The sequence below is a fragment of the Prosopis cineraria genome, unplaced genomic scaffold (assembly GCF_029017545.1).
Source record: "Prosopis cineraria cultivar Desert tree isolate PC_DT_omini unplaced genomic scaffold, ASM2901754v1 PC4, whole genome shotgun sequence".
NCBI classification, from domain to species: Eukaryota; Viridiplantae; Streptophyta; class Magnoliopsida; order Fabales; family Fabaceae; genus Prosopis; species Prosopis cineraria.
Genome location: NW_026555335.1, coordinates 42,250,201 through 42,391,340, shown reverse-complemented (window position 1 = coordinate 42,391,340; position 141,140 = coordinate 42,250,201). Strand labels below are relative to the sequence as shown.

Genomic DNA, 141,140 nt, shown 5'->3' with positions numbered 1-141,140 from the left:
GCATTTGCTTGTTAATGCTTTGAGTATAGTGCCTTGTATGAAATGTCATTATTTGTTATCCTGCCATTTCTTATCACAGCTGATCTAATGAATTTACACAAAAAGAATTCTTTTGTTTGCAGGATCTTTTATTCCCCCCTCATTTCCAGGGATCAATGGTAGTTGATGAGAGGTATGTATCTGAACAGTACATCACATAATAAGTTTTTTGTGATCTTCTCATTATGTAGGGTGTGACAAAATTTAAACTTTGTCTTCATGATTTTACCAGGTAGCTTCTTTCTTATAAATTCCTAGTTTTTGATCAACGTGGGCTGGGTTATCTATGCCTGGAAACGAGGTTGGAGACAGGGTTCATAATTTTTTTGGCCAAGAAAACTTGTCCCAGGGCCAGTATCATTCACAGGTTGTTGACGGAAACTGGTCAGGACTGAGTAGTAATTTGTGGGCTGGAGGCCAGAGAGCTGCCGGTGCTCCTTTTATTTCCAATTTGAAAAATTTCAATGTACAGCAATTAGGTAATAAATCTTTACTCTTAGTTTACTGGTTGATCCTTGACATTTTTGTCACTTGTAATTACAAATTTTCTACACTTGAATGTTTATCACTACATTACTATGATTGGAATTTGAAAGTTTAACTTCATAATTTATAATTATGATGTGGTTTGTGGTGTTGTAGTCTAGTCTAATACTATTTTTTGGCTTGAAGATTCTGAGCAGGGACATACAAGCTCTTCCCATTTGCGGCATGGTTTAAATTTGACACAATCACTGAGGCCTGAGTCTGGCAGAAATCAACCCCAGACCCAGCAAGCAGCTGGGAATGGCTATATGCAGGGACATCAGGTTTTCCAGACCAGGCAGAATGAAGCTAACATGTTGGGAGTGGATACAGAATCCGATTGGCATAACATGCCAAATCTTCCAAGAGGTGTGTCAGTGCTAGAATCACAAGGGAGTGGTCTTGACCTCTATAAGAAAAACTTGACGAGGACTGATGCTGCTGAATCTCCTGTCAACTTTGACTTTTTTGGCAATCAGCAGCAAATAAGTGGCCGGCACCCTGGCATGATGCAATCTTTGGCTCGGCAGCAGTCAGGAGCAAGCGACATGCAGCTATTGCAGCAGCAAGCAATGATCTCTCAGATTCAAGAACTTCAGAGGCAGCAGCATATTCAACAACTGGAAGCTAGGCAACAAAGTTCTGTGACTCCAACTTCCTCCATTTCGAAACAGACTGTTGGAAATCATTCTGCATCTCTTATCAATGGTATTCCCATCAATGAGGCATCTAACTTTATGTGGCAGCCTGAAGTTATGGCAAATAATGCAAATTGGCTCCAGCGTGGTGCATCTCCAGTTATGCAAGGATCCTCTAATGGACTTATGTTATCTCCTGAACAAGGACAGGCATTGCGCTTGATGGGTATGGTTCCTAATCCAGGTGATCAATCTCTTTATGGGCTACCAATTTCTAGCTCACGGGGTACACCAAACCTGTATTCTCATGTTCAAGTAGATAAATCACCAATGTCACAGATGGCTATCCCACACCAGTATTCTCATGTTCAAGGGGACAAGTCTCCTCTGCCAAACATATCAGCCGGTGGTGGTTCATTTTCAGCTCATCAATATGCAGCATTTTCAGATCAAACTAACACAAATGATGGAACTTCAGCTTCAAGGCATGATATTCAAGAGAAAAGTGCGTTTGGTCCCCCTCCTCAAGGTTTGAATATGGAGAACTTGCAGCAAGTAAATTCTGAGCGAAGAAACGTTCCAATGCAAGAATTTCAAGGGAGGCAACAATTAGTTGCATCATCTGAGACATCACAGGATAAGATGGTAGTGCAGGTTCCTCCTTCACAGAGTGTAGCTACATTAGATCCAACTGAAGAGAAGATTTTGTTTGGTTCAGATGACAACCTTTGGGATGCATTTGGCAGGAACACAGGTTTTAACATGCTAGATGGTGCAGATAGTTTTAACGGATTTCCATCCATCCAGAGTGGGAGTTGGAGTGCACTCATGCAGTCTGCTGTAGCAGAAACTTCTACCAGTGATATGGGTGTACAGGAGGAGTGGAGTGGTCTAAGTTTTCGGAATACTGAGCGTTTTCCTGGAAATGAGCGGCCGTCAACTATTGATAACAGCAAACAGGTTCCAGTTTGGGCTGAAAATTTGCAGCCATCTTCCAATATAAATTCAAGACCTTTTCTTCAGCCTGAAGATGTTAACAGGCCCAATGCAAATGCAAACTTTTCTGGTATGCCTGGATTTCATCAGTCAGGAGATTCATCACATGAACAGCATGACAGGTTACAGACTGATTCTTCTCAGAGATCTGTTCCACAATTTTTAGAAAGAGGCAAATGGTTAGACTGTAGCCCTCAGCACAAGGGCCATGCTGAAGGGAGTCATATTTATGGAAATGCTGCTACTTCTCCTGGTGTAGAAATAAATGAAAGGAGTATGTCAGGTTCTTGGAATCATCAACAGACCATGTCATCTTGTAATAGTAGTGCTGAGCTGTTCAATAGGCCAAATGGTTGGAATCTTGTTAAATCAGGCCTTCCTCATAGCAATGCTTCACTGAAAACCCATGATAGTGAAAGCTCAATGCAGACACATCGTGAGAAAACCTCCCAAGAGGAGATGGGCCAGGTTCCTGGAATGTGGGTGCCTGATGGTACTATTGTATCTGTTGGAGTGGAACGCATGAAGTCTGCAGATAGTGTTCGGGGTTGTGGGGAAGATTCTGGTATAGGTGGCATTGCAGCAGTACCAAATTCAGGTGCCACATGGGTTAACCGTCAAAGCAATCAACAGCAGCCTAACAATCTTGATGTATGGAGAGATGCTGACTCCTCAGGGAGCTATAGAGGAAATGAAGGTCCAGGAAAATATCGGCATCATATGGAGAGGAATACCGTAGTTTTGGAGTCACCAAAGAATGAGAAGGGAGATGGTGAGACCCAGGAGATCGAGAATTCTAATAGAAAAGATATGTCATCAGATGGTATTGTATCTAGTCCTTACCACAGAGGAAGTAGCATGAGAGAGAATGTTTATTTTGATGGCAATGATGCACGTAGTCCAAAGTTACCTGCTCAGATCAATCAAAGACCACCTGTAACCCGTAAATTTCAGTACCACCCAATGGGGGATGTGAGTGTTGATGTGCCAATTCACCAACAAACTTTTGGAGGGATGAAAGGTCAAGACCCAAACTACACCGGGCAGTCAAAATTTGGTCATAGTGATGGAGATCATACTGAAATTGAGAAGGTGATTGTAAGACTTAGCCCTCTATCACTGTTACTAATTCTTAAAGTTTCCTGTTTATTAAAGAATGAAAAGTAGTTGACATTCTTTACAACATGACAGATGAATATACCTGCTTTCCAGGGTGATTTAAGAAGCTTGGATGATGCCCCAAAAAGCAAACTTCCTGGTCATATGACTAAAACACTGACATCATTCGATAGAAGTGTTGGTAATTATGCCCCTAACAAGGCTTCATCACCGAGGTAGTTTAATATTTAAAAATGATCCCTTTTTGTTTCAAGCTCAGATAATAGTATATCGTCATGTGGTAACCTTGCCGTGCATATTGTCACGTGTTCATCTACAATCTTTTGTGTTACTGATAATGTGGTCTAATTTGCTTCCCCCCCCCCAGTGCTCTACTGTTCCATAACTTACATAATTTTTTTCTCATCCGTTTGCTTTTATTTCTAAAAATTATTGTAGTCAAAATATTATTGAGCTTCTTCTTAAAGTGGATCAATTGAGGGAGCATTGCATTGCAACGAACACAAGCTCTTCTAACTGCCATTTATCTTCCAGGGTGCCTGAAGCTGAAGCATCTGATGGATCTGTTGCACAGACTCTGCGGAATCAAAGTTCATTGTCGTCTCAGGGCTTTGGTTTGCAATTAGCTCCTCCTACTCAAAGGCTTCCCATGGCATCTTCTCATGGCTCATCTGAAACTGGAGAGAAGGGTCATATGTGGTTGGCTACCTCTCAGGCTCTGCCTTCTCAAGAGTCATTACATGGGGAGCTAAGGAATAATATTTCTGGTTCCTCAGGACAAGTTCTTGATAAATCCTCTCAATTCAGTGCACTGGGAAATGTTCCACAGGCTTTCGCATCTAGCTTTCCCTTCTCTAGGAGTCATGCTCAAAATCAGAATTTGGCTAATGTCAGTGGACCAGTAGCGAGTGCTCAGCGTGCTAGTGTAACACCTACAGATAGGACTGCTTCCATGAATCAGATCAATGAATATCGTGAGAGAGTTCAGGCTAGTGAACCCGAATTTCCATCAGCTCCAGAGATATCCCAGCTGAGTGGTACAGATCAAATGCATCCAGGAGACCATGCCTCACAAATTGTAGCCTCAGAGGCTGGTATAGCTTCTCAACCTACTTATAACTGCGGTGCATCTCAACATGGTGCCCCTTTGAAAGTCTTACATAATGTATGGACCAATGTTTCTAGCAAGCAACTTGCTTCAAAGATCCTGTCCCGTCTTCAACCAAACAATGATTGTGAAATGTCAACTGTGCTGAAGAAGCCAGGTGATGAAGATTCAGAAAAAGATGGCAATGACCTTTCTGGTGTTGGTCCTTCTGTTTATTCTAATAGTTCTGGAGGTAAGGAACAGTTGCTTAAAGAAAGCTCTGGACAGCAGATGCTACTTGAGAGTGCTGATTCTGCTGAAGAGGCTGTAAGTGCGTTACATGGAAAGGAACCTGCTGTGAAGTTTATGCCTGATGCATCTCATTCAAGCCCTGCTGCCACCTCTAGAGATATTGAACAATTTGGTCGGTCTTTAAGGCCAAACAATTCATTCAACCAAAATTTCTCATTGTTACCTCAAGTTCAGTCTATGAAAAGTGCAGAGATTGATTCTAGCAATCGAGATGTCAAGAGATTTAAAGTTTCAGATAACATGTTGGACACACAACCAACGACTTCCAACCATGGTCACTTGTCATATGGGTACAATGCTATGGTGAAAGATTTGTCTGGTAATCATTCTTCAGTGCCATCAGATCCTACTATGCTAAGCTTTTCAACAAAGCCTGGTAATGGACATGACACCAATGCAACTTCTCAGGAGGTTCTTGGATATGCTCAGAGCAATGCTATTAATGTTTCTAGTGGCAACGCAGTGAGTTCTGTAAGAAGTGAGCACTCTTCAATTAGTCCCCAGATGGCACCATCGTGGTTTGAGCAATATGGAACCTTTAAAAATGGCAATTTATTGCCAATGTGTGATGTAAGGAACAAGACTCCTCCAAAGATTATGGAACAAGCTTCAATTGGTCAGAGCCAATCTGATAATTTGCAAGTTCGTAGTTCGATTGAGCAAGTTAATAGTCTTGGTGATACCAGTCAGTTCGGTAATGCTCAGCAGAGTCCAGCCCCTGTTTCAGTTGCAAGTGAGCATGTAGCTTCTCAGATAATGCCTCCTCCTGCAGTTGAACCTGGCATGGTTATGAGGCAAAAGAAACGTAAAAGTGAGACATCTGAACTGGTACCATGGCATAAAGAATTGGCACAGGGTTCTGAAAGGCTTCCTAGTATCAGGTTGGCTAATCTAACTAGGATGTTTTGTACATTCACATTACTTTGTTTCTATAACTATAGGAAAAGATCCTTCAAAGTCTTCATACAGCTTATATTATTGTTGTTATTATTTTCAATTTCAGTTTATGTTACCTCATGTTACTTTTCTGCAACTTTGTTTTAGTTTGTTATCTGTTTTGCAGTTATTAATTTTTTATTCCCTAGAATGACTCATGCTATTTGATTCCTGACAGTGCGGCAGAATTAGACTGGGCCCGAGCCACAAATAGATTGATTGAGAAGGTTGGTTTGTTCATAATTATATTGGGTTGTGAACTGGGTCTGTAAATTCTTTTGTCAATGATAGTGATGATTTCACTTTTAACCATATATATTTTAGGTTGACGATGATCCTGATGTAAATGAAGATGTATCACCAGTTGTGAAGTCAAAAAGAAGACTTGTCTTGACTACGCAACTTGTGCAGCAACTATTTAGCCCTCCTCCAGCTGCAGTTCTCTCTGCAGATGTGAAGCTACACCATGAGAGTGTGGTCTATTCAGTTGCTAGATTAGCATTAGGGAATTCGTGCAGTTCAGTCTCATCGTCAGGACGTGATAAACTCATGCATATAGGCAGCAGAAACATGTAAGAATTCCTGTTCTTTTTGTTGGGGCATGGTATGTAATATGTATTTATCTTTTTTATTCCTTCATTTTGTAAAACTGAAACTTTTCATGATATATATAGCCTTTCCGAGAAGCTTAAATCGCCAGAGAAAATTGATCAGTATATGTTGAAGATTATGGAAGACCTTGTTGGAAGAGCAAAGAAATTGGAAAATGAAATATTGAGGTAATACATGGCTGTTCATTTTAATGCTCAATCCTTTATGATGTTTTTCTTCATGGCTTTATGAAATAGTAAGGCCAGTTGATATATAGGAGAAAATCTCATGTGGCTTATATTTTGCACACATGATGAATGCGAATGTACTGGTGCTTTGATACTCTCTTTAAAATTTTCTAGGTTGTTTGTAATATTTATGTTGTTATTTCTGTTCATCCATTGTGTGGTAGAGGTCCACTGAATTATTCCATTAGCAAGCTAAGGTGCTGTTAAGATGGTATTTGTTTCAATCCCCTTGTTAATTGATTTACATTGGGTTCACTTTCTATGGGATTGAACAGATACAGTCCTTGCTGGCATAACTGGTCCATTACAAATGTAGGTTGGGTCTCATGTTTAAATTGATTGAGTAGATAGGAATAAGTCTTCTGCTGTTGGTGTTGCTTAGTTTCTGCTTTTTGTAATTAGAACATGCTGCAGAAGCTGTGATAGATGGTATTGTAATAGACAGACGGCCAATCTAATATGCCCAAGAAGTTCCTAGAGATGTGAATCAATAACAGGATGCCCCTGCTTTTTGACATTACTCTTAATTGTACATGTTAGTTATAGTAGTTTTAATAAGCTGAAGAAGTTGCAGTAGATGTGAATCAAAATATTGCTTTTTTTTTTTTATGTTTTCCATTTTTTTGTTGCTTGGCTTTTGCTAGGTTATGTTATTTTTTTTTCTTGGTCAAATTCAATTATCTGTATTCATTTGCCCTGCCCTTTCATTCTCTCACTAAATAATCTCTTGATTCTTTTATCATGATGATGATGCAGATTGGACACCAGAGCCTCACTTTTAGATTTGAGAGTGGAATGTCAAGATTTAGAACGATTCTCTGTCATCAATCGATTTGCCAAGTTCCATGGCCGGGGGCAAAATGATGGGGCAGAGGCCTCATCATCCTCTGATGCAACTGCAAATGCTCAGAAATCATGTCCCCAGAAATATGTTACCGCACTTCCAATGCCTAGAAATCTCCCTGACAGGGTACAATGTCTTTCACTTTGATCATTAATTAATTCATTTTTCCATCTTTCTTGGTCAGTTGTCTCCACAACCACCTGTTTCTAGTCCTTTACTTTGAAGTTAATATTATTGCACTTCATCGCAATAGAACCATACAACTGGCAATGTAGGAGAAGAATGGTACTAGATTGTCTCCTCAACCAATGGAGGCTGTTAGATCTTTGCAATCTATATATGTATGTATGTCTGTGTAGATCTTTGCAATCTAGTTATCTTTTTTACTTTTGGTTTTCAGGTTCCAAGCCTTTTGTATATAGTAAGATTTATGCACTCTACTTATTAGTTTTAACCATACCATTTGGCCAGGTTTCGTCTGATTAAATTGGTAGCGTAAGCTGCTTCACTTATCACTTCATTTCTCTCAATTTCAAATCGTCTTCCTTACTTTGAGTATAGTCCTTCTGCATCTTGATCTTGTCCAAGCCCTTCGCGTATCCTGCACCGAGGGACATCCCCGGAAATATTCCTTTAGTTATCTACTTTGAAATTTGAAGCTTTAGTCATAATGGACATTAGCGAGTATTTTAATTTTCGTATTTCATATTTTTATCTTGGGAATGGTTTACTTGGAAAGCGATGCCCCTAATAAACTGGATTTTAGTTCCATTTTCATACCTTTGGTCCTAACAGATGTGATGTTTGAGTGAGAACTTGGGTTCTAATGGATTTTGTTACCCTTCTGATTTAAAAGCAGGGCTTGTTGTTTCCCTTTCTCCACATGAATTAAGAACCTGTGTTTTAACTTGTTTAATTTGTTGAGAAAAAAAAAAAACTTGTTTAATTCAGTCCATTAATCCTGGGCATTGCACTTTAATATGTAATTGATAACACGTTTGTGAAGAATAACTATTATTATGTATTTTATAAGATAGATATAACTCTCACCCTACCATAGGTGCTTTAATAAAATAATCTAAAAGCAAATAGCGTTAGTTGAAAAAATATGGCTATTCTTTTTCCACTAACAAGTCTATTATATTGTATCAAGTCCACAGAAGAACGTCTTGCTCCCTTGTGTCTTACCACAATATTGGAATGAAATTATTTGATTATAACAAGTGCATGGTATCGCCTTCCACTTATGATTTAATAATTGCTTTTGTTATCATCCTTTTTCTATTTTTTTCCTCTCTACATAGCATGGCAGGCGATCTTTTCATTGTACAAGCACATTGTTACTGGTCCCATACGAGAGACCATGACTCTGACATGGCCTGCGAATAAGATGAAAAAGATGCCAAAGAATACGCCAGCGTATCTGTGTCAGGGAAGTACTATATTGGCTTTTTTGACGTTGACGCCATTACTTTGTCCTTTGATATGCTACAATTTGTGACAAATGTCATAAACATCCCTTTGTTTGACTTGCTCAGGCGTTGCTTTTCCTTCGGTCAACTACGAATGACTTGTCTCCCAAAGTTTTAACCATCCAAAAGAAAACTTGGTAGTTGCTGTCACATCCCCCGAAAAAAACTTCTGTAGCACAAAGAGAATAAGACCCTGAAAGCAACTTTGATATGGATAATTAATTTGAACTCAATCATGCATCCAAAAGGCTGCAATAAAATAATTAATTTTGAAAGAGGACTGACCTCGTAGCATGTACCATACATAAAACTATAGAAGCAATCCATTTGTTTCCAATTCATGATTCTTACAACAAATAATGGCAAGCGTTTTCCGATTCTTCTTTTAAATATTGTAAAATCTTAAATATTTGTATGTATGTAATGTTCTAGTGAGATTACTTTAGTAGCCCGATGATGTTAAATCTGGCAAAAAAGACAAAAAAAAATCAGTTGATAACTATTATCAAATAATTGTATTGGCCACGCAAACATGGATCCTGTTGCGACAGCTGCTTATTTTTCCTCACGTGAGATATTCTCTTTCCAAAGTCATCAATAAAAGAGGGGGAACAAAAAAAAAAAAAACAGCCTCTAATTTAAAAGAAATGAATATTCATTAATTAAACTTTCTCAGATGGACATTACTTTCCCCCCATTTTATCTTTAACTAGGTTTCCAAAACCCTAGCCAAAAAAACTAGGTTTCCAAAACCTAGTTAAAAAAAAAAAAAAAAACCTTATGCTTGACCAAGTAAAAATTCGTGGAAGTAAAAAAAAAAAAAAAACAAACAAACAAACTAGGTTCCCGAAACCTTTTACGCAGGCGGACGAATCATAGTTCAAGTAAATAAGATTAACAGCTCAATGTTTTATTAAAGCATTAATATTGCTTTTTTAGCAGTAAAATAAAATTCATAATATTTACAATTATTAGTTATAAATAATGTGATTTATTTTGCACTCCGTGCAACTTGTGTGCTGCCCAGCTGCCCGCCGCATCTAATCGAAGGAGCAAATATTTCATTGGCTTCTCTACTACCCCCGCTTTCCAGCCCATACGCATACATTCGTCCATGTATTTCGGCTATGTTGGATTAGCTTCAAATTACAGTTGGACGGGCCCAAGCCTCAATTGAAAGGAATAAAAGCTCATTGCAAAATAAAAAAGATAAACATAATTTTTTTATCTCTATATTTTACTCACATTTTACTTTTAACTTATACTTTTTTTTTTATATTTTAGATTCTTACATTTTTATTTTTCTTATTTTGAATCCTTTCAAAATCCCTATACTTTGCTCATATAAGGACCAAAAATAATAAAAAATAAAAGTATAAAGACCTAAAACATTAAAAAAAGTATAGGGATCAAAAGTAAAATGAAAGTAAAATATAGGGATCGAAAGTTATATTTACCCAAATAAAAATCATGTCTGGATTGAAAAAAAATTCCAACTGAAATTAAGGTCCAAATGAGCTTTTTATCCAAAGCTCATTTTTGTCTGCATCAATGTTGAGTAGTGTTGGAAGCATTTAATCCATTTAAATTTTTTATTATTATTTATTTCTATATCAGCGTTCAGCATGAGAGGGAGAGCTTTTTCTTATTTTTCACTAACAAAAGCAGGAAAGAGGTTGAAGAAGAATCTCTAATTAATTAACCTATTTAATGTAAATTAATTTATTTTAGATTTCTTAACCCTATTTTTTAAATAAAATTATAATTTAAAGTTTAAGTTTTTTTTAAAAAGAATGTTGGTTAATTACAAAGTTTAATATTTTTTTAAAAAGCCAAATTAATCACAAAATTATATAATGAAATTTATGTCCTTTTTTATTATTATACTTCTAAACCAACTTTTGAATCAAATTATTCAAATAAATTTCAGTTTATCTAACTGATTTAAAAAAAAATGTATCCAAATAAAAATTACGTTAAAATCATAGACATTTTTTCTAACCTCAGTTTGCAATTGTCAGTTGAGTTTTAACTTTAGTTGCAGATTTTTTAATCTAAACACACACTCAACAATCTAAATTAAGTCATTCATCATGCAGACATTTGAACATCCTGTGTAGATTCTGAAATTTTCTAATTATATATAAGTATTTTTCTCTAATTCTTTTCATGAAATGGTTAGATATTAAGTGTCAACACTTCCCTTAACAAATACTAAAATATTAATTTATTACCAACGCCTGTTGATAAAGACGCGGAAATTGTTTTTTTTTTTTTTTGGGAACAAAATATCTGGTAACTGTTAAAAGTAAAGCTCCATTTAAATTTTCCTGAAAGTCATGCTTAGCATGGCATACAAAATGGGCCAACTAGGAGCGAACAAGTTGCTTGCCCCAGGCAAGGAGTTTTTACTGTGCAGCACGCTGTAGAGTGGGCTGATGGGTTGGTGATCTAGCCCACCCTTTATTTATTCTTAATTTTCATATTATTTTTTTTAAAAAATATTGATTATTCGTTTTTAAACAAGGAAAACTTTTCCATAAAGAGTAAATGACAATCAAATTTATATTATTCCTAGTCCTTATTAGGAATTAATAAAAAAATTTTACAACTGGTTTTGTATTGTATAATTTACAAAAAGATCATGATTAGCTACAAGATATCTTTCGTTATTTACAAGAGCTGTTGCAAAATCTGAAGCATTTGGATCTTAAGAAATCATATAAAAATCTTGCTCAGTTAATGCAAAGGTTTTCATGATTTACGAAAGGTCTTGTACAAAATTTGAGACACCAGGATTCCAAAAAGTTATATCAAAACTCGTTTACCATTAATATTTACTCTATGATTTACCTAAAAGGCTAAACTTTTTTAATTGTTATGTGAATAAGTAAAACAATGAAACAAATTTAAATAATTAATACGAAGGAGCAGCAGCATCTAGAAAAGCAAGCACTAGCAGCGACAAGGTCCAATTACTTTCTGTGCCGAACGTCCGGCGCTAGGAGAGATCGAACAAGTCAAGATGTCATCGCATGGTAACGCTTCGTCTGCGAACGATCCTCGTCAGCCGTCTGCGGCGAAGCCATATGTCGCTCCGGTTGTTGCACCGCAAGACATGCCGATCGATTACGCAGGTTTCATCGCCGTCATCTTTGGCGTTGCCGGCGTCATGTTCAGGGTTCGTGCTACTTATCTTTTGGCTGCTTTTTGTTTATTCCTGTACGGGTCTCACTATCCTTGTTTAAATTGTTCATTCAAGCAGTATAAGCTCAGCTCCTGGCTTGCTCTCATATTCTGTGCTCAATCCCTGGCCAACATGAGGAATATGGAAAACGATCTTAAACAAGTTATGATGGCTATGATGTAAGTTTCTGTTTGCTGTTATCTATCTTTCCTGAGCATTTTAGCATTCTTCTCTTTCAATTTCCCTTTGGCTGCGATCTTTATGGGAGCTTTTTAAAATTTCCGTGAAGCACAAAATGGGTGCTTCCACTCCAGTCATATTAGTTATTAGTTATTATTTAAAAAAAGTAGAAATCTTAATTACATACAGGATTGTGAATTTGTGATAGTGGAAAGAGCTGCACTTATGCCTGATATTCCTATGACGATCAATTTGGTAGTCTCTGAAAATATCAAGTAAAAAAGCTTTTTCATTTAGATAGAGCAGTCGTTGTGTGTGTGTGAGAGAGAGAGAGAGAGGATTTTAATTCAATATAGGATTCTCCCCTTTATGATATTGGAAAGAGTTCCAGAACCACCTTTTGGACTAGTACATATTTCAGAAGTGTGACTGTGTTAACAAGTCAAAACTTGAAAAGAATACGGACATGTTCCTGATCCTGAAGGAAGAGGAAGCGATAGGCTAAATCATGAAGAAAGAGGGACAAAATCACAAAACCATTCAATATTGATCACACAACATATTTCTACAGCGTTCTTAATAATTTCTTAGAATCACATGAAGGAAACTTTATGTTTTTGCCTTTATTACTTATTTGTCCTAATCGTATGCCTCATAATGCAGTGCAGAAGGAGAAGTAGCTTGAAGATCATAGTTTAACTGTTGAGTGTTGAAACAAAGAGTTGATTGGTCAGACATTCCATTCCAGGATTATAGAATGCAAATGATGTTTTTTTTTTTTGGCGTAAAATATTTTAGGGGAAAAGTACAAATTACTCCAGTTTTGATTCATTGAGAAACATAATCTTGTACTTGGGAAACCAAAAACATTCGCCTCAACTAGCATCCATTTCCCCAATAATCCCACCAATGGAGATGCCACTGCAGATTCTGCCATTTGTCTGTGTTCCATAAACTATTCCCATTCATATGAAAGCAACAAATCATAGAGTGTGAGGCATCTTTTTTATTAACTATTTGTGCATGGCCCGTTTTCCATACTGAAACTGAAAATAAACCAAACAATAGTTAGTATGAAAATGCACTTGTAGAATGTACTTTTGGCTGCCAGAAGTGAAATCCAAACACCCCCTAAATGTGCTGAAGTGCTTCTTGATTGTATTTTCAACTCAAGTATTTACTTTCTTCTATACACGTGTTGATTGCTAAGGGTGTATATTGTATAGAGATAACCTGGAATCTTGTAGTCCTAAAGAGGATGTTTGTTTAGTTTTGATTTAGGTAGGAATCTTGTAGTCCTAAAGAAGATGTTGGTGCACGAATCTTTTCTCCAAAATAGTCCTGAAACTTACCGAAGCATGCTTCAAGTTTTCTTTTAACTGTGCCTTTTTTTTAAGCAAGTGTATGCATGCTATATGTTTTATAGCATGGAATTGAACTGGTTACAATGCTTTTTGGTCTTGGACCGTTGGACAGACTCTATACCATATTGTAATTCTGTTTTACATTAGTTTTGATTGAATTCTCTGTATCCTATTTAGACAATATATCAAAGTCCCATATCTAATGGTTAGAATCTAAATCAAGAATATATAAGTTTGAGGTGAATCCTACCAAGTGGCTTAAGCTATTTTAGTGTAATGGATGGACTATTCTTAAGCATGGTTAATTAAAAGAAAAAAAAAATCAAACATGAGATCAGATCCATGTAATGGGAGAAATATTAAACATTAAACAATATATTAAAGGTCCCACATCTAATGTTTGGAACCTAAATTATGAATATATCAATTTTGAGGTGAATCTTACTAATTGGTTCATGTTATTTTGGTGTAATAGACAATCAGCATAGTTAATACAAACAATCTAGCACATCCGCCAACAGAACTCAGGGTAAGAACAGACATGAGTTCTGGTTGAGGCTTTGAGTAGCATATAGAGGATTAGCATATACATGATTGATGTTGAGGACTTCTGGTTGCATTTTAATATGAACACTAATGCTGGCCCAAAAAAAAAAATGATGAGAGTCATGAGAGCCTGGAGGAATAGTAGACATTTGTGCATATTGTACTAACAAAGATGGAGGTGCTTGCTTTATTTTATGTTGTTCCAATCTGCGAATTAAAGTGGCTGAATTTTTCCCCCCCCCCTCCCTTGACTGGTTGTTTATTGATGTTTTAAATCTTATCACCAGGTTTTCTATCATGGGATTGATGACAAACTACTTTGGACCTCCTAGACCAGGAAAGCAAAGTTAAGATTCAAGTTTGTGATAAAACTGTGACTTTATTTTTTTGGGATGAAACTGTGATATTACGTGTTCCCTCTTCTTCTATTTGTTCTTCAGTCGACAACATTCAAGATGCCTGTAAAGGCTGGCCACTATGTTTTTTTTTTTTTTTTTTGCCCCCATTTTGATTGGTAAGGCATTGAGCATTAATTGAAGTCTTATCCAAGTCATTTGCGACTACTAGTGACAGTGCTACATGACATTATTGTGTTTTCTTCTTTCAACGAGGATTTGGCTATATTTTTCTGAATATAAATAATTTAAATTATTAATAAGGATGAAGTTTGATTTGATCATGGAAAAATTGAAAAGCACATGATCAAAGAAGAACCAATAGGAGTTTGGTTTAGCAGAAAGGCTAGTCCTTCACAACGTGACAAATTAAGATCCGAATCCTTACATGGTTAACACAGGATTGTCTACATTTAGTTCCTGACAATAACTCGAATAGGATTGCTTTTAATAGGAGGATATCTATGGGTGTTCAAAAAAAAGAAAAAAGAAACCAAAAGAACCCTTACGTGGGGTTAGAATATTACTCTTGGATGTGATGTAGATGACTCATTACATGCACTTCGGGATTGCTCGGAAACTCTTCAACTGTGGCGCTTATTGGTTCCACCTGATAAACATGAGTGTTGTGAATTGAATTTGCATGATTGGTTCAATTGGAATATTTCTTAGAAGAGGTGGCTTATGGATGAGAATTATTAGAGTCTTCTATTTGCCATTGTTTGTTGGAGGGTTTGGCGTAGACGCAGTGAATACATTTTTGAACAGCCAAAAATGACCAATTCTTCAGTGGTGGCAAGCTCAAAAGCTATTTTAAGCAGTATGTAAAATTCCCACAAGAACCTCACTGGAGACTAGATGGAGTCCAGGGCATTGTGGACCCCTTTTGAGCATGGGTGGGTGAAGGTTAACATGGATGGGGCATTCACTTGGGTTACAAATAGAAATGCATGTGGTGGCCTGATCAGGAATTCTGATGGGGCTTTCATACGAGGCTTTTATTTTCAACTTGACGATTGTGACGCCCTTTCGATTGAAATATGGGCGCCTTCATGTGTTGAAACTTGCATGAGACATGGGATTCAAGAAGATTGAATTGGAATCTGATTTGGTTGAAGCTATTGAGTGCCTTCGACATGGGTGCAACTCTCTACATATGGAAGTTGAGCTCATCGCTGAAGCACAGTTGTTACTTCAACGTGATTGGGAGGTGTCGCGCCTGGATCATGATCTTCCCAAAAATAATAATAATAATAATAAATATAGAAAATGTCACCAAAATTTTTAAAAGATAATTTTGAATTTTAAAAATAAAATAAAATGCTCTACAATAATTAGAATATAGTTCGGGAATCGATTATATATGGGGTAGGTGTTAGGCACCCCATATCATTCATCTGCGAGAACGACTATCCTAAGTTGACTAAGCAAAATTAATATAGCCTTAAATAAAGTTTAATTATCAATTAAAAAATAAAAAGGAAAATAAGAAGAAATTAAGATTAAATCAAGAGAAAAATTATTTATTTATATGTTGGACTTGACCTAAAATAAAATCCTAGCGTCTATGTACCTATTAGAAGGATTAAAGTTTACATAATTTAAGGGTAAAAATATGTGTCGATTTGTTAGTATTTTTTTTAAAAAAATATTTTTTTCAAAAAATATTTTTAATTGAATTGGCATCTTTTAATTAAAAAAAGAACTTATTCCCTTATTTGATAAAAGATTTTTTTAAAAAAAATTAATTGAAATTCCTGCGGAAATTCACAAAATCTCATATAAAAATTAATTTATTTTTTATTTGTGAAGATTCTAAAATCTCATACAATATAAAAATTATTTTCCAACCAATTTATATTTAAAAAAAGGCTTTTCTTTTTAAAAAAATGGATAAAATAAATCAATTAAGCATTATAATTTGTGTGCCTATGGTGGCTCAATGCCACAAACGGCATATCAATACTACTGACCTGCAAAAACTTTAAAAATTTCACACAATATGAATAAAAAAATATAAATGGCTCAAAAAGAGATAGAGAGAGAGAGAGAGAGAGAGCAAACCTTTAAGGTTTTATTACTTGTCGCAATTTGGATGATTATTTCAATCATTTTCATCTTATAAGCAAAAGAAATAATCAACCAATATATGTGCTTGAGTGGATGTGTTTGTATATGCTCGTTAGAACAAAATCACACACATTTTTTTCCTGCCTACATGAATTAAAAGCCATACTTGGGATTGGGGAAAAAAAAACTGATATTGGTGGTTTAAGTGATTGACAGGCAAAAAAAGAAAGAAAACAAAGAAAAGGAAACAAGAGGGGGGGGGGGGAATAGAGGAAATGAAATTAAAGAAGACAATATTAAATTAAAACCAAAAAGAGAGAGGAATGGAAAGCACATACAAATATATATATATATATACACACACATATATAGAAAGGGAGGCAGGCATGCACGTTCAGGACCCACAAAACAAAAAACAAAAAATAAAAAAAATTGATTGATATACTTGGCGAAATCAGATTCAAAACGGCTGGGGAAGGAAAGAAGAAAATGGAAAAAAAAAAAAAAAAGAGTGAGTCATGGGGAGGATAAATCAAATCCGACCCACCCAAGACAGCCAAGGAATATATATAAACAATTGAATAAATGAAAAACATGAAAATAAAAAATGAAAATAAAAAAGATTATCAAAATGAACAGCCATGAGATTTTCTTAGGATATTTTTAAAAATAAAAAATGAAAATAAAAAAAATTATCAAAATCACTACTCATCTTTTGCCTTTTAACCTTTGATATTTTTAAAGATCATACATGTGATTTCAAATGAGAAGGTTGACTTTTCTTAGGATATTATAGAATAATAAGCAATTGATACTATTTAGGGCACCTCTACCCAATTCTAGCCCCATATTATGATGAGTAGAGATGATATAAGAGAATAAATGATCATTCTCTACCTTTTCAATTAACTCTTTCAAGCTCTTTTATTTGTTGTCTCCTCTTTTTTTCCTCCTCCTCTTCACCTTGATCTCCACCCCTTTATAGATGAGAATTAGGGCTTCTCTCTTTAATGATTAAATCCTACCAAGTCACAATTTATGATTAATATTATTTGACTTTTACTATTTTAAATCAAGGCCCAATTTTGAGGATTGGATTCTCATTTCATTTCCCTAATTAAAAACTTATATCAAGACATAAATTTAGGGATTTTTTTCATTTAATTTCGTTTTTTATTATTTTATTAAAAAAGGCTTTTCAATTATTTTTTTTATTCATTCATTTTTTGTGGAGGCTTGAACAAAATGAGGTGTTCACAAGAGGTAAACCTGCTGTCATCTGACTAACAATGCTGCAGATTAACTTGCATAACATGGAATGCATGCAATGCGTGTGTTTTACCATACGAATCAAGTGCTTGAGGATCTTGCTTGTGTGTTAGCTTTGGACATTACCTCGACTACTATTGGTGTGCGCTAAGCTAGTTTTGGTTTTGGTTTTGTATCTAAAAAAAGAATATTACTCAAGGAGTTTAACTAGCGTGCTAGTGCCAGAGTTGTTAAATATTCTCATTCAATGAGTTCTGTTTGTGTATTCAACTTTCTCTATTTTGTTTTACTTTTAGTGGAGAATGAGAAAGAAAGACTATACTTTTAAGTCGAAATGTATGAAGCTTTTGTTGGCTTGATTTGATTGTAATTTTCACTTTAAAAAAAGCATATTACACACTAAAAATGAATTTATCTTGTTAGCTCGTTAGATTTAATATTATCAATCTTCTAAAATCCATGTTTATCAACCTAGATCTCACGTGCGGTGAAGTGAAAAAGAACTTTAAAGCAAACTAAAATAACTCTTCGAGAATGGATACCGATTAAATGAGGAAGCTGGTTAAGTGAGTCTTGCTATACTAAGACATGAAGTATGATAAAATTATGTGGCACTGAATCAAATTTTCCATTTTTTGAGTCTTGCTAAGATAAAGTTGAAGAGTTAAGTTATAACTGAGTTAATATTATAGGGAGCAAATAATTAATTTACATAAAGCATTGCATGTTCATTAGAAGAGATAACGCATGATTTTTCTACCCGCCTTCCTTCATACTCTCTTTGTTTTCAAATATACTCCTCCTAGTTTTATCTATGAGGTTAAGAGAAAAGAATTTTTTTCATTATTTATAAGTCACGTTATTAAATTTTTATTATAAATTTTCCTTTTTATCTTTTATTGAATGTTGAAAAGAAAAAAAATATATTGTTAAAGTATGTATGTTTAATAGGAATATTTGGGCTAAATATGAAACGTCGCTTGTCAAAGCATTTGAGAAGGCCACAAAGCCACATGGGTCAAGTGACTGAAAAGTTAGGCCCAATCAGTAACCTAAATAAAGGGGTCAATCCCAAGCTCAGTGGAAAGATCTAGCCAGATAAGCATGTCGAAATCTTGTCAGTTGTAAAACCACACTGTGGACTATTGGCACATAAAGATATGATCTTAGCCAATCTTGAATATCGCAGGAATAGCATCATCGTGCCTAAGTATCTCGTCAAGACGAGTTGGTTACCTAAAATGGAAGACAGTGAGTAAAGACCATGTTATGAGTTTCGCAGGATTCTTGATTCTTCATAAGAACATTCTAGGTTCTAAGGGAGAGGCTACTATCACTCTATTACTATAAATAGAGTACTAAAGCACAAAAGAAAACAATAGTTAACACTTGAAAGACTCACATTTTGCACCCATAGCTCTTAGGTTTGTCAATTAGTTTTATTCTTCAGTTTAGACTTGTAATTGTTTCACATTTTAATAATAATCAAACACTTGTTCTATTAAACTTTGTATATTTTTTACATCTAAGTAAACTATGGTAAGAAAGCTTGGTGACTCTTTTTGTTATCAATTAAGACTTAGCATTCACGCTTGATAACTTATCGTTCTTCGACGAACAAAGAATAAAATTTAAAATTTATTAAATTTCAAGACAGATTTAATGAGATTTAAAATTTTTTTAGGTATTGATAAAATATATTGAAAGTGATTTATAGATAGGAATAGAGAAGTAAGATAATTTCAACCAACTCACACAATTAAAAAAAGTTAATTATTTTCAATAATTATGTTTGAAATTCAAATATTTAGATTGAAATGTCTTTGTAATTAATGACTTATTTTTTCTCTAATTTAATCATACTATCCATTTATGAGAGACTATTTAAAAAATTGCAATTAATACTTCTTAAAATTTATGATTTTATTTATAATAAAAAGTAACAAAACATAGGGTAATTTTTCTTATATTTGAAAATAGAGGAAGTATCTTTGTTAATGTTTTACAAATGCATATAGAAACACCATGGAGGACCTATAAAATCTGCGGGAAATATTTTTGGGGCTAAATGGAAGGCATTTTTAATACTAAAAGCCTTGAAGTATTGTCTCTCTCTCTTTTTGGGGCTGATTTTAAATTTTTTTGGCTTAATTTTAATTTTAATGATTTTTTGAAGGTACTGAAAATAGATGGATCATTGAATCGATTGGGACAATGGTTCAAGAGTTAATGGTATTAAATTAATTATAAATAAAATATTTTATTAAATTGGTTAGAACACTAATTTAATAATTTATATTTAAATCAACCAAGTAGAGCTTCATTTCTATAGGAAAAAAAATAATAAAATCTCTCTTAATTATATAAATAATAATTTAATCCTTTAAAATAATATAATTCTATTGAAGTTCACAGACACTTTTTTATCATTAAAAAATTTATGTAAATGACCAAATTATACTTATAAGAATATCAAAAATTTGACATGCGAAGTTGTGATTTGTTATTGCATTGTTATGAATACAAGAATAAAAATTGTGATTATTTAAACAAAACTTGTAATTATTATTTTTTATTTTTAACATTTATAGTAATATTATAAATTTGATATGTGAAGTTGTGAATTATTGTTGTATTGTTGCAAATATAAAAAGAAAAATTATTACTATTTAAACAAAACTTGTGATCATTTTATTTTTAACAAGAATAATTTAATCATTTATATAAATTTATTAATTACAGTAAAGTTTTTAAAAATTTTAATAAAATTATAACATTTTGAAATATCAAATTATTATTTATATAATTTAAAAAATTGTATTATCATTTTTTCAATTCTATGCTATGTATTTTTCATGTTATGAAAGTGGTATTTCTCAAGAAAATCCACAAGAGGTGTTGCTTATTTTGCAAGTTTTCTTGCTCAGTTTTTTGTGGACTTTCCATTTGGTCCTTGATACAAAATTTGTTTCTCACTTGAGAAATAAAGTTAGCTACGCGTAAGATGAAAACAAATAAAGTTATAATGACAAGGATTCTTTCTTAATTTTTTTTTCCACATAAAAATAAGGACAACGTGTCAAGACGATGCAGAGCCAAGTCAGCGCCGATCATAAATTCTTTTGCAATGTCCGGTGGGTGCTACCACCCAAGAGAGAAGAAAGCGCGGTTTCTGGTCGCTCTGATTCACGGGCGATTGAGTCCCGCCTTTAGCCTCAAAACAGTCTGCAACGCAAAAACAACGTTAATCTGATCCTTGGAACTACAGAGTCTCCTTCGAATCACCTGTAGGACACACTGAACAGAGGTTCCTTCAGGAAGGGTCGAAATCTTCTACGATTTTTTCACTTTTATTTATCATCCTCCGTTGTCCAAAAATGGGCTGTCCCGCTAGCAAACACGCTGATACGAAGGCTACTAGAATTGCGCGCTGGCGATCCACAGGCATTGTTGCTTTGCGCGACTCCAAATTAAAGGCATCCTGATCTTGTTCCTCTCTTGTTTTAATTTGCACTTGATTCTATTTTCGTGTGTGTGTGTGTATTCTCTTCTTTCGATTTATTTTATGATTATACCATTCGATATATATTCTGGGTTCTGCTGTATTCTTTTCATTTTTACCTTTTGTTTTTAAAATATTGCTCTCTTTGTATTATACTGCTAGAATCTATTTTGCCGAGGCTCACGATTATATATCAGCCGGAATGATGATTGGTACTACAAACGGCGCATTCTGTTCTTGAATCAGTTTACATTTCAAATTGCAATTTTGTGCTCTAGATGATTGATGCACGTGATTGGGTTAATGAGTGTCATTTAATTTGTGTCTTATCTAATATGAATCTTGGGATAGAATGTTAACGGCCAAAAGTTGTGCAATTGACATTATTGCTCCATGTTGCGGGAGTGCACCACCAGGTCAACGACACCTCGCGCTTTATTTTTCTCACTGCTTGTGCTTGGTGACCTCCTGTTATATTTGTTATACTCTTGAGCTTTAACTCATTATGTTCGTGGCACACTAATTTTTGTGCATAAATGTCTTGTATTGAGAGCATTCATTAGCATATATCACGAATGTAACTCATTTGCATGCCCAGATAATAGAAAGGAAAACTTATCAACTAATCTCTGCATTATCATCTTATAGATACTGGACATCAAACATGCTTGCTGTATAGATACCTTCCATCAGATCATTATTGGGTGAGAGTAACAATCATTTGGTATACTGGTTTCTATTTTTGTTACTTTTCAGCTTAACAAGTTTGATTTGCTTCTTTTTGTGTTTACTGATGTATGTCTGTGTCATTGTATGCCTATCCATACTGTGATGATGCTACAAGCTTACCTTGGTGTATTTTTCTCATTTTCTTCTAAACAGACATTTCCAGATGAAATTCTTGATCTGGACAGGTCTATACACACTCTTGATTTGACACATAATCGAATAGGTATGTTGTTTTATGTTATTTTCTTTAATTTCATTTTCTGCTTTATAAAGAGCAGCGTGGGGCCCTGTATTTTGTTCTTGAAGCCTTTGTTCTAGAGCTGACTGTACTATGTTGACCTCCATTCAAATTACCTGGAAGTTGTGTGAAAGATTTTGTTGTTGTTATTATTAATTAATTTCTTCACTGCAGCTGACATTCCTCTGGAGATGGGCAAATTAATCAACTTACGGCGCCTGGTAAGAACTCTGTGTTCTAATTTATGTCTCCAGCCTGCTACTTCTAGTGAACACAATTATTTTTTTATTAATTTTTTCTACATTCTTTGCTATATATTGGTTTTAAGTTTTGAAAGAGCAATACATGTGCTTTACAAAGTTTTGGCATCAAAACCAGAAGCTCTCTTTTGCTTGAATCTACACGATGTAGTAATACAGTAATTATTGGTTTTAGATAGTGAAGTGTCTTCTTCAAAATGCACCGACAAATGATATTTGAAGTCTATGTACTTCAATATGTCTAATTTTCTGTTATAGAAACTTGGGAAAACATAATTTTAGGTTTTTGCACTTTGCTTAAGTTCTGCTATAAATTCTCTGCACTTTTTTTCAGTGTTCTAGGTCCCTGTACTTTTTTTTCCCAGTGTTCTATAAGGAACTAGAACATTGTGTAAATTAATGATTTATAATATTGAATGAAGATGTTGAAATATTAGGATTTTTGGGTCTTTTGAGGTGCAATTAATGATTTTTTTTTTAAATACCCTTAACTAGGGTGTAATTAATAAGGTTTTCTAATTAAGATACTCTATTAAATAGGAGTAAATATGGAAAGAGTGTGTAATTTTAAAAACAATTAACTAACTCATTGAGGGTGTAATTCAGTGAAAAAAACTTTATAATATTGGACGAAGAGAGTATGTAATGTCAACTGTCAATCATACTTGTCGTTGCAGAATCTATTACCTATTAGGGCACGTATATTATTACTTCAATTCCAACATATCAATTGTTCCTTTTAAAGTTAAGTTTCAATTTGCTTCCTCCACGCATTAATTCTGCAGAAGCATAAAATTCATTAATTTTGTAGACATTTTAAAATTCTTTTCTTTTCTAAACATGGGTCAGGACTCTAAACACAGTATAACTTGCTATTCTTTTGACCAGCAAAATACCATGTCATTACAGCATTTGCATGCATTGCTACTTATATAAGGAAAGATTGGTTTAAAAAAATCTTTACTTCTTTAAGTTTTACTAATCTTACAGGTATTAGCTGATAACCTCATTGAGAGTCTGTCAGTGCATTTGGGAAAACTACAATCTCTAAAAATCATGATCCTTGATGGGAATAGAATTACTTCCTTGCCTGATGAATGTAATTCTCTTCTCTAAATAAGTAATTTAACATGTTTATTTTTTTAATTTTTTGGAAAATGCATAATTTTAATTGTTCCATGACACACGCTCAATGTAAGTTTTCTTAGTTGCGCTTTATAACTTAAGGTATATCTTTTTTCTAGTGGGCCAGTTGGTGAAGCTTGAGCAGTTATCCATCTCAAGGAATTTGTTAACATGCTTGCCTGTGACTATTGGCAGCTTGCGAAGTGTAAGTAAATATATCTATTAAAGGTTAATGCCATGGAACTTGCTACTCCTGTGGTTTGGGCATTTGTGGATTATCATTGCTACATGATTGAAGAATATGAAGTGGACATTTAGTTCCTGTTAACTTTGGTCTAAGTTGTCTTCTGAAAAAAAAAAAAAAATCTTAGAGCATGTTTGGATTAACTTCTAACCTCAGTTAGAAGGAACCAAACTGAAGTTAGGAACTAAAAAGCTCAAAAAGTATTATTTGGATTAACAAAAATTTTCAACTTAAGTTATGTTTAAACGAGCGTTTTTTTAGAAGCCAACAGACCTGGCTTTTTTACCTTGAGCATTAACGTTTGGTCGCTTCCAGCATTTGCCTTTCATATTTTTATGCTTTCTCTCTCCTCATTCATCTGGCACCAGCTTCGCTTTCTTCCTGTGCGTCATCTCATCAGGCTCCTCCTTACTAGCATTGTCTTCATCTTCCAATTCCTCAACCCCGTTGTCACCAACGACAGCTGCTGCGGCACCATCCTTAACAAGTACCTTGCTGACGCTCTCCTCATCATCTGTGCCTTCAAATGTGTCTTCTCCAGTTTCACTGGTAGCTACACCAGCAGCGAAGGCGCCCTCCACTATGGCGTTGTCACAATCAAAGGGATATGGCCATCTCTAGCGTCGGACGACGTCGACTTGAAGGCGTACAGGTTGAGGTTTGGGGACTTCGTGCATGCTTTGCTTTTGCTGTTAGCGTTCGCCATTTTAGGACCGTCCAGTGTTTCGACCCCAAGTTTGAGACACAACAAAAGGTTCTCTTACCGGTGTTGCTGCTAACAATCGGAACGCTTTCTGGTGTGGTGTTCATGACAACCTCACACTTTCTAGTCTGTTAGAGGTTGATGGGCAGACCCACGTTGGACGCCCAGATGTCCCTTCCTTGACATCCAATATTGTTTAAGACTCATGAACATTTTTTTAGTTCTGTATGAGGAGGAAGAATGTTATGAACCCTTCTTCCAGACCTTTTTCCTGATGAACTTTCAAAGTAAGAACCTTTTTTCTGTTCATCAATGGAGTTTTGGGTTTGTTCCAGAGGCTTTTCTTTACACTCCTTGTCTACTGCTGCTCGAAACATTGGCTGAGACTGTGGCTCTATCTTAGTTAGAATCTGGGAAGCACATTCATAAGAAAAAGGTGGTCACTACCATGAGGGAGGGAGCGATTGAGCGCCGTGAGGCTTAGGGAGGGAGAATATGAAGGTGATGTTGTGTGAGAGAGAAAAGAGGGTCACGATAGTGAGATCAGAGATGGTGAGGATGGTGAGTGAGGATTCGTGGATGTGAGTGGGAAATGAGTTTTGGAATCAAAATTTTATTTTTTTATATATATGAAAATATATAAAAAAAATTCATGTTTATTTTGATAATTAAAAATTTCAACTGACTTTTATCTTAAATCATCCAAACAAATTTTAATTTATCTAATTGACTTTTAAAAAAAAGATATCCAAACATAAATCACGTTACATTTACTGGCTTTTTTTCTAACTTCAGTTTGTTAACCTCAATTAAATCTTAACTTCAGTTGTAAATTTTTTAATTCAAACACACACTTAAATATGTAGTTTTAGTACTCATTAAGTCTTATGGTTAATAATCTTAAAATGAGGAGTGAATTTTTGTCATAGACGCATACTAGTATTTACATGTGGTTCAGGTTAGAACAATGAATTCTCATAATCTGTTAGAACTGCTCTTTAAATGTTTTTCTTATGATGGGCCTGTTGCTCTAGAACCAGCAGCCAAAACCAACAAAATGTTAAATATAATGACTAACTTTTAAAGTATGATGCTCTTTTTGACTTTTCAGCTGGTGCTTTTAAATGTGTCAAATAACAAGCTAAAATCTCTTCCTGAATCTGTTGGAAGTTGCTTTTCTCTGGAAGAATTACAAGCCAGTGGTATGCTTCCTAATCTGCTGACTTTCTTCATACACGCATCGCATGTACATGCTCATGGCCATAGCCTACACTTTTCTGCGTGTGTACTCATTAGGTTGAGTTTTTCCTTGTATCAAAAGCAAAGAGATTGGAGGGCTTTATAAATCTATATTATATTGGAGGATGGTTTATCCTCCTTTTTGTACTCTTTTTTTTCATCCATAAAATTTATTTTATGATGCATACTTACTCAAGAATATTGTGCTTTGCAAATTTGCTCTTATTCATAGTTGACACCTCTGATTTTACACCTAATCATTCCATAGGATTGATTGTGGGTGCTTGATCACCTTTTGATAATCTACTCTGGACCTCTGGAGCAATGTGTCATCTTTCTAGTTTTTGGGTTTTGTTGTGAGGTAGACTGAAGCTAAGGTTGGCAGTTTTGTCAATTTATCAGATAATCTTATTGGAGATCTCCCCCTTTCAGTGTGCAATCTCACCTGCTTGAAGTCAATTTGCTTAGATAACAATGAGGTGAAGCTGGTACTGCTTTGCAATCTTGAAACTCCAGTTTGGTGGTTTTTATCTGTGATTTAATGCTAGACATAATTAAAGATTGGTGTTGTGGTGTTTTATTTTTCCTGTGTCTTTGGTTTCTCATTTTGCTTTTTTTTTTTTTTTTTCAGCGTGAGCATCTTGGCTTGCTCTCGTTCTTTCTCCAATAAAATGACAGCTGGCTATGCAATTGTAATGTAAAATTTTGAAATATCTAAAAGATAATTACCAATAATTTTGAACATCTGAGCCTAAATGTCATAAAAAGTAGACAGATTTGCCTTATGCTATGCTAGGCAGGGGAGAAAAGTAGGGAAAGAAAAAAGTGGGAGGGAAAATGACATTTTCTCTTGGTTGGCTAAGGAGAGAAAAATGGAAGGGCGAGAAAATTAGGAGGAAAATAACACATGTTTTTTTCCTCTCACTTTTCTCTCCGAATGTAGGAAGATTTTGGAGAGAAAACTCAATTTCCAAATTTATCTATGAATTGTTTTGTTTTTTTACCGGTTGCCTCTTTCCATTTAATTCTAAATTTTTCCTTACTTTAAAATTTATATTATTATATATTTAATACTTTTAAAAATAAAATCTAAAATTGGACAAAATAATTTTCCCTCCAGCATTGGATAAAATAATTTACAATTATATTTTTATTTAATAAGTAATATACAATAAAATTATATAAATAGTATGTCAAAATATTAACTTTCATCATATATAAATATTGTTCTGCAAATAATAAGATTATTATTGTTCATGTGAAATTAATAATTTTTCCCTTCTCCAGTTTTTTTCTTGCTCAGCCAAACATAAAAAGAGAAAAGTACGTCCCTCCACTTTTCTCTTCTCTCCTCCCTATTTTTTCTCGTGAGCCAAGCACTGCATTAATGATTATGTTGAATTGCAAATTAGCATGGAGATGTTGTTTTTTATATACTAAGTAGGTTCACACAAATCCATAATTGTTATCCAGTTTCTTCTATTTGTTTTACAGGTCTTTATTTTTTTTGTCAATCGTTATCCATTTTGTCAATCATTCCCTGTTAGATTTTAATGTTAGCTTATAATGAATTTATATATCTTATTTTATCAGTATTTCATTCATTAGTCTCTTTCTGTTAGCACTTTATTATGCCTCACAGCTGCAGCATCTGTGATTTAGTCTTTCCGTGAGTTTTGAAGATTTATAGTTATGGATTATTTCTAAGAGAGGGACACATGTCACCACATGACTTATGATCTATTAACCACCCGATGCTTGTGATGCTAGTATCTGGTTTTTGCCCAAGAACTTGAACAAGAGAAGTTACATTCTTACCTCCTCCTTTCTTGACTATCAGTTGACTTTCTTCTTCCTTATCCTTTCTTGACTATCCCCTGGTCTCATGAACGAAACATTTTATGAGGTGGATGAATGAAACAGCAATTACTATGTTGATTATGGAAGGCGTTTCTACTTACTAATATTTCCGATAAGTTCTGAATCTTATTCTTGTCTTGGAAAGACACATCTTGTATAAATAGCACATCAGAATCTATGTTCTCGATGATAGTCGTTACTGCTCTAGTTTGAACTTTTCAGTTGCTGATCAGATCTTTTATGCTATAAGCCTTGTTGCTATGCAATTTTGGCAATAATTTCCTCTTTTTCCTCCCCTTTGTTCTTAATACCTACATGTTTCGAGCAAATACCTGTATAACGTTCCGGTCTGTTTTTGGATAGATACCGTTGAACCTATTAAAGGATTGTAAAGCTTTGCAGAACATATCTCTTCACAATAACCCTATACCAGTGGATTTGTTTCAGCAGGTATGGTTTTGATCTCGTGCATTTTCTTTTCTTTTTTGTTTGTCTTTGGGCTAAAGGAACAGAGTTGTTCAAGAATTAATACAATTTAACTACGGTGAATACTGTAGATGGATGGGTTTGCGGAGTTTGAAGCGAGAAGGAGAAAGAAGTTTGACAAACAAATTAATTCAAATGTGATGATCAGTTCCAGATGTCTTGATGACGGTGTCGATGTATGATATATTTTCTAGCTAGTTATAGCCACTCACAAATCAAACGGGATTTTACGGCTGTATAGGCTTTTGAGTTTTGATGTAACTTTTTTTTTTTTTTTTCCTTTTGGGCCAAAATTTTGATGTAACTTGGAAAACAGCTTCTTTTATTGTACTTGATCCTCTCTTTCCCTACCCATTTGCCTGCAAATTTGCTGGCTTCACTATAATGCTACTCTCCGTCACTCAGTTGATTTTGAATACGTGTAGATTTTGAATCAGAGCCATTGTCATGAAAATAAAAACCGGAGTCATCTTTTGTACTCCTCTGTTGTATCACAGGAAAACTGGTAATTGATACTAAAATAGATCAGGAGATTATAAAAACACATCGAAGAGACCCAACAAAGAAAAGGACATTGCAAACAGCTATCAAAGATACATTCCATCTGTTGTCCGTGCTTGGGATTCAGATTTACACAAATATGCTTTGTTTGTTGCTTATTTTCCTTTGATGCACTGCTAAAACATTTGATCAGACATTCAAACACCAAATTTTCTTGGAGTGTCTTTATAAATTTTGCAGCACAGCCTAATTTCTCCTTGCAGCATTGTTTTAAGAACCGGACCGACAGTAAATCAGAGTCATTAACAATTGGTTTGAACCCAAAAAAAAAAAAAAAGATGTTATGCGTTAAATGAGAAAGTCCTGCAAGTCCTTTTAAACTGTAGTGTTGGCAGAAAGTACGGGGGAAATGAAACGGTTTTCTTTTACATTCAACAATTTTACATATTGAATTTTCATTTGTCTTCGGACAATTCTTCCTTCGATGTTCTCAACTAATCAGGTAAGTTTGCATGCTTGGTTGTCCTTTTTTGTTTTGAAAAAAAAAAAAAAATATGTTGTCTTTGTCGCAATTACACGCGCGCGCGCGCGCTCACGGTACAATTTGATATAAAATTTATGGTGAATATTAATATTGGTAATTAATTATTGCTACAATTATTTTACACATTTTCATGAGGGAAAAAAAAATTTGCAACGACCAATTGAACTCCTGAATCCAGTCGAGCTTTTTTTTTTTTTTTTATGCATAAAGGTTCATTTTACAATTGCTAACCAACAAAAAAAAAAAGTTCAGTTACGGACTAATGTAGAGATTTAATTTCAAGTGAGTTAAGTTTTTTTTTAAATTTTAATTCAATTTAAGGAAAAAAAGTCAAAATAATTTTCAGAGTGAAAAGATAAAAATATCCTTTATTTGTCATGTAGAATTACTAGTTATTAATTTCTTTACTTCATTTATTAATTTATTAATATGAATTATAAATTTCATGAGTTAACATGTTAATAATTATGTAAGACTTGACATCAATTTTTCAATTATAAACAACAACATTAATTATTAAATTTCTAACTTTATTTGTTAATTTATTAATATTAATTGTAAATTATTGACAAGTCTTGTAAATTATTAACAAATATTGTAATTTATAATTGATGTTAGTAAATTAATAAGTAAAGTTAGCAAATTAAAAATTAATGTTAATAATTGTATGACAAATAGATATAATTTACAAGTAATATTAGTAAATTAATAAGTACAGTAAGAAAATTAATAATTAGTGATTCTATATAACATATGAAGGATATTTGGATTTTTTTGCCGTTAAAATTTTTTTGACTTTTCTTTTCTAGATTGAACTGAAATTTTAAAATTTTTTTAGACCCACCTAAAATTAAATCTCTATAATGATAAATTCTCCCCAAAAAAATTAAATCCTAAACTTCCTTCCTAATACAAAAATAAAACAAAATGTGGATGCAAACTCGTGAAGAATTTATATATTTATTTTCTTTCTATTTTATGACTCATGTTACTTTATAATCTGTTTTGTAGATTAACTTAAAGAATAAGAAATTAAATAATACAGCAGTATTGCATTAAAATTTTTCTATCTGATTAAATATCATTAACAAGATCAAAATGAATTTTTTTTTTGACTGAAATCAAAATGAAATTGAACTCTTTCTTTTTTAAAACCGATAAATGAAAATGACTTGAAGTGCCGCATCTGAGTGCTACGTGTTTTTACCTGATTGGCCAGAGAAACGTTAATAGTAACGTGTACAGAACAGATTAGAATCTACCGTCATTGTTTGTCTCCAAGATTCCGCGCCCACAGAAATCAGGTTGGGCCCCAAAAAGAGCGAAACACAAAACATTTCACACAAACTTCCCTCTCATCGTACGCCACCTGTCAGGACCTCCTTACGCTATGATGTGATTCAAGAATCTGCCCTCGAGGTGCTGTTCCCAGCTGTCCCTTATATATGGCTCTCGCGTTCACCTCACCTTTCTCAGAGTGAGAAGGGCATTTCCCGTAATTAAGAGAAGATACGTGCCCTTTGTTTAGTTATTGCGTCGTTCCCGTTTTCTGACAAAATTATAATAATAATAATAATAATAATAATACGAGCTTTGCCCTTTTTGGTCTTTTGCTGCGTCTTCGTTCCATCTCGATTTTGTTCTTGCTTGATTCGATCTCTTAATTCGTTGTGAATTCTTCTAATTGATTACCAGCTTCCGTCAGCTCTTGTTTTTCTGCGTCGGTCAATCCCCATTTTCGGTTGTATCAATCGTCTTATCCATCCTTAGGGTTTCGTTTTGGAATATTCTTGATCTGTCTTTTCCTCGCCGGATCTGAGAAACTCCTTTATTTTATGTCCGATTTTAGTTATGGATGTATCTTATAACTTCGTATCGTTTCTGTTTTTGTAAATTATTTACATCGTTTTGTATTTTCACGATTTATAGTTATAGATCCGTTGATGGTTTGTTCGGATTATAAGATACCACACCACATAGTCTGATTAAGCGAGATTCTTTTTTTTTTTGACAATAAGGATTAATTATTTTTACTCGACTTCCTTCGTGCCGGAGTAGATAGATCTAGGGTTAGGGTTTTCTGCAATTAGGACTTCTTCTTTTTTGAATAAATTTCTTTGGGGAAAGTGTGGAATTAGGGTTCACTTGCCTGAATACTCCGAATTGGAGCCATTATTGTCTTGTTCAGGGTTGGCGATAAAGTTCTACGGGAGACTGGATTAAGGTATATGTGGTTTTCATTTTGGTAGTTTCTTGCAATTTGTACATTTATTGTTATGGTAATTTGTATTCAAATTGCTGAAGAAAATTTAGCAGTCTAATGACTAAGTTGTCCCTTAGGGGGAATAATTACGTTTGTCTGAAAATGATGCTTTCCAGGCTCTATCAAGTAAAGGGTGCATGGATCATTGGGCCCACTATCCTTTCTTGATGATATTAATAATATTAATTAATTTAATGTTAATTAACTAAAATAAGAGTCATTGTTTCGGTAATCGCAATTTCCGCTTTTAGAGTTTTGAATTTTGCTTGACAATTGGCTGCTACATTCGATAGAGCTCAAGTTGCTTGCTTCTTTCGTTATCATTCCTCAGTTCTGATGTGATTGTTCATTCCCTCTTTTGCTTTCTTCCTTTATTGGCAACTAAAGAGTCTTCTGATATAAGTGCATGCAAGCTTCTGGTTTTACTTTTCAAGGTTTTACTTATTAAGAAAAGGAAGCATCGAATTTTCTAGTCATTTACTACCGCATGTGGCTGTTTTATTTGTATCACATTGTGGCGTTTAGAAGAGTAACAGTAAATATTTAGTACGTGTGAGTGTGTATATGATATTTAACTGCTGTTAAAATTGTTTTAGTAGCACTCTTTTATTGTTGAAACTTCTGCATATACTTATTTGTTTGTTATGGATTGAGAATATGCTTGATTTTAGTTCAAATACAGGATTCTTATAGTTTTACTTCGGATAATATTTAGCGGGAAATTATAATTGGTGTTTAGTTGATTGATTTGAGGTCCTGAATGGGTAATGGAACTTACTGAATAGTGTACACACTTAATCTATTTCTTTAATCTTAAATAGATGGTTCGAATTGAGATAATGGTAGAAAAAAAAGATGGGAACAGTTGTCCTGGAAAATCCTATAGAGATCTAGTGGTTATGGAAATTAGTGAGTGGAGTTTCAAATATGTTTCTCTAAGCAGGTCATGAATAACTTATTTTAATAATAATATGATCTGGCAATTTGCGGACAAAGGTTGTTACACGTTCCTTATCCCTCTGAGAAACATTCATTATCCATTGTTGAGCGATCTTATTGGTTCTTTTGATTCAATATTATAAAACATATTACTTTGACAGTTGTAATAAGGGGCCAGCTTGGCTTCTTACTTGTTTGAAGTTCTTTCCTGCAGGTAAAAATGGTACAGAAGCGTCCTTTTGATGCTGAGGAAATGCTTGAGGTGTCTTTTAAACACCCAAAACAAGCAGGACCCAGCAATCAGCTCATATCATTTTCAGAATCAGTATTTCCTGGGAATTCTTCCCAGATTCCTGAAACATCAGGTGTGGGTTTGTTTGGGGATCCCCCCTTTTTAGAATTAAATTTTCTTTTCTTTAAAACATAAAGCTTGTTTAGGAGTTTGAAGTTTCTGATCAAGTAGATTTCTGTTGTAACTTGTGTTGATAAACTGGTTTAGTTGTCAACTAATTTCGACCGATAGATGAAGTTTGAGTTATTGAGTATTCCCTTTTTCTAACTCAATTATTGTTTCCCTTTGAGGTGGTACTGGCTTGGTTGTTAACCTTTATTACTGACACTCTTCCTAAAATATGTTATAGTATCTTTTTTTCTTAAAAAAATTCCTTGTAGTAATAAGAAGCATTTGAGCATTATTGACTTCTGATTCTGACTGTACCTACCACTACCAGGAGATGGATAAATCAGATGACTGTATGAATTTTTGTTACATTTCCTCATAATGTATCCTCATCTGAAAAAAAAAAAAGCTTTTTGACCCAGTCTACTTTGTGATTGGTTAGAGTCTGGATGCAGACAAGTTAACACTGATGGTGATGAGAAACTTGCTAGTGATATTTTTGTTGAACATCCTAGAGATGCTGGAGACGTTGAAACAAGCTTTCCTGGAAGTAACTTTGTTTCTTCTTGGGCTCCTAGTACCAGTGAAGATGTCCGGTCAGATATGCCTGTCCATTTCTCTTTTTATCCTGAGTATTTTAGTTCAGAGCATCCAGTGAGGACGTTAACTCGCCATGAGGACATCTATTCCATACTCCTTGAACACCCCCCACGCAAACTTGTCCCCATTGGAGCTGATCATCAAGCTGATGTTCCAACATGGGACCTACCAGGCTCCACTAGTGTACTGGATACCTCTTCAAATTCCAGCCCTGCTGTTGGGGGTAAATCTGGGGAAAGATGGATGGGAACATGCATAATCCCCATGTCTAATATGGAGTTATCTACCGATGATGGTAAAGTTGGAAGGGGCAGAACTGATTGTAGCTGTGAAGATTGGGGATCTGTGAGGTGTGTAAGACAGCATATTGCAGAAGCAAGAGAGGAGCTTGCTAAAACAACTGAACTAGAAAGATTTAATGATTTGGGCCTGTGTGATATGGGAGAGCAAGTGGCTGAAAAATGGAATGCGGAAGATGAACAACTCTTTCACGAGGTCGTGTTCAGTAATCCAGCTTCCCTCAGCAAGAATTTCTGGAACACTTTTCCAATCGTATTTCCTGCACGAACCAAAAAGGAGATAGTGAGCTACTACTTTAATGTGTTCATGCTTCGAAGGCGGGCAGAGCAGAACAGAAATGACCATTTGAATATTGACAGTGATAATGATGAATGGCAGGGTAGTGATGCCAATGAAATTGCAACCCTAGGGGAAGATGAGGACTCTGTTGCTGAGTCTCCTGTCTATCAAGATGATACTGATCATAATAACTGCCATGAAAATGATCTGCAAGATTATGATGAGTATCCTCAAGATGAAACCTGTGATACTAATGAAGTTGTGGACTTTACCAAGAGTGACATTGACGATGATTTAAAATATGATCCTGAAGAGATGCAGCCTTCCAGCAGTTCCCCACAGCATATTCAGTGTCAGGATAAAATCATTTGTCAAGAGAGGTGTGATGACGAGGCACTGGATGAATCATACACATCCTCTGACCCAGGAGTTAGTTCACAGGAGATCAAAGGGAAGACTGAGAATGATGATCTTTGCTCAAATGACCTCAATGGGGTAAACAATGGCTTTAACACAGGATATGCTACGGAGTCTTGTGATGCCAAAGCCTGGGATTCTGGTTTTATGTCTTGTGCAAAAGATAAAATTGACTTCTTACCTACATGCAGCATGATTGAAGAGGTTTTTGGAGATGGGCTGAGGCAAGAAATGAGGAGGGCTTGAGCTTAGTGTTGTGCTAGCTTGGACTCTTCTTCAATCACAATTTTGGGAATAATCTATGTCCGAGGCTTTTTATGTTGAGTGAATGTCATCTAGCACTCTTGGCAAAGCATAATAAGAGTGATTCCAACTTGTGTATACTGACGTGAGATTGGAAATATAACCTTCATGTATATGAGTTTTGGCAAATGAGTTCGGTTATTGAGTTGGGTCCCATTTTTGTTGGGTATCGAGTTGTGTCTCCTTTATTTTTCTCAAGTCCTTTTAGGAGTTATAAAGTCCTTGCTTCTAATTTTACGGTAGTAGTGGACACTTGAGGTGGGGAGGGGATGATTGGTGAACAGTCGTGGGTGCGGTGTAACTTTGTACCATCCAATTCCCAGTCCATGAAAAATAGTCCTTTCTCCAATTGCCGCTTTGGTATTTGTTACTTGTTCATTTAGATTTTTTAATTAGGAAAGCGAGGGCCCTGTCTGAGATAAGGTGAAGAGATATTTGATGCTGTTTTGTCGAATTGATCTCTCAAGGTTTGATCTAGAGCTGCGCAGGCAGTCTGGTAGCCCGTATGCCCCAGCCCTTACAACACATGGTGTGCAAATTTGAGCAGTAGCCATTCCAGACCACGATTAAATTTTGACTTGCGAACATTGCAAGATTCGAGCTCTGAGAACCGAGTGTCCGGAAAGCATATTACCCACCAATCTTGACGCCTTTTGAACTTTATCCCAACCCAATTCTTATATGTGTGCGTGCGTGCGTGCGTGCGTGCGTGTGTAATTATAGCCCATTCCCTTGCACTTTCATTTTCGTTGTCTTCATTCTGACCTTATAACCCCATCATCTACATTGTATCCCAAATATTCCTCTGTTTGTTTCCTCTGTTCTCTAATAGTTTATTGATTAGTTGCCGGCTCCAAGGTTCTTAATTGAATTCTAGGCTAACCTGAGCCTAACCTATTAGTCTTATTGATTTCAGATGCTAACATGGTGATATCCAAAATCCACAGTGAAAGTGGTGTCATAGCTGCTTGGGACACAACCTACAATGTGGTCCTTTATTAGGACACTAACTAAGGTCACCAAACGAACGGTCCAGTCATATGTATGTGTTTATATATTCTCTGTTATGGCTCTATTCGATTCACTTATTCCCAACCTACTCTTGAAGCTTCTAACCACGTTACAACAAACAATAATCTGATCCACCGCACCAATCCACTCATGCCGGCGTAAGGGCAACAAACTGATCATACTCTTTTCTTTTCTCTTGTTTCTATGTTATGCCAAAAGTTCTTCCAATTTGTTATTGTTTTGTTTTGAAGAATGTATGAGATGATAAACCACAGTATGACTCATTTCAAATTTGGTTCAAAGCATGAGACCTATAATTTAGTTATATATAATTTGGTTCTATAGAGGAATTAACATAAGTATGGACGGCTTTGTCAATGAGTTTGCTGTGACCTGCTTAGTTATACAGTAAGCTGAAAAATCAACGCACCTCCTTTATCTTCAAATAACAAGTCGAATATTGTATATATTCTCATCAAGGAAGCTATTTCCATTTTTTTTCATCGCAATCAAATTAAACATACACACAAACATGTTAATACTAGACTTGAGACTGAACCCTTTTTTGAACATAGAAAGTGATGCTACAACTGAGACAGCTTGTTGTTAATAAAAAAAAATTAGTTTGAACTTCTAAATAGCATAATGTAAATATATATATTTATAGAATTCAGCACCATAATTGAAGAAAAAACGTTGGAGGGTGTTGTGATTATCCCAAAACGGGATCACGCAAAATAATTCCATTTCCAACCAATTTTAGTATAAATATAACTAGAAATTTTCTTTTTTAGAAAACTTTTGAAACTATTTTTAACTAATTTTTGCATTGCCAGTTAAATAAAATTAAATATAATATTGACAAAAATATTAAAGATTATTAATTCATCAAAAGTGACGTAGCCCTCGTGATTGCCGGATTTAAATTTGATGATTGTACTTAATATAGGTAGACACTGAGTGCCTGTACAATTTGAATTTTTAAAATCCAAATCAATGATTATGAACTTATACTTTATTTGAGATTAATGTGAGTAAATTTATTTAAATTGTTAACCTAAATTTTAACAGTTTAAATATATTAAATACAATCACCGAATCTAAATCTGTGATTGTCTGGTTGGTTTAGACATAAAATAAGCCTAATATTAAGTTACTAACCCCTATCTACAACCCACTTCATTTGCTTTATGCATCCTCGGAAGCTCTTGGACCACCATCTCTTTCTTTCATGGGAAAATGACAATTACAAACCCCATAAAAATATTAATGATACTTATATAATTTGAATTATTGAAATTTTGGTAAAAAGATTATGATTTTTATTTGCAATTAAAAAAAATTAAATAGTCAATTGAAAATATATTTAAAATTATTTACAATGTCAATTGAGAATTTATGAAAATTAGTTGTAAATTTGAGTTTTTTTTAATAATATACAAGCATATTACTTAAAAATTAGTTCAAAATCAATTACTTGAAATTATTTGTAACATTAGTTGAGAATTTAAGAGAGTCAGTTATGAATTAATAAATAAATTATTTATGATATCTTTGTGATTATTTTAAAATATTAAACCTTAAGATTGAAATTTAATCTGACACGGTCAAATAGTAATATAAAAAAAAATTAAAAGCACTAAGATTTAAATAGGTTTTAATAGTAAAATATAGAGTCATGTAATTTTGACAAAACAATGAGACGATTTGTATAATATAATGTTTTTTAATATGACTACATGAGTAGATAAATTTGAATATTGTGGAGTGCAATTGAAAGTAACTCTCCCACAATTCTTATGTCTTGGTGCAAACTTGAATTCAATCCTACAATCTTATCATGTATCTTATTGGAAGGGGAAGCTTTCAGCTGAAAAGCACGGGAGAGAGAAGGAGCAGAGGAAGAAGAAAGGGCAGTGAGCAAGAAGAAGCGAGCTAGCAAGGAAGGAATAGGAATAGGAATAGGTGTGCTGTGGATTCATTCAGTTATGGGGTCTTTATTTGCCGTTAGATTTCGTGAAGCCTTGCCGCAATCTCCTCTCCTCACTCCACGTGCTTTCTTCCTCTTTGCCTCCTTCCATGGATTTCTCCTCCATTTTTAGCTTCCTTTCTTCTTCCCCTTCCTTTGATTTTTTCTTCCAACCCTATTAACTCTCCACACGCACTCTTCTGCTTTCGCATCCATCCTTCTGCCCTTCTCTGATCTCTGCGTTCCATGGAAGATTCCAAGCGTGTCTGCAAGTTCTGCGGCAAAATCTTCCCGTGCGGCAGATCTTTGGGCGGTCATATGAGGTCTCACATCTCCGGCAATAATTCAGCTGAAACTGAGCATTCTCTCGCAGCGACGAAGCTCTCGCATGTCGTCGTCCAGGAGATTGGCGACGCAGCTGCTGTTACTGCCGGCTATGATCTGAGAGAGAAGAGGAAGAAGACTTGGAGAGTCGCCGATTCGAGTGACGGCACCACTCTAGCTTCAAACAAGCTGTGCAAGCGCTGTGGTAAAGGGTTTCACTCTTGGAAGGCTCTGTTTGGTCACATGAAATGTCACTCCGAGAAAGAAAGAGCTTCTGTTACTGATAACAATAGCTTGGAAGATCAAGATTCGTGGACTGTCATGGAGAGCCAATCCGACAACGAACCTCCCGGACCAAGAACAAGAACAAGATCGAAGAGAACAAGAGCGACCACCTCGTCTCTGTGCTTTTCCAATCATTCCTCTTCTGTTTCTGAAGTCGAGCAAGAAGAGGTAGCTTTGAGCTTGATGATGCTTAGCAGGGGAGTGCCTCCACGGGGATCTCGAGAAATGGAGTCTGATAAAAAACCAGAAACATCGGATCATTTTGCAAGAAGTGGGTCTAGGGAGAGCAAGACGAAGAAGCTAGATTTTCAGTCTGCAATGGAGGATTCTGAGGAAGTTGATAAAGAACAAGGGAAGAAGAACTACAAGTTATTGGGTTCAGAATTGAACTCAAATCCCTTGAAGAGTTCTCAGAGAAGATACAAGTTCGAGTGCACTTCTTGCAACAAGATCTTCCATTCTTACCAAGCTCTTGGTGGCCATAGAGCCAGCCATAAGAAGATCGCCAGAGATTGCTTTGTTCCAATAGATGAGACCAGTGAAAACACTATAAAACCAGGTTCGTCTCACTCTCACCATGAAGCAATTGCAGGTTCGGATCTTCATGAAGATGCAGAGCTTAACAAGAGCAAAGATCACGAATGCTCCATTTGCCTCAAGAGTTTTCCATCCGGGCAAACGATGGATGGCCACAAGAGATCCCATTTAGCTGAAAGTATGGATTTGATTGAGGAGCCAGTTGAGAAAATTAGGGACATGATCGATCTGAATCTTCCAGCAGAGGAAGAAGACAGCAATAATAATAGTAATTCTGAGTCTTACAGATCATCACCCTGGTGGGTGAGAGGCATCCACAACAAGCAGGAGGCTCTGGTAGGCCTAATGTCTAACTAATCACATCATAGTTCCAATTTCTCAGTGAAGATTCGAAATGTATAGGACAAATTTTTCTGCATTTCTTTGGTTAATTCTTCACAGGATCCATGTCTCCTTGTTGTTGAAGGTATATCTGCTCATATCATATTCTTCGAGTAGTTTACTAGATGAACTTTTGAGATGATATACCAGTTCATTACTTGTTTTTCCCCTTCCTAATCAATTTGCTTCTCATTGAAAAAAGCGAATCTACTTTTGTTCTTTTTTTGGTGGTGAATTCCAAAAGTTCAATGGACGGGGGTGGTTTTCAGTGATGAAGTTTTGGTGGTTGTTTAGTCAACCACCAAAACGCCAGAATAGCCATCTCTCTCAGGTTTTCCTTGTCTCACTTAGCACACAAGTGGCGTGTTATCAAATTCTTCTCACTCGTCACTACGCACCACTTTGAATGGCAATTATCATATTAATTTTTTATAGGGTTTTAATTACCATGATATTCACAATAATATTAAAGATAAGACTTATTCTAATATGTCTCAAATTATAAGATACTTTTAAATATATTTAACGTTTTAAAATATAAAACACTTTGCGAATGTTAAAGTTATATTAAATAGACTTATTCTAATATTATCCTTTCTTTATCCATTTATTTAATTGTTGTCCCTATCTCTTTTAATATATTAAATAACATGTATTTTTGAAAGTTTATTTTTTTATTTTTTTAAAAAATAAAATTGTTAAATATGTTTAATAATATTTTTTGGTATATGAGATTTTCTTCAAAGTGTTTTATAATGTGAGATGGGGTATTGATACTTAAACTTATATATTTAATGCATTTTTATCAAATTAAAATAAAATATGTAAATTTTAATGTGTTAATAATAATAATAAGAATTTCTCATAGTATAAATAATTTATAAAATATTCACATATTTTGATTTAATACATCACTTTAACTAGATAATGTTAAGAATATAAGTTTTTTGGTCGATACTGTATCATTAAACAGGTTTTGGACATGGCTAGCTCCACCAGTAAGTTGATACTTGAGCGAGCGAAAATCTCTCATATCACCAAGGGCATCTACAAGAACAAATATTTTTACTTGAAAAATTTAATTAATTATTTAATAGTCAGATGAATGATTTAGGTTGTTGATCCAAGTTTAATTTAAAATGATCTAATTCTTAAGATTTTGTATTTGTATTTTAAATTATAAATCAGTTTTAAGTACACAACAAAATATTATCTTTGATCATGTATTTTTTGGGTAATATCATGTATTTTTATTTTAAAAAAATAAAAAAATAAAAATCCTTATTGTTTATCTCAAATCTGCGTATGATAAAAGTATTAATTGTAATTAATTGTTTAAATTCAAATTGAGTACCCAGGCCTCTAATAGTTTGATCTTGATCCAAGTGCTTCAACTAATCAACTTGGTGTAAGATGTCTTGGGAACCAAGAAAAACCAAGAAAAACTAATTAAAAATTTAGTTAAATTATATTTAATATCTTTGAAAAATTAAGGTCATCATTTTTAACAGAATTAAATTTTGTATACAATGTGAATCTTCTGTAAGAATAAAATTATTTACTTGAATCTCATCATCTCACATGATATAAAAATAATACGATAATATGATTATAAAAATTAGCATCAATTCAATTGTCACATTAAAATAAAACTGTAGTATGATTGGCCTTAAAATTCCCAGAAAAAGGTTTGTCCTGTTAAAATTTTACGCCATTCATTATTCCTTTAATATTTCTACTAATACATTAGCGAAGCCAGGTCTAGTGAAGAGGAATTAGCTTCCCACATAATGGTAAAACAAAGTTAATTTTTTTTAAAAAAATACATATATTTAATATTCAATGATATTTTGAATAAAACTTGCTCCAATAAAAAAAATAACAGCACGTAGTAAAAAAAAAATATTTCTCTTGTCGAAGCCCACTCCTCATACAGCCTTGAAGTATTAGTAGAGCCGGTAATTCGGGCGAGCCGGGCTTATTCGGGTCAGGCTCAATTCGGGCCAGGCTTATTCGGATTGGGCTTAAAGAATCCTACTCTTTCTAAAAAGCTCATATAGCCAAGCCCGGCTCTAATGCCTTCGGGCTTATTCGGGCAGGCTTGAATACCCGAAACTTTTTTTAAAATATTTTTTTATTTTTAATCAATTTTAACTTTTAAATAATTTTATTAAGCATAACATATTATTTTAACTTAAAAGGAATAAAAAAATAATAACTTATTAACTTTATAGTTAAGTATTTAAGTAGCTTTGTTACTATTTTGTTGTATTATGTGCAATTTATTCATAAATATTTTCTTTACTTGTAAATTAATGTCTTATTTATTTAAATATTGCCCTTATCATATTTATATAAAAATATTTATATATTTTAATTAAATCATATTATTTTAATTATGATCAAGTTAATCTCAATTCAACTACGATTAAACCATTAATTTAAAATTATTGTCCTGATTAGTTCAAAGTTTTTAATAACTATTGGATAAACTATACTTTTTATTTTTAAGAATATGAAAAAAATAGTCATCATTATATTATATAAAATAAAATTATTTAATTATGGGCAAAATACTATTTTTTTTGAATTTTTTTCTTTAAGTATTTTATATTGTTTAAGTCCTATATATAAAAAGTATTTACTTTAGTTCATTCTTAATTTTTAACTAAGTCTGGCGTGTATAATAATCAAATAATTATCTAAAAATATTATTTTATTTATTATGTTTGTTTAGTAGTAGAGCCAAAAATTCGTACATGTTTAAATTTTATTTTTAAAATTATTTTTAATTTAAAATTAATTATCTTATTTTATAAAAAATATAAAATATAATTTTTTGGAAATGAAAATGGTTTATATGACTTAAAAAAAATTGAGTCTTAAAATATAAAAATCAATATTAAAATATATTTTAATTATTATTATGAGATATTTTATTTGATTAAAAATAATAAAAATGGGAAAATATAAATATTTTTATTTTTTTAAAATAACTATAGTAATACACTCAAATATATAATATTTTAAAATAAAATAATATGAAACTTGAAAAATAATTAATATTTATTACATTATATATTTTTTAAAAAAAATTATTTTTTTCCTATTCGGGTATTCGGGCCAAGCCCGAACCCGATCGGGCACCCGAATAGGCCCGAACAATAAAAAATATTATTTTTTCAGGTTCGGGTCTAAATTTTTCGAGCAGGTTCGGGCTGACCCATCGGGTTTGATCCAAATTATCGGCTCTAAGTATTAGCATCTCTTTATCTACTTTTTTGATTGGATCATGAGCCCAACCCTTTCTCGGGGAGCACAATTTTCCCCGTCTCCTGCGTTAGCCTCTTATTCTTAGTTCATTTTAATTTTAATGATTAGCTAATCTTTTTATGTATTTGTATTGGTATAGTTTCCCAATTATTTATATTCATTATTAAATTAATTTCAAATGTGATAAACTTTAATTAATTTTTGAAGTTATTTCACAATGATTGTCTTCTTGTTTTTTTTGTTGGAAAAGAGTCAAATACAAATATTTACAATAGAATGGAAAATTAAATAACTAAATTAGAAAGGAAGGAGCACAGAAGTTTTTTTTTTTTTTTTTAAAAAAAAAGACCATCCACAGGCCAATGGGGCCGACGTCTGTGAACGAAATATAGTGCTGAAATGTTGGTGAAGGATTTGAATATCTTGATATCTATTTTAGGTGGGTCCATTGATGATTGATGCATACACATTTGCACAAGGAAATTGCCTCTGAAGCAGCTGAGCTTAGAAAAGATTTCTTTCTCTTTATTTGTTTTGGGGCCATATAACGGCTATTTTCTATAAAAACTTCTTTGGCCAATATTTTCTAAGAGTAATTTATGTCAAGTTACTTTAAAACAAATTAGGTGGACACGTAACATAATGTCAATTAACATCCTAACAATGTATTAAACTCATATTTAAATTTTTTTATTGGAAGATATATTCATATTTAGTATTCAATTATAATTTTAATAAAATTATTTAATGCCCAATAATAAGATTCATTATATGAATTATATGACATAATGATCAATCAACAAATTAAAATAAATTCTGTGTACATAATAAACATGGGATGTGATTGGTGAATACTGCGAGTATTTTTCCTACATTTTTTCCTACATTTTATTTATTTTTTTGCCAAAATTTTTTTCCCTATAATGATAAAACAGATAAAAAAAATTAGAATCCAAGTGAGGTGAGAGGATGGAGGAATAAACGAGGCAACGTTTGCCAAAGTCTGTAAGGCCATGTTTGGTATGTAGTATTGAGAGGTTGGGTTTGGCATTAGTATTAGGAAAGGCCCAATTCAATGTGTTTGGTATGAGATATTAAGTCATACTTGGATTTGCTTAAACCCACTTAGATGGGATTGCTTAAACCCACTTAGATGGGATTGCTTAAACCCATCTCTCCCATAGTATTGAGAAATCAAACCTGAGTTTGTTATTTTATGACAAAACTACCCATGGTAATAATAATTTTTGGACAAGAGTGCCCCTATCATATTTGCCCTAATAAACTTCATTAGTCTCGCATACCTGAGTCGGATACCTCAGACGCCATCTCCACTGTCGACTTGCTCCATCGAACTCAGACGCCATCTCCATTACCGACTTGCTCCACCAAACTCAGACGCCATCTCCATTGCCATTGCCGACTTGCTCCATCAAACTCAGACGCCATCTCTATTGCCGACTTGCTCCATTGAACTCAAATGCCATCTCCATTGCTGACTTGCTCCATTGATCTCGCCTATCGCTCGTCCATCTCCTTCATCACGCTGTTAGGTACTATCGCTCATCCATCTCCTTCGTCCATCTTCTGTTTTTTTGGGCTTTGCTTTTCCCTTTAAATGTTCAATTTAGTTCTAAAGGGTGCGTTTACAAAGCTCTTAAGTTCACTATAGACAAAGGAAGCAAGCATAAATTTTGAGGATGATAAATTTGTGATTTTACGATGGAGAATTTGAGTGCTAGACAAAATATAATCCACTGAAAATTGATGATCATTCGACAAAACCCAAATTCCACCCATAAACCCAGTTGCTTCTACTATAATCCAATCTGAAAAGCCCAGCTCTCGGACAACACAATCAGCTTTATATCCACTAATTCTAGTTTCCACAAGGCACAACACATCAATCTTATATTTTTTGACAATATCTTTTATTAAGTTTGGGAACGCTTTACCCCCAGCGCCCCTACAATTCTAGGATGAAATAATCATAGAAGGTATTAGAGGGATAAGATGCTTCCTGCATCTGTCTAACAACATCAGGGTGAATTCTCGATCTATCCTTTTGCCGGGCACACACAGAGTTACCAACCAGATTCCCCACCATCATGCTTTGGTTTCCTTCATGTTTACCTCTATGTGTAGCGTTGTCAGGTGGATCAAGTAGCTTATTATTCCCAACCATAGGGTTTGCCAATGATGGGTTATTATTTCTTATTATTTCACTAAAGTTCCCCATGGGACCTGCTCTCTGATCTTTACCACTAGAGGCTCTCAACTCCATTCTTATTTTCTTAGGGGTTCGGCCCACATTGGTTGTAAATATATTTTTGCTTTTTCATCTTTTTAACTCCATCAAGTATTGCTTCTTCATCTTTGCTTTTCCTTTACAGCTTTCCTACGCATATGCTCCTCAACCTGCCTTTTCAGAATTAAAAAAAGAGAAAAACAATAAACACAATTATGTTTCTGCTTAGACTTCCTATTAAGCTAGTATATAAAGTACATGCACACGCTTATACAATCAAGCACATTTTATGGATTTTCAGTTTTAGAATTTCATAATCAGCACTTCAAGTAATTAACAAAGCACAAACAAAGAAAATAATCTCCTCCAGACAAATAACTCTGGATGCATCTCCTCAAGCATATTTTCAATGCAAGATTGATAAAAAAAAATGTTTAGGAAATTTTTGCCTATTTTGATACTGCATTAGTATTAGTGGTATTTTATCTTTGAGATGGACTTTTATTACTAATTAATAAGGCAACAAAATGATTGAAAGTCCTATATATTATAGAAATTCATTGACCTATTGTCCTAGTTTAATTAAAAATGATAGATAAAGTTATTGGTATTTTTTTATATGAATTTTTTTATAACTTTTTATAATTATCAATGAAAAGAATTTATATATTTTAGTTGTTATTTTAATTTTATTGAAGAATTTTGTCATTGTGATTTAGTGTTAACCATTAATTAGTTTTATTCCATTATATATGTTAGATATTAATCTTTTATATATCTGTATAATTGGTACACAGTTATGGCACTATCTGAAGAAAAGATAATACTTTTACGTTTGTTTCTCTTCTGAATGAGCATGACTGAGGCAGTGTATACATTTTGTATTTGTATGTGTATGACTATCATGCTAAGGAGGCGAAGAATTAGACATATACCTTATAGAATGGATTTTATTGCTAAGAGATCTTATCTAAAGAGAATGATGTCTAGCAGTAATGTAGCATGTTACAACTTACTTAGAATGCATAGATCAATATCTGATAAGTTATGGTTTATGCTAACGGATGTGGGTGGTTTTAAACATAGTAAGAACATGCTTGTAGATGAACAAGTTGCCATGTTTTTACACAAACTAGCTTATCATGTGAAGAATAGAGTAATACAACATAACTTTGGTAGATTAGGAGAAACTATTAGTAGGTATTTCAACTTAGTTCTTACTAATATGATGAGACTTGGAGATATGTTGTTGAAGAAACCAAAGCCTGTGTGCTTGAGGACTCTAACGACAAAAGGTGGAAGTGGTTTAAGTTAAATACACATGTTATGTATTTATCATTATTTGTCAAAGACATGTGAATAATTTATGTTAACTTATATTTGACTTTGCTATTTTACAGAATTGTTTAGGTGCCTTGGATGGAACTCACATCAAGTTGAGAGTTCTTTCTCTTGATAGGGCAAGATATCAAAATAGAAAATGAGAGATAACTACAAATATATTGGGTGTTTGCTCACAAGATGGTTTCTTCATATATGTTTTGCTTGGGTGGGAAGGGTTCGCAGCAGATAGACGGGTTCTTCGTGATGCCATAAGTAGAAGGAATGGTTTAAGAGTTCCACGAGGTTACTATTACTTAGTTTATGCTGGATACACCAATTGTGAGGGATTTCTTGCACCGTATAGAGGGCAAAGTTACCACTTAAGTGAATGGAGAGAAGGGCGACATCCTAGAAGTGCACAAGAGTGCTTTAATATGAGGCACTCTTTTGCACGAAATGTAATTGAACGATGCTTTGGCATTTTGAAGTTAAGGTGGGCTATTCTAAGAAGCTCATTATTTTATCCTATTCGAACATAGAACTGAGTTATAATTGCTTGTTGTCTCCTACACAACTTAATTCGACAAGAAGATGTGGATCCACTTGAAAATGAAGTTCAAGAAATGGGTATTGATGTGGACGGGATGGAAAACACTCCGATTCAAAACATGGATGCTTCTGATGAATGGGTTACCTTTAGGGATACTCTTGCTAATGAAATGTTCACTGCTTTTGCTTCTAATAAGACATTTAGATGAATTAGTTATTTTATTTAAATATTATTGTTTGTTTGAATATGTTAGTTTCCTTTGTTTGTTTGAGTGTGGTGTATGGTATGATAGAACATGAATTATTGTCATGTCCTTAATAATACATGGTTTTATTCCTTAATAATAATATATTCTGATATTGTTATTTATGTTATTATCAAGTTCTAACATTTTCTTCTTATAGTTGAACAAACATGTCAAGCAAGTCTAGAAAGTCGGATAAGCACATGTGGATGCCTAAAGAGGATGAGTTGCTAATCCAGTGCATGATGGCACTACATGATAAGGGTGAACTTATCTCTGACAATGGTTTAAGACCACGTGTGTTGAATACTTTGAATGATATGCTTGATGGTTTGATACCTGGAAGTGGTATTAAGGCCCATCCTTAGATCCAGTCTAGGGTTAAAAAGTTAAAAATTAACTATGGTGTGGTTTCTGATCTTCTTAATTTATCTAGTTTTGGTTGGGACGTTGAAAAGAAATGTGTGACAGCTTTTAAACTTATTTGGGATGAATATGTTAAGGTAAATTTTTTATTTCTGTCAAATTCTGGTTGTTAATTATTGCTATCAAATTCTATCTGTCTCTGGTTTTTTATTTCTGTCAATTTTTGGTTTTTAATTACTGCTGTTAAATTTTGTCTATCTCTGGTTTTTTATTTCTGTCAAATTTTTGGTTTTTAATTGCTGCTGTTAAATTTTGTCTATCTCTGGTTTTTTATTTCTGTCAATTTCTGGTTTTTAATTACTGCTGTCAAATTCTGTCTCTCTTTTTTTTTATTTCTGTTAGTTTTTGTTAATTTCTGGATTTCAATTGTTGCAATTTTTCTTTTAGATTTTACTGCTATTTCTGTTATTTAATTTCACTTGTAGGTGAACAAGGAGGCTGCAAAGTGGAGGAATAGGACTTTCCCTCATTATGATGAGTTGTCTAATATTTTTGGGAAGGATAGGGCGACTGAAAAAGATGCTCAAGCATGTGAAGATATTCTTGAAGAGATTTGTTCTCATGATTGAATTGATGTTGAAGAAATTTCACCATCTCAACAGTCACTAAATCCAATAATTTCTCTTCTATTAATTTTATTGTCAACAAAAAATAGATGAAAAAGAGGATACCACTTTTTAATGTTAAGAATCTCAGATGATAACAAGTTTCAGTAGAATTTTCAGGATCAGCTAAACTGAGTTTGGAAGGTTATGAACTAAGTAGACTAGAATTGCCATTATTCAATTTTGATTATATTGCAATAGCCACAGACAATTTCTCAGAGGAAAACAAGCTTGGGCAAGGAGGTTTTGGTCCAGTCTACAAGGTAAAAAGGCTTTCTGTTGAGCTTTCTTTTCAAAACATAAGATTAAATAAAATCTGATCAAATTTTCTTCATTCATTTTAATAGGGAAAGCTTTGTGGGGAGGAGCAAATTGTTGTTAAGAGGCTTTCAAGAAAATTTGGGCAAGGTCTAGAGGAGTTCAAGAATGAGATGATGCTAATTGCCAAACTACGAATATATGAATATATGCCAAACAAAAGCTTGGATTTCTTTTTATTTGCTTTTTATCTTACATATGCCTTGAGCAACACCATTGATTTTATTTTGAGATTGATCAATATTGTCTGTGACTTGTACAATAGCATCAATTATAAATATTAATGCATAATACAACATATTTCTTGTACTTGAATTTATAAAAGGATTACAATAGCATCCATCTTCCATAATAAGTAAAGGCTTGAACATAAATCTAGAAGGTAATCAATTTGCTACTTTGATTCCTTATATATCATGCTTTTGACATCCTAACAACTCCACCTTCAAGCCAAGTTAGCCACCTGGAATCTTCATTAACCTGAAAAAAGTAAAAACCAAATCATATTTTTAGCAAACCTTACTAAACAGATGAAACAAGAACAATGGGTAGCTAGTACTGCCAAAATTAGGAGAACATGAGAGAGGGAGAAGGAAGCTTGAAAGCATATGGAGGATTAATCGAAAAGTAAGACAAAAAGCATACACCAATGTTGAAAAACAAAAGCCCCTTGATCACATAACCCCTGAAAAAAAAAAGATTTTCCTGCAAGGAATTTAAAACTAAATTATTATTAATATTACATGGAAATCTTGTAAGCATCTTTTAGTATCTTGACTTGGTATTTGGCAACAAAGTCAACTTATTTGTGGGGATCAAGATGCAATTAGTGCACTAGTTAGGGATTACCTTTATCTTTCATACGTCTTTCCTACTCTCCAACATGCCTACGGAGTACATTTAGCAAAGATCCAAAGTACAATGCAAAAATTGTGCAAGTAATTGTGATGACATTGTAAGGCATGCTAAAATCAGGTGTCGTCATGGGCACCAGCGGAATTTCTGTATATGAAAGAACAGGACCCTTCTCCTGCACTACAGATCCCATATAGATAGATAGTTATTATTGCTAATGGAATGTCAATTCCTTGGTTAGTAACACAGGAAGCTTATTAGTGGATGCAATATCATCAAACTGAGAGGACAGAATATGAAAATTTTCAATTTAGTTTACAAAATAAAACATACTAAAGACATTTGTGCTGAGTAATGTTGGAAACTTGTAAGCGGATGCAATATCATCAGAATGATAGGACAGTAGATAGAGTATGGAAATTATCGATATGTTCATTTTTCATAAAACTATTGAAAAATGATGCACAAATCAACTAAAACTAACGGAAGCCAGAGCAGAACTAGGATTTTATATGAATATAACAAGATTAACAAACAAAAGTTCAGCAATAAAGTACGCCCCTAGTTATTTGGAAAATTGGGAATCTCCCATACGTCCACACTGGAAATTTCTCCCTTTCTTCTCTCTTCACCCTTTTAAGACTCAAACAATTACCACTAAAATTGACAGCCAAAATTACCCAAAAACTGACCAGAGCAAATACATAACCACCCTAAACTGCCTAATTTCTACCCAGATAATTTCATAACCACCCTATGGTGCCGAAAAACTACCTAAAACGGTTACTGCTTAATCGTTAATCCATCTTCCAAGAAACATGAACATGTTATGTTGATATCAAACATACTGACAATAAAGAGAAAGCAATTACCATCAAGAGCATGCATAAACTTACAGGATAAATAGTCTTAATCTTTAAAATAAGTGTAGTCCATGTGTCAAAGCCCTGTGAAGACCGAAGAAGGTCAGTTAAGAACCAACATCAGAAGAAGAAACTGATTTCACATTCATTTACCTTGAAATTGTCTACTACATTTCTTTTCATATAAGATAGTTGCCATTCTTTTTGGTAATGGAAAAAGAATTTACTGATGAGATGGGAGAACAATACTAAAGTTACAAATACAAAGGATAAAGAATCCTTTACAAAGAAAAGCTAACATAAAAGGAAACAATCCAAGCTCTAACTAAGAAAAGCCTGCTGATCCATTTGAAATTTTGTAAAGGGTACCCCTCTAAAAAAATGACTTGCGATAACCCACAACTAGGACATAAAAAAATCCTCTTCCAAAGAAGTTGTGGTTGAAGTATTAATTGAACGCTCTAGTATTCTATTTTAAAGATTGAAACATTGCTTCCATCTAATGAGTAGGTTCAAAAGATCATTAAAATTCAAATGTCAAGACCAGCTTGCCGCATCAATTCAACATTTTAGTTCAACATAGTCTATACTGCCAGGACCAACTTGCCGCATCAGTATATTAAAACAGAGATAGTAACTGGTGCCCACACAAATTAAAACTACTATGTATTCTATTCTATATATTATGTTATGCTATAAATCAACCTTCCCAAATAGCTTAAAAGAGAGGAAACACGCACAGATCACAGAGAAGCAAAAGGGAAAAAATGCAAGCCAGCCAAGGCAAGGTAAGAGTAAAGGACGCACTTACCGAGCAATGGAGTGATGGAGAGCAGTGGAGGAGAGAAACGCGATGATGGACCTTCAACTAAAGGAAAGGAAGGAGATTAGCAAGTTCGACAAAACAAATGTATGAATAAAATCTATACACCACAGAATACCAGATTAGAAACCAACACCTTTTTGCAATATGGAGCTCAACAAAGAAGTGAGGGAGAGTGGAAGGAGGAGATGTGGACTAGATGTGCCGAAACCATCGAGGTCATAAGGAGAACATTAACCCACCAACGATAAATACCCACCGACGGCAAAGTGCTATTAACTATCAATGACGGATCGACTTTTGATCTGTGTGGAGAAGGAGAATGATGGAGGAGGTAATGGAGAGATGCACATGAGAGTGAGAGCGAGAGCTAGTGGGAAATGATTTGGTCGATCCATTAGTGAGGAACTATGATTGTCTAGGACAGTGACCAAGGAACCACATTCAACGACAACAAGGCGAGAGGGGGAGGGAGGGTAAAGATCGATCGAGATAGAGAAAAGAGGGCTCTGGCATTACAATTTTTTAATTAATTATAAAGAATATTATAGTCTTTTTTATCATTTATATTTAGTTATAGAATAAAATAAAAATAAGCATTCCCTACAATTATTATCACATACCAAAAGTAATTTTGAAGCCTCATTCTCACTCCTAATCCCAATCTCATTTTCACTCTCAATTTCAGTCTCAATCCCTTTAAATTTAAGCTCACGTACCAAACAGGCCTAAAGGAAAGAATCATCGTCAATTCGAAAAACATCGCCGTCGCTACATCGAGAGAGGAGCGAGAGCGCCCAGAGCCTACTTTTCAAACTGCACGTTGCATCTTCTCTGCATTTTCTCTTCCGTACTCTCCTCCATCTTTGCTTTCCTTGTCGTTTGTACTTCTCTGACCTTTCTTGACGCTGTTTCGTTAGCTTCTACGTACCTAGTTCTTTGAACAGGTCGCTGCAACAGCTCCGCTTGTTCCCCACTTCGCTTTCCGAGTCTTTATATCAACTCGGATTTTTTATAAATCTAACGTCCAGGTACTAATCTCCTTTCTCTTCTAAAAACTATTTGATTCCGAGGGTTGTGTTGGCCGGTGGAGCACTTCATCCGTCTGCGATTTCTGAGATTCTATCCCTTTCTTGCTGGGTTTTCTACTTCATTTGTGATCAACTAATGGTCAAATTCACAACCATTTTCTTTCTATTGATGGGCGCTTCGTCTATCCTTGGAGACCTCGTATTTCTTTTGCTGTTAAGAGACTAGGATTAGTTTTCCCCATTTTCTTGGCATCCAAACGGTGCAATTCCGGTGTCTATCTATTTCAATGTAAATTTTGTTTATCCTGCTTTATAACGCCTTTTTTGGGCCTTAAGATGCGTCTTTCAGGAAATTTTTGGCCCTTTTGTTTAAAAAAAAAAAATAGTGATCCCTCTTATTGTGTTGTTTCATAATCGTCGCATTTGTTTGCTTTATGCTTCAGTTCGTCTTATGACCTTCTTTAATAGAGGCAAATTTATCCTACTTTTTTTAATTGATATATCTAGGGTTTCTTTTTGTTAGAAGAAGATTAATCAATTCGTTGCAAGTCCGCTACGAAATATTGGTTTTTGCTTGTTCGGCTATGTTAACAGTGACTGAATAGTATTGCTTTCTTTTTCAGGAAGAATTTGCTTTCCGTTCAGGTTATATAGGATTGTTGTCTCTTATTTTTCTTTATCAGTTTACCTGCTATCCTTCTGCAATTTCGCTCGGTCGACTTGAAGAAAGAGAATGTTTGGTTTAAGGAAATCTCCCCTAGAACCTGTTAAACATAGTTCTGATGAACCTGTGCGTTCTGTTAAATCGGGATCAAATCCATTTGATTCTGATAATGATGATCCCAAGGAAAACCAAAAATATAATTCCTCGACTAGGACATATTCGGACCCTTCCCTAGTTTTACATGGAGGAAATACTAGTCCCTTTGATGATGATGATGGAGGAGATAGGAACTCTTATGCCCTTCAATCAGCAAACCAAAAAAAATATGGGAATGATTTTCGTGACGCAGGAGGAATAGATATTCAATCCGTGCCAGAATTGGAGAATTATGCTGTTTACAAGGCTGAAGAGACTACAAAATCAGTCAAAAACTGTTTGAAGATAGCAGAGGACATAAGAGAGGATGCTACCAAGACTTTAGTCACTCTAAACCAACAGGGTGAGCAAATTACCAGGTCCCACAATGTTGCAGTTGATATCGACCAAGATCTTAGTCGGGTATTAATCTTGTTTGTCAAGAGTTATTTATTGCAATTCTTTCACTATTCCTTGGAAAACGTTCTGTTGCTTCTTTTGTCATGAAGCCCTCCACAAAGAACATGCAATTTGTATTATTGACTAAAAATGACTAAGATTGTGAATGTCTTAATTCTGCTTACAGGGAGAAAAGCTTTTGGGAAGTCTTGGTGGCATCTTCTCCAAAACTTGGAAACCAAAGAAGACACGACTAATTACAGGCCCTTTTATTGTTGGAGGTTAATATTTTTTTTGTCTTCTCGTGTTCATATGTTCTCCTTATTTATATTTTTTTTTCAGCACTATCATATTTATGATGGACTCCATGATGCAGATGATCAAGTCAGAAGAAAGGGCAACCACTTCGAGCAGAGAGAGAAATTGGGATTGACTTCTGCATCCAGAGGGAAGTTAAACGTCCGGACACCACCTCCTGAGCCAACCAATGCTCTTGAAAAAGTTGAGGTTCGTACTTAATTAGGTGAACAATTATAAAGCTCATTGAAAATTGAAGAGCTGCATTTTTTACTGCCGTTAACAAGGGATTGTCTTGAGGAAGAAATTATGTTCTGGCTTTCTAGTTTCTACTGTAGGTTATACTTAATTTTCAAATCACTATTTCTGTTGAAACCTTTTTATTTATATCTGCATGTAGCTGTTGATTGTATGCGCTATGTTGTTGCAAAAATGCCTTCTAATCCATGGTGTAATGCCCAGTGCGGTAGTTCCAATATTGAAGTTCATCGCACATTGATTATATGAACCAATATAACAACATGCTCAATTAAGACTGATAGCATAAAAGAAAAGCTAACATACTATTGATATCATCAAAACCCAGCTCAACAAGGCATAAATTATAATTTTAACATGTAATTTAATGAGCTGTGACTGTAAAACTCTGTTGAAAGAAATGTTGCCGGCAGTTTTTAATTGAAGGGATCTTTATCAGCAGATTCTTTGTAGGTCTTGGTTATTTGCAATCAGCACAGAAAAAATTGAACTGCTACTCTGAATTGTGTATCATGCAAATGTAAATGAGGCTGGTCTAAAGTTTTTTCCTTATTTTCATGTACTGATTTACATTTTGCAATGCCACTAGGTTTCCATGGCACACCATTTTCTTTCATCGCGTCATGCACCATGCCTTTAATAACTATGATCAATAATTATATTATATATGCCTCAGGTAAGGTTCAGTTTCTCATTTTCTTCAATTTCACACAAAACTTTAGCTTAAGAACAAGGAACTGTAGCTGTTGTTACTTGGAGTTTTCGAAGGTCAAAAGTATAGTTTTTTACTCTCTCATGGCGAATATTAAGAATAAAATAAAAAGGTTGGATTGACTATTTTGTGTGAATGTGTCAGCGCACCAGATTACAATGTTTTATAGAATTTGGCTACTAAATAATATGTTGTCCTGAACAGATTGAGAAGGGGAAACAAGATGATGCACTGTCAGATTTAAGCGATCTTTTGGGAGAGCTGAAAGATATGGCTATTGACATGGGATCTGAAATTGAGAGGTTAGTTTACTTAGTTAATTGGTTCTCTAATTTCAACTTAAAGTGATTCTTGGGCTCTAGATTCTAATCATCGCCCTTTCTTCCCCCATCATGTATCATTAACCAAGGAAGTGGAAGCGATAGCTTGATAATTGGGATGTGTTATGGACTTTTTCTTGAGATAAGCTGACTGTGTAGTTATTCGGAAGTACTTCATGTGTTCAAGTGTACATAACTAACAGAGATTTTGGTAAAATTTCAGCCACAACAAAGCGCTGGACCATATGTACAATGATGTGGACGAGTTGAATTACCGCGTCAAAGGAGCTAACCAACGTGGTCGTCGCTTACTGGGAAAATAAAGAATGCGGGGTCTCATTATTTGCATTGAATCATTGATATTGCTTTCCCGGCTGTCCTTCCCCCTTTCATGGTTGCTCTTTCATTTATCTACAGCACTCCCTAGAAGTTGATTCATTCTGTTACACAGATCATGTTAAACGGAAGTAACCATGAAAGTAAAATGACATGGATATCTAGTAGCACTTCATTTATTTGATAGTATTTGGGATTTAATCAATCACCCCAGAATCGTCTTGCAACTTTCCTTCCATAGAATGTTATAAAACACTGGTCACCCTCCCACTAAAGTCAAAAGTACAAAAAAAAAAAAAAAGCAACTGATTTGCCATTCAAACAAATCATATTTAAATTAATATTTTTTTTCGTTTAACGGTATAAGATATTTTTAATTAAATTTAACTTTTAATAAAATAATTATGTATTTTTAAATTAATTTTATTTTTTTATATTTATTCTCATTAAATATTTTATAATAAATATAAGTTTACAATTAATAGAGACATTAAAAAAAAAATAATAATTATACTTTAAAAGATTAAATATATTTTATATTTTTAAACATTTAACTTCTTAAAAATGTTTTATATTTTTAAACAGAGAGAGAGTATATTTTAATTATATATTAATAATCGTTATTTCAAATAAAAAAGATCAAATACAGTAAAAACGTGTAAACATTATTTTTTTGTCAACAGGGTACAGACAATAATAACATTTTGGCAAATGCATTGGTCTTTTGACTGTTTATAATTCTCTAATTTTATAAAATATTTTTTAAATTTTCTAATTTTCACCACGTTAGTTTCAAGTGATGATTTATTTCATCAATTATTATTATTATTTTTAAAAAAATAAATTTAATATATCAATATTTAAAAAGTTTTATTAACATTTAAAATTTAATATCTTCATTTTTTTTCATGAAATATTAGAGTATTGAAAAAATATTTTATAAAATCAAGATTCAAAGAAGAGTGTGGATTTAAAAAATCAATTTTATAAAATCAACATTTAAAATATTTTATTAATTAAAAAAATTTTAAAAATAATTTTACAACCTAATAAAAATCTTATGATTGAAAGAAGCGCCGCCGTGGATTGAAGTTGATCACTGGACAGGCAGAGGAGGCGAGATAGAGGAGCATGAATGAAGAAAGAAGAGTGTGGGCAAATGTTTCAGCTTGCTGATACGATATGCAGCCACTAACTTTTCAATTTTGCATGCTTAATAGCCCCCTAAATTCTTCCCTTGCCACTCCTCGATAACACCAGAAGAAACCAGTTAAGCGCCACATACAACACAATGGACGACTGGCCCTCACACTGTAAGCTGCCGTCTATTGGCTATATTCAACAGTGCAATGGAGGATTCGATATGCCCATTCGATCGTGAAATCAGAAACCTCCCATTTTCAACATCCATTCTACGCAGCTCAAAAATACTCTCTACATCAGGCGAACAGGAAATGTAGCCATTCAACAGACTGAGATTTTATTCAATCCGTAACCAAACGAAATGCTCACTTTGAACCCAACCTGCTTGGCTCCTACCATTTACCAAGCCTTGAATTTAATCAGTCAGAAAATTGAAACCCACAATCTCAGAACAAAATGAAACAGAAAACTAAAACCTTATAGCCAAAGTTAAGAACAAGCGTATAAAACCAAGCCACAGAAATCAATTATTATACACGAATCCGCCTCTCAGAAACCCTAATCTTGAATAGGAAGGAGAAACCCTAATCTTGAACCAAAAAATGGAGAGCAAGAAGAGTGGTGAATCATAGCTTCAAGTCCATGACACTCTTGATGTCAGGGGCGTAAAGCGAGTACACGATAGCCTGCCTCTTTGCAATCTCGAGCTGAGCCTTGCCATCGGAATAGGCGGAAACAATGGAAGCTTGTTCGGTGAGGCTCTGGTTGTGGCGAAAGGCGTCAAGGGTTCGACGCTTGGTGTATTCCCTGATGTTGTAATCGGAGAACTGGCGAGCCGTGCGGAGGAGAGAGCGGAGGAGAGAAAGCACTTGTGCTCTTGACGGAACATTCGCGGATAAACTCGCAGAAGCCATTTCCCCAAACTCACCAGGCTCCGTTCTGGGCCAATGGTTTTACAGTTTTACTCTAACCACAGCGTTCCAACCCTTGCCATTTCCAGTATTTCCGTTTATATTCGGAGTCAAAGGGCGCGTTTGGAATGAAAGAAATGTTGTGAAAATGGAATGAGAATGGTCTATGACAGTTACGTACTGTCCGTTTAAAAATATAAAATATTTTTAATTAAATCTTAATTTTAATAAAATAATTATTTATATTTAAATTAACTCTATATTTTTATGCTTACCTTTATTAAATTTAATAAATATAAAATTATTTATTAATAAAAGTATTTTTTTAAAAAATAATGATTACATTTTAGAAAACTAAAAATATCTTATGTTTTTAAACATTGAACTCTTTAAAAATATCTTATATTTTTTATTATTTAATTCTTTAAAAAATACCTTATATTTTTTAATGGAGTATATATATATATATATACACAAATAATTGTAGATCATTTACATTTGCTTTGTATTATTTTACAGTAGGTAAATGATTTGATTTGATGAAGTAGTTTTTATTTTATTTTTAATGAGAAAACTTTTGTGGTTGTAACTATTTGCTTTTAAATTTGAGCAGGAAAAAAAAATCTAAACCAAAGCATCCACGGTCTAAATTTGTGGGAACTTATGATATATACTTCCCATTATTATTATTATTATTATTATTATTATTATTATTATTATTATTATTATTATTATTATTATGCCAACATATAAAGTAGAGATAAAAATATTTTTTGTCTTATTTATAAGGATGTTATTATTTTTTATCATACATTCTCTTACTTACCCTGATTAAATATTGATGAAAAAATATATTAATGAAAATATATATATATATATATTTAATATGAACAAAGTATATTGAAAAATTATTAGCACACAAATGATGGAGAGATGAATGGAATCAATTGTTAATCTTTTGCAACACATACGCAAAAGGAAACATGTGCCATACTGCCCAGAGATTAACCCAATTGTTACTCCACTTGATCTTGTCTTTATTGAATGCGCAAACTAGATCCAATTTTTCACCCTATCATCTCTTGCCATCCACTTCTCCGGTTCTTAACTTCTTATTATATGGAATCATGTACGGTATTACTTTTTTTCCACCCAGTTTCCAAACTAATTATGAAACTTTCTAACTAATTAAAGAAATCCTCTAACTAATAGTGACTTTTATTAAGGGTAATGTTAACATTTTACAAAGAATAATTAATTTCAACTAACTTGATTGATCACTTAAAACTGTTGATAAATACTCATAGATTGGATGAAATATAATGCAACATACCACTTGCATGCGTCATTATTTTATACTCTCTGCGGTCCTAAATGTAGGAAATAATTAATTAATTCCTATAGATTAAAGAAGTTTGGTGAATTAGTCATTTGTGAAAAAAAAAAGTCATAATTTTCCTAAAATACGCCTATGTAAAATACATGGCTGCGTTTGAATTATTGCTATGCTTTATTATTGTTAAGGAGTATCAACAAGGGTAGCTGAAAAAGTAATAAATATAATATATAAATTTAACTGAGGTCTTATATTCAGGAGAAGAAGTATATAGTCATATTCTTTCAGACTTGACCAAAACTAGTCTCATTGTCTCCTGAATTCACGATCATGGGTGGGTTTTCATTTGGTTTTCTTGAATTCAATCTATTGATTTGGAACACAAACTATGTTCCCTCCAGCCTGTAAGCTGCAAATTGTACCCTTCCCTCCCTCCCAAGGGAATAAGGCAATCTATTAAAAAAAACATAAAACAAAAAAGTGTCTTTTTTTTTTTTTTTAATTTTGTTTTTGTTGGGGGAAGACTGGAAGTTAAGAAAGAACGACACGAGGAAGCTCAAAAATGGGTGGCAAGTTGATTGTTGAGGTTAAGTGCATGTGGGTGTGGATGTGTTTTTGACAGAAACAGAGATATCCTTTACGTCGTTTACAGGCAGAGGCAGCTTGTGACGCTGATTTTACTTTGCTTGTATGCATTTTCTGTTCAGAAACTTTCATCCTTTAGAATCACTTTCAAGTTTCAACGATATATATATTTTTATATATATAGCATCCGATTCTGTTCATCTTCACAATCTTTCAAAGTTAATCACAAGTTTAGGGCGGCAAATTGGTAACAACAGACATTTCAATTCCAAGTGATGGAAAGCAGGCTCAAGCGAAGAAGGTATTCCAGGCCAGTTTCCAAACTGGGATTGTTCATCCTTTCAATTTTAACCTCTTTTTTTGTTGGCCGTCTGAATTTTAGCCTTAATCGACACTCTTGGCATTATAGCATCATTGTGACCTGTTTTTATAGTAGCTTGATAATATAGTGCATAAAAATTATATTTATTTCCTTTTCTCTTAAATAATACCTATAAAAGTATTAATGGACTATCCAATAATATATCTTTATATTTAAGTTACAGGCTAAATCTTTATCAATTCAATCAATCTTTGTTGGCATACTGTTTTAATATTTAGGCAACAATTTTTGGTAAGATTTAAATATATTGTAAACTTTTAAAAAGCATTAAGTCACTGAAAATAGTGAGTTTTTCTCACCAGAATTTATTGCCTTTTAATAAATAAGATATTTTCTCTCATGGCAAGTAAAGGAGAATAAACAAGTTGGTTTTTTTTTTTTTGGGGTTTACCAAAATTTGGTCATATTTGTAATATTTACATCTCATCAAATATATGAAAAATATTAAAGAAATAAAAATAAAATAACAAAGAGTACAACAAAATGTATGAAAGAAGTTGAAAAAGAAAAGGTTATACTGGCTTTTGAGTTTAAGAAGAGTTATGCCGTTCATAAATTATATGGAGTTTTTGGTTATTGTGCAACAGTGGGACATATTTTGAGGGATGTGGATATGGAGTCGGAGATGAGGAGCATGCAACTGCAATTGCTGCTACAGCATTTGCCATTTATTCACTGCATCTCAGCAACTTGAGAGAGCTTCCCATTTCTTCATCCAAAACTATCACCACCAGACAAGATTCAACCCCAAATTTAACTCGCGGTAATTATTTGTCAACCTTTCCTCATTTTGCTGATACACACACACAGATAGGTACAAGTAACGTGTTTGGCTGGCTGTCTATCTGTCTTTCTAGCAAGAGAACATGCTTTCCCCGTGAGACCCTCTCCTCAGAATCAGAGGACTCCAATTCCAGCACGCCCCAATGATTTCAAAACAAGAGCTGATGTTTGGGAAAAGGCCAACATGCAAAAGATTCACGGACGGTATGTATTACAATTGGCTTAACCACTTGATTTGGGAAATCAAGTGTTAGTTGACATAATTGCTTTAACATGATATATGGGAACAGAATCTAAATATACTTTCCCCTTGCAATTGTGAGAAAATATCTCCAGGTATGAGAAGATAAAGTCCAAAATTCTTTCCTGGGAGACTGAGCAGAAGATGCAGGCGAAACTTCAGTTGGAGAGGAAGGTTTGTCTCGAATCATGCAAATCTATTACGGTTTAACATGTTGTGAATATCATCATCGTTTCATGGTTTATGGAACTCAGAATTTGATGGAGCACACAAGGGCAATAGAACAACAACGGTACCAGAACAAGATAGCAAGGATTGATATGATAGCACGAACAGCTAGAGCGCAGTTAGAAGACAAGAGAAGGAAAGAAGAGTCTCAGGTCAGAGAAACAGCAAAACAAATCAGGGAAACAGGCAGGGTCCCCATCAAATGTTTTTGCTGCTTCATCTTTTAATCAGAATAAAAATATTTAGTCTTTGGATATGTATATGCTGCTTTCACCTTGCTTACTATTCTGGATACAGAAATTTAATAGATAGGGAGAACGACAGAGAAGTTCCAAAAGAACTAATTAACTCAAATTAGGTTCTAAGTGTCAAAATTTAAAAATTTGCAACTCAATCTCTCAATTTTGTAATTCCATTATGATAAATTTATAACTTGTATTTTAAAGTTTAACAGGAAAAATAAATTTTTTTTATCTTTCAACCATGTTAAAATTTAAAAAATAAGTTAAAAAATTCATCACAATCCAATTATAAATTTGAAAGATTGAGTTGCAAATTTCTAAAATTTGACATTTAAAACCTAATTTAAATTAATTGATCCTTTTGAGACCTCTTTGTCACTCTCCCTAATAGATATGTGCTCAACAAAGATTGAATATGTAATGACATCATAGTGTGCTGCTCAAATTGTTCATATTGCAATATACTTCACTTTCAAGATATTCCAGATTACTAGCCTCATCTTGTTGCTTGTTATATGCTATATATACATACACAAATATAGGTGATGTAATTACAAGCTACTTAAAATGTTTTGATTGTAAGTCATGTATTATTTGAACAAGGATACCATTAGTCTAGATATCTCATACGAGGTTTTGACTGCTAAAATTATCCTCAACCTTGCGTTGGAACAGAAAAATTATGCTAAGCCATTTAAAACGCCAATTTAACATCTACAGAATGTCAGGGAGCTCTTAACAGATAATTCTAATTAGCAATGCCTCATGCAACTTATTTCCTTCAAATTCAATAACAGCTTAATTATTATATAATTGTATGTGTCAAACTTGACTTTCTTTCCTGTCCTTCTTTTCAGTGTTTCACCTTCTTTTTGGCTTTTGTTTCCAGTGAAAATTTGCCTTGATTCCTCAAAAATCAGTGCACAATATTAAAAAGGTTTCACAGAAGACAAAGTCTAATAATATAACTAATCCTTATCACATCTTTACAACAACAGCAGCAGCAGTCTTATTCTACCAGGTGGGGTTGGCAATATAGATTATTTGATGCCATTGTACTCTAATAATATAACTAATCCTTATCACCCCTGTAACTTAATCATATACGTGACGCCCTAAGTACAAGAGACCTCACCTAGTGTGTTTGAACATGTCAAAATGTCTCTCATCCCAAAGATATAATCCCCCCAAGACAAATTTTCATGGGACGATTATCATAAGCATCCACAACTGTTCAATACACACACAAGTTAGAAATGACTTTTCAGTGTTAAAAAAAATATGTCGAGAATGCTAACGCATGTACCACCAACAAAATCTCCTCAATTTCCAAACGTTAACAATTAACATTTCAAGGGAAATACATGAAACAACATCAACAATCCGAGCTTAATCAATCCACAATACTCACAGTTGCGTTTCAAAAAGCTTAAGACTGAAGTCACTACTTTCTGAACCGTGCACATCCTTCTTGTATTATTCTCTCACATAAATTTATCATTCTATACATCAAAGTTATATTTTCAACATGCGGCAAACCTCAGGTAACACTATTTGTTCTTATTTACGTGGGTGTGGCCTCCATCCGAGAAGAATCAAGAGATATTACAGTCTCAAATGCACCAACCAAAGCCTTGACCTTGCTCTGTCTGAGCTCAGCAAGCTTGGTTGCGGTCTCCTCAATCACATTATTGTATAAACGCCGGGTAACTTGCTTCCCAAGCAAATTTTGGCGTCTTAAAACAACTTGCTGAGGTTCTGACGCTGAACCATCAATCTTGCTTCCATCTACAACTGTTCTCCCAAAATTTCTCCTTTCACTTCTTTCCACAATTTGGACCCTGGGCAAAACATTTCCAGATTTTGTTTTTGCATCATTTGATTCACCTTTGTCGGCTTCTCTCCATCTCCTGATCCATTTTCTGTTTTCAATTTTTTCTCTTTCAGTGTCACTAAGCAAGCGTGAAGGCCGAAATTTGAGTCTTTGAGGAGAAGGAACATTGTTCTTAGGCTTAAGTTCAATCACCTTTCCCCTCCTGAAACTCAATTTACGGGCTGGAATAACTCCATCTCCTGCTCCACTTTTTGCACTCATCTTTCGCCTGATTTTGAACCTAACCTTCATATTTTCACCTGGATACTGGTTTCCTGCTTTGTTGCTCTTAGAAGCGGCACCATTTTGTTTTCCAAGGGAAGAGTTGGGTGGGGAAATAGGTAATTTTGTTGCTGATGGCGATGATGAAGATGATGAAACAGTAAGTACTGTACATTGCATTCGTCTCTTGACTTTGATCCCAGAAGGCATAGGAGAGGGTTTCATAGATGTACTTAGACGGGTTCCATTGTCAGCATGTTGGAAGTTCCTCCTTGAAAATTGTAATCGTGACAATGAAGATGGAGATGGTGAAGTATTATGCATTGTATTCTGTGTCTGTCTATTGGTTTTGATCCCCGAAGCAGCAGGAAAAGAAGCTGGAGATTTAGTTTGACGATTTCCTTGGTCACCATGTCCAAGGTTCCTCCTTGAAGATGCTGATTGTGACAGTGGTGATAGAGATGATGAGGCAATGATTGTTTTCTGCTGGCGTTTCTTGTCTTTAATCCCAGGAGATTGAGGAGAGGGTGCTGGAGATTTAGTTCGATGAATTCCATAGTTAGCATGTCCAATGCTCTTCTTTGAAGAGACAGGCAATCCACACTCATTGATTTGCTCAGAATCTCGCTCCAAGCTTCTGTCCCCCAATGATGGTGAGACCAAAGACTGGTTAGTGGGATCACAAGCCAAAGTAGGTTCCGTAGATTCCTCATCAGGGGTAGGTTTGTCCACATCAAAAAATTTTTCTTGTAAATTATCATTGTTGGTTGACTCAAGTTTGACTTCTTCAACATTCTTCTGAATTTTTAGATTAGCCACTTCTTTCAGGTTCTTGGCAGTCTTAGAAGTTGTGTTTGAAGATTTCTTTACATAGTGCTTTGAAGATAAAGGGCTACCAGTTGGCACTGATCTCCTCTTACCACCAACTGGAGATGTCCTTATCTGTTTGCTTCTGCCTTCACTTATATTCTTACTGCCACAACCAAAAGGAGTTTTGCTTTTCTCTACTTCCCTACTCGTTTGACTACTAGAAGATTCCTGCTCTGGCAGAGAAGGTTGCTCTGATTGTTCTTTCTTTATATCACAGGGATGATGGTCCATGGAAACATTGGTTTCCACCAGAGACAGCAAAGTTTTATCTGAAGGGATAGTAGTTCCATCCTTTGGCAATTGATCCTTCATGACAATAGAACAATCAGGCATTTCCAACTTTGATGTTGGGGAATCATTTAAACTGCTTGTTGATTTCTTCATCCTTGCCACAGAAATAACGATTTCTTCTGAAACATTGATTTTCCTACCACTTGCCATAAATTTTTTCCCTGCTGCACTCCATGGCTTAGCTTCAACAGAATCTTGGATGCCATATTTGCAAGAATCATGGCAGGAAGGGATCCGACCACTTAGATAACGAGAAAGAATCTTGGGTTCACCTTTTATAACAACCAGCCTCTCATCAGTGTTTGCTACTATCTCATGCCCATTTTCAACCCCAAGTTTCTCACGATTGATTTGGATATCAATACCTTCTTCCATCATTACTGGTCAGGATGAAGTTACTTCAGTCCCCTGCAACGAATGATAATCTTCTTAAAGATGTTAAAAAAAAGGGGAGGGGGAGAATTCTAGTCAGAGAAACATGAGATCACAGCTTCTTTTGTTATTTAATTTCACATCCAAGGTCAATGTTCATTGAGGAGCAAAGGAGTCCGGTCCATTGGCATGGTGCGAAGTTCCTATTTCAATCTTGAGCCAAACCATTTATAATAAAGGTAGATATGGGGAAGAGGGAGGTAAAACTAGGTTCTCTTGACACATTGTGGGTGAGAATGCTTGTTCCGTGGCCTAAAAAAGTTCAAAGAGGATAATTCAGGTGTAGCATGTGTAATGGTTAATCTCCTTCAATATTCACATCCAGTCTATTGCGAAACTCCGGCGAAACATAAACACTAGACAACGATACGTATAAAGAGAGAGAAAAAAATAATAATAAAGTGAGACAACCAGGATAACTTTACCCAGATTACAAAAAGATTGATAATATCCTGGAAGCACACTTTTCTTGGCAAAGAATATCAAATGCATTGCATGTCAATCCAATTAACTACGAAACAAGGACACAGCTCAAGATATGATATATTTTTTCGTGAATATCAAAATTTCAATGGAAAAGGAATGGAAATAAATTCCACAGTTGATGACAAAATGAAATACAAGGTTAATGTCATTATCAAATAATTGCAGATGGGGGACTTTGTAAGAAAATCCAAAATAGAATAAAGACTCGTTCGTATGAAGCTAGTAAGCTAACAAATACGATACAGATACCTCCAAATACACCCTAAAGGAACAGTACACCACGACAATCAGTTCCAAGTTCAGACAAAACGGCTGCAACGAATCGGAAGGGAAAGAAGATGTTGATTACAAAAAACAAACACTGGAGAAGAACCGATTTCTAGAAGGTAGTCAAAGTTAAATTTCACCCGTGAAAAAATATGATCTCGGAAGATCAAGAGACCCCGGAACATAAGAGAACGAGTCTTTGAATTAGCCAATAAAATTCAAAATTATAATCAAGAGAAGAAACAAATAAACATTCCCAAATCGAAAAATTAAAGTCCGATTGAAATCGACCATCATATAGTCTGTCCAACTCCAAGCAGAAACAACGTTTGTGGCGCGAAACAATCAGGAAAAAAGAGAGAGTGAAGGAGCGATACCTTGTTTTTGGGATTGCTCCTTCAAAAGAAAGAAAGAAGCAAATAACGAGGGTGTGGGCGATTGGCAGTCCGAGAAATGGTTGGACGGAATTCAAAACTCAAAAGGGGCAATTCATTAGTTGGGTTGATCGTTGACTCGGAGCCAAAACACGTTTGATGCAACAAAGTAACCAACTGGCCAGCGAGAAAGAGAGAGACCCACAGGGAAAAATAATAACAGTCTGTCTAGAGAATCATGTCCCAACCATGCAATATGATTGCAAAGGCATCGCCACACTGGACCAGGGAAGAAGGAGGCACGTCAACGTCAACTTCCATGTCCATCCTCCTTCCCACCTCACCTTTTTCTCTTCTTCTTTGGCTTCTTTTTTCTGCCATTAACTTTCCAAGTTACCTTCGTAAGCCATTGGCCAGCGAAGCCACCATTGGCTCCAAATCACATGCACTTCATATTGTTAAAATAGGTAGCCGATCATTCTCTTTCTTGCTCACTGGGCCTTGACCATCCTCCTTATTTTGCTACAATTGAAATTTTAATAATTTATACAAATATGAGTAGGTTCACCATCCTGAAAGTTTTTCGGCCGATCACAAACAATAGGGTCCTTCACTTGTTATTATAATTTTAAAAGGACTGATTGTTCAAATATTTTCACTCTTTTATGAAACTTTTTTTTTTAGGTAAAGCAAAGGGGGCCATAGCCCAAAATAGTAAAACTTCTCCTCCTTTTATCGTTGTAAATATTAAATAACTTTACTTTCACAGATAAATTATATTAGGAAAAAGAATTTTTATTATAGAATCCATCAACTTTTTTGTCAAACATGTTTAACAGTTTCATTGTGCCAAGAGCCTATCATCATTCATATTTATACTATTCATTGTATACTAAGCTGATTTTCAATTAAATTAAAATATATAAATTTTTATAAATTATTTATTTATAATAAATTTTTATTATCAATGTAATTGAAATATTAAAATTAAATTTTCATGATTTAATTGAGTATAAATATATTAAGTATATAAAATTAAATACATAGGCCTTATTCTTTATATTATGTATATTGATAAAATATTCTTCTATTCCTTGTTTTATATACATATATATATATATATATATATATGAACATATGATAAAACAAGAAACAAAAGAATATATATAGGATTAATTCGCGAGCAGGGAAGGAGTTTGGGCACACAGTCGACACTAGTTAGGTAGTTTTTTGGGTAAAGAAATAAACAGGAGATGCATTAGAATGGGCTGTTTTTTTTTCCCCCTTTTTTGACTTCCCAAACATGACATTAATCTCTCAAAAAATTTGAATTTCATTTAAGGAGTTATCCTTTTTCAATTGATGCTCTCTATACATGTAATGACCTTAGTCACTACTCCCAATACCACACAAAATAATACAATGTCATGTTTAGGCTCGCCTTTGTGACATTTAGACTTATTAATTACAATGATTAAGATTTTTTTCTCTTGTTATGCACAACTTAGAATAAGAGAATACATTTATCACATACAAGGATACTTCCTTGCCTTAGCCCCTAGCTACCATTGTGGCCAACAACTCAACTCGCCTTTGTGAAAAGCCTCTTACTCGCCTAGGCCTGTGCTCCATTCACCTAGGCAAATAGCTTGTCTTACAGTGTTCAGTTTTGACCAATTGCAGTAATTTTAGATAAAATACAAATTGTATCAAAAAGGTTTTTGTAACATCCTAAGTTTTAAATTTGAAATTTAATGGTTAATTAAGGGTGAATTAGTAATTAATCCAAAATTAATGGATTAATTAAGTTAACCATGTTTTGGAGTTGCTAATTGACATTATAGATCATTGCATGGCTCCAAGAAAGGGCTAGAGTCCAAGTTAGGTTAGATCGGGATAGGACGGCATGATAATGCACAGCTTTGCAAATTTAAGTTGTGAAAATTAGCAAAAAAAATAGATGGAATATGGGGAAAACCTAGGGCATAAGGGAGAATCATGAAGACTCTACTAGGGCTTGGATTTGGCCAAGGTTAGAGGCTTGTTTGGACCTTCAATCATCTAGGCAAGTTTACGAATAATCTTCTCTACCTATCTACCTTAATTTTCTTAGATTTTAAAGAAAGGTTAGATGGGTTCTAAGTTTGAAAGGGATCACATTCGAACCCTCGATCTTGTTTGTCATTGTGAGAGTTTGATTTAAGATTCATTGAGTTGAATAAATGTTAACATGAAGATTTGGGTGGTGGATTAGAAGGGTTGAATGAACCCTAGCCATAATTTGAGAGTTTTGATATTGTAGGAGATGAGTAAGGGTACAAAATTAACTTGTTATTACTAAATGAAAATATTATGAGTAATTGTATCTTTGAATAGCTTAACGATAGAAGTTAGGGATTTTTGAATAGCTAAATTTTAAAATTTAGCTTAAGGATACTTATATTATGTTTGAAAGCTAAGATATAAAGTATACATTGTAGATTTTGGTAGTTGAGACCTCCTTGAAATTAAGGAAGTGATAAGAGTACACGTGAATCACGAGTAGCCCTTTTAACAACAAAATGGTTAAGATAACTGAATAGTTTATAGTATTTGCTAATTGTTTTAAGCATGTACAAGTAGTTACATGTGTATAATATAATATTATATTCATATAAACGTGTTTTATGTAATTATAAACATAATTGAGATAAAACATAGTTGTATATTAGTAGACATTTACAAAGGGCATGAGCATATGCATGTGATAAGTGTATGAAAGAAGTGGCGATTAATATCCTTATATGTGGTGATTTGCATGCATGGCTTTGTGGTGAATTATTTATACATATGGTACCTTAGGACACTATTGTGTAGAAAAGTGGTGAAATAGTAGTGAAAAATCCAATAGTACTGCTACAACCTTAGGAAACCAGGTGTGACGAATATTTAAGACTATTACCATGAGTAACCCGAGCAGTCATCTCAGGCACTCCTTAGTACCTATAAAGATATAGTATTAGAGTTAATGACACCCTATCTACTTATAGTAAGGAAAAATTCATAGTTCTGAAGTGAGATAGAATACCTTGACCTAGTGGTTCACCTACTGAAGATTAAGCTAGGATGAAATCTCTTAGGAGATAGTCAGGGTTGCCTATAAATTTAGTCAGGGAGCAATGGAAGTTCAAATGGAATTTCTTATCTATACATGCCATATGTCAATGGTGAATTGTAATATGTTGTTTGTGCACGAGGATAGTTATTATATGATTATTTTTTATTACTTTACCTGTTAATCAATAGTATAGAATATTTGATTATTAAGACATTGTCTTACCCTATTGATTTACATTTTTACAAGTTTCAAGATTAAGAAGAGACAAGGAAAAGAGATGGGCCAGGAGTAGCTTGTCCACTTTCTTTGTAATGCCTTATGTTTTTATTATAAATAATGATGTATATAAGTTGAGTTGTCAATTTAGGAGATTGCATATTTTGGAACCAAAAACAGAAAGGAGAGGTATATTTCCATTGCATTACACCAGACCAATTAAAATATATTCAAATCATCATTTTTACACTTGCACTAGTATTTTAGCCCTACCAGCATATATTTAATCATACACAAATACTCAAGACCCAAAATATAACTCAAACAATTACATAACAAAATAGTGCAAGTGTGAGGGCATACAACCTAGAATTGACAATCATATATTATTACACAAAATAAATATAAACTAGAGGCATATCATAGGAATGTACTAACTCCTAACCTCTTGAGCCTTCTCTCTTTCAGCACCAAAGCTAGAGCCTGAAAAGTGTTAAAGAAGAGGGGTAAATTAAGCCACTTAGTAATTAAGGTAAAACCTACCATATACAGTTATATATTAATTGTAAATCAAACACATACATATGAAACCAAGTATTTAAAACATGCTTTAACACATGCCAACACTTATCAATTCAATTAGCAAGTTTCATCCCACACATGCTGGGTACATAATCACAAGACACTCACGCATGAGATCATGACCCGCTATAACCTGCGACTTGCCACAACTCAAAAACATGTGACACATCATATATTTACATAGGTAATGATCAACCAACCTTATACTCTCTTTATTTTTTCAGACTAAAATTATGGTTTATAACATTGAATAGGACTCTGTTCATGTGACTGAACTACCCAAGCTCACCAATCGTGAGGTGTGACCTGACCAAAGATCACATGACTCACTCTCAGACCACAGTTTCCTCCATTCTTGAATTTATGAGGTGTCTCATACCCTAAGTTATTCTCCTCATTGAATTGATGGAGAAAGCTAGGTTCTAGTCCTTCGACAAATAATGAGATAGTCCCTCGATAAAATTATAGGAAAAGGCTATAACCCTGTACATCGGAGGGCAGCCTAAATATCATATAAATTTTTCTCTACTCCCAATCTATATGTGAATTCCTGCCAAATAATCATACCATAAATGATATTCACTCATTTTTACATTCTTATTTACTCAATATCAAAGTCAACATGTTGGGCTCATGATCATGTGCTACCCAAGTGAGCATCCAATAACATTTCACCACATTCTCCTCACTTATCACATAATCCATTTCTTCAACTACACACATTTACCTTAACACCACATCATATTCATCTTCCCAAAGATATATGCATGTTCATAGTTCAAAAACCATCTTGATTTCATATTTTGCATTTCAGACCAAAAATAACATTTTGCATATTCCAATTTTTGTACACTTATTAAAGCTAATACATACTTTCACATTAAAAATCAATCTATGCATGTAACATTCACAGCTAGAAAATAATTTACAATTAATTAACATATAATTACATTGATTGATTATATTGCTTAACTGTTTATGAGTAGATATGTTAATTTAAACTTGAGATTTGATAACTTTGCGTATTTCAAAATGTGGTTTTGTGCATGAAAAACTATTTGTGAATAATGAGAATGATAAAAATTTTATATGACCTGATTGAGAAAATTTGAAGTGTATATGTGTTATATACGATGAGTGTGAGTATAATCATGTTAGAGGGTAGAAGTTCACCCGTAAGAAGAAGTAGTAAAAGTCCATATGGCATGTACATCCTTAGTATCTAATGATGCACGGTGTTGGAGATTTTTTTCTTAGTATTCATGCGGGATATGGCGTTGGAAAGTGACGCTTCTTAGCATCAATGATACGGTATTGGAGTAATAAAACCTCAATTCATGTGTGATAGGGGGAGATCATAATCTGAAAGTGGGATAGGATATCTTTGGCTAGGTAATCATACCACTGAAGGTAAGCTCAGACCATTATAGATGTGCACTTAGTTCAAGAGTCTATAGTTTTAATGGGGGTGATATAGACGCTCGGAGGGTAGAATGATCATATTAGCAGTAAAAAATTTATATTGATGAAAAGAGTATATGGTGATATTCTAAAAGTAAGTTTTTAGAGTTTTATAGTTTTACTCTCTTATGGTTTTTCATGTTAATTAATAGTAGTGAATTATTTTGTTACTGAGATATTCATCTCACCTTGTGGTTATATTTTATAGGTGAGGGCTCTGAAAGGAAGGGACAAGTGAAGAGTAAAGTGCATAGTTGTATAGCTCTTCCCTTTCCTCTTTTTGGATATTGTAACAAATATTGTCAATATATAATGCCAACTTAAAAACATGACATTATTTTAGATATCACTTGTATAAATTTGTGATAAGTGTGTGTATCTTGGTTCAAGGTTGATGTTGTGAATTAAGTAAGTGTGCTTGGTCAAGTTACAATTACAAGTGATAAATTTTAAGTGAGTTATGTGCCAAAATGACCAAGTAGATTTGTGTGTTAAATTTTATCCACCCCTTTATGTTATTGTCAAATAGGGTTTAATGGTCATTTTGAGTGTGATCGCTTATTTGCGTAATATGAATGAATTCTCATATTTTGTATGGTCTATTTGAGGTAGTCAAAGTGTCTCTAGAGCTAATGGCATTTGGCATTGTGAGTTAGACACCTTTATGTGTGTTTTGAAGTGAAAACAAATTATTTTGGGTTTGAGTGTCTATCTTTTAAATGAATGATTGTGTGAGTGTGAGACCGGTGTCATTAGTTAAAGGGCTCAAAGAGCTTCGTGTAGATACTTGAACTACCTAAATTAAAAGTCGGATGGCAAAACGATGTGCTCTGAAAGTTCAAAGAGCTGTCATGACAGTAGGTACTCGTCACAACGCAAGTGGCTTTCGAGGAACTCGTCCCTTTATGCCATCCTCCACAGTAGGTGTAGCTTATGTCACGGTGGACAAACCAAAATTGTTGAAAAGTGACTTGTTTTAGCCTAATTTGACGTGGTTTGAGTTCCATACTTTTGTATTTGGTCTTAATTGATTTTTAACTATAATTTGAGCTCAAACAATATTTTAAAAAAGGGTTTTTTTGAGATTCTATTATCTCAACTTATTATCTTTTAAACCCTTGGGTTATGATAATTCCTTTTTGAAATTTAACTATTCATAATTATCACAACGGTGTGTAAAAGTATTATTTTGATAATGTCAAGGCGGACATTACACCCTGCACCTCGAATCTATATCTTGCATACTAAGCTTATTACCTTACACACCATAAAGGTACAAATTTCATAAAAATATAACATATTATCTTGAAAGTGATGGTTTACAAGAAAATAATAATATGGACAATGGATTATTCAAACTATAAGCATGTAAATTACATGGCATTCTTTAAGGTTGACATATAACTTTGTTGTGCAAGGTAGACCTATTGTGCAAGGTTAGCTTAAGATGTAAGGTGATATAGGCTTGAGATGCAAGGTATAAAGTGGCTTGGAGCGTAAAGTTATAGGCTTGGGGTGTAAGGTATTAGAGGTAATATACATTTGATTTTAAAATTGGTCTTAGTCCCTCTAAACAAATTTCCTCCCATTGAGCAATTTTATGACAATTCCCCAATTTTTTTTTGTGGGGATGATAAAAAAAATACATAATCACTGAACTTCAAATTATGTCAAGGGGGAAAAAAACTTCAAAATATATGATATTTTTAACTAATATTTTATAAGAATTTTAAAAAGTAGTTAAAATTGTTTGTATTATTAAATGGTAAAAAAATTATCATTATTCTTAGGATTGCTCCCAATTAAAATCAGTGTCTCTTAATTATCTTTAATTTTTTTATATAATCTCTCTTTAGAATACTATTAATAAAACTATTTTTGAAAAATAAAAATTTAATAGTATTAACTTTTTCAAAGTGTCTTACCACATCTTGAATGGATGCTAATTGGTAAAAAATGTTCTATGTTTTAGACAAGAGGGAGTGTATATAAACAAATAATTGATAGATTTTTTGAAGTGAAATTTTTTATAACATGAGTTAATTTTTTTTACGTGAGTAAACAATAAAACCTCTTTTAAGGTTATAGAAGCAAGACCCGCATCATAATTTTTTTTACAATTAGCAAATTTATTATTATGGCATTATGATATGACATGAGTTGTTAACAGTATTCTGGCCAAAAAAAAAAGTTGTTAACAGTATTTATATTTTATTATATTTTTTATTATAAAAAGAGGGGACACTTTGTTCATGAATGTCTTTTTTGAATTTGGATTATGTTTCCATTCACGACTACAGAAAACTTTTAAAATATAGTTTTATTTAGAATTAGAAGAACATTTTGAAAATCCAACAAACAAGATAGATTGACATGTGCAGGGAAACATTTGTATCATACGAGGCCTATAGATACAAGATTCTATTAATTCTCATACAGTCATGCTAAAGACTTGCGTAACTGTAATGAATATAGAATAAGAAACTTGACGGTGCTAAGAATGTGAAAGCGTAAATTAAAAGTAAAAATGTATCTTTTTTATAAAAAAATAGAGTTTTGTCAACAGCAAAGAACATCTCCCTCAAGGTACTCTGAGCTAAAAATAGACTTTTTCTAACTGAATTACTTCATATATAATAAGTATTGAATTCAAACCATCAACTACTTGTTTAAATAATGTCTTATAACATCAAATTTAGTTGGTTAAAGTAAAAAGGCTTTGCAATATTGTTATGTAATAAGGACTCGGGTGTGAGAAAGAATCAAGGTTCAAAGTTGATGTGCAACAGTGAAAGCGTGTGCGGTGTTTGCAAAGTATGACAGTTATTCTCTAGGGACAATGAATGATCTGATTCTGATCCCTACATATCCTGATAATAATACCAACAACAACAGCAATACCTGTGACGCCCCTTAGTAACGTATACGAGCTTTTATCTTTTTTTTTTTTTAAATGAAACGAGCTTTTATCATATAATATAATAAGATGGACCATTTTGTGCACTTCGAAATGACATGTTTTTGTGAATAGCCTATGCTAATTTAGCTTCTCTACAAAATGAAGTGCAGTCTTTTCATGCTCTGATTTTTGTTTTTGGCCATTGCTTTTCGTGCATTGACAAAAAGTAATAAAATGGATTCAAACCGTGCTTAGTGCTAACAATGAGATAATCTTATCAATGAGTAGTATGTAGTATGTTTGTTAACGGTTTTTGAGTCATCAAGTAAATCTTGATCCTGTAAAATCCTAAGGATCCAACTCACATGAACTTTTTCTTTACCAAAAAAAAAAAAAAAATCAGCCCATCAAATTCACTTAGCTCTGAGAGAAAATGCAGTAAACAAAACCAGGATAAACAATCTTGTGGTATAAAACAAAAATGATGTAAGACCAGCTGCAAAATTCATGAGATATAAGCTGACGGCAAAGTAGACATGAAATTGTGGTAAACATCAGGTGGAAGAGGGTGAGCCTGTGTAGGCAGAGACAGGGTATTTCTTAGCATTCTTCACTAGTTTCGTGAGAGCAGCTTGTCCAAGATCAAGCCCACACACATCAGCAAGACGCACTAAATACAGCAAAACATCCGAAAGCTCTTCCTCCAAATGCTCCTTATCATCATTGGTCCAATTTGGTAATCCCTTCGCCACTTCTCCTTTCCACTGAAATATCTCTGATAGCTCCCCCACCTCTCCCACCTGCACAATCAACACATAATTCTTGGTCATCATTCAGAAAGAAATACCCATCTTCATGTCAGTTTGTGCATGTCAAGGAAAGTGAGTTTAAAGAATCCAGAAAGAAATACTCATGACAAATGAATGGTATTTTCAATGAAATCTTCTCTTTTTCTTCTTTTTTCCTTCGTTTTCCCCTCATCCAAACACACTGTTTGTAAGAGCTTACAGAGGGCTTACAAGAGCTAGAAGGAGATTTCTGGGACTGTGATAGTGATCCCACCCTCTCACTTCAGCAAACTCAGCAAGCCTCTTGCTAAGTTCCTGGAGAGAAACATCTCTTGATGTTTTAGGGAATCTGTGAGAGCACTCCATAATATATCTGCTTATTATGCTTCATCCACAAACTCATGCATGTCCAATTTATAGACAACTTGAGGGGTGAAGGGTAGCGATACAGGGGCAACTAGTGATAACAAAAGATTCGAGATGAGTCTTTTTTTTTTAAAAAAAAAAGTACTTTTCTTCCTTCTATCATTCTTTCTAACTAATATGTGCACTAAAGTGTTATAGTGGAGGAGGCACTTGAGTGTTTTTGCTGTAGGACAATGATCATGTGGGTGTGTCTCTTTTCATTCATGACTTGAAGTCACTCAATAACACCCACCTGAAATATTTTTGGACTATTATAGACATCCAAGTTTAGCCCCACCTTCCCCAAATTTCTTTATCACTCCTTACTGCATACATTAATCTCTGCAGAATCTAGGCGTGCTTTCTTCTCAAGAATCCAACCTTATTCATAGCCTATTGGGATGTATCTTCCTTCCAAGAACTTAACAGAGAAGATTAGCAAAATCTAGCCTAACATTTGGACAAGAATACAAGCACCTAGAGAATTCAATATAGAGAGGGGTGTCAAGTTCGCAGATTAAGTATATTGAATTGAACTTTTAAATCTGAATGTATACCTATAAAGCTGTTTCTAATCAGAAAATTGTGACAGAATATTAAACATATCAACGGAACAGATTTTGTTAGGTAAAACCCCAAGTTTTATCCCGAAACATATCAATAGAACTTGAAACTCTTCGGCTTATGTGTGTTGGGGAAAATAAAGAAGTGTGCTTATGTGGATGTGCTTTGCATGTTGGCATGCACCTAGATGATTGTGCTTGTACTGACGACGTCCCTCCCCTTCACTTCCATCACTCTCGACAGCCAAACTTGATACAATTGGATGAAATGGTTTGCAACTATTCTCTGCTACTTTCCACAATCATAAGGATAGCAGTAAAGTAAAAAGCTTCATGTAAAACCTTTACCCAAGTCCTTATATTGGCCATTCCATCTGTGAGGATCAAATTTAAACTCGATTACAACCAAGCAATATACAGGCTTAAGCCAAGTGGACTGATGTAAGAAAAAGTATTACTTCTCTCATCTTATTTATAAGACACATTTTAAAAACTTTATTTGATTCAATTTTAAGTCATGGTGTGATTTTTTAATTAATATTTAAAAAGTATTTTTAAAATTATCCTTCATGAAAGAAAAAAAATAACATGATATCACTTTTTAAATTTATTATATAAGAGCATATTTAAAATTCTATACATTTTTATTTCTTATACTTTTTTTATATTAGTATTGATGAGATTAGTATAAATAACTTATAAATATGCTAGAGAAGTACTCCCTTCGTTTAAAAATATAAGACATTTTTAATCTTGAGGTATAATTATTGCTTTTTTTAAAAGTGGCCCTATTGAGAATGACTTTATATTTATTGTAGGGTGTTTATTAGGGATAAATATAAAAAGATAGGGTTAATTAAAAAATACATAATTACTTTATTAAAAAATAAAATTTAATTAAAAATACCTTTAAAGTATGTCTTATCTATCTATCTATCTCCACGTCCAAATCCAATTTTAAAGGGAAAACAGTGAGTTGCTTGGGCTACAGGTTAAAGGTTATCCGCCAGGGGAAACTGACACATACCACGGAAGGCAGACACAAATGCAGCCTTTGCTGTCTGTATTGAAAAGCATATTACTTTCTTGAAAGAAGTTTCTTACGTGGAAGGGAAGTTTATATTTTAGTTCATTAAACTGCGAAGTTATTTTTCTGTTCAATGTCAAATGCGAACTTGGGTGCCCGCGAGCGCTTTTTTTTTTTTTTTTTGATTTTTTGGAGTATTTCAAATACTATATATCAAACAACAGATGGAGGCCTGACCCAAAAAAAAAAAAACAACAGATGGAGGCCCACATTTAATTATCACTAATGGCATGGCATAGGAGTTAAGGACAAGATTGGAGAAATAAGGGCGGTGTAAAAGGAGCTTTAAGAGGTCTGTAACGCAAGACGTGGGGAGCAGAGAAAGAACAAAAGTACAGAACGGCCTCCACAGAGCATGCCTTCTTGTCGGTGTTTTACCCCTCATTAGTTCATCCATTCCTTATCATTATCATCATCTCGCCTTTTTGTATTCCTTAATCTCAGAAACACTCAAAAGTTCAACTAGGTTTAGATTCAACACGCTTCCCAAACATGTGTAATTTTCCAATCCAACTAGCTGTAATCCTGTCTTTTAAGGTTTCAGTTTTCTTCATAAGCTTCAAGTTACTGAAGAACCACTCCTCTTTCTCCGACAGATGCGTTCATTTATGTGATTCTTTCTAGCTTGTTGTTTTATCACATGTATTGAACATTATAATAAAAATATTCTGATTGAGTTTTAACTTTACATACAAATTTTCATAATTAGACATCTATGAGACCCCCAAAAAAAATATATTACCCCTTAAAAAGCCATACTACAGTCACATTAACATCCCCTATAATGGGAATCTATATAAGCTAAAGAATGCAAACCATTGATGGCTATGCCTTGTCTTTTATGTTTAGTTCATTGTACCTTTCTATTATAACCTCACTGGTTCATGCCATGCCATGATATTACAGGACCACCGTATCCTATGCAGGAAGACGACAAGTAAAAGATCTGATTCTTAACCTATGAAGACCAAAAAAAAAAAAAAAAGTGAGATTTTGACAGGTATGCCTTGGCTACATGGAAAGGTCATTTATATCAATCCCAAGGCTAAAGCCAGTGAAGCAACATTAGACACTGGACTCTAGTGCTAACGTTGTCACTGCACTAACCTACACCCTCATTTCTAATTTATTTCAGAATTCTTATTCTCAAAAACCCCACTTGCTTTCACGATGATGATCGCAAGGGCTCACTAATAATGATTTGCCCGCCCTCTATACATGGCCTACAGTCCCCATTCAGGATCCGGAAACAGAGGAGGGGTGGGTGGGTATTATTTGAAAATAATATAATATTCTCCAACTTTTTACACCGCAGAATCTTTTTCATCTTCGGAAATTTAAGAACCAAAATGAATTACCGATACCAAAAAGGCAAATATTAGATGTTACACAAGTTCACACATCAATAACAATAACCACATATTATGTTTAATACCACTCTGTAATAAGTTGCAGAACCAGTATGTAATTAATACAGACATATATAGTTTGATATAAACAGACGGTATTTAATCATCTAATGGAAGCCACTTTATTCTTCTCTATAGCCCTGAGAGGTTCCTTGTAACAAGAAAATAAAATAGGAAAAATGACCATTAAGGACCCTTAAGGATATTAATCCAAATTAAGAATTATGGTTTTTGATTGGAATAAAAAACATACATAATTTTACAGAATTGCCCTCCACTAAACACTAAAAGATAATAACTTATGCTTGTGTTCTCTGTTCATTTTGAGTGCGAAAAATCTGCTCTTATGTGCTCTCGTACACGAAAAATCTTAGCAAAAAAGCATAACATTCAATGGAGTGGATTGTCATCTGAGCCATCATCTTCTTCTCTTCTTGGTGAATTACATACATTACTTCTTTTATATTTTCTCCCCTCTCACGTGAAAAATCTAAACTTTTATATTTTTTCTCTTCTCTATCTTTCACGACTTCTCTTCTCTCTTGAGCGAAAGACAATTTATATATCTTTGTAAATGTTATTTTACACCGTTTTTTTTCTATAGCTAAAAAAAAAAAGATCTTATTAATGATTATATAGATTATATTTATATATATATATATATACAATAAATGATTTCTAACATAGATAATGTTAAAAAAAATTGAGTGAAAAAAAAACATGTAATAAGTGTGCTGCTTTTTTTTTTATGTTGTGATGAAAAGTACACCAATGTTGAAAAATATAACATATATGCTAAATTGTTGTAGTCATAGTTAGAATTATGGGAATGATAGTTATGAAGTACTAAATTTGTATGTTGCTCCTAGTAGTTTTATGTTTATTTCCTATATGGCAAGTGCTTCAACAAAAGCATTATTCACTTGTTAGTAATTGTGAATGCAATATGAAAAATTTCTTACCATGGTTATTGCCAGAATTTTCCTCTAGGCAAGAACTTGAAGGTATATTATACTCTTTACCATGTTCAACATAAAATACTCTTGCACTATTCCTTGAGGTTAATTAAGTAAAATGGAAAGATTTATTTATAAGTATTGGATAGACATTTGATGATACAACTATATTTACAAAAGCATTTGTGTACAAGAAAAAAATTTATAACTCCACAATAATTCTGGTGGAAACCATTAACATACCTATGTTGACCAAGATATATTATGAAAATTATGAAAACAATATTTTTTTTTGAAACTACTACTGACTACATGTCTCCTAAGACGCCACACACCAAGCGAATGAAGTCAGCTTCAAAACAAGAAGATGTACGATTACTCAAGATGTAATCAAGGTGGACGTACAAAAAATATATATAAGAATCCCAATCCAAGAATAGATATAGGGATTGAAAGGGATAAAAAACATATGCATATTAATTAGTTTGAAATTAAAATGTATCTGGTTTTTATTTACTTAGTATGTTTTATTGTTGAATGACTTTTTGTACAAACACCCACACCATTTTTTTTGTATATGTGGTTGTGACAAGTTATATAAATAGGTTTGCAGTCTACATTATTTTTGAAAATGTAGACTGCACAAGTACTATTTAGATATAGATGAGATATTTTGTGTGTAAAAATGGATGTAAATATGGTGCATATGTATTGAAATCAATGAAATGTAATGCTAATGTCTATTTCAAGTCTAATTATGCGTAATTGCTATAATAATATAAGACTACTGAAATCATTAACGTAGAATGAGAATATTATTATTGTAATTTAAGAAAACATGGACCCTAATTAGGAATAGATTTTTTCCCAATATCAAAGAAACTTTTGAGAATATCATAAGGTCATTTATGAATATACTAACGTAGCATAGAAATGTTGTTATTGTATCTTGTAAAAATATAAAACCTCACTTAGAAATAGATTGTTTCCCACAATTTCATAAACTAAGCTTTGAAAAGTTTCAATCTCACTTTTGAATATACTAAAGTGGCTTAAGAATCCACTAACATCAGTCAAGATAATTCATCAATGATTTGTCAAATTTCATACTTGTTAATGTATAGTCAAGTTCATTTGAAATTCACTAACATGGTATGAGAATATTTGTAAGGTCTTACTTATTTAATCACGTTTAACTCCAAAATTAAGAAAATCAAAAGATTAACCCTTGAAGGATTACCAAAGTTAAAAATTTTCATAAAAGAGAAAATTTCTCAGATCATTTACAATAGTATTCCAAATTCAACATTTTAAATCTCAATTAATACTTATTATACTCAAATCAGAGTTTGAAAACTATTGTGAAAGCTTGAAAGTCAAACAGACCTAAAACAATGAGTTTTTAAAACTCAAAATAGGATTTTGTATAGAAAAAAATATGTGTGCCATGCCTTGTGACATATGTGGCGTGGCTTATCTTTCTATGTGCTATGCGTTGCGGTATATTGCATGAAAAATGATAGTATCAGTTACTGTCATTTGATAACACAAGGAGTAAAATTCTGACACATCTTAAATCTCTGTCCGACATTTGATTGAAGTAGTTTCGGTGTCTACACAAAGCTTTCTCCTTGCTCTAGTTGATGGCACCAGTCTCACACTCAAATTCTTTTTTATCAAAAGTTAGATGCCAAAACCCATTTTTAGCACTTTTCACAAAAATCTCACAAATTTGGTGTCTTAGAACAACCATAAGTGTCAAAAGCCTACACTGACCATCCAACCACATTCAATAGACTATAGTAGACCTATGCAATGCATCATATACAAACAAAAACACATATATCTCAAAAATCATTACTCAACTCTGATTTTCATAAAACATAAGGGGGAGGAAAATGTTGCACAAAATCATCATTTCATTTCAAATCTTTGAACATGTATATATTCATACTTGTACAAGTATTTCAGCCCTATCCATGGGTTTACAACCAAAACTCACTAATTCAGAGCACAAATACACAAGTTGTATACTATAATAATGCAAGTAGTACAAAAATAATAACATTTGATCCTTGTTGACAATTACACAATATTAATACATAAGTAAAGTAAAGAGGCATAAAAGTAGGATTTCATCACAATCCTGCGCCTCGAAGTGCTTTTCCCTGACTTTGATCCGATGAGCTAAGCCTTGAAATATTGAGAATTAAGGGGTGAGTATAGCCATTCAGTAACCAAGTTTCACCTAATATATACAATTGCATATTAATTGTAAATAAATGCGAATAAGCAAGCACACCATATAAAACATACAAGAAACTTGGCCATAGTTTATAAGACTAACAACCATGTAACCGAGCCTAAAACGCACATAATCATTTTATTTTGTAATACACAACACGGGATTGCAATAATATCAACCATGCACCCTTAACACATATGGAATCATAATACTAACAACTATGTGGTCAGATTTATATGAATGATCAAATAGAAACCTTATACCCTCTTGTTACCTCCGACATGAAACCGGTAGCTATCATGTGGCTACATCCTTCACGGACTAACCTCGTCTTTCACTTGTGAGGAGCTACAGGCCAAGGTTAACTCACTCACTTATGTAATCTAATTTCTCCCAATACTAATAAGCATGGGATGTCGTACACCCTAATCTAGCCTCCTCATGAACTGATGGAGATTACTTTAGTTTGAGTCCCTCGTAGAATAAGTGGGATAGTCTTGAATTAACCATGGGACAAAGACTACCTCTTTATTCTAACAGTTGGTGCCAAAGCAAGTTCTTGATTCCAATGATTACTACTAATACTATGTGAATTTAAATCAATTTACTCCTCTCCTTAGGCGAACTCCTATCAATAATCATGCTATGCACATTATCACATAATTATGCAACTCAATTACAAATCATATCATAAGTCATTTCACTTTTCTCACTTAGTCAATGATTGCACATTACACATCATAATAACACATTATTCTCAATTCATCATCATTATTCATATATATATATGTATATAAGCACCCATAGTATTTCCACATGGTCACATCAACCGCATTCTAAATTTGCATCAAAGATTTAAAATATGAATCATATCTCAATTAAACTTATTTTTAATAAATAATTAATTAATATTCAACTATACAGAGTTAAGTTTTCCTTAGTTACCTTAAACCTTTAAGAGGTCAAATGTTTACCCCTCACACAAAAACACTTCCAAAGCTTCTACCAAGTCGAAATGGTGCCAAAATCGAACCTCATTACATTCATAACACAAGGATATCATCATTATCCCATTTCTTGAGTTTTACCAATATAGATCTCCACACACTTTATCTATTAGTCTATAAATTACTATCTATTCATACCCAATGGGTCCACTAGATTCTATTAACGCACATTATTATTAATAACTCTTCAAACCACCAATAAGGGACATAAACCTCTCCCAACTACCTCATTTATGTCAATTTTTGGATATATAATATTCCTAAGAATCAACTACTTCCACAACCATTAATATGGTGTTCGAATACCTTAAACAACTTCAAATATATCCATTTTAATCAGTGAAAATGGACCATACTCTTAGGGATAGAAAATAGACTTTTCAACTTAAACCCTATAATATATCTCTATAAATGAGGGAGAGAAAGGAAGATGAAGACAAAATAAACTTACATTGGATGTTTGGGAGTTTTAAAACATCACCAATGGGAACTAATGTCATGCCTTAGCAGAGCCTAAGTCGAACTCCTCGTTTTCTTCTCCCCCTCCTCTTCTGTTTTTGCAAGCAAAATTGTATCTGATTTATTAAATTTTTATTCGTGCACTGTGACATGCGTTACCCTTCACCGCACCGCATGGCACAGAGAGACTTATTGCATTTAAATCTGCCCCTGTGTGCTGCGTCAGATTAACCACATATCACGACATATGGCACAGAGGGTACTCTTTTACTTTTTCTTCCTCTTTCCTTCAAACCAACTTTTAAGGTTGAAATCACCACAGTTATACTAAATTAAGCCCCTCTGACCACACATCTTATTAACTCATTAATCACACTCATTAGGTTAATAAATCAAGATTAAATTTTCTCAGATGTTATAATATTACTATTGTATCTTGTAAAAACACGAAATCTCATTTGAGATATGATTGTTTAATAAAAAATGACTTGTTCAAATTGAGATTCACAAATGTAACTTAAAAATTCACTAACATGACTTGGGAATTCACTAACATGGCTTAGGATTCACTAACATCAATCAAGATAATTCACCAATAAATTGTCCAATTTTTTAAAAATTTAGAAAAAAAAATACTTAATATTAATTGCTATATCATATACATTTGACCAATAAAAAATACTTAAGCACATAAAGTTTAATTTACATCATACATACAACTAAAACATAACTTGTGAAAGTCCATATCACAGTTGTCTAATCTATGTTTTTAATCTTGTTGGTCCTCCATGCTTAACATTTCAATCTTTTTTCACTTGTGAGGCTACTCTATTATGTGGATGAGTCACCAATCAATACAATAGCTCAAATCTCATTTTACTCAACTGTTCCTACACAATTAGAGCAAGTCAATTAATGGAGGCATGTTATGACCACCTCATTCCTCTTTCGCAATATTGTTGTGCTATCTAAGATAAATGATGAAATGCATCCCACAACTAGCTCTACATAAAAAATTTTCAAGATAAAAATCTATGAATAATTTATTACTTCATAAATATCATTTCTGTAATCCCAACTATGAACTAAAATAATTCAGCATTCATGTTACATTTTTAACAAATGTGTACTTTTCATTACAAAATAAAAAAAAATCAGCATCCTCATTACATCTTTCTTTTATTCATTCAATTTTTTTCAATACTATCTATATCAGAAATCATTTATTGTGTATATATAAAATCTATATAATCATCAATAAGATTTCTTTTTTTCTCAGATATAGAAGAGAAACGATGTAAAATAGTATTTATAAAGATATAAAAATTGTCTTGCATCCAAGAGAAAAGAGAAGACGTAAAAGATAGAGAAGAGTAAAAATGTAAAAGTCTAGATTTTTCACGCACGAAAGGGGAGAAAATGTAAAAGAAGCAATACATGTAATTACCTATTATTAAAAAGGGAGAAGATGAAAACTCAGATGATGATCTACTCCACTAAAAACTATGATTTTTTTGCCCAATTTTTTCAGGCATGAGAGCACATGAGAGAAGATTTTTCACACCCAAAACGAATAGAGAATACAAGCATAAGTTGTTATCTTTTAGTGTTTAGTGGAGGGTAATTCTGTAAGGTTAGGTATGTTTTTTATTTCAATTTAAGACCATGGTCCTTAATTAAAATTTTAATATTTTATTATCCTTAACTGAGATTAATGTCTTTAGGGAGTCTTTAATTACCATTTTCCTAATAAAATAATATAGTAAAGAAATAGCAAATAAACTAGAGTTTTGCTACTTGCTCGTAAGTTCCTTTCCTTGATTTGAGTAACAACCAAGTCTTAAGTATCAATTACAGCCCCTAACATAAATCAAAGACACAGAACATAGAGAAACAAGAATGAACAATAGGAAATAGTGAAGGAAAATAATAGAGGCTAAGAAAATGATTAAGGCAAGAAGAAATCAAAATTCTGCATCCCATCTCAACAGCAAAACCATGCATACATACCCATTAATCTCTCAACTTTAATGGCTTCTCCTGTACTCTGGTACTCAGTGGCAGAGCCAAGATCTTTGATTAGGAGGGGCAATGATGGAGCTAGAATTCTCAATAAAAAGAAGACATTTATGTCTCTTCCAAATCAATTTTTTTCTTTTCTTCTTCCTTTATTTCCTATCCAGCTTTTAATTATAGATTCATATATGCAGTGAGCTAGCAAAAAACATTCATTATTTATCATTGGTTTTTTTTAACTAATTTTTAAATAGTATTCAGGATGAGGAGCGAGTCTATTTAGTCATATTAGATTTTTTTTTTCTATTTTTAGACAATTAATAAATAATATCAGTATTTAGGTATAGTGAAATTGTGGGTTAATGTTCATGAGGTTAAGTTAAAAATTTAAAGAGATCTTGACTAAAAAATTAAGATTGAAATGGGTTTAAATTTTAAAATACGAAAATAAGGAGGTGCAAAGTATAATAAATAAAAGGTGTAAATTGCAAAATATAAAAATCTATGCTCCCAAACATGTTATTTTTCCAAATATGCCCCCTTAATTACATATGGCTCCGCGATTGCTAGTACTCCTTCACAAGAAATCTAGTGCTTGCTTCGTATTTCTAGCCTCATTAGCCATCTCATCATCTTGGGACCCAATAGGATTAGGCCACAACATATCAGATCGTCTCATGTTTTTCTTCATAATATGCAATTGGAGTAGGTGCTTTCTGCCTTCAAGATGCTGCTTGAAAGCAGACACATCAATGCACTATATGTTGCATAACCCACACCATTGTCTCTTATTAGAGGTCTCTCCACATGTTTCCTTGCTCATGTCAAGCCTCTGGATTTCAACCCTACGCTTTTTCCCCTTAAAGTGCAGGTTGAGCAAGTCTTCGGTCATGCATGGAACTTTACACAGTTCACACCATTGGATTTGATTGCCTTCCCCCCTCCATTCCATTCTTTTGATTATGCTCCAAATCTTGCTTTCTTAGCTTTGACCTATGCTTTCGACCCATCAAATGTTGTGTTAGATTGGTTGGACTTGAGCAAGACAACCTGCAGATTTCGCAGTATAACTTGTCTAGGTTCTGACATTCCAGAGGTTGATCCTATCGATTGATTAGTTCTTTTTGCTTGGTTCCTAAAAGGCATGGACTTGATAATGGCATTTGCTGGAAAGTTTGAATTGATGATGAAGTAACCTGAAAATATGAGAACATTGAGACAAACACTTGATGTGCAAAAAAAATCCAATACCATAACGTAATTTTTCAAGAAGCACCCACCCTCTGATGTGCTTACTGTTCACAAAACAACAACAACAACAATAATGTTTCACACAATTAGAGACCAGAAATTAAGAGGATAGGATTGATTTGAACAAAGATATAGCAAAGCCATTGTGGCTAAGGTATTGCAAAAATAACAGGCTAAACATCAAGTGCAGAGGAAGAAGCTCTTAAATGGAGTGATCATTAATTAGAACGGAGATTATACCTTCCTCTGATATGCTAGCTCCTTCTGAATGGCGATCTCCATGGGCATTGTACTCTGCTCCTTCTCATCACCACCCATATCTCCACTAGAAATTCTTCCTCTTCAACCCAATAAACATGTCTTCACAGTCCTATGCCATTTAGCAATGTCTTGCCTCAAGAACTTGTTTTTAATACTGAGATAAAGGTTGCTTCACGCTGTAACAAGTGCCTATAAGGATTTTGGAGGAATATCATGTACAAATTGTTATCAGTAACGAATCAAACTCGGTAGTTTGTAGGCGCATCATGGTAAATGACCACAACGTCCTTTTCCTTTTCCTTTTCCTTTTTTTTTTTGAAGATAATTATAAAACCAAAACAAAAATAGAATTCTGAATATTTATCAAAGGAAAACAAAAACAAAAAACTGTAAACACAACGAAATTGAGCAGCCTCTTCAACATAAGGAATGCTACAGGGTTCATTTTTCTATACACAAGATAAGAATCATGTACGCAATAAAAACACGTCATTTTTTTACACTAAAATGTGCCCACAGTATACACATTTTCTTTTGTATTATTATTATTTAGGGAGAACGGCAGAGGTCCTTCAAGTTAGGTCTCAAATGTTTAACTGTAAAAATTTACAAGTTTGATTATTAATTTTACAATTTTGTTAGGATGAAATCATAACTTGTGTTCTAAATTTTAATGGATGAAATAAATTTATTTATTCTTCAACCATGTTAAAATTTAAAAAACAATATTATAACAAAATTGTAAAATCGAGAAATAAACTTATAAATTTTTAAAATTTGATACTTGAAATTTAATTTAAATTAATTTATCATTTTGATGTTAGCAAAAAATAAAAATTTTTTTAAAACTTCTTTATCATTCTCCCTATTGTTTACTCCCCTTTTGGGTTCAGTATGTTAGCCAGCATAGATAACACCTCCTTCATATTGGGTCTAGCTTGCGGTGCCTCTGCCGTGCACTGTATCCCAATACGTAACAACTCACCCATCTCCTCCGCTCCCTCTCCGAGCCCAGAACCCATTAGCAAGACTGGTATCATGGTCCGACTTACTACGGGCCCAAGCCCATATCGACAGCCTGTGACTCGCCGGGCCCACTCCAACAGGCACTCCTCCCCACCGTCCACCGCCCTCCTCCCGGTGGCTAACTCCATGGCCAACACTCCGAAGCTGTACACATCACCTTTCGTTGTGGCCTTCCATGTCTGACCGTACTCAGGTGCCACGTAGCCCACCGTGCCGGCCACCATGGTGGTCACGTGACTCACTCCATTTTCTACTACTCTAGCTAGCCCGAAGTCTGTGACTTTAGCCTTCCCGTGTTTGTCCAGAAGCACATTGCTAGCCTTGACGTCTCTGTGAACAATTGGAGGGAAGCATTCGTGGTGCAAATGGACCAATGCTCGAGCCACGTCAATGGAGATCTCTAGCCTTCTCTTCCACGTGAGTCTTGTTCTGTCTGTAACAACATCTTCCAAGCTTCCTCCCTCCATGTATTCGTAAACTAGGATTTTCTCCGACCCGTTTAGGCACCACCCGTATAGTGTGACCAAATTGGGGTGTGGCCAGCCGAAACCGTTTCCGCTTAGAACCTCCATTTCTGCTCTGAACTCTCTTTCTCCTTCTAGTCCTTCTCTTTGAAGCTTCTTAACCGCGACTTCTATTCCGTCGGGGAACACTCCTCTGTACACTGTGCCAAAACCGCCTTTTCCTATGACTCTGTCGTCGGAGAAGTTTCCGGTGGCTCTTAGAATGTCGGTGTGCGTGAATGCTATCTTGTTCAAATGAACGACCTTAATTAGGTCAGATGACCATGGTAACGAATTGTCGGAATCGTGTTGGTTTTTTGTGTCTTCCAATAGGTATCCTTCTGGGTCGTGTGAACGGGTTTTCGGTAATGAGCATATTATGAAAGAGAGGAGCCCAAATACCAACAGAGCGAGTGTGATAGCCAGGAAAGCCAAGAACATTGACAGCTTCGTGCGGTTTCTGTTTCTGATTTTGTGGTCTCTCCGAGAGGTCGTGTTTTTTATGTCGTTTGGGGCGTCATCGATGAAGCTCGGTAGGGTCAAGAGATGGTCTCCCAAATACGAATCTTTATCGAATGTGGCTAATTGTCCCGTTGGTGGGATCATACCAGAAATGAAGGGATTGTAAGAGATGTTGAATTTACTGAGCTCTGTCAAGTTGTTCAAGCTTGTCGGGAATGTCCCTGAGAAATTGTTGTAGGACAAATCCAGATTCCGAAGACATTTAAGCTTTCCAATGTCCCATGGAACCTCACCTGAAAAATTGTTTCTTGTTACGTTCAACACCACAAGTGGCAGATCTCCCATCACCGCAGGGATTTTGCCGGAAAATTTGTTCATCCCCAAGTGCAGCATACTGAAATTCTGCATGTTCCCAATTTCTGAAGGAACTTCGCCGATGAGATCATTCCCGCTTAACTGAACATACCCAGAGATCTCCTTCAGTCTAAAAGAGGACCCAGATGAGCAAATCGAGAAGATTCCATAACCTTTAAGTAACCTATCCCAAATGGTTATGCAATTTTTTCTCGTGAGGATGCTGTATACAAAGCTGAAAGGAGGGTAATCCGCAGGTATCCATCTCTTCATTGCCGAACATTCAACTGAACCAGCAGGGATTTTATTGAATTCATTCCGATTCAAATCAAACGTGGCCATGGCGTTTCTTCCAATGTTGCTCAATTCACGAGGGAAATTCCCAGTAAGCTTATTGTTTTCAAGGTTTAGCCACAGCAAACTTGTGCAGTTTCCCAGCTCTTTGGGTATGTCTCCACTCAATGAATTGTTTGCAAGCATTAACCACAAAAGAGAATCCAAGTTTCCCAGGCTTGGCGGGATTGGCCCTGTTAAATTGTTGAAAGAGATATCAAGTGCTTGAAGCTGAGCCAAATTTCCAAACTGAGGAGGAATATGTCCAGTGAATTGATTGTGGGCTAACATTAAGAACTTCAGAGATGTCATCTGAGAGATTTCAATAGGCAATGGACCTGAAAAACTGTTGTTACTAAGGTCTAAGCGAGAGATGTTGGGTAATTTGAGAATCCCTGATGAGTTTAATCCTCCTGTGTAAGCATTCGAATACAAAAGGAGGAACTTTACCTGCTTGAGCTTCCCAAGTGTGTCTTGTATCTCTCCACCAAAAGCGTTGCCGCTCAAATCCAAGAAATTTAGATTTTTCAAGTTTGAAAGTGTCTCTGGGATGCTTCTTGAAAATGTATTGTTGGCGAAGTACAATGCTTGGAGGCTTGAGATGGATCCCAATTCAACGGGAATATCCCCAGAAAATTTGTTTCTTGAAAGATTCAGAATTGCAAGATTCGTACATTTACTGACATTCTTCGGTGCATTTCCTGTAAACCGATTGTATGAAACGTCGAGTACTTCCAGCTTACAATTTTCTGGGAATGCTTCTTCATTCAGATGCCCAGTGATATAGTTCTCTGAAACTGAAAACTCCTTGAGCCTCGCAAATCCCATCCAAATACCCCCACTGAGATTGTTGGTGCTCAAATCCAAGTACTGCAATTTTAAACACTGATCGAAGCGATGATCAATCGAACCGGTGAAGTTATTCCCAGAAACATTCAGAGTAACTAAGTTGTCACAAATGGCAGGAAAATTCAACCCTATGTCCCCATGAAGCCTGTTTTCCGACAAGTCCAGCGTCTCTAATCTTGTCAATCCAGTTAAATCCATCTCCCCCTCAAGAAGATTATGGGAGAGATTAAGATATACGAGGTTACTGCATCGTCTTAAATCCTCTGGGATTTCTCCGGTGATGGTGTTTGTGGAAAGGTCAAGGTGGGTGAGCTCGGTAAGCAGCGAGAAATTCTGGAAAATCTCGCCAGCGATGCTGCTGTCGGAAAGGTCTACGCCGACCACTCTGGCGGCCGAGTTTGTCCCCTTTGGGCTGCATGAGATTCCTGGCCATTCACACGGATTTGAGCTGTTTGTGTTCCAGAGTTTGTATCTTCCTCGATCTGTCCGAGTTTGATTGTTAAGGTAAGTTCTCAGCTGTAGCAGAATCTGTCTCTCCGTGTCCAGAGAATCGTGGGCAACAATTTTACCTGTGGGATCAACAAAAGGAAAAGAAAGAAAATCAGATTTCGCCTTGGGAAACGAAGTAGAGAATACCCTCGTAGACAAGAATCAATAAACCTCAAAAACCCATAATAAAATAGCAGTCAAACTGTTCAGAGAATCTAAAAGCACACTGACAAAAGACAAGGCTGATATAAATATAATTATGTTAACGTTGTGTGAGGGGCCAGGACTGTAAAAAGGAATTCCGATACAGATGAAGAAGTGAATCATGATGAGAATCTGGGTGTGATGCCAAAACCCACATAGAATTGAACGCAAGAATCAGACTTTCGAACTCGGGACCTGAAAAAAGCATTAAGAAACAGATGTACAGGAAGCCCCATGACCGTGTTTCCTGCTCTGACATCTATGTTGTCTCGGGACCCGTCCTCCTCTTCCGCTGCTCGTTGCTTCTTCTTTGTTAGCAAAATTGACACACAGATGATTCCCAGAGGACGATGACGAGATCAAGAGGGAAGCTTCAGAGATACGAGGAAGCAGAACCGATGGGGACGTGTGTTGGGAGTGATATTCTGGCAGGAAGAAAGTGTGAAAGCATGAAACAGAGCACACATCCTTCTTTTGCTGTTGTCTTTTGGACTTTGAAGGGTTATAATAAATGAATCATTAAGAAGAGCTGGTTAAAGCTGTTTATAGTGAAGGACGTCAGAGCAGTAATGCGTCGCTACTACTTCGGGGGTATTTGTTTAATGAATTTCAAAGTGGGAGGGAGAGAGAGGTTTAGAAGCAAGGGAAGGGCTGAGCCGCAGTTGCTGACTGGCTCAGTGCCGAGAAGCTCCAGGGAGGAGGAGAGAGCCAAGGTGGGAGGTGCGTGGGTGAAGGAACAAGTTGTGACGAAATTATAGAAAAGAAAGAAGAGCAGGTTGCTTGGTTGGTAACATTTCTAAGAAGATAGATAGATTCGAAGTGGTGTGGAAAAATTAGGAAGGAGATGTTTTGGGAATCCAAAGAAAAACAAAGCCACATGGACATGGTTTTTGAATCCCCTCGGGAGAAGTTGGACCAAAATGCTTCGTATTTGTTAGTTCTCATAAGCGGGTGCCGCCTTTCACCCGTACGGGGAAACTTGATTTGTTAAATAATTCCGGTGGAATTATATTTTAAAATTTAAATCATAATTTATTTATTTTTTGACTCGGGATAATTAAAATGTATGATGGGGAAAACGAAAGTTGATTGACCGAGGAAATGAATGCGATGATATTCAATATTTTAATAAAACGAGAGAGAGAGAGAGAGAGAGAGAGAGAGAGAGAGAGAGAGGAACAAAACGAAGAAACGTGGGAGGGAGACAGAAGTTGAAATGCAAGATGACAACAGCTTCGGTGCCCCGTGCCTTGCGCCAAATGGACGAATTTATGAGGCAAATCACAATATTATATACAGATTCATCTTTTTAATTTAATTGGAGTTTGGAAGGAACATATATTTCCTTCCAAAAGTTGATAAGCTACATATTTATGGCTGGGGCAAGGGCGCCATAAAAATTATTGAAGTTAGCCCTATATCTTACCAATCTTGGATTTAAATTTTACAAGTGTCTTGAGTCCTTTCATCTACTGTTACTCTAATTTTATTTATAAATTATTTTTAACATATTTTATTAATATAAAAAAAATTTTAAAATTTATTAACTTTGTCTTATATTTTAAAAAATTATTAACTTTATTCCTATTGAATATATATATTTTCGTAACATATTTTGTTTCTCTAACGTTTAATAAAGAGTAAAATAAAAAATTTATAATAAAAATTTAATGACGTGATTTATAAATAGAATTAAGAGAATTTTTCTCTCTCTATCTTATAAATAGGATTAAAGGGAGTAATTAATATACACAATGCAATTGTAGGATTTTTTAAAATACTTGAAAATTCATGCTTGATCTTAAATAAACAAAATAATGAACTAATGAGTGATTTTTATGAGAATGCATTTCAACTACTCTTTTCCAACAACACAAATAGTTGGATTAAGCTATAGAGCATGGCAAAAAATGGAGTTGTAGTTTTAATGTTCTCTGTGTATCTTGCGCAAACAATTTTCATGGTGTTTGATTGAATTATCGAGATAATATTACATGAGAAACTTATTGGATGTGAGGATTTAAAATACTCATGGATTGTGCATTCATAAAACTTGCAGGAAATTAGATAATTAAAAAAAAAACACAAAATTATAGAATTTAAGGGGGAAAGGAAGAAAGGGTGAGCAGGGGGAGGGGGGGGAGAGAGAGAGAGAAGGGTGTGTTGAAAGGAAAGATGGTCAAAAGAAAATGATGTGTTTGGTTGGAATCCTTCTTTATTGGTGTTTTTGAGGCAAAACAAAAGCTCTCTTCACATATAATCAATCTCTCACTTTTCTGGTGGCCCCCACACGCACGCACGCACGAACGCTTGTATTTCTCTTTCTTCATTTAATAATATAATTAATTAATAAATAATAATAATTAAGTAATTGATTAGCGCATCTTTGAACAAACAGCAACGATGGTATTGGTTGGTGACTAACGACACAAGTGCCGCCTCTCCTCACCTTCTTTTTGTCTTCGCTCCAAGTTTCATCATATGTAGTGTGCATTCGCAGTACCGCTTTAATGGCCCTTCAGATTATATTCATTTTTGTTATTTTAATACAAATGATTGTTTTAAATTCATTTGTTATTTTCAATTACCCTGATGTATAAAAAATACTCCACACTCCACTGACTCGTTGTTACTGCTTGATTAATTAAGTCGAATCGGATTGGGCTCAATGACGAAGCTGTGGGGAGGCAAGCGGGGCAGTGCTATTATTTCCATGTATCTTACTCGTAAAATAACATTGAAGGCTTTTTAGCCCCCGTTCCTCTTTCATTTTTCCATTCATGCCCTCCAAATACCTTATTCTGGATTCATCCCTGATTGGGTTCACATTTTAACCTTTTTTTTAAAAAAAAAACCAAGGATATAGAATTGAGATTGACTGTCTTATCTGGCCAAGGAAAAAAAAAAATCACAATGTCTTGTCAATAAGTTAAATGGTTTTTCTGCTAATATAGCTTAGCACCGTACAAAACACCAATGAACAAAAATATATCAGTGTTTTGTAGTTTTGGATAGTAAATTTTTTTGACCCAAAGTTTTGGACTTATTTTATAAAACTTCATGAACTATAGATAGGCGAGAGGATCCAGATTCTTGTTAGATTTCTGGTAAGCAAGATTCTCGTTCGAACAACCAAAACAAAAAAAAAAAGTGAAATGAATTGTTTTATATTTCTAAGTTGAAAAATTCAAAATTACTTCTTTTTTATACAAATTAAAAAGTCGGCCAAATCACCCCTCAAGTTACGTTTCTCTTTCTCTACAATTGTGTTTTTTTTTTTTTCAATTTTCTCCCACGATCACGCCTTTTTTATTTTTATAATTGTATGGATTTAAAATAAAACATCAAGTCCAAAATAAGGACAAAAGGGTTAATATTAACACAAAAGCTATATATAAATACCCTATAAATATGATTACAATAAATACTTTTTATATCCTATAAATAGGACTAGGAGAGTAAATAATACTCCCCCCCCAAAATAATACATTTTTAGATAAAATTAACCAAATCAATGAAATTCATTAAATTTAATTTACAATATTGCTTTCTCAAAATAAAAATATAAAATTTTAAAAATATCCTTAATTTAATACTTCATTTATAAAAGAATATTAAAAATAGAGAATATAATATAAAGAGTAATATTGAAAACAAATTATTAATAAAATCTTATTTTTTATAAAAGTGTCTTATATTTTAAAATGTTAATTTTTTTAAAAAATATTTTGTAAATTGAGATGTAAGAGCATGTTATAATGCATTGTGGATTAAAAAATATCATTTATTGTGAGTATATAGGTTAGCGCAATATGTTGATTTTGATTTAAAAAGAAAGGGAAGGGAAGTCAAGGCAATGGGGCAGGGATTTGAGCTAGCGTGACTAATTGAACTCTGATTTAAAGTGTGGTTGAGACGTCCAAGTCTCTAGACTGTTGGTTTGTTCTTATCGTTAATAAATATTCATAACAATATTTACATGCAGGCAGAAAATCATCGCACGTGTTAATTTCAACACATTCACATCCAAACAACCCTACCTCATGTTCCTGTTGTCTAAACCAAAGTCATTCAACACATATATGTTAATGAGGTAATCTAGTTGACTTATACGTATGATCATACTTGGAAAATGTTCATACACAAACCTACTTTGATTTGGAAATTTTGCCTATCTACGATTCTACGTATTAGTTTCGTAATCCTCTAAGCATGAATTAATTAAACCAGTTATTTCCTTTTTTTTTTTTGGCGGTGGATGTTTTTGCAATATTAGAAATTTTTTGGTCGCAGTATTAGCAATTCAATTTGGTGACATTTACCTGAGGTATTGGCTGTTTGCATATAATTAATATACTATGTAAGTGTAAAAAACTAAAATAGAATGAGCAGAGCACTAATAACGGTGATGAAGATGAGTAGATTGTATATAAAATCTTACGTTTAAACTTATGTGTCATTGCGTGCGTGTGTGTACAAATGGATGAAATAACTTTTACTTCTTAAACTTTCTCTTAATTATCAATTTAAATCTTAAATTTTTACTTGATACAATTTAATCATTGTAGTTTATTGTATTTAAAAGTTAGGGAGAATGGCAGTAAAATCTTAAAATAAAAGTAATAAAAATCAGTCCCAAACAATTTTTTTTAAAAAAAATGAGTTGCAAATAATAATTAAAATAGTTACAAACAAAAATTTCAATTATAAATTGAGAATAATTTTTAAAATTTAAATATTTGCATTTGAAACTTCTAAATTTACAATTATTTAAATTAATATTTATAATTTAATTTTTTTTTTTACAATTTTATCATAGATTTAAATGTCATTAATTCTCTTTTTCGTGATTTAATTTTCATTTTTTAAAAAATTATAGGAATTGAGTTGTATCAAACCAAAAAATATAAGAATTTAACTCTTTTGAATCAAAAAAATTATTGGGACTAAATCGTTTTGATTCAAAATTCATGACTAAATTTATAATTGAAAAAAATACAACAAATAAATATAAGGGAAAATCACATATAAGATCCACTGAAGGACATATTCATGATGCAGGCCTCATAGATTCTAATATTCCTCTATAGGCCAAAGGTCTCGATTGTAATTATACTTTTAAGTGAAAACACAAACCACTCTTAATGAATAAGAATATCTATACTGCATTGTTAACCAAAAAACATTAGTAAATATAGCAATATACTTCACCTTAGAATCTAAAAATTGTATGAAGAAATCAATTTAGCAAAATAGTAGTACATTTCTTTTGCATTATACAATCAAGAGTAGTTTTAAACTATTTTCTAATTAAATAATTTATATAATATATGTGTGTTTCATCAATATAGTTGTTTTAATACTATTAAAAAGAGAACAAATTAATTGAGAAAAAAAACCACTACGGCTTGACCCATATTAGTCGAAGTTTAATATGATTATTGGGTAATTCAAGGAAAAGATTTTCTCCTCTTCCCCATTTCTTCTTTGAATCAAAATTTCAATGGTTGAAATTTAATATTTTATAGAACTATTATTATAATATTAAATAACAATAAATAAATTTAAACTATTAGAATTTAATCTAAACAATTTACAACAGTATTTTATAAAATATTTTTTAATATTTTCACAGCAGTTCTAAAACTAATATTATAATAATTTGATAATAAATTAAATTTCAGTTATTAAAATTTAATTTAATAATAAAATTGTGAAGAGGAGGGGAAGGAAGAGAAGAGAATCCTTCTTAGTGATTTGATATATATATATATATATATATAAAATCTGATCTCGCAAAACCAACTAAAGTTTATAAATAATTACTGGTCGTACGCGGGGAAGTGCATGAGAAAGCAGAACAAAGATACAAAGTGCTAATCAAATATTGAGAAGTGTATGAGAAATCAGAATGGAGCTATTTTGCTTTGATATGTCTTTACTGGAGAGATGGGGACCAAAGATGCAACCTCTTTTTGTGCGAGTTGCTTAAAGCATCATTTTTCCCTATCAAAGCGCTTATTCCTAGTGGAAACAATGAGAAGCATGCAACAGCAATCCCACACACTCGCACGGTGCAAACAAAAAGATTACATGAATTATAATGGAAATACACCCCAACGGCATACTTGTCCTCTTGGTTGTATCTCTCTTGACTCTTTTATCCATATCTTACAGGGTTGTGAGAAAGCTCGTAATGTTTAAAAAAAAATTAGTTAATCCTACCAATCTCTAAATACTTTCTTATCTCTGTGTGTGCAGGATTGTATTGTTTGGAATACAAAAAATGAAGCAGGTAACCTAAGTATAAGAAGAACAAATTGTCAAAGACTCTTTGCACTTGCCTGCTAGAAGATATGGAAGATAAGATGCAACATGATCTATTCTATTAATAATAACTAAGATAAAGATATCGTCTTTTCTTGCACTCAATAGATTATTAGCGATTTAAGGCTTCAAACTAGAATCAATCATCTGAGTAAAAGTGGTGCAAGACATGAAGCTAAGCGGAACACTCTTGCACCAGGATAGGTCAAGCTCAACATTGATGGATTTGTCAACATTAATGGCATTATTTCTTGCGAGGGCATCATAAGGGATGATAAGGGTAATTGGGTCAAGGGTTTTCATAAAGAATTTTGGTTACTATCCCAACATTGTTGTTGAACTTATGAGGATTTTGGAGGGTTTTAAGCTTTGTTGGAATACTAAGTTCTCTAAAGGCAATGTCTACTTTGATTCCATAAAAGTCTTATCCCTTATCGATTATAACCTCTTTAAGATTAACTCTTTCTCTGAATATATCAAGAAAATTAGGGAGCTTATCATGAATAATTAGGAAATCACTTTCAACCACGTTTATAGATAAGCAAATAAATGCGCCGACTTGCTATCCTAAGATAGCTTCGATAATATGATTTTGGATAACTCGCCTCTTGATTGCATCAATCTTATAATTTTAGACATGACTTGATTTTGTCTCATTGCACAATTTTTCCGTGGCATTGTATTAAAAAAAAGATTTGCTTTGAAGTAAATTCTAATTTTGAGATATTCAAGCCCAAATCAAAAGGTTTTTATATACAGCATGAAAGTAGATAGCCTCTCCACATGTAAAAAAGATAACTCCTAATCATTCTTTCGTTTGCAATGATAATAAACAAAAGTCAAGGTCAATCACTATACAATGTTGGTCTTTTATCTACCGAAATTAGTTTTCACACATGACCAATTGTATGTTGCACTTTCTAGAGTCAGAAGTATAAATGGCTTGGGAACAAACAAGTCAAGACAACCACTACCAATGTGGTCTTTCATGAAATCTTCTAAAACCTCCAAGCTATGAATGCTTGATTTGCTTATGAATATTATTTTTTGAGCTACCTATGTAGTGAATAATGGCTTCCTTAACTCTTTTTTGGCAAAATGCAACAGTTTATATTAAGTATTATCTCATTTTCTTCTTGATCACATGCTACATATTATGGTTATAATTATATGAATTATGATATCATTACTTAAATTTAGTTTTTTCTATTAGGTATACTCGTGCAATGCATGGGTTTGTAACTAGCGTTAGTGGAAACAAAAAGAAGCATGCAACTGCAATCCCACGCATTTGCACGGTGGCACACAAAAAGATTTGCTTTGGAGTAAATTCCAATTTTGACCCACTTTCAACCATCGTCTTCATTTGCTTCGTGACCCACTTTTAAATCCACTAAACACACCTTGTGAAAATTTATTGTTACATATTGTACGCATATTTGTATATTTTATTTTATTTTAATTTCTGCAGACAATTTCATTGTCATTATTATATTATTTCAAATTTATGTTGAAGATAACGTCAACATAAAAATAATAAGTTTTCATAACATTTATCAAACTCAAATGTTTTATAAAAAAAATTTTAAAAACTTGTGTTCAGCCTTGTATGCTTAACATACATTTTTTTTCCAATCAAGCTAGGACAACGAGAATTTTTCACGCATCTGTCTCGATTTCCTATTGTTAAATGTTAACACTTATTTAAAAAAAAAAATTGAAACCCGTTTCCTCTGATTTGATTAATGAGAATAGTTCAAGTGCATAAATATTCTTCATTTCTATAACCATATGCATTTTCTAATTGCATGACTAATTTGTACTTTGATGTGCCAACTACCAACTATCAAGTACAAGCAAATTCATGTTTGTTTGTTTGCTTGTTTTTTTTTTTTTTGAAACTTGATTTCTCTTCATTTCTTTTCTCTCCATTTTTCATCTCAACTATTGAATCAAAATTTTAAATGGTTCGAAGTTAATATTTTTATAAAAATTAATTTTTTTTTATTTTTTAATTACAATCATAAATAATTAATTGTAATTTAAATCAAATTTATTATATTTTGTTATATTTTAAATTTATTTACTTATTTTTCATAATTTCACATTTAATACTCATTTTATAAAATATTAAATCCTAACCGTTAAAAATTTAATTCATTGGTTGGAATGAGAAGTGAAGAAGAAATGAAAAAAAAAAAATGGAGAGAAGCTAATTCTGATTTCTTTTGGGAGGGGGGGGTAGGGAGATGGCAACTTTTAAGTACAAAAAGCATTCTGTAATTGTGCCCAAGAATACTTCTATAGTAAGGGATCAAGAAGAATTTTATTAAACAGGAGATGCTGTGAGGACACACACTGGATGCCACCACCAGAAGGCAAATTGTGATTTGATGTTGATGGGTCTGTCATTATGAAAGGACATGCAACCTATGGAGGAGTATTAAGGGATTGGCGAGGTGATTGGATATTAGGTTTTAAATAAAACTTGGATATCCTAAATCCTTTAGTCACAAAGTTAATGATAATTTATAATGCTTTTCTCATCATCAAAGAACGTAATATGCAAGATGTTACTGTGTTCACTGATTCTTTAGGTGTGCTGAATTTGCTAATTAAAAATGACAAACTTTATCATCCACTTGATGACACTATAAAAGAAATCAAATAAATTTGGTCAGAGATGCCTCATGTCAAGATCACTTACACTTATCATGAAAGAGTCAGATGTGTCAATCAACTTGCAAAGAATGCCTATGAAGAAGGGTTTGGAGTGATTATTATTCCCTCAATGCCATTAGAATGTCTGAATCTTTTTATTTCTGAATAGAGCAACCCTGTTGGGTTAGTCTAGCTTGTTTTGTCTTTTATTTTTTCAAGTTGTTATGCTTGCCTTGTCTATTCCAAAAAAAAAAAAAGAATGCTTCTATAGTTTTATTAGAAACAATCATATGAGATATTATCGAATATTAAATGTGAATACATTTTTTAAAGAAAATTCAAATTTTAGTTTACCATGTTGTGAAAAACTAACCCTCCTATCAAAGCCAAGGTATTTTTTAATTTTTTTTTATAAATATCCTCCCATTGAAGGCAATTCCACTTGAGATGCTGATATTAAAAATATGCACTTCTCCCAATAAAATTTTAAATATTAGTTTGTTATGTTGTGAGGGATTAGTTTTTTTTTTTTCAATAGATCTTGCTTGTTGGTACCAAAAGCATTTTCAAGTGGTTAAGAATCTTTCACAGGTTTTAAAAATGTCCACAGCCCATTCAGCCTTTGGGCTACAAATAAACCTCCATATCAATTATCTAAAAGAAAAACTCAAGCCCTCGACATCAGACCCAGAAAAAGATGCTCCATACAACTTCCAACATAATTCATCCATTATAGCCGATGGATCAACCTGATATCAACAAAACAAAAAAATGGGGGAAAAAAGCAGTTTTCTTAATAATTTACAACAGTATATTCTATTCCACTAATCCTCCTACCTGATGAACAAATACAAGAACGTAAACATATGCTATAATATTACAGATCAACTTACACACTAATCCTGTATTCAGTGCATGTCAGAAACACATGTAAAACTCCAAATTGAGAACCTTATTCAACGGCTAATATATTCGAGGTATACTATAATATTGTCGAACATAGTCCAGCATACTAACCCCGGATTTAATGCATATCAAAATTCAAAAAGACTTCTATAACTTCAAATTGAGAATCTCACTCAACGGCTCATACACTTGAGGTGTCGCTCCAGGAGGAGTAAACTGAGCAGGTGTAGATTCCTCTTCAAGTGCCGCCATAGCAGCCTTCCTTCTTTGCTTCTTTTCACGATGCCTTTTCAGTTTATCCTCTAGATCTGCTTTAGCTTTCTCTGCCAACTCAGCTCTGCTAAGAGCTTGGTCTGCACGAGCCCTGAGCTCCCCAATCTTTGCTGTAGCTGCTTCCAACTCCATTTTCAACATTGCTGTTTCAGACTGGCTTCCACTTTTCTTCATTGCTGCTTTAGCTTCATTTGCCTGTTCAACCTTCCTGGTTAAGGACTCATATTCCTTCAATGGGATCGTGATATGGTCATTGTTACTCTCAGTGTTGCTTTCTCCAGCTGCCTCAATATCTTTCTCCTTGATCTTGTTCATCTCACCTATGAGTGATTCGGTTGTACTATTCAGGCCATTTGCTTCTTTCTTTGCATTGACGACTTCTTGTTTCAACTGATTCAATCCAGTTTCCAGTGCTTCAATATATACAGTTTGATCCATACTCTTTCTTTCCTTTTGTCCCATGTCATTGCGATCCTCTCTTTGCTTAATCTCAACCTTGAGCTCCTCCAGTTTCTGTAGAATTTGTCGTTTCTCCTCCTTTTCAATGTTGAAGGCTGTCTCCATCTCCTCTATTTTGGTCTGTGCCTTGAGTTCTGAATCTTTAGCAGCAAGAAGTTCCCCTTCTTTCTTCAGTAGCATCCCCTCTCTGGCCTTCAATTCACTCAACAACTGTGAAATCTGCTCTCTGAACTTAGGATTCGCTGACTGATCATCCATCTCTTTCATCATGGATTCAAGCTCATCAATGCCAGCTCTTCTGTCATTGCCTTCATTCATGTGTTTTTTTCTTTGGGAATCAGACTTCTTCAGCAGGATGAACAAATCAGAATTTAGCCTCTGGTAGTGTTCCACCTTACGAAGTGCCTGCACATAAGCAGCATGTTTTGCTTCCAATTGTAACTTGCAGTTCGCGAAATCCTTTTTCAAGTCCTCGACCTCTTTTTCATAGTCACGCTGGTGAACGTGTACGGAAAAAACAGCATTCCATTGACGATATGAGAATGTATGGAGTAACAAATGAAAAGGAAGTTCAATTTCCAAGCTTTGTGGTTTAGATAGCATTAACCCAATTTTAAGAATTCATAATTGGTTATTAGGATGCTCAGAATTTATTGAAATCTAAACCATCAGTTTGTCACCAACATTAAATCAGATCTTCAATATGTATACAATCGAGTGCTTGGAGAAAGAGAGGCGGGCACATAATTCACATCCCTTTACTTTATGCCAAATGAATGAAACTTTCGAAACTACAGAGACACTGGATGGAGAATTACTAATATGTACTCCACTCTTTGAAGTGCATCGCAGTATAATTCAACTTCAAGAGCATAGATTACTGATTCATGATACTACAACATTATTTAAGAAAAATTCACTCTCAGCTCTGCCGCATTATACCTAAATACAGAGAAAAAGCAAAATCACAAAATTACTCTCAAGTCTTGCATCTTTTACTGAAATTATTAATTTGTTAATTAGTTGTTAGCGGAGTTGTTCAGTTGTCAACCGGACAACAATAACCAACAACTATCTGGTAGCAATAAAAAAACACAAGACTCCAAAGTAATTTTATAATTTCATGGAACTTTTCTGTATCTAGATTCCGGGACCTGAGAGTAATTTTACCAATTACTTAACCAGAAAACCTCGAGGTCTCTATTGCTTGCTGATCTCACCTTACTCTTCCGATGCACATGTTTCTTGTGATGATCTTTTTCACCAGACAAGGCGATGTCATTCCTAACTGATTCAGATTGTGTTGTATAAGTCCCATCCATAATTTTGGTCAACAAAGTCAAAAACCCCTAAAATCGGTGGGAAATAATCTGTCACATTGGGAGAAAAACACGCAAGGCGAAATCAGAGTCCAAATCCAGTTGGGGCAAAACCACACTGAAGCAGTAATGCGTTTGCACGTGAAATCAGATTTTATAAACAGAATTTCAGTATGATAAAGATTGAAAAGATACCCGAATTGGCAGGAAGAAGCAGAGAAAGTGGGATTGTGGAAGACGAAGGGAGAAAGAAGGCGTGAAAAATGATAGTTGAGGAAGTAGTGGGTATTAAGGGGGTTGAGTTGAGGTGATTGCCCTCTTGGATATTAACGAGAATGGGAAATTTGTCAGGGGGCCAAGTGGATTCACAGTACATAACTCATATTACGTTTGCTTCTTCCTCGGTGGGATCGACAAATTTGGTTGAGCCCATTTTATCCATGTAGCTGAATTTGTTAACAGCGAAAATTAAGGATGCATGGATGCAAAATTTCGAGAGAATACAACAAACAGATGAGTTGACAATCCTTAATTTCCTTGCTTATCTTTGGAAATATGGTACACTAGATAATTATATATTTTTTTGTTATGCTGTTTATAAATTATTTTTAACATACTTTATTATAATTAATAAAAATTTTAAAATTTATTAACCTTATTTTAAAATTTTATTTAATAAATTATTAATTTTGTCCCTATTAAATATAATATTTTAATAATATACTTTCTCTCACTGATATTTAATGGAGAGCAAAAATAATAATAATAATTTAATGATATGATTATAGATTAAAATAAATCTCTCCATTCTGCAAATAAAAGCCGGAGGGAGTGACTCTGAAGAATTGATCCTAATTATAAGGTCAGACATATGGCTAGTGCAACTTTTTATTTTGGAAGCATAGGAGAGCAGGCAGGGGTGGATTCAGGCATGCAGCATCATATTCATTTGACCGACTAATAAATTTATTTTATTTTATTTTATTTTTTTCCTTAAAAAAAAGTAATCAATACTGTAAGTGGAGGCCATTAGGAATTAAGGAGAATGATAAATAAAGATCTTATAAAAATATTAATATTAAATTAAGATTTTTTAACATTGATATTCTCAAATTTCATTAATCCTTCAGTATTAAAGTTCTTAATTTGATATTAATGTAGTTACAAGGTCCTTACTTATCATTTTTCATTAGAAATAAATAAATAAATAAATAAATATATATATATATATATGAATCTCCTTCTCCTTTGTTAATTGAAAGTAGGCAAGCCTAATACTATGCTTAAAGTGGGAGAGAAAGCAACATTTTTCCCTACTTGGCTAAGGAGAGAAAAGTAGAAGGAAGAGAGAAAAATGAGATAAAAATAACATATATGATCTGTATATTTTTATCTCAAACTTTCAAATATGAGGAGATTTTAAAGAGAAAATTTTATTTTCAAATTTACCTACCAATTCTTTCATAGTTGCCTCTTGCTTCCCTTCATTTTATCATGATATTTATAGTGTAGTTATATTAGGATAATAAACTTTTATTAAACAAGAAGTATATTTAATTTTTAAATTAATTAGACAAATATTATTTCTAATTTTTTAGGTTAATTTTTAGTTAAGTATCTTATATTTAATTGTATTTTCAAATTTTAATATTATTATATATTTAATAATTTAATTAATAAAATTTTAAACTGGATAAAATAATTTTTAATTATGTTTTTGTAATAATATGTGATAAAAATTATTATTTTATATATATATATATATATATTAAAATATTAAATTTTATTATATAAATATTTTTATAAATAATAAAATTATTATTGTTCATATAAAATCAATAATTTTTCTCTCTTTCTTGTCTTTTCTCGCTTAGTCAAATATAATGTGAGAAAATTATATATCTTTTAACTTTTCTCTTCTCTTCTTCTTCTTTTTTTTCATTTTCTTTCATTCATATTTTTTATCTGCAGGCTAAACACAGCATGAAACTCTGTGAATCGAGCCTGAAAACAGGCAAAAACAAGATACTTTTCCTACGGATTAGAGAGCTTCATCTCTCTCCGGCCTCTTGCCATTAGAGTTATTAGCCAACTAGATTTTCATCCTCTCCGAACATTCTCTCAAGCCATCTCTTCATCCGCAATATTAACTATTAGCTGCTTTTGTGATGCACAGATTCATGGCTGTTAGGGTCTCTATGCAATTTCTGTAGTTGGATAAATTTGGATATGATTGTTGGGATTAATTTGGAGCCAATATCATCGAAAATATAGTTTAAACTGTTGGATTCATTTTAATCTAATGACTGATGATATTGTGCATAAAGAGACAACTTAAGACAACGTTAAGAGATGATCTGAATCCTTAGCAGATCTTAGGGTAAGATTCTTGAATATGTTTTTTGTGAAAAAAAAAATCGATAAATATAATTTAAGGCAGGCAGACCAACTTGTTGAACGATGATGATTAAGATTAGTATAAAGTTAACTTAAAGCAACCTTTTCGTATAATTTTTCCCCCCTTGTAGACGATAGAAGTGGGTATCATGGTTGTTTATATGATAACAAATTTTTTTTAAAAAAAACACATTTATGTCCGCTAACAAATAGCACTCTTGGTATATCCCAAATAGTGGGATCTCGTGGATCAGTTATAGTTTAAAAAATGAGTTGCTTCATAAATATACTACAATTTATTAAAGTTGAAGGAAGGTATATGAGCATTGTTGAAGAAGGTGAAATGTCATTGACGGCATGATGAGAGTTTACATCTCCCACATTAAAGCGTGATAATTGAATGTGATGTATCGCCCGCCTCTCCAACAAAATTATAATCATACAAATTCAAATTTAGTTTACAATTCAAGCTATGTAGCTATTGGTTAACCAGGCTCCAGGCATGAGAACAGTTCCATACATCTTTTATTTTTTTATTTTTTGCCTATCATCCTTCTTTTATTTATATATAGTAAGTTATCTAGCATCAGAAGCCAAGGCTTCGACTAATTTGTATCAAGCTAGGTTAGAATTCTTTAGTGTGAAAGCTCTACCATCAAATACTGCTACATTTTTATGGTTTAAGTTTAAAATCTTTAGTTAAACTGGTACAACTCTCTTGCTAGTTGAATGAAACAAGCGTTGGTTTATCATGTATGGTAATTCTTATTGAAGTTTCAGCCCCTAAAAGTCAACATTAGAATAGGATTTTGAAAAGGCACCTTTACTACCAGGGAAAAGAAACAGAGAAAGTAGGATGGAGGAGGAAAAGATACCTTGTATAATGTGAGTGAGTTTAGAGTGAAGACAGCGTGCGCTCAAAACCAAAAAAAAAAAAAAATGGAGAAAGCTCTCACAACTGTGGGGAGCTTTTGGATCTCCAAGAAAGCCAAACAAGAATTCTCCAATATCTCCAACGACTTGTCCGTAAGTTCCTTCCATCTCTCTCTGCGTTCATCAAAATATGCATAAACATTTTAGAGGTTCACTTCAATGTTGGATTTTCTGTTTGGTTCTAAAATTCCAACGTCGTTACTGCATCAGCATTGTCCATCATAAATCTACTTTCTGCAATCTTCATTCAACTGAAAAGTGCTTCTTTCCCTAGCATGATAAATATCTTCTCTGAATTCACAAACCATACCACTGGGATCTGCTTGGCCTTCTTACTTGCATAGATTGGTGTAGTTTAAACCTTATGGATTTGTTTTTGTTTCTCTTGCTATTTTTCTGAACTTGTGTGATTGCAATTTTCTCAGTCTCTCTCAAATTCTGTTGAAGGCATGGCAAAATGCTTACTGAACAAGCTCACAGGTACTTCTCACATCCACAATATTCTGTACTGGGCTTACAGCACTAGAATATAATTGAGTAAGGATGGCATATTTAGCACAGCATAAATTTTTAACCTGTGCAGCATTTGTGTTGAGTGTATCTGTTCTCAAGTACTTTTGATATATGCTTTGACAATAATTGAAGTTAAACCTAAAATGAACAATAATTGTGGTAGATATACAGTATTCCATATAACAGCATGGACAGTAATTGAAGTTTAGGAGCAGATTAGCCATAGCCATTTATCATGGAGATCATCCAAATCACTTATCCCAGTAGGACAGAATTAGCATGAAACAGTCAATATGGGATTACACACTAAACTCAGTATCTGTTGATAACATGTTTTTGTGGGGGAAGTTAAAGGCAAACAGAGGAAGGAGATAGGAGAAGTTCTGAGAGAGCACAACATACCGGGGGGAATGTTCCCAAGCAACATAAAGTGTTACGAGTTTGATGAATCAAAAGGGAAGCTGACAGTGCACCTTGCCTATCCATGTGAGGTCTGCTTCAAGGACTCGTCCCTCCTGAGGTACTCCACGCGTGTGAAGGCCAGCTTGTCAAGGGGAAAACTCACCGTTTTGGACGGCATGAAGACGAAGCTTCTTGTGTGGGTGAAGGTGTCTAGTGTGTGTGTTGAGAGCTACAAGTCTGACAAAGTTTGCTTCACTGTTTCTGGTGGCGTCAAGATAAGCAGGCCCAGAGATGCTTATGACTTGCCTCGCCCAGCCATTCAAGTCCATGACTTCTGACTTCGTCTTTATATCATTTGGTCTCATCATCATCTGCTCATGTAATAGTGAGAGGTTTCACTCATTTGAATGAGGTTTTAAGATTTTTATGGACTGTCATGTTTGAATAGAAATTTAGAACGGTGGGGACTGCTTTGTATGGGATGACGTGAGATTTAGAATTAGGATGGCTCTGTCGTGTGTCCTATCTCGAGCAAGGAAACAACATGAAATTTCTATCCTTTAGGATGGGACAAGACTGCAAAAATCGTGTAAAAACACAAAGACTAGTAAAAGAGAATTGAAAACTTATAATTTAATTAGATTTTGTTTTCAATCTCTCTATTTTTTTTTTCAATATTTTTAATTTTTATAGCTTCTCTAAGATTGATTAGGTCCCTCTAATTTTAGTGTTTTTAATCTTTATAAGGATTTAAAATGCTAAAAAAATTATAAGGACTAAAAATAAAATCTGATAAAACTACATGAATCAATAATTATATTTTCTCTAAAAATTAAGTAACCAATCTTTGACTATATTGACATCTTCGAATAATAAATATTCAAGTACATATTTTTACATTTTCACAATAGATAATCAATTTATTTTAAGCATCACCTTTCAATAATATCAACAAGACATAAAATAATGAGAATTCTGGTAAATCTAAAATAAAATATATTATCTTATAAATCTGAATAATTAATATATTGCCTTAAATTACAAATTGGAATGCACTAACTAGTTGCTATAGAACCAGCAACTTTTTGTAAATGTAAAATTCTTTCTTCCTTTTACCAGTTTTACAAGAAACTATTAATATTAATATTAATATTAATTCTATAGCAAGCGCATTCCAGCTTGCAATTTATAAAGGGCAATAAATCCAACACAACCATAAGAGACCGATAACATAACTTAAGTGCAACAAAATATTTATTAAACTATATAACTTCCTAATTGAAAGTAAACATGAAAAACAAAGCCTTTTCTTTGCAAAATAAAAATACTAAGATCTAACTTTAGATATTTAAAATTTTAAACAACAATATAAAAGACTGAATATAAACACACACACATGGAATGAGACATCCTTATGATCACACGAGTTTCGCCTCGTCCTATGCTTAAATTTGTTTTGATTTCATTGTGCCTCATTTCGCATATTTGAGGAACCCGTTCGGTAGATCTTGACATAATTGGAAGTTGAAACTGGGAGTGGCCAATCCATGACAATGTGATTCATGCATACCCATCCTTGACAACAAAAGGGCCATTGAATATTTATTTTATTTTATTTTTTTGGTAGAGGCCATAGAATATTTTTTTGATTATGAGTATTTATGATGGAGGTATAGTACCTTATATCTTTTCCTTGTACGCCCCAGCAGATCCATGTTAGCTTTCCTTTGACACATTATGGTATCGTCTTAAATTATAAAAGAATTTTAACGTCACAAAATATAAAATATTTAAAAAAATTAATACTTCATTAAATAAATTTATTTTAATATTATTATTCCTTTTTATAATTTATTTTTTTATATTTTTTATTTTTAACATATTAAATAAAATATATTTTTAAAATTTAATATTTATATTTTAATAAAATATATTATTAAATATATTTAATAAAATTTATTAATATGTAAGATTCCTTTTGCAAAAATTTTGTTTATATATTGATATATATACTCTCTCCAATATTATTTATAAGATATCTCTTAAATTTTTTTTTTTTCAAAATGCAAGACAATTCACAATAGTTAAATCACTTTTTAAAATTTTTTTTATTTAATTATCATAAAAATATTTAATATAATTATATTATAATTTAAAATTAAAAATAAAAATAAAAATATATTTCATGTTTTTATAATATAAAAAATAAATTTTTTTTAAAAAAATACGTGAAATAATTAAAAATGTAATATAATAAAAATAAGATAGAGCATAGATACATAAATAGATAAATATATGGATATAGATAAAAGGCTGAAGAGTTTAAAGGGAATCCATTGGTCATCGCTGCAGTGAATCCAACGGCCAGGAACGATTCCGGTCCCACTGCGAAAATGTGCTCTGCTCAAGTGGAAACCCTAGTTTGGTTTCCGATGCATCCCAAAGATATCCGAATCTTATATATCTCTATCTGCCTTCGCATCGTCCTCTCCGCCCCTCGGGCTCTGTAATTTTGTTTCTCCTTTCTGAGTCGGTCCAAGTTGATACGGTGCGTTTTGCTTAGGGCATCCAATCCCACCATGTCGGACGAGGAGCACCACTTTGAGTCCAAGGCCGATGCCGGAGCCTCCAAGACCTACCCTCAACAAGCCGGCACCATCCGCAAGAACGGCTACATCGTCATCAAGGGCCGCCCTTGCAAGGTCTCTCTCTGGTTCATCCATTTGCTTCCCCCCCTTTTTTTTCCTGTCCCCCTCCATTCGTTTGCCTCAAAATTCTTCTCTGAATGATCAATACATAGTTTGTTAGTTAACCAGATGGAAAGTGCAAATCAACTTTACTCTGATGATTTTGAAGCATGGTTGATATGATTTATGGTTAACCAACTGTTAATAGATCCAGTACTGATTAATGGGATGGTTTCTTGTATGGTGTTATGATCGAATTATTGTGTTGTTTTCGGACGTTAGAGGGGCGATTTTCACTATCTACTGATTTTGGTGCGGTTTATGGACGATTTGTGGGTCTTAATTTCTTTAATGAATTCATATATATGTTGATTGACTTCTCGTCTGATTGGTGTTTTATTTTCTAAGTGTTGTTTTGAAGTTTTGTTTTGTTTATGTGTTCCTGTTTCTTTGTTGCAGGTTGTTGAAGTTTCGACTTCCAAGACCGGCAAGCACGGTCACGCTAAGTGCCACTTTGTTGGAATTGATATTTTCACTGCCAAGAAGCTTGAAGATATCGTGCCCTCTTCCCACAACTGTGATGTATGCGCTTAGTTTCAATTTTCAATTTTTTGATCTCTTTTTTATGTAGTCTTCCTTCAACATGATTCTGAATCGTAATTTTTTGCAGGTCCCGCATGTGAATCGTACTGATTATCAACTAATTGATATTTCTGAGGATGGATTTGTGAGTTTCTTTATCTAGAAATGATACCCTCTGTTTACTCAAAATTCATTCTGCTTCCATATTCTGAATGTACTTTTGCTACTGAACGATGCCATAGGTGAGTCTGCTTACCGAAAATGGGAATACCAAGGATGACCTGAGACTTCCTACCGATGAAAATCTGCTTAATCAGGTTTGTCTGGATTTTAGTATGTATAAGAAGTTTTGTGTATTTCTTAGATTTATTAAATGATTAAATACATAAAAAGAAATTATATTTTGGAATTGTAGCACCAAGTAAATTTTTTGAATCTTAATATTACCTCATTTCGTTAGTCAGGTTGTGGGGAAAATCTTGAAGTTGTCATTGTTTTTGTGTTGGTAGTCTCTAATTGATTTTCCACTCACTTTTCTCTGCAGATAAAGGAAGGATTTGCCGATGGAAAGGACCTTGTTGTTTCTGTCATGTCCGCCATGGGAGAGGAGCAGATTTGTGCCCTGAAGGATATCGGGCCAAAGTAGTTGCTTCCATTATATGCCGGTCGTTTGTTTCCATTTGTTTAATCTCAAGATATTTTTGTAAGCCTTTTTAAGTCTTCGCGGCAGATGGGTATAATCTTGCCGATGGTTTTTATGCATGTGTTCAGATATAAACTTTTTCACTTATGGTTTGTCCGGAAATTTTCACAAGAAATAGGAGCTCCATTAGCTGATGTTTTGACTTCCCAAATCATGAGAGAGCAGTAAGCTTGCTAATTTTGATGAAATTTATAAGGTTGCGCTAAGGTTAAAAGTCTTTATGGATTGTTACCCGTCGCATTTAAAACATGGGGACAAATCTTTGTCGTTGACTTCAATTCCATCACTCTTGGGAGAGCACTTTTTGCTGCGAAAAATGTCACAATCTTCATGAGACATGGCTTCCTATCTATGAATGGTTTGATTTTGTGCAAGTGTTGTCCGCCTTCAGTTTTTTTTTTTTTTTTCTAAATACATGACCACCACAGCAATCTGTGCAAAGAGATTAAGAACGAGTCATTTTTAAAGTTAAGAGGCTTCTTTAGTTATGTGGGGAAACATTGAAGATTGTAGTATAAAATTTGTCATGGACTATCTGGTTGGCAAGTGATAAACATGATTAAAAGTGGCAATAAATGTGATTATAAGTGGGGATAAATGTGATTTAAAGTGGTCACTCAATCTTTCATTGTGAGATTTTTTATTTTTTTGATGATGTTAGATAAGAGATGACTTTCAGAATAGTAGTAATTAATGAGAGGTAAGGCTTTTTGGAGTGTGAAAGAACATTAACTTTAAATAATTTTTCATTCTCACATAGTATAAGGCTTTCATGGATTTTCATTAGCCCAATTGTTGTATTAGGTTTCATTAGCCCAATTGTTGTATTAGGTTAATGGTCAAGATATTTGGAAAAGCTTTTAATTCAATTTCTCTTGTCATGCCTCCACAAGCAGTAGCGCTATTAATATTAGCTGTGCTATTGTTTTTAAGTTTATTGTCTTGTTGATTGCTAAAAAAGGCAATATTGCCATACAGGATCTTATTTTTAGAGTAGAGTTTTTTGCATCTAGTTTTTTTAAATATTCCAGCAAGCTTAGGCGAAAAAATTGTGTCAAGGTATTCTTTTTGTATTTAAGCTTCTTGCTTCATTCTTTACATTTCAAATTATTCAATCTTGTAAAAGTCTGCCTTCAGCTTTATTTACAAAAGTTGGCTGAGAAACAAATATTTTTATTGTCTTGTTGATTGCTAAAAAAGGCAATATCGCCATACAGGATCTTATCTTTGGAGTAGATTTTTTTGCATCTAGCTTTTTAAATATTCCAGCAAGCTTAGGTGAAAAGATTGTGTAAAGGTATTCTTTTTGTATTCAAGCTCCTTGCTTTATTCTTTGCATTTCAAATTATTCAGACTTTTACTACCTTCAACTTTATTTACGAAAGTTGGCTAAGAAACAAATACTATTTTCTTATGCTCGTATTAAGTAGAAAATACAATATGTGATGAGTTTGTGGTGAAACTTGAAAACTTTCATGAAGCAAAGAAAGCTGTTCTAGAAGTTGGAAGGTATGCTGCGCGGACTTAGAAGGAGAATTTTTATACTTTGTTTCAAAGATGAATGTACAACAATTGGGGTCACCAAGCATAGAGCCGAGAATAAGGGCCGAGCGTGAAGGACCGAGCTTGGAGACCTTGTTTAAATAAAGACTTAGGCTTTAAAAATAATTTTTTAAAAAAATAATTGAATTTGAGGGCTTGGCATTGATAAGCACTATAAAAAAAAGCTCGGGGTCGAGCTGCCTTTTAAACCCTATTATATTATTATTATTATTATTATTATTATTATTATTATTATTATTATTATTATTATTATTATTTTCTTTAATGGAACACATGTTTAAGCCAATGACTTATTCACATAATCCTACACATATTATATTATTATTAATTTTAATTTATTTTAAAATTAGTTTAATATAGTTAAATAAATATCAATGTATAGTATAAAATTTTTAATATTTTTTATTTTTTTATAATTATTATGTTTGTGTATATATAAAAAATGAACTGTTTTTTAACCAAGATTTGAATTTTATTACTAGACTTTTAAATGTGAGTTGTCTAATTTTTAAAAAACTATGAAGATTTTGATTTTTTTAATTTTAAAATATTTTAATTAATTTATAATATTTTATTTTATTTTAATTTTTAAATTTTTTAAAATAAGGCTTACGGGCCCGGCTCTAAACCTTTTATAAAAAGATTGGGCTTGAGATATTAAATTAAAAATAAAAAATTAAGTTTTAAAATTTAAACTCTTAAAGATTGAGTTTATAAAAATCAAGCTTTTTAAAACCGAGTTTGTCTTTTTTTTCAGCTCTAATCAAACATGCCTGAATACGACATCGCGATGATGACATCCACACTAAACGCAACCGAGGCCTGGAGTGTCTTGCCCGAGCCCATCTAGTGCTGACCCCTTCCTTCCAGAAGCACGCTGATCAGCTTAATCTTTTAATTCATTATTTGAAGTAATCTATATCTGTATGCTATATCTGTATCTTCTATGTATCTATACCTATATCCATGTAACATTGCATTTGTCTTCGCCAACATTTTAATTTTTTTTGAATTTTTATATAATTTTTCTCTTTTCAATTTTTACATAATTTTTAAATTCTAAATATTAAAAAATAAGTGCTAATATACACACACATATATCTCAATTTTTTTTTAAAATAATTTTAACCACTAACTATTTGTACCGTAGTTTTGCCCAACACAAGGTTGAGATTTGAATCGCAAACAAAATATTTTTATTTTTAAGACGCATAAAATTATAAATGGTATGACAGTTTTTCTTATAAAAAAAGAATAATTTTTTAATAATTGTTTAAAGTTTTTTAAATTAGGGGGAGAGTAACAAATAGATTGTAAAGATAGTTTAGTAATTTTGAATTTTTCAATATAATTACAAATAAAAAATTAAGTACTTTACGATTTTTAATAAAATATTATTAATAGCATTAAAAATTAAATTAAAGTGTATATTTTGAAAATATAAATGAGGTCTCTATAATATTAGCAAAATTATCCAAAAAAAATCATTGTATTGTATTCAAGATTTTAATAAATTTTTTTATTTTTTCACTCTCTTCATTTTCCTTCAATTCCCATCAAATCAATTCCTCATTCCTATCAAATTAAATAGATGATAATTAATATCACATGTATGGCATGGGTGTAAAATCTAGTTGTTATCAAATCTTGGAAAACAATAAACTTGGCTAATCGCTAACACAGCGGCACTACCCTGTACCATAAATATGGGGTGAAGAGATTCTTCCTTTCTTTTCTCAATTCTCACCTTTTTTTAAATTTATAAATAAAATAAATTTATTAATAAAATAAAATTAATAATGGAGATTGAGAAAAAGAGGGAAAAGGAGAGAAAAGAAGGGAAGAGATTCCCCTACAATAAGCATCCCAAAACAGCACGCTTATATATATATATATATATATATATATATATATATTTTTTTTTTTTTTAAAATCAAACAATCCAATTAAACTTGTACGGCTGCACCGCAGGGAGACCAGCCTAGAACGTTATAACCTTGATCCTCATGATTAGTTCGATGCCTGTGCAACTTTTAACTTGGCTTCTTGCGAGTCCTTCGAACGAAAGAGAGGAGGGATGAGTTCTCCGCCGCATCGCTCTCCCGACGGCGGCGGCGGCGACAGACCCAGATTCTTCGACTCCAAGGCCAAGAGCCTCTGCTGGGCAAAGGCTGATGTTGTGCCCGGCCGTCATCCAGACAGGTGGCGCAAAGACGCCGCCGGCAACATTTTGTGCAAGCGCCTCTTCAACTGTCAAGGCTGTCTCTGCTTCGAATACGATCACATCATTCCCTTTTCCAAAGGTTCCCCCCCCTTTTCAACTCTATCATCTATGCCCTCGCTTTAAGCCATTAATTTCTCGATTTGCTAGTTTCAATTTTTCTGGGATGTTGTCTTTCAATGTTTTCCAATCGTCATGTAGAAATGACAGCATTTAAAGTCTATGACTCTGACTGGTAATAGGATTGTGGAAAAGTTGCAGCAGCTGGCAAGTGAGTAATGAAGTGCACAATAAAATTTTGAATTGACAGGTAATTTAGAGAGGGTTGGGAAGGCTTAAATAAAAATAATGCTTCCGATCAAGTAGCAGTAGCTTGGAGTCAGCACTCTTACGTGGCAACCAATGGAAATTTTATGGCTTTTCTGTAGATTTCATCCTTTCAAAAGTGTACCTTGGATGAAAAATGAGTGTCCCTGTTAACTAAGGAGGTGCACTTATTTGTGCAAACAGATAAAAATTTGGATCTATAAGTGATAGTATTCAATAGTCTTCTTTTTGACCATTAGAAATGGACAGATGAGTATCCTTTCATCTGACTTAGATTGTTTGGTTCACAGTTGTCACTGATGAATATATTAGTTGGCACTAATGATGGAAATAATCAAACCATGAAATAGAGTGTTAATAATGGCAATGTGTAGAATATGATAAAGTCATCGATTTTGGAGACTATTGTTGGATGCTACTCCATGTGATTGCTGCAATCTTATTTCATAAAGGAATTAAACTATCAATGATATCGTTTCATTGAGGTTGAGTTGATTGATGGGAAACGTAGTTACAGAATGATGGTCAATGACATAGAATAAAAGAAAAAAATGATATTAAATCTTTAACATGAAATGAGAACCAGCAAGGACCTCGAGTTGCTGCTCCAATCTTCATGGAGCTATTTGATTTCATTAAAATTTTTCTTTGGGGTTTTGGGGCCGTCTGTGTACAGAATGCTTCTTTTAGTTATTCATTGTAAGATAACACCTTCCTTTGGTTTTGCCCTCTTTACTTTTTGTGGAGAACTATAGATGAGCAGAGCATATAGGTTGTGTCTTTACTCATTAGTTGGGTATCGGTAATTTGATAATTAGTTTATCTGAGATGTGAGGTGCTGTTGCAGGTGGTGAATCCACAGCAGATAATTGTCAGATACTACAGACTAGAGTGAACAGATTCAAGTCAAACAGGGATCAGGTTGACCAAGATTGGTTGAAGGGCTATTCATGTGACATTAATTTTTCTGGTACAATTTCTTCATCACTGATGCGTCTTTACCTTTAAGTCACGTGAGTTTATCCCTTTACTCATTTTGCATTTTTGTTTCATATTCCTTAAGGAGTTCATCCTTCCTCTGGTCCTGCTTACCAAGGCAAGACAAAATGTTACCCAGTATCGTATACCAGTCATGTGTATTTCTCGTTGGCTAAAACGGTTTCAAGTTCATGTGCCATATAAAGAGAGGATCAACTTTAGTGCTTCAATTGCATCCTAGAAATACTCTTGGGACAATTCTTTCCTTTCCTTTCCTCTTTTTTTTTTTTTTTTGGGGGGGGTGTAGCGGTGGTGGGGCGGGGAGGATTGAGAAATATGGAGGTGTTGTTCATACCTTTGCACGAAGTAATCTAGTCATCTAACTAAATGCAATTCTTTTCTTGCTTTATATGGTTTCTTTTGTAAAAGTACTTCATGCAAATCTCAAAGGCACTGATGATTAGCTGACAACAGTCCCACTCCCACTTCTGAGTTCTGACAGTGGACATGAATTTTCTTTTGGAGAATTACATTTAGGTCCCTTGCAACACAATTAAATACTACAAGGTCCATTAAATCGTTGTCATTTTGTTATATTCAGCTATCAATGAATCTTATTTTAATCATGTTGTTGATAACTTGGGTGTAACTCTCTCTCTCTCTCTCTCTGTGTTTGGCCAGGTATGCATATACTTTTAAATCCAGGAGAGCTAGATTCAAATCCAATGTTTCATAAATACCATAATGAGAATTTCTCATATTAATGAAAATCTGTTCAATGATGAATATTAGGGTATGATTAGGATGAGAAAGCTCCCTGTGACCCATAACTGATGAGAAAAAACGGGATTATACTCGAATGTCTCCCTCATGATAAGCTATGTATATGTTTTTCATCACATGATTTTCACAGTTTCAGAACAATTGGCAGATAAGGAGCTGGATGTAATAGAGATGGCTGTTTATGGGGACGTGATTAGGCCAGGAAATCAGTGTCGTTGCAGAACGGTAGCTGAAGTGCTTGGCAAATACAAATCTAAAGACACTACAGCTGCGTGTAAGCTGCCACAGGCAGGGGAATGAATCTCCAACAGACAGAAAATCCTAGGTATCAGTGCATCATATAATGTACTCCATGCAATTGTAGGTTTAATCTGCTTCTTCTCATCTAGCAGTGGGACCCACGCGGCAGATTGTTGAGATTAAATTCTGACCATTTTTTTGGAAGAACAGGTCCTTGAGGACTGATATCCAGACACTTCTTTAAGGGCATTGCTATAAGCTGTTATCTTCTGCTTCTGTGAACGGGACATTAACCTAATTTCGGTGTTCCTAATCTCCTGTTTGGTATATCGCAACTTGGTTCTTGAAAATCATGAAACACGTAAGATTTCGATATTTGACAATAGCAATGGTTATAGCTTCTTAAATGTCTTCGGTCAACGTACCGTTCTACTGATGGGGAAGATGCATAGTCATAGTCGTCAACAAGAGGCTTGGCCGAGAAAGAGGTGAGGTGTGATGGCAAGGGTCTTCCACTGAATCTCCGACAATGCTGTAGTTGGGTCTTCATGCATGACCCAGAGTCTAAAAAATAAGTTATATTATTGATAAATAGAAAATAACATGATTCAAAATTCATGTAAACTGAATTTATGTAAGATTTGACGGAGTTTTAAATTGATTGTATGACATAAAACAACTCTTTCTTTATCCGGATTTGTGATCGGATGTAAACTGAATGAAAGTGGGATAATTCTGGTTGTTATTGAATGGTTAGTAGACCACCTTAGTGAACCTTGAGAAGCTGGAAGGAAGCTTCTGGAGCATTATTTTAGTTGAAATTTAAGAGCAACAAGCAGAGAGAAGCGATGAAATTTACTCACTCAATGAACGTAGAGATGAGTCCTCGTCCTCTCAAGACGTGTTACCCTAATTTGCTAGACTGTACCCACCAATTTAATGGTGTAAGCTGCCTCCTTGTTTCATATTGTAGTATCAAGCCCCCTTTCAATTTTAACTATAAATATGGCAGTATTTAGTTGTAATACAACCCGAGATTAAACAACATATTTAATATAAAATTTATATAAATCTTTTAGAGGGCAAAAAAGTATATTGGAAAAAGTTTAAAAATGTATAGAGGTGACAGCGCTTGCTAGTCCTATTTCCCTTTATAAGTGATAAAATATGCTCTCTCATTTAAAAATGTAAAATATTTTTTTAAGGTTGAATGTTAAAAATTATAAAATATTTTTAGTTTTTCAAAATATAATAATATATTTTTTTAAAAAAATTATATTTAATAAATAAATTATTTTATATTCATTTTCAAGTGAAATGCCTATTAAATAAGTGTAAATAGGAAAAGATAATATTAATTTAAATATAATTAACTAATTTATTAAGAATGAGATTTGGTTAAAAATATTATATATTTTTTAATAGAAGAAATATACTTGATTGAATAGCTAGGTGCACCCATTATGAAAAATGAGTTGGGATTTCATTGGTGTTAAATAATTTATTTTACTAGAAATTACATATTCCCTCCGTTAAAAAATATAAGATATTTTTTAAAAATTTGGATATTCAAAAATATAAGATATTTTTAATCTTTTGAGATCTAATCATTATCTTTTTTTCAAAAGTTTTTCTATTGATAGTGACTTTATATTTATTATAAGGTGTTTAATAATAATAAATATAAAAAGATAGGGTTAGTTTAAATGTAGGTAACTACTTCATTGAGGGATGAAATTTGGTTAAAAATACCTTACATTTTTAAATGGAGGGAGTATTTATTATGGATGAAGTATTTTTAAAAGTTTGTGGAAATTTTTTTTCCCACAAATTTTAACTATAATAAGGAGGAACAAACAATGAAAAATCTTAGAATTATTTCTTTAAAAAAAATTTCAAAGTCTTTATTCTTTTTACTTCTATATTTTCACGTCCTTTTAATTTTGAAGGATTTGAGAAAAATGATAACAGAAAAAAAAAATACTCATATTGCTTACCCTCCCCCAATTTTTTTGTCTCATTCTTTATTACAAGGTGCCATTATTGACTATTGAGCTTCCTGAAATACAACTCCAATAGACTTAAACAATTCATTATTACAACTCCAAGTTTGCAGAACCAACAAAAGCATCTTTCATTAAGATTGACTTTGGGGGACTCTTTTTGCTTTTATTGACGCCTGCCCAGTTTGGCATGCGAAAAATATATCCAAAGATACTATTCATATTTTCTCAGTAACGGAAATAAAAACAAATTTTAATAACGATAGATGTAATTGTAACAAGCATTGCACATCATTTTTTTTAACTTGACAACAAATTTATTTATGTAAATGCAGCTGAACAAATCGGGAGATCAATCACACCGAGGTCTCCCAGATTAGATAAATTTGCAATTAAGGCCCAATGCATTTTGATTTTATTCTGCAGGTTCGGGAGTTTTATATGCAAATATGTTTTGGTGAGAAAAGACTCATTTGCCCATCTCAAAACTAACCCATGTTCAACTCTAATCTCTTCCTCCTCCTCTCCTCTTCCTCTCTCTTGCACTTCATCTTTCTTTTCCTTCTCTCTTTTCTCTCACTACCTTTCTTCTTTTGAGCCATTCTATTCCATGGGGTTGTGATTTTGTGTGTGTGTGTGTGTGTGTGTGTGTTTGTGTCTGCAAGATAATAAGAAAGCAAAGGAACAAAGAGATGGAAGCGAGTTGAAAGGGTTCCCAAGTGAGTTGAATGCTCTGCTCCTGCAACTTTTGTTGGATTGAGTGTCGAAGATACTTATTTAGTGTTTTGACCAAATAAAAAAATAGCATTGTCATGAATTGAATTATGTGTTGTGAAAATAGTGACATTGATATGTTAAAATTGAGTATTTAGTTGTTTCAAAAATTTGTTGTTACTTGGTTGTTAATGTCATCTAATTACTTTGTTAAACTTTAAGTTGGTAGTAAATGTTTTAAAATGAATTTTTGCAATAAAATTATAATATTCTACTTATTTATATTAGATGTTTACACGTAAATTGAAAATTTTTTAGCATATGTAGATTCTCAACAAAAGGTCCACAACTAAATATTCAATATAAATAAGATAATGTTAATGTTTTCATAACACATAATTCAGAGTTTTTAATAGAGTATTTTTATATGTGAACATTTAATATGAACAAGTAAAACGTCATAATTTTATTATAAACAATCCGCTCCAAAACATCCATAGTTACCAACTTAAAGTCTAGCAAATAAGTTAGATAATATCAGCAATCAAGTAATTCAAATTTTTGAAACAATTAAACAATCAATTTTAACATCACAGCATCATTATTTTCACAAACATAATCCAATTTATGACAATGCTATTTTTATTTTGGTCAGAACATTATATAAGAACATTGGACCCTTCATCCAATAAAAGTTTTTGTAAATACAATTCTTATCCTGTACACGCACAAGAAAAATTAAAACTAAATTCGCAATCCCATGGAATATGATGACTCAAAAGAAGAAAGGTAATGAGAGAAGGGAAAGAAAGAAGAGGAAGGGAAGAGGAGACAAGAGTCAAACATTGGTTAATTTTGGGACGGACAAGTGGGTATTTTCTCGATAAAACATATTTATCTCTAAAACTCTTGACCTACAAGATAAATTTAAAATGTATTGGGCCTTACATGCAAATTTTTTTAGTCTAAAAGCTCAAGGTAGGATTCTCCCAAACAAATACATAATTATTGGATAACTATCTCACCGCTTATTATATATAAAATTTGCTGAACAACTACAAGAAGCCCCATAAACTTTAACTCATCCAAAAAAATTATTTAAAAAAGCAGCGTGTAATTGTCAGATGCTGCTATGAGGGTGGAGGTTGAGTGAATAATGGGATGTGCGTGTACTACTCAATTATTGGAGTGGTTTAAGTAAATAAACGAGTGTTAATTAAGGCAGACAATTATTTGGGCAAGTACAGAAATAAACGTAGGGAAGACTCCATGATAGAGAATGACAAGCTTAGCCACTTGCAAATCAAGTGACATATATTTCTTTTTCATTATTTTTCTTTTACCAAAACATGCATACTTAAGATGAAGTGAAAAATTTCATGTTGAGTAAATTTAAACTTAATAATTAATATATAATAAAAAAAGGACACTTAAACTTAAGCCTTAAAGTTTTGAATTAAAATGTGACGTCGATTTATTGTTCTTGCTCGTTTCTTCTTTCCCCCTGTTCTTGGGCAATCGTTTCCCATTATTAATAAGTAGCATCAAAGCCATATTTCGCCCTAAGCTCGACTTGGACAATATGGAAGTCCCACTTTGATCAAAATTAAACTTAACAATTAATATATAATAAAAAAAAATAATCTATAAACTTGAGCTTTGAAGTTTTTAAATTAAAATGTGATCTCTGTTTGCTAACTTTGTCCGTCTTTACTCTACCTTCATACTTAGGTGGTTGGTCTCCATTTCCAACATTTTACCCTTCACTGTTGGTATGGACTGATTTTCTTTTTTTTTTTTAAATGACAAATGCCTAGTTAACAAGATAACGTAGACATACATAACATATAATAATATTAAGCATAATACTAGCATGTTATCGAACGGCTAAGTATCAGGTGACACATAGTTTTTAATGCCTATGTAGAAATCTAGCGACAATTAGATAAGCTGGCCAACACAATTTGTCTTCATTTTATAATCCTTTGTCAAAAGCCCTAACTATAGACAACAACAAAATTAAATGTCAACGTCACGGCGGAATTGGAATGAAATGAGGAGGGCTCTTGCCCATTATTATCTCTCCAAAAGAGGGCCACCCAGCTTCTCTTTCCATGAAAACACTTGATTGCCAATTATTAAATTATTAAAAGGGAACATTTTATATTTTTTTGAACCATGAGGAATTTGATAACTTCAGAAAAAACACTATTTTAATTTTTATTCACAATTATCTGCCTCCAATTTTTATTTGATTAGAATGAGGTGATAGGAAATATATAATTTTTGTTATGTTCCTAATATTATTATTAACTTATTTTAATTAATTTCTTATCGTATTACTTTCTTATTCATAAAATTGATTTTTATTTTATTCCATTGTATGCTGCATGCCATGCCAGATCATATGATTCAACATCATCTCTCACTTTTAGAAAAGCAGAATTCCTTGTCCAGCATGAATGATAACTGTGTTCGGAACATTTGATGATGTCATTTTCCCTTTTTCATGGAAAATGTCAACTACTTTAATTTCATGTTTAACACACAACACGCCATATATATGTCATTAAGTGACCCGATATTTTTTTGAAAAAAAATTCAATATCTTTAATTTTTAAGAAAATAAAAATCATACTCTAATATATCAAATTAACTTGCTTTCTTTGTGCATGGTAATGTAAATTTTTTTAAAAATTAAAAAATAATTCTATGTTATAATATTATTTATTGAAATAATTTCATATTAATAAATAAGATTTAAACCCAAAAAAAAAAACTTTTGGATGTTGATTGCTTTAGATGTTTCATCACTATATAGAAATTTGTTATATCATAATCATAATATTCATATGATTTATTGCTTAAATTTCCTAGTGGTATTTTGTTTGACATATTTACACAACAAAAATATCATACCCTTATCAATGGGTTTAGTTTTGCCAAAATAACTAGTTTATGGCAAATGAATGCTCAAAATTTTTTTAGAAGAGGTCCTTATATTAATCTCCTATTGTGTTTTGAATAGAATTATTTTTTATAAAAAAATATTTGTGTGCAATGAAAAAATATGATACATTTTTTGGCCAAAGGTCGATGTCCATAGGATTAGCTATTATTACAACTAGGTTTCCGCTTATTTAATTATTTAACTAGTTAGTTTTCCGTTATATTAATTGCAAGCCTAGCTTGCCTTTATAATTTAAAAACTAAAAATGTAGATATAGGGAACATCACCTCACCAACTTTCGACCCACCTCACCGCCCACCATCTTCCCCCCACCCCCTTTTTATTAATATTATTATAAATATTAGGAAAAATTACATTACAGGCCCTAAAAAAAATTTGCTCTATTAATAAATTCTAATAATACACTACAAGCTCAAAGGCCGTTGTTGTAATTTTATTAAAATGGAAGTACAAATGAAAGAAATAAATTGAAAGTAGTGGGATGGTCAATTTAACAAGCATGGATATTTAATTAAAAATATATAAACATTGTATTATATACCTATGAATATTGTATTGTATATTGTCTGTATAATTTATATATTTTATTAAATCTATTAATAAACTTAACATGCATAGACATTATATTAAAAATTTATAAATATTGTGTTGAGAATGCATGAATATCGTATTGTACATTCATAAATATAGTGTTGTATATGCTCTGTGCAACTTATATATTTTAATTAACCTACAAATCAACTAAACATGCATGACCATCATGTTGAGAATTAATGAATATTATTATATCATGTTGTGCTTCGTGGATGAAGGTTTCGAGCAAGTTTTGAGTTTTCAAATCATATAAAAGTAAAATTGTACTTTTACTTTAAAAAAATTTGCAACAAGGGCCTTTAGGCCTATAGATTTAAAGTTTAAGTTTCTATTTTTCAGGGCCTATTATTACAATATTATACATGTTCATGTCTCACTATATCCAAGTAACTTACTGCATTTTGCCTCAACTACATCCAATTTTATCCAGTATATTTATGACAATATATAGTCTTATATTAGAGTATATCATAAATTTATTAAATTTATGTTCATCAAACTAAAGATATTTTATAATATTCCCCATCATATATAGAAAAATCATATTTGTATGTTTTAATCCTTTTTATATACTAACAATTTCGTGACAGTGATATTAAGCCTTTACTAATTAGAATTAAGAAAAGCTGGATTCTATTAATGTAAAGTTCTTTTAATAGCAATTTTTGTTCATATTACAAAACTCAAATTGGGTTCCTCATTTAGCCTGCCTAATCACTTGCTCTGCACCACATAAAGCAAGTGCCATCGGTTGTTTCGTTTTACTTGTCATCATGACGTCATGGAATAATAGAGGACAGTAACTGGAAAATTATTAGATTGATCTCATTTATATTAAAAACATTGGGGATAATTGAATATGAACATCAATGACATTTAATATTGCTTTTGAATAATTATACCAGAATGGCATTAATGCGAATCAAAATAACGTGTCGAAATAGACACGTTATTACTTGCTTTAATAACATGTCAATTACAAGTGGGGTAATTTGGTTAACAAATAATCATTCAAAAAAGTAATAGGTCCCCATTATATATATTTTAACAAGCAATAGTTCCAAAATTAACAAGTTTGAGAAATGAAACTAGCAAGTTTGAGTGAAATGATAAGTGATATCTCTTGGCTAACAAGTAATCATTTGAAAATAACAAGTTCATGTTACATTTTAACAAGCAACAATTATGAAATTAACAAGTCTAAGAAATGGAATCAAAATGAAATCACAAGTGAGGTTCTCTAATTAACAAATAAATATTCAAAAAATAGCAAGTTCTCATTGCATTTTAACAAGCAATAATCCCAAATTAACAAGTCTAAAAAATAAAACCAGTGAATTTAAGTGAAATGACAAAACGTTCTCATTAACAAGTAGTCATTAAAAAAAAAAAAGTCTTCAGCAGCTTGAGATATACAGTGGCTAATGCCAATGATTTTTAGGATATACCTTTTTAAATATATATATATATATATATATCAAGAGTATTTTAATCTTTTTATAAATTAATTTAATTTCATTTAGGTCTTTTGGTTTTTACAGAGGAACAATTTCAAAATCATTTAATTATTTTTTATAATAAAATTACTTAGGAGATTTTAAGATGTGATTTTTCCTTTATCGTTATTTTGAAAATTGAATTTGTATAAAGTAAATTAAAAATGAACGAGGAGTGAAGCTAAGATATGAATGTAACGAGAGAAGAAACGTTATGGAGCATTAAATCCAGGAAACACAAAAACGTGCCCATCCAGCTTTTTGCCTGCTGACTCCACGCTTTTAAAAAGAGAGGGAAAGGCTCTTTTTCTCGCCAATATGATTTGCCACTTTTGACATGGTTGAGAAATTCTTACGTAAATATGATATACCATATCATTTATGTTATATTTAATAAAATCATATCATGTTAGATAACTATTAGATTCTATTATTAATGATAATAAAAAAAAAGAAACAATAAGAAACTAAAGATGCACTTCATTTCAAAATGAAATCATTAAAAATAATGATATGTTAAATTTTATTTGATTGAATTGACACAATATAATATATTATTGTTGATCAAAAAATGAATAATGTGGCATATTAAGTTTATGCAAAAATTTCTCTCATTGATGTGTGCGTGTAATTAAGAGTGTTTAGTCTGAGAAAGCATGTAAGTGCAAGATATAATGCTCTTTGTTTTTTTAATTTTGGAATAGAAAGGCTTTGTCAAAGAATTTGAGAAGTGAACATTTATTTAATATTTAGTAGTTAGAAAATTGTTCTGTAGGGAAAAAAAAAAGGAGAAATACATCTATATCTCGTTTTTACTCTAAGTACATTTTTTGCTCATATTCTTTTTAATTTTTTTTTTCATGTACCAAACAATGTGTTAAAATATTTCTTGCTGTCCTTGTTATAAGAAATTAAACATTTAGAAAAGTTGTCTTGATTATATCTAGCTAATTTCTAATGTGAAATATTTATTAGCAGATTATTCCAATTTTGGGCTCATGAAATATATAATTGGGAGAGGGTAAGAATAAAGAGAAAGCAGAAATGAGAGTGGGAGGCAGCAATAATGGGACCGTCGTTCAATAATGAGTTGATTCCTTTTACTCCTCCAGCCCCTACTCACGCCTTGTTTTCTCACTTTATTATAGCCTTCACCTTCCCTGTTCTTTTGCATTACGAATTAGGTCAATATGCTGTTTAAGTAACCAACTATCCCATTCTCTCAAAATAATTATCACTTTTGATTCCTAGAATTTTTTTAGCTATCAATGTAGTCCTTGTAATCTCTTCATTGTCAATCACCCATTACTTTCATATTCATTTTGAAGGCTGAAGCAACCTTTGTACGTGGTTTGAAAATGATGAAGGGGAAGCCAACTTTGGCATGATTGTGAAACTCCAGGGACACGATTGATAATGAATAATCAAATCACTTAATTTAGAAAAAGTTCTTCAACTAAAAGTTCTTTTTCCTCTGCATTCAACTCTCAAATAATGATATATGAGTTTTCATTCTAAACTAATTGTATTATTTTTCATTTTAATTCATTCTCTCGCCAATTTACTGTAAGGTTTGGAAATTTCATATTTTTTATTCAAGAAATTAAACTAGTGTTAGAAACAGATAAATTGCTAGTGGGGCTGGGTTTATATTTTAGAACCCTCATTGACTTTTCCTACACTTTTTTAGGTTCCCATAATACCATACTTGAAAAATGGGGACAAATTGATGAAGCAGCCTCAAGTCTGGCCGAATAACTCTGACTTTCATGTTTTTCATTGAATTGCTGCAACAAGTGAACAAACCCACTAACCGTGTGGGAAAATAAAATTGTCGTATGATTGCGAGAAAAATCAAAAAAGTAAACTTTAATTTGTAAGTGCTCTTACCCTTGACATCACATTTTTTCAGTTGAGTAAAATTAAATTTAAAAAGTGTAAAACATCACTCAATTTTAAAACCGTACGTGTTTACTATTTTCTTGGAAAATCTTTTAATCATGGTAAAACTCCAATCTGCCAACAACTCTATACTTCTGGAAGTAGAACATTGGTTGATTTACAAATTACAACTAAATTCTCATATTGTACAAGTGCAATGTTATAATTTGGTGGGTTCTATATTGTTTATAATTTAAAGAGTTAAAGCACAAAAATATCTTAAACCTTTTTTGCGAGAAGCATCTGGTATCGTAATTTTTTTGTAGAACAATACTATTTTAGAACTTTTAAAAGGCGGGCAACATTACCCTACCGATAACCTAGACACATTTTTTTTTTTTTTGCCAGAAATAACCTAGACACATGTTGATAGTTAAACTCTTACTTTGACCATCAAATTGACATGTGTCATCTCCTCCTCCTTTCACAAGTGTTTCTTCTCCTTTCTCAACCGAATTTCCAGCACTTCTCAGGATTCCTAGCTTTTCATTTTATGATCATGTCCTTTCCATTCCAAAACCCAGATCCATCGATCTTCGCTTACTATAGGCAAGACAGAAATCAAAGATGATGATTCAAAAGCTTTTCATTTTATGTATTGCTTATGAAATTTATATCAGGGCCAAAATACTACTGTAAAGAAGAAGTGAGTAAAATTGTAATTATTGTGAAATAATATGATGATTTGTGAGTTTAAAGTTCCCCCTTATATTTTTGTGATTCAAGAATTGAGCATTGAAAATATAATTTATGTGTGATTGATTGATTGTGGTGTATTGCACAGATTTATCATAATCCATCAAGTATGATCTAAGGTGTAAATTAGTCATTTGACACTTGAAATGAAATTTGGACACCCAAACTATGTTTGAAATGTGAAAAGGAATGTTTTGAGATATGAACGTCTAATTTCTAAGTGAGAAATAATTAATTGTAAAAATAATGTCATTAGTTACAGTTAGAAGAAAGCTCTCTGTAGATATCTAAATTGCTTTAATTGGATGGAGGATAGAGAATTGAAATACGTTGAAAGTTCGCTCCAATTGCTGTTATATGGTAGCAACAATGTAGCAAAAAATGTGGAATGCATTACGGTGCATGGCACAGAAGTAAACATGCCATGACACATGTGAAACAAGCCATAGCGTGCCTTTGTCTTTCTACTTTAATGTTTTCAGTTTTCAACCTTATTACAAATGTTTTAACTTGTGAAAGATTTCATGCTTCTGCACACATTTTTAACTCTAAATTTTGCTTTGTAAAGGTATGTTGAAGTGTTTAAATTTTAAAAATTTGATATTCCTAATTTGTAAAATTTACAAACTTGATAATCTTTTTAGGTTAGTCTTTTGATTATCTTAATTTTAAAGTTAAGTGAAAATTAATAAGAGAGACTTTACAGTTTGTTATCAAATCTTACACTAAGCCTGTTTTAATCTAATCAAGATGAACGACCTTCTCTCTATAATTCCACTAACCAAATTCCACTTGCTTCCATGTTTCATCAATTCGTGCTTTGATTCGATAGTGAGAGAAACAGTGGAATCTAGGGTTATGCTAAGGTTTTCCTCCACCCACTTCTCTTCATTGGCATTCTTTGTCTTGATTGCCATTGTAACAATAATTCACAAGAGAACACAGATTGCCTTAAAAGAATGAGAATGAGACGCAATTCCTTTACCAATTGTGAAATCCTGACTTCTTTATTTCAAGTAGTCAATGAGACTTTTTTATCAAACATCTCAATTTGAAGTCCTAAAGTCCTTCCTTTCTCAGAGATATTCCTATATGTTGCCTGGGTATTGAAAAAGGAGGTGATGAAAAAGAGTACTATAAAATAATGATAATCAGGCTTAGTACAAAATATTTGCATCTTGACATTGTTTGTCAAACTAAGCTCTTTTAAAAATCAAAGTTAATGTTGGAGTGATTTTGCCCTTATTTTGAAAGTTTTGGGATAGTATTGTTTCAAAAAAAAAATTTAAAATGCTTGACGCTTCTCCCAAAAAAGTTTTTAAAAAATCTTACCATTTCACTCTAATTTTAAAACACTATTAATGGGTAGCCCGTAGCCAATTGATGATGCAATGAAAGAGAAGGAGAAAGAGAAGAGAAGCTGGGGGTGACGTGGAATCAACGAAATAAGGCATTGCTGGGAATTTCCTTTCCTGCGTGGCATAAATGGCCCCAACTTCTCAGCCTAACAGGCACGCTTGTCCTTTATTACGCTCTATTCAATTCTCCGTTTCCATTTTGGTTTCCCCTCACTCTAAACATTTATGAATTTTACGTAGAAAATGACGCCTCCCACTTCAAATTTTGAATAAATAACTTTCCTTATAAATTTAGTTTTAATGTAGACAAAAATGACTTTAAAATATAATCCTCAATTGTCAAAATTATTTATCAAGGGTTGGGGGGAAAATAATCGAGGTATATGTCAAGAGATTTTATAAAAACATCTTGGAATTAGAATTTCGAATAAGATATTATTATTAAAAAAATGATAGAAACCTCCTCTATAATATTGGAGCATATACATGCTTTGCGCTCAATTATGATCATTCCAAATTCAATAGCCAGTGGGCCATCACAGTGATTCAAGCAAAGAGCTCATGGCATAGGGATTTGTCAACAGTCAACGCCCAAGCTGCTCCGATGACCACATTTCAAAACCGTATGGGTCTTGAAGGGCAAATATACTCTATATTTATTTACTTCACAATCATTATCATTAATTAATTAAAGTCTCGCATCAAGGTGCCAATGGCTTTTACTATTATTTTTTTAATACAACTATAATAGGTCCATTATATTTGAATAATTGTGTTATATTCCAGCGTTACCCAGATTGACGGATGCATCATCTTCCAAAAGATGCTTGTTCTTTTTGTATTTACAAAAATTCAAATCTGAAACTCCATATTTAAGTTAGATATATAAGCTCTTTGATTGCCACTCACCTTTTTTGTGGTTTTAAGCATTTATTGACGCCAAATATTTTGTTGAATCATGACACCAGATTAATGCATACAAAACATCCTTTCCCATTAAATTACTTACTCTAATCAAATGATCAAAACCTTAATCTGTGCTGTAGTAACTATTTCACCAAAGTGCTAAAAAGGATAAGAAAACATTTTCTGTCCCATTAGTAGCAAATTTTTTTAGAAAAATTTTATTTAAGACTCTTCGACCAAACATAATAAAAAATAAGGCCCTTAAAATTTGAAATTTCACTTGAGATCATAAATAGTGAAGTGAAATTAAAATATTGGAGGAAATGATAAGATTAATCTTCTTTCAAATTTTTTAAAAAAAATGTTATCGGATATGGTGAAAAATGTATGCTCAGTAGGGGGGCTGAACTGGCTTGCTTTTGGTACCAAATCCTTCCTCCACCTGAGCGTTTATTACTTTCTTGACAAAGGAATCGATAGAGGTGAAGAGAAGGAAGTGAAATCTTGACTAGTTCATGTGGAAGTCAAGGGAAGAATTTTCAAGGAACCAGCTCTTAGGGACTTTTATTAAGAACAGCTTTAGTTCTTTGTATGTGGCACAATGTATAGAGTCGTGAGGTAATCCATCAAAGAGTTCTTAGGACACATCCGAATCTTCAAGAAATTTGGAGATTTTGTATTATAAGATTTGCAATTATAATAAATAATCTTTATTTATAACTAATTATATATAAGAGTTGATCCTTTCGTTATTCTGAATTGTTATTATTTATCAATTTTGTGAGAATATCAGCTTGGGAGCTTAAATTGCATTCCTACACATGTTTATTGAAAATCTTGGAGGTTTAGATAGAAATAATGGCACAGATAACTCCTATAAGTTAATAAATGACTTGATATAATAACTCATTTTATTATGGTTATAACATTAGGAATAAAATAAAAATTTAGTAATGGCACAAATAATTTTTATAGATCAATGAACAATTTTAATATAGACAATGAATAACCCATTTCATCATAATTCTAATATTTGAAATAAAAATTAAAATTCAGTAATAACATAAAAAGCTTTTATAGGTCAATAAATAACTTCATAAAAAGAAATAAATGACTCATTTTAATATGATTACAATATTTAAAATAAAACAATATTTAATAATGATATAAATAACTTTTATAAGTAAATGAACAACTTTATGTAAAAAAAATGAATAATTTCAATAAGAAATTAGAAGGGATAAAGAACAATGAGCTAATTTTACTTTACATTTTATTCAAGAGGCCTTTTTTTTTTTCCCATTAAATATGATCAATGGGTCTTAAATGAAATTTGCTCAATTTTCTATGAACAGTGACACAGATGCTGAGATGCGGCCATTTCGTGGTATCTCTAAATCACGCGTATGAACAGAAACATCTTCAGATTTTAAATTCAAACGGAGTGGAAATATTAAAAACGTACTCAGACCCATTAGTCAAAATCGCAACCACCCAATGCAAGTGAGTAACGAATATTTAAATATCTCAACTAAGAAAATAAATAAAATAAGAAACAAATAAAATAAGAAACTTTATGAGCCACGCGCTTTGCAATTAGTTGCCATCGCCATTACATTACATTACCCCTCCCAGCCGATTCCCTCCCATGCACTGTTTCCAATTCGACTTGACTTTGCGAAGCAATGGCATTCACAAACAAACAAAGCTCAATAACTAATGGCTTTCAAAACAAATTAGAAATCCAAAGTCCAAACAAAAGCAGAGAATAAAAGGTCAGAAATCCAAAATGCCACTATCTTGATCTTGTGTACAGCACATTTCTCTCTTTTCCGTTGATTTCGCTATTCTGTTTCCGGTTCTAACAAGTCCAATTATCTCCGTCTCCCGCAATTGCCGCTAGAGCGGACGAAAATAAGCCAGAAAGTGAAAGAAAGCAATATAGAACGTTCCAATGCTTGCTGACTACGTTGTATAAAAGCTCTTTTCCTTCTACTGTTGTAATCTTACCCTGCAATTTCTAAGCCAGCTGACTTGAGTCTGGAGGCGGCGGTCCCGGAATCTGAACGGATCTGGGCGAAACTCAGATTCGTCCTTGATCATATGCTTCTGCACTGCGGTGGCCGGTGACGCTGATCAATGGGTTGTGTGAATTCGAAGCAGGCGGTATCGGTGACGCCTGCTGTTGACCACTCCGGTGTGTTTCGCGGCAATGCGGGTACGGGGAATTCTGGAAGGAATTTAGGAGAGTTGGACAAGAAGAAGAGTGAGTCAGTGGAGCTGAGTAGAAGCGAGGTGGGGGAGTCCGGGAGGGCGAGTTCAAATGGAGGTTGTGAGTCGTTAAGCTTCAGATTGGGGAATCTGCAGAAGTATGTACAAGGAGAGCAAGTGGCAGCGGGTTGGCCGGGTTGGCTCACCGCAGTCGCCGGTGAAGCCATTCAGGGTTGGGTGCCCCTCCGAGCCGATGCGTTTGAGAAACTTGAGAAGGTTGATTTGCTAATCCTACCCGCAATTCCGAGCTTGTTTCTATTCATTTTGTGGTAGCATTCTCAAATAAAATGTTATCCATAGAGTTTGTCTCGTAGTCGATTAGGAATATCCTTTATGGACTGTACGAAATAATTTTTGAAGATCAATTTCTCGAGCTTGTCTTGAATAACACTTTTACATCTTTTTTTTGAATACATCCACTCCTGTCCCCGTAAAGCAGAAGCCTCTGTGCCATTAACAATTAGTTTCTGTATAAAAGGAATCAAATTTACTGGTATCTGGAAGTTTGGAGATTCTGCGGTGTCGTCACAGTACTTGTTATCGAAAAGGAAAAAAATAATTATATGTCTACACGAAATTGTTCTTCTGTGTTGACTTTTATGCATATAGATGCATTAGTAGTAAAACATGAATATCAATGTTAAGTGAGGGAGTTATATGGCCGCTGATTCATGAGGCTTTCTTTGGGAAACTCCAGCAGAACTATAAAGGGCTTACTTTCGTCATCTAAATTTTGCTTTGATTTCTATTTAGATTATTGCGTACTGTTTAATTGCTGGTTCTGCTACTTCTAGTCATCATTCTGACATTGGCAATGTGTTTGCAAATTGTATGAATAGATTGGGCAAGGTACATACAGCAGTGTCTTCCGAGCGCGAGAACTTGAGACAGGGAAGATAGTGGCTCTGAAGAAGGTGCGGTTTGACAACTTTGAGCCCGAAAGTGTAAGGTTCATGGCTCGAGAAATAATGATTCTCAGAAGGCTTGATCATCCAAACATTATAAAATTGGAGGGCTTGATTACTTCTAAATTGTCCTGTAGCATATATCTTGTATTCGAGTATATGGAACATGACATTACAGGGCTCTTATCCTCCCCTGATATCAAGTTTAGTGAACCGCAGGTATGCCAACTTTCCATTAAAACCGCCTGGAAATTCTATGGATGTGTTTGGAGGAGACAGGAGGATTTTGCTTGTTTTCTGTTTCTTTATTTCTCATACTGATATCAGCGACGAAGTGATCATTTTTATCAAAAATACATACCCAACAAAATAAAAGTGAAAATTGTAAATGGAACAATTGAGGCCCTCAGGTCTGAATTATATATTGCTGTGACGCAATCTTTTTGTCGTTGTATCTTATTGAACATGTCTTTTTGTCGGTACAGATTAAATGCTACATGAAGCAGTTGTTGTCTGGACTTGACCATTGTCATTCACGGGGTGTAATGCATCGAGACATCAAAGGATCTAATCTTCTAGTGAATAATGAAGGGATACTAAAGGTTGCTGATTTTGGACTGGCGAACTTCTCAAATTCTGGGAACAAACAGCCCCTCACAAGTCGTGTAGTTACATTGTGGTACCGTCCTCCTGAGCTTTTACTGGGTTCAACTGACTATGGTCCGTCTGTGGATCTCTGGAGCATTGGCTGCGTGTTTGCTGAGCTACTTGTTGGGAAGCCTATCCTTCAGGGGAGAACAGAGGTAGTAACATTTTCAATATGTGCGGGTTTCCCTTTTATTACTATATGTGATATGTGATAATCATGATCAGACTCCCCCTTCCACCCAATGACGCTTGTTAGTGTTATTGGCCTGGAAGTTGTTGCAATTCATGCTTAAAAAAGGAGGAGGAAGAGGCTTTAAGCTCACACGAGATAACTGATTTGCTATTGTATGGAAATTTACAAATATGCAAATGCTTCTACAGTGCAAACTAATAAATTAAGTCAAATTGTGAAATTTATAATTTATTTGCAGCTGGGGATGCTGCTAAATCTTTATTACTTATGTGTTCCTATATTCATCTACTTGATACATAAAATTAGAAATGTGAACTTGTTTAACAACCTGTTTTGAAAATAGTTTTTTATTTAAAAAAAATCTGTTTAGTAATATGTTTTTAGAAAGTATTTTGAAAAACAAAAAACCAAATATTGTTTTGAAAAATAGAAAATGAAAATATTTTTTAGATGTTCTAAGAATTTTTTTTATGAAGAACAAAGAAAAATGCAAAAAAACACCTGTTTTCAATTTTTTTTTTTCAAAACATGTTTTACAAAATATCAGTTTTCAAAATAATAATTAAAAAAAACAGTTTCAAACAAGCCGTAACTTTTGTAACCATTACATAAACTTCCTTTGCAGTCTCATTAAATATCAATATTGTCATCACTTTTTCTTTTGGCCCTAATATTGTCATTGCTTTGGTTGTTAATGGTTTGCCTGTAATTTTACTTTTCACATGGAATTGTATACAAAGGAAAATCAAGTCATGTTAAAGATTGTAATAATTATTGCTTTATTTTATGTTCAAGAAGGTAACATATTCCAAGATCACTTCTTTGAAGTTACCTGGATGTTGATCAGCTAATGATTAATATTAAATAAATAAAATAGTCTCACACTATGGTTTAAGTTTTCTTTCAATGCCTTGCTCGATTCACTCTTATTTTACATGCAGGTTGAACAATTGCACAAAATCTTCAAGCTTTGCGGTTCTCCACCTGAAGAATACTGGAAAAAGTCCAGACTCCCTCATGCAACCTTGTTCAGGCCACAGCAACCATATAATAGTTGTCTCCGGGAGACCTTCAAAGATTTGCCTTCAACTTGTGTGAACTTGCTACAGACTCTTCTTTCCATTGAACCATACAAACGTGGAACTGCCTCTTCCGCTCTCTCATCAGAGGTATTAACCTCCAACTTTGTTGGCAATCCTTGAAAGGCATTCATTTGACATGATAGTGAGTACGGAAAACAATACACTGTCTTGAAATCATCTGTACTGCAGAGCACGTCCCTCCCTCCCCCCATATTTATCTGTTTAATTTTTATCGTACATTCGGAAAATCGTGGTTTTAAGCATCTTCGTATTTGTATGCTATAATGTCAAGTTCTTTCTCATGTTAGTCGTGGACCAAATTTATTCATCACACATAAACTTTCACTTTTGGAAGCATTGGCACTGAGCATTGAGTATTATAGCCTGATTGAATTATTGTATTGTTCAGTATTTCAAAACAAAGCCATATGCTTGTGAACCATCAAGCTTGCCGGTATACCCACCTAGCAAGGAGATTGATGTGAAACAGCAGGAGGAGTCAAGGAGGTGAGATCTCACCCTCTTTGTATGTTCTTTGAATAGTTATGGAAAAAGAGAGGTTTGCTCAGTTACATGTCAGTATGTTCTTTAAGCACTTCATGACCTCCTATATGGTATTGTGAATCCAAGAAAGTATCTGCATGTGATGTGCATTTCATTTGATATAGTTCCTAGCGTGACACTCTAAATCTGCTGTGTCAGAATATCTATGAAGGAGTATCCATTTAGTCTAGTTCTTGACATTAGAACTCCTGGTATAATAGGTAGTTTAGATTAGTTCTTTTGTCTTCAAAATGTCATATAAATCCACATATTTGAGCAGTGAATATCCTACGAAATTATTGAACTAGGTCCGCTACTGCAAATAGAAATTAATGCATGTGATAGATGACGATGATAAAGCCGCATACTCTCAAAATAAGAAGAAAAAAGTAAAGAACAGTTTCAGTTCCGAGGAGACGGAAATATTTGATAGGTTTATTTCTCTCTTCCTCCCTCTGTAGGAGGGGGTTTGTTTTGGGGAGATTTACCATCTAAGGTTGTGAAGTCGATATGTAGCAAAACCTTTCTAGTTTCAACAGTATCAGACCTAATGAACAAACTTTTATTCTATGCAATTTTCAATTACGTTAGCATAGCTTGCAGGTGAGCTCTTATTTAAACTACTGCAATGAACTTGTAGGAAAAAGATCGGTGGCAGAGCACGTGGATCTGAAACAAGAAAGCCATCAAGAAAGCCATTAGGATTCAACAAATTAGTCCCAACAGAGGTCTATTCCACTTTCTCTCTTGCTTCATTGTGTTTCATCTTATATGCATGCACTACAATCCATGTGAAGGGTCAGCCAGGGAAAGTAAATTATCATTGAATGGTTTGATGTCCTCTTACAGGATTTGGCAAGTCAAACCCGGAAATTCCAAAGGGTGAATGGCAGGTCAGTCCACATCCTTAAAGAAGGGATCCCCAACGTAAGTAAGGAGGAACCAAAGGCATCTAATGATAAACCCGATGATGCGTCTCATACGAAGAATGCATCTCAAGGAGAGATTCCCTTTTCCGGGCCATTGCAAGTTTCCACATCAAGTGGCTTTGCATGGGCAAAAAGACGAAAAGATGACATTTCAATAAGATCCCACTGTCGATCTATTTCAAGAGGGCATATTATCAATCCATTGGAGTCTGCTGTACCAAATTCAATGAATAATATTGATTCCAGAAACATGGAAAATAAGGATTGTCTGGGACGCTCCAACTCTAGGAGTCGTGATCCACTTGAAATCCCTAAGATTGCCATGCAAAATCAATGGAGCAAGTTTGATCGCCCAGATTCTTTTGACGCTTCTGACGAATACCACTCACAAGAGCTATGTATGGCGCTTTATCATAGAGAGGATTCAATATCCAAGAGAAGTAACCTGGTAAGTTACATAGAAGCCAGATCAAACTGACAGATGAAACTCTCGTGCCTCTTTCTGCATATTATTCTGTCTCCATGTAAAGATAAGTTATATTGTGTTTCCACGAAAAATCTTTGAAGTGATATCTTGAGATATGCTTTTGAAATTTAAAACAAATGAAAGCCTTAATTTATTGAAATAAATTCATTTTTTGAGACCTGTGAATGACTTCATTTCTTGCTAACGTGAGAACTTAAGTAATTGATCTCCTTCCTGATTAGCTAATCATATAGTTAATGTCTTGACTGTTAATTGGACAATGGAAGAAGGCAATGGTAAAGAAAATGAATTTATTTGAAGTGCGTAGATGCTGATTTCTTCTTAAATCAATTTTTAACTTGTTTATTTGGCTAAAAATTAGCATTTATTGGCATGTGTGACTGAGAAGGAAAAGGTTAGAAATTTTACTTACAATCAGTGCATGGATCAACTGTGTAGATCTGAATCTAAACTGAAATTCATGTCTTCATCGCTCCCTTGCAGAGTTATCAGGATCAAGGAGAGAAGGTTGAGTTTTCAGGACCTTTGCTATCTCAAATGCATACTGTTGATGAGCTCTTAGAAAAACATGAGCGCCACATCCGCAGAACAGTCCGAAGATCTTGGTTTCAAAGAGGTGTGACAGCTAAATGAAGTAGCAGTAGCCTTCCCTTCCTCCAATCCCACAATGATTAAAAGAAAAAAAATTACACAATTGGTTAGTTTCCAAAATGTATAAACATATAGCTACACATAAAGAAGCATATGATTGTTTTGTTCTTCTACCTGTTCTCCCTCTTTTTGTTCCTAAATATCTTGTGAAAAACTACAAATCAAAAGCTAGTTGTCTGAAACTCTACATTGAGAGAACCGAGGCTATAAATTATTAGATGGTGCCACAATGATAAGCACCTGCCAGTAACAATAACAAGCTTTATCTTATTATGTGAGGTTGGTTATATAGATTGCATTGCACCATTGTATTCTATGATTACTCTTTGGACAAAACATTCACCAAAAAGTCATGTCCAAACTTTATTGAGTGTTGTTCCCGGTATTCCTCTATTTTTTTTCTTTTCTCACGACTCGATCATCTGTTCAAACTTCCTTACTAGCACCTCTACTGGTACATGTTCAAACCATATTAAGTGGGTTTCTATCATTTTCTCCTTGATAAATACTACCCTAACTTTTCCTTCTATATAGCCTTACAATGTGAAACGCCCATTTTAATAATGTTTCATTGGCTTATTGTACAACCTACTTGTATGTTGCATGACCTAAGAGTTCTTCTCAATAACATTGCATATCTTCCTGACATTATCTCTGGATTACAGGTAAGAAGCATGGGAAACAAGTGTAAAGCTAATTGCTTCGAGATATTGAGGAAGGAAAAGACGTGTCCTCTCCCACCCTGCACAGAGAACAGATGATACGGGAAATCTCTTTCCAGAAGAGAAGATCCTCTCCCCATTCTCCAATCACATTGCTATGAGCAACAAATAAACTGCAGAATTATTGACACAGATGCAGTATACGGCAGCATAATTAGATCTACTTGGTCGGGAAGCTGAAAACTCGAGGAAACGTAGCCCTTTCAGCCTTCAATTCGTAGTCATATAAAGCCGAAGACCAGGGGTTAAAAAGGAAGGTTTTTGACGGAATTTTTTTTTTCCTTCTAATTTTTGGCCAGTATTTCTGTAGGATCAAAACCATGTTCTTGACTCGCCCTTTTTGACTTCATCATTTACTTGCAAGTTTCATCCGGCAATGTATATATAGATCTGCCGTGAATGGCTTGAGCTCAAGTCTAGGCTCCTTTCCTGTGTTTTAGGCTTCGAAGAAATTAATCAACTGTTTAACCTAACATTTATGATATTCTCAAGAAATTTTGTTTTCGACAGAGTTTTATTACTACTGATAAGAAGGTTCCAGTAAATCTCTCTTTCGAATGGAACAGTTATCTCAGGCTGCTTTAGATTTGAGTAGCGTGGAGGGCATGAGCTCTCCGATGTAAAATTTGACATCTACAAATCTTATTGAGAGGCCTTTGATGTTGTTTGTTTGTTTTTTTTTTTTTTGGGAAGCACAGTGCAAAGTAAAATAGTGAGATTTAATCTCCAAAACTCGTTCTTGGCCCAATCCACATTCTATGCATTCAAGCAATGCAGCCCATCGCAATGATTTTTTTGAAAAAAAAAATAGGGTTACAGTTTTTTTAAATGGAAAAATGACAAAAAAAATTTATTTAAATTATATAAATGATAGATTGGTCTCAAAAAATGATATAATTTTTCTAAAGTCTTATGAGATTTTCTTGTCATTAAGGAATTAAAGAAAATGCTCAAATTATCCTCAAATAAAACAAAAATCTTAAGCTTCATTGCGGAGTCATTTTTGCATGTTCTTGCTTCTGCTTCGTCTTCTTGTTCTCCTCTTCTCTTCTTCGTGCTCTCCTTCTTATTCATCTCCTTTTCCTTCCCCTCCTTCTTTACCTTCTCCTTCTGGACTGTCTCATTTCTTTTTTAGCTTTTGCATGTGGTTTGGTTGAGCTGCTGTACATGGTTATATGTAAACAATCATTCTTCCTTTATTAATTGTGCTATACATGGGTAAATTTCTTCTCTTCTTTGAAAATTTCTCCTCTCATATATGATAGTTGAAATTGATACGGGTTAATGTGCATAAATAATCAAGATCTTCATTTTCTCTTCATGATTGAGATTTTCATTTTCTCTAATGTACATGAGTATGAATGCTTACTTATAGATAAATGATAAATGATATATTATTTCAGTTGTGTTGTAAATACATAAATCAAAGTTGTGAATATAAAAAGAATAGTTGTTGTTAGATAAAAGATAACAAATATGTGATTATGATGTTTGGGAAAGAGACATGTTGATAAATGCCTATTTTATTATTTCAGGTTAGCATGAGAAATGACTTCTTTAACTTCTAATTTTAGAAATGAACTATTTTGTATTTTCACATTGGGGGACACTTTGTAAAAAAAATTAAAAGTAAAATACAATATGATGGGGGATTGTGAGGATAAAAATGATAAAAGAAGGGATGACATTAAAAGATTTAACCTCTCATATATTTTTGTCAAAAGAGTTGTAGGATATTTTGATACAAGTTGTAGTTCATGTAACTAATAACAAAACCTTAAATAGTTATCATTTTTTAAGATTTTCTTGTCATTTAAATTAATAAAAGTTGTTATTTTTTGGATTAGAGTGGTAATTCATTTTTGCTGATTTAGTCAATTTACAAAGGATATTGATAAATTACAATTTCATATTGCATTATTGCAAGTCTAGGGATAAAAATTGTTAATATAAGGATAAAAGTTGTGAATGAAAAGTTTCAAATTTTTAACATTTAATACATATCAAGACTTGCATATGCGGAGTTGCAAATAACTATTGAATTGTTGTAAATTTAAAAACAAAAGTTGTTAATACAGGAACAAAGGTTATAAATGAAAAGTTGTAAATTTTTAACATTTGATGCATATCAAAACATGCATATGTAGAGTTGCGAATAACTATTAAATTGTTGCAAATTTAAAAACAAAAGTTATTAATATAGAAACAAAAGTTGTAAATGAAAAGTTTTGAATTTTCAACACTTAGTATATATCAAGACTTCTAGATCCAAACTTGTGAATAGCGATTAAATTGTTGCGAATTTAAAAATAAAAGTTATTAATATATAAACAAAAGTTATGAACGGAAAGTTACAAATTTCTTTAATTTGAATAAAGGGCAAAAATATCATTTCTTTTAACTTTCTAATGACAGAAACATTCCATGAGACTTTAGAAAAATTATACTATTTTATAGGACTAATCAATCATTTACATAATTTAAATAAATTTTTCTATCATTTTCCCTCTTTAAAAAGTAAATATGACATTAATGCGGATTTTTCAAATTTTAGAATAACAGACACATAACGTTGTAGTTATACTATTTCTGTTTGACCCCATTTCTCACAAATTGACGATGTTGACAATTGAAATGGGATTTCTCAAACCCAACAAACCATAAATTCCAAAAGGACGAGATTGAGAAGCCTATCTAACGACCAAAGGCCAAGGAGACGGCCTCTCAACCACTGTCATAATTTTTTATTTTATTAAAAAAGAATGAATTTGACAAGTTTGTGTGTAATATAAAAGCCATAATAGATGAAGCACAAGCATCCACCACATTACGTTCCAATTGACATGCACACTTCCATATTTGATATTCCTAATGGCGTCATTATCAGCAGTTAATCAGCCTCTCTCATCCTCCATCCATGCATGCACCCTTCTTATACCCACTCCTCCACTTTCATTATCCCTGTCTCCCTGGGACCACTCTCCCACCTATTCCACACATCAATTCACAAAATCACTCCTCTATGTCATGAGACTTCTATAATTTCTCTATTTTTTTTTTTTTATATATTGACCTATCAAATCTCCAAAAGCAATAACTTTAATCCAGGTTGGAGTCGGTTCAAACGCCAAAATCCCAAATGAGATGGCTCTCCTCCTAAACACACAAGGTTTTTTGAAACTATTTTCATTTTATTGTTATAAGAACTGGTGCTTTGTATGGCATGTTTTG

At 33.4% G+C, this 141,140-nt stretch overlaps 16 protein-coding genes across 32 annotated transcripts in view; 11 read left to right on the top strand and 5 right to left on the bottom strand.

The window, feature by feature from the left end:
- LOC129308067 (uncharacterized) overlaps window positions 1-9,082 on the top strand; it is a 12,062-nt gene extending 2,980 nt beyond the window's left edge. The window contains exons 3-12 of one of the 4 annotated variants that reach the window (XM_054949054.1): window positions 123-172; window positions 272-518; window positions 712-3,290; window positions 3,411-3,532; window positions 3,852-5,597; window positions 5,831-5,879; window positions 5,977-6,224; window positions 6,327-6,431; window positions 7,248-7,461; window positions 8,640-9,082. In XM_054949054.1, coding sequence (XP_054805029.1) covers window positions 326-518; window positions 712-3,290; window positions 3,411-3,532; window positions 3,852-5,597; window positions 5,831-5,879; window positions 5,977-6,224; window positions 6,327-6,431; window positions 7,248-7,461; window positions 8,640-8,702 — 5,319 coding nt within the window. In that variant the 5' untranslated portion in view covers window positions 123-172; window positions 272-325 and the 3' untranslated portion in view covers window positions 8,703-9,082. Of the gene's footprint in view, window positions 1-105; window positions 173-271; window positions 519-711; window positions 3,291-3,389; window positions 3,533-3,851; window positions 5,598-5,830; window positions 5,880-5,976; window positions 6,225-6,326; window positions 6,432-7,247; window positions 7,462-7,806; window positions 8,332-8,639 lie in introns of those variants that run through there. The other 3 variants (XM_054949052.1, XM_054949053.1, XM_054949055.1) reach the window with 3 other exon arrangements.
- Window positions 9,083-11,743: 2,661 nt separating this feature from the next.
- LOC129308108 (protein Asterix) lies at window positions 11,744-14,691 on the top strand. Of its 2 annotated transcripts, none has more exons than XM_054949118.1 (3): window positions 11,744-11,988; window positions 12,073-12,173; window positions 12,838-14,365. In XM_054949118.1, exons 1-3 carry the CDS (start codon window positions 11,833-11,835, stop codon window positions 12,857-12,859), a joined length of 279 nt encoding a protein of 92 aa, XP_054805093.1. In that variant the 5' UTR covers window positions 11,744-11,832; the 3' UTR covers window positions 12,860-14,365. The 2 variants fall into 2 exon arrangements, with proteins under 2 accessions (XP_054805093.1, XP_054805092.1); XM_054949117.1 differs by lacking the exon at window positions 12,838-14,365 and adding an exon at window positions 14,372-14,691 and having other exon boundaries at window positions 11,745-11,988.
- A 6,235-nt stretch (window positions 14,692-20,926) lies between these two features.
- LOC129309481 (plant intracellular Ras-group-related LRR protein 7-like) lies at window positions 20,927-28,556 on the top strand. 4 transcript variants are annotated; one of them, XM_054951075.1, is made up of 9 exons: window positions 20,927-21,294; window positions 22,203-22,272; window positions 22,462-22,508; window positions 23,538-23,646; window positions 23,792-23,877; window positions 25,731-25,821; window positions 26,291-26,337; window positions 28,082-28,168; window positions 28,276-28,556. In XM_054951075.1, the coding sequence occupies exons 1-9, from the start codon at window positions 21,196-21,198 to the stop codon at window positions 28,384-28,386; spliced, it is 747 nt and encodes a 248-aa protein (XP_054807050.1). In that variant the 5' UTR covers window positions 20,927-21,195; the 3' UTR covers window positions 28,387-28,556. The 4 variants fall into 4 exon arrangements, with proteins under 4 accessions (XP_054807050.1, XP_054807049.1, XP_054807048.1 ...); XM_054951074.1 differs by having other exon boundaries at window positions 26,291-26,346; XM_054951073.1 differs by having other exon boundaries at window positions 26,261-26,337.
- A 2,170-nt stretch (window positions 28,557-30,726) lies between these two features.
- On the top strand, window positions 30,727-34,891 carry LOC129308528 (uncharacterized). Of its 2 annotated transcripts, XM_054949688.1 has the most exons (3): window positions 30,727-31,473; window positions 32,666-32,816; window positions 33,294-34,891. In XM_054949688.1, the coding sequence occupies exons 2-3, from the start codon at window positions 32,672-32,674 to the stop codon at window positions 34,691-34,693; spliced, it is 1,545 nt and encodes a 514-aa protein (XP_054805663.1). In that variant the 5' UTR covers window positions 30,727-31,473; window positions 32,666-32,671; the 3' UTR covers window positions 34,694-34,891. The 2 variants fall into 2 exon arrangements, with proteins under 2 accessions (XP_054805663.1, XP_054805662.1); XM_054949687.1 differs by having other exon boundaries at window positions 30,727-32,816.
- A 2,653-nt stretch (window positions 34,892-37,544) lies between these two features.
- Window positions 37,545-39,434, top strand: LOC129309523 (zinc finger protein ZAT3-like). Its single transcript, XM_054951128.1, has one exon. The coding sequence runs from the start codon at window positions 37,977-37,979 to the stop codon at window positions 39,231-39,233; it is 1,257 nt and encodes a 418-aa protein (XP_054807103.1). The 5' UTR covers window positions 37,545-37,976; the 3' UTR covers window positions 39,234-39,434.
- A 12,079-nt stretch (window positions 39,435-51,513) lies between these two features.
- On the top strand, window positions 51,514-55,145 carry LOC129307965 (SNAP25 homologous protein SNAP33-like). Of its 2 annotated transcripts, none has more exons than XM_054948920.1 (6): window positions 51,514-51,816; window positions 52,440-53,038; window positions 53,202-53,295; window positions 53,391-53,521; window positions 54,486-54,583; window positions 54,825-55,145. In XM_054948920.1, the coding sequence occupies exons 2-6, from the start codon at window positions 52,550-52,552 to the stop codon at window positions 54,922-54,924; spliced, it is 912 nt and encodes a 303-aa protein (XP_054804895.1). In that variant the 5' UTR covers window positions 51,514-51,816; window positions 52,440-52,549; the 3' UTR covers window positions 54,925-55,145. The 2 variants fall into 2 exon arrangements, with proteins under 2 accessions (XP_054804895.1, XP_054804896.1); XM_054948921.1 differs by lacking the exon at window positions 51,514-51,816 and adding an exon at window positions 51,823-52,105.
- A 1,249-nt stretch (window positions 55,146-56,394) lies between these two features.
- LOC129310029 (uncharacterized) lies at window positions 56,395-57,121 on the bottom strand. The gene has a single exon (XM_054951847.1). It carries the CDS (start codon window positions 56,992-56,994, stop codon window positions 56,707-56,709), a length of 288 nt encoding a protein of 95 aa, XP_054807822.1. The 5' UTR covers window positions 56,995-57,121; the 3' UTR covers window positions 56,395-56,706.
- Window positions 57,122-59,138: 2,017 nt separating this feature from the next.
- Window positions 59,139-61,219, top strand: LOC129307857 (uncharacterized). 2 transcript variants are annotated; one of them, XM_054948785.1, is made up of 5 exons: window positions 59,139-59,213; window positions 59,882-60,057; window positions 60,152-60,281; window positions 60,414-60,492; window positions 60,573-61,219. In XM_054948785.1, the coding sequence occupies exons 1-5, from the start codon at window positions 59,188-59,190 to the stop codon at window positions 60,771-60,773; spliced, it is 612 nt and encodes a 203-aa protein (XP_054804760.1). In that variant the 5' UTR covers window positions 59,139-59,187; the 3' UTR covers window positions 60,774-61,219. The 2 variants fall into 2 exon arrangements, with proteins under 2 accessions (XP_054804760.1, XP_054804761.1); XM_054948786.1 differs by having other exon boundaries at window positions 60,593-60,712.
- Window positions 61,220-62,091: 872 nt separating this feature from the next.
- Window positions 62,092-66,100, bottom strand: LOC129310077 (flocculation protein FLO11-like). The gene is made up of 2 exons (XM_054951917.1): window positions 65,607-66,100; window positions 62,092-64,452 (listed from the first exon to the last, which is right to left on the bottom strand). The coding sequence occupies exon 2, from the start codon at window positions 64,420-64,422 to the stop codon at window positions 62,353-62,355; it is 2,070 nt and encodes a 689-aa protein (XP_054807892.1). The 5' UTR covers window positions 64,423-64,452; window positions 65,607-66,100; the 3' UTR covers window positions 62,092-62,352.
- Window positions 66,101-74,247: 8,147 nt separating this feature from the next.
- Window positions 74,248-75,036, bottom strand: LOC129307687 (uncharacterized). Its single transcript, XM_054948545.1, has 2 exons — window positions 74,878-75,036; window positions 74,248-74,658 (listed from the first exon to the last, which is right to left on the bottom strand). Exons 1-2 carry the CDS (start codon window positions 75,010-75,012, stop codon window positions 74,413-74,415), a joined length of 381 nt encoding a protein of 126 aa, XP_054804520.1. The 5' UTR covers window positions 75,013-75,036; the 3' UTR covers window positions 74,248-74,412.
- Window positions 75,037-85,261: 10,225 nt separating this feature from the next.
- Window positions 85,262-91,422, bottom strand: LOC129308556 (probable LRR receptor-like serine/threonine-protein kinase At1g74360). The gene is made up of 3 exons (XM_054949741.1): window positions 90,721-91,422; window positions 86,285-90,401; window positions 85,262-85,989 (listed from the first exon to the last, which is right to left on the bottom strand). Exons 1-2 carry the CDS (start codon window positions 90,782-90,784, stop codon window positions 87,178-87,180), a joined length of 3,288 nt encoding a protein of 1,095 aa, XP_054805716.1. The 5' UTR covers window positions 90,785-91,422; the 3' UTR covers window positions 85,262-85,989; window positions 86,285-87,177.
- Window positions 91,423-100,194: 8,772 nt separating this feature from the next.
- LOC129309540 (uncharacterized) lies at window positions 100,195-102,885 on the bottom strand. 3 transcript variants are annotated; one of them, XM_054951150.1, is made up of 3 exons: window positions 102,666-102,885; window positions 102,372-102,521; window positions 100,195-101,556 (listed from the first exon to the last, which is right to left on the bottom strand). In XM_054951150.1, the coding sequence occupies exons 2-3, from the start codon at window positions 102,471-102,473 to the stop codon at window positions 100,567-100,569; spliced, it is 1,092 nt and encodes a 363-aa protein (XP_054807125.1). In that variant the 5' UTR covers window positions 102,474-102,521; window positions 102,666-102,885; the 3' UTR covers window positions 100,195-100,566. The 3 variants fall into 3 exon arrangements, with proteins under 3 accessions (XP_054807125.1, XP_054807124.1, XP_054807123.1); XM_054951149.1 differs by having other exon boundaries at window positions 100,195-101,646; window positions 102,666-102,884; XM_054951148.1 differs by lacking the exon at window positions 102,666-102,885 and having other exon boundaries at window positions 100,195-102,093; window positions 102,372-102,510.
- Window positions 102,886-105,481: 2,596 nt separating this feature from the next.
- On the top strand, window positions 105,482-107,325 carry LOC129309946 (uncharacterized protein At5g01610-like). 2 transcript variants are annotated; one of them, XM_054951732.1, is made up of 3 exons: window positions 105,482-105,893; window positions 106,226-106,280; window positions 106,668-107,325. In XM_054951732.1, the coding sequence occupies exons 1-3, from the start codon at window positions 105,807-105,809 to the stop codon at window positions 107,051-107,053; spliced, it is 528 nt and encodes a 175-aa protein (XP_054807707.1). In that variant the 5' UTR covers window positions 105,482-105,806; the 3' UTR covers window positions 107,054-107,325. The 2 variants fall into 2 exon arrangements, with proteins under 2 accessions (XP_054807707.1, XP_054807706.1); XM_054951731.1 differs by having other exon boundaries at window positions 106,662-107,325.
- Window positions 107,326-109,163: 1,838 nt separating this feature from the next.
- On the top strand, window positions 109,164-110,838 carry LOC129307948 (eukaryotic translation initiation factor 5A-2). The gene is made up of 5 exons (XM_054948900.1): window positions 109,164-109,417; window positions 109,862-109,984; window positions 110,073-110,129; window positions 110,227-110,301; window positions 110,529-110,838. Exons 1-5 carry the CDS (start codon window positions 109,295-109,297, stop codon window positions 110,628-110,630), a joined length of 480 nt encoding a protein of 159 aa, XP_054804875.1. The 5' UTR covers window positions 109,164-109,294; the 3' UTR covers window positions 110,631-110,838.
- A 3,414-nt stretch (window positions 110,839-114,252) lies between these two features.
- On the top strand, window positions 114,253-117,573 carry LOC129308052 (uncharacterized). 3 transcript variants are annotated; one of them, XM_054949026.1, is made up of 4 exons: window positions 114,253-114,553; window positions 115,646-115,768; window positions 116,690-116,884; window positions 117,010-117,573. In XM_054949026.1, the coding sequence occupies exons 1-3, from the start codon at window positions 114,328-114,330 to the stop codon at window positions 116,857-116,859; spliced, it is 519 nt and encodes a 172-aa protein (XP_054805001.1). In that variant the 5' UTR covers window positions 114,253-114,327; the 3' UTR covers window positions 116,860-116,884; window positions 117,010-117,573. The 3 variants fall into 3 exon arrangements, with proteins under 3 accessions (XP_054805001.1, XP_054805003.1, XP_054805004.1); XM_054949028.1 differs by having other exon boundaries at window positions 116,952-117,573; XM_054949029.1 differs by having other exon boundaries at window positions 114,254-114,553; window positions 116,708-116,884.
- A 13,534-nt stretch (window positions 117,574-131,107) lies between these two features.
- On the top strand, window positions 131,108-138,573 carry LOC129309215 (protein IMPAIRED IN BABA-INDUCED STERILITY 1). 2 transcript variants are annotated; one of them, XR_008592871.1, is made up of 9 exons: window positions 131,108-131,965; window positions 132,589-132,873; window positions 133,140-133,457; window positions 134,437-134,664; window positions 134,987-135,084; window positions 135,761-135,848; window positions 135,970-136,497; window positions 137,020-137,233; window positions 137,853-138,573. XR_008592871.1 is itself a non-coding variant. In XM_054950650.1 (9 exons), exons 1-9 carry the CDS (start codon window positions 131,618-131,620, stop codon window positions 137,876-137,878), a joined length of 2,052 nt encoding a protein of 683 aa, XP_054806625.1. In that variant the 5' UTR covers window positions 131,109-131,617; the 3' UTR covers window positions 137,879-138,573. The 2 variants fall into 2 exon arrangements, 1 of the variants encoding a protein (XP_054806625.1); XM_054950650.1 differs by having other exon boundaries at window positions 131,109-131,965; window positions 137,020-137,152.
- The last annotated feature ends 2,567 nt before the right edge of the window (window positions 138,574-141,140 follow it).

Excerpts from the sequence above, each read along its gene's own strand:
- LOC129307965 (XM_054948920.1), top strand. The coding sequence starts at position 52,550 with ATGTTTGGTTTAAGGAAATCTCCCCTAGAACCTGTTAAACATAGTTCT. Across the intron at positions 53,039-53,201 it reads TCGACCAAGATCTTAGTCGG|GGAGAAAAGCTTTTGGGAAG; the intron begins GTATTAATCTTG and ends TTCTGCTTACAG. Across the intron at positions 53,522-54,485 it reads ATGCTCTTGAAAAAGTTGAG|ATTGAGAAGGGGAAACAAGA; the intron begins GTTCGTACTTAA and ends TGTCCTGAACAG.
- LOC129308528 (XM_054949688.1), top strand. The coding sequence starts at position 32,672 with ATGGTACAGAAGCGTCCTTTTGATGCTGAGGAAATGCTTGAGGTGTCT. Across the intron at positions 32,817-33,293 it reads CCAGATTCCTGAAACATCAG|AGTCTGGATGCAGACAAGTT; the intron begins GTGTGGGTTTGT and ends GTGATTGGTTAG.
- LOC129309540 (XM_054951148.1), bottom strand. The coding sequence starts at position 101,754 with ATGCTATCTAAACCACAAAGCTTGGAAATTGAACTTCCTTTTCATTTG.
- LOC129309523 (XM_054951128.1), top strand. The coding sequence starts at position 37,977 with ATGGAAGATTCCAAGCGTGTCTGCAAGTTCTGCGGCAAAATCTTCCCG.
- LOC129309946 (XM_054951731.1), top strand. The coding sequence starts at position 105,807 with ATGGAGAAAGCTCTCACAACTGTGGGGAGCTTTTGGATCTCCAAGAAA. Across the intron at positions 105,894-106,225 it reads ATATCTCCAACGACTTGTCC|TCTCTCTCAAATTCTGTTGA; the intron begins GTAAGTTCCTTC and ends CAATTTTCTCAG. Across the intron at positions 106,281-106,661 it reads CTTACTGAACAAGCTCACAG|TTAAAGGCAAACAGAGGAAG; the intron begins GTACTTCTCACA and ends TTGTGGGGGAAG.
- LOC129308052 (XM_054949026.1), top strand. The coding sequence starts at position 114,328 with ATGAGTTCTCCGCCGCATCGCTCTCCCGACGGCGGCGGCGGCGACAGA. Across the intron at positions 114,554-115,645 it reads CATCATTCCCTTTTCCAAAG|GTGGTGAATCCACAGCAGAT; the intron begins GTTCCCCCCCCT and ends GTGCTGTTGCAG. Across the intron at positions 115,769-116,689 it reads ATGTGACATTAATTTTTCTG|TTTCAGAACAATTGGCAGAT; the intron begins GTACAATTTCTT and ends TGATTTTCACAG.
- LOC129308108 (XM_054949117.1), top strand. The coding sequence starts at position 11,833 with ATGTCATCGCATGGTAACGCTTCGTCTGCGAACGATCCTCGTCAGCCG. Across the intron at positions 11,989-12,072 it reads TTGCCGGCGTCATGTTCAGG|TATAAGCTCAGCTCCTGGCT; the intron begins GTTCGTGCTACT and ends TCATTCAAGCAG. Across the intron at positions 12,174-14,371 it reads CAAGTTATGATGGCTATGAT|GTTTTCTATCATGGGATTGA; the intron begins GTAAGTTTCTGT and ends TCTTATCACCAG.
- LOC129310077 (XM_054951917.1), bottom strand. The coding sequence starts at position 64,422 with ATGATGGAAGAAGGTATTGATATCCAAATCAATCGTGAGAAACTTGGG.
- LOC129309481 (XM_054951071.1), top strand. The coding sequence starts at position 21,196 with ATGGGCTGTCCCGCTAGCAAACACGCTGATACGAAGGCTACTAGAATT. Across the intron at positions 22,273-22,461 it reads TTTGACACATAATCGAATAG|CTGACATTCCTCTGGAGATG; the intron begins GTATGTTGTTTT and ends TCTTCACTGCAG. Across the intron at positions 28,169-28,275 it reads CAGTGGATTTGTTTCAGCAG|ATGGATGGGTTTGCGGAGTT; the intron begins GTATGGTTTTGA and ends TGAATACTGTAG.
- LOC129307687 (XM_054948545.1), bottom strand. The coding sequence starts at position 75,012 with ATGGAGTGCTCTCACAGATTCCCTAAAACATCAAGAGATGTTTCTCTC. Across the intron at positions 74,659-74,877 it reads GAAATCTCCTTCTAGCTCTT|GTGGGAGAGGTGGGGGAGCT; the intron begins GTAAGCCCTCTG and ends TTGATTGTGCAG.
- LOC129309215 (XM_054950650.1), top strand. The coding sequence starts at position 131,618 with ATGGGTTGTGTGAATTCGAAGCAGGCGGTATCGGTGACGCCTGCTGTT. Across the intron at positions 132,874-133,139 it reads TCAAGTTTAGTGAACCGCAG|ATTAAATGCTACATGAAGCA; the intron begins GTATGCCAACTT and ends TTGTCGGTACAG. Across the intron at positions 134,665-134,986 it reads CTTCCGCTCTCTCATCAGAG|TATTTCAAAACAAAGCCATA; the intron begins GTATTAACCTCC and ends TGTATTGTTCAG.
- LOC129310029 (XM_054951847.1), bottom strand. The coding sequence starts at position 56,994 with ATGGCTTCTGCGAGTTTATCCGCGAATGTTCCGTCAAGAGCACAAGTG.
- LOC129307948 (XM_054948900.1), top strand. The coding sequence starts at position 109,295 with ATGTCGGACGAGGAGCACCACTTTGAGTCCAAGGCCGATGCCGGAGCC. Across the intron at positions 109,418-109,861 it reads TCAAGGGCCGCCCTTGCAAG|GTTGTTGAAGTTTCGACTTC; the intron begins GTCTCTCTCTGG and ends TCTTTGTTGCAG. Across the intron at positions 110,130-110,226 it reads ATATTTCTGAGGATGGATTT|GTGAGTCTGCTTACCGAAAA; the intron begins GTGAGTTTCTTT and ends ACGATGCCATAG.
- LOC129307857 (XM_054948785.1), top strand. The coding sequence starts at position 59,188 with ATGGAAAGCAGGCTCAAGCGAAGAAG. Across the intron at positions 60,058-60,151 it reads AACCCCAAATTTAACTCGCG|CAAGAGAACATGCTTTCCCC; the intron begins GTAATTATTTGT and ends CTGTCTTTCTAG. Across the intron at positions 60,282-60,413 it reads ATGCAAAAGATTCACGGACG|GTATGAGAAGATAAAGTCCA; the intron begins GTATGTATTACA and ends AAATATCTCCAG.
- LOC129308556 (XM_054949741.1), bottom strand. The coding sequence starts at position 90,784 with ATGTCAGAGCAGGAAACACGGTCATGGGGCTTCCTGTACATCTGTTTC. Across the intron at positions 90,402-90,720 it reads TTTCTTAATGCTTTTTTCAG|GTAAAATTGTTGCCCACGAT; the intron begins GTCCCGAGTTCG and ends TTGATCCCACAG.